This window comes from Amborella trichopoda, chromosome 2 (assembly GCF_054954075.1).
Source record: "Amborella trichopoda isolate Santa Cruz 75 chromosome 2, AtrichopodaSantaCruz75HAP2 v2.0, whole genome shotgun sequence".
NCBI classification, from domain to species: domain Eukaryota; kingdom Viridiplantae; phylum Streptophyta; class Magnoliopsida; order Amborellales; family Amborellaceae; genus Amborella; species Amborella trichopoda.
In genome coordinates this window covers 33403080-33547258 of record NC_142337.1, presented here as the reverse complement: position 1 = coordinate 33547258, position 144179 = coordinate 33403080, and the positions used below count along the sequence as shown (strand labels likewise).

Sequence of the window (144179 nt, the reverse complement as noted above, 5' to 3'; positions counted from 1 at the left end):
CACGTCATCAACTTCAGGCTCTTCTCCTTGAGTCAAAGCCCTTGCCTCTGTCGGGGCACTAAGCTCCTGAGGCATGGAGGCCACATCAACATCAGAGCCCCTATCTGGAGCAGTGGTTACAGTGCCTTCATCCTTATCAGTCTTCATCCGAGCCGCCTCTGACTTCGGAACTATCCCGAGACTCAAGGGCACCTCCCCAAGATCCATAGTCATCTCCCAATCAGAAGCAATGACATTAGGCTTAGAATGGCCGAAATTGTCTGCCTTGGTTTCTGAAGAAAAAGAAACAATTCAGGAGAAGTAGAAGGTGGTCTAGAGAGCACAGAAGGTGATACCGGAGTAGTTCTTGAAAGATCAGAAGAGGAAGAGCTACCATTTGATTCTGACACCATAGGAAGCTTGGCATTCTTGCGCCACCAAATACACCCACTAACTGAAAGCGAGGCATAAGTATCGATATCAGTTGAGCGCTTTCTTTTCTTTCCCCCTCCTGAAGTAGGAGACGCCGCTTCAGATCCACCTCCTTGAGAAGACCCTCTAGCTAATTCACTGTGGGGACCATTCCCAATGAGGGCATTCAAATCTTGTGGGGGACGCATCTCATAACCAAGAACTCGTCGCCCCTCATCCCATTCGAAGATGGAATTGAGGTTGTTGAAAACACTCCCAGTCTTCGTCTTCATTGCAAGGAATTCTGGCGAGGGCCCATCAGCTGCTTTTTCATGCGAAAGCCCCAAAGCCCGCCAGATGGAGGGATAATCCAAGACAAACACCGCATCAAGAGCTAGAGCATCCGCCAGTCCCCTTTGCTTGGTATCCTATCGTCAGTCACCGTTCACCCCTTTCCAGGGGTGATCTTGATCCCAATATCCCTAACTGGTGATTCTCCACCAGTTCACATAGGCCTTCGTCGTTCGTATCCTTCTGTCGAAGTGAGGTATGACGTATTTGCTAGTTTTTGTCATCTCAAGACACATTGACCAAGTGGTCCGTATATGCTCTAGAAGCCAGCACTCACGAAAAGTTCCCAAATCTTTCGTCTTCCCCTTGATCACCTTACTCTGATGCTTTTCGAAGAATACTGAGAAGGGGCAGCCTTGATCAAGCCTATGCTGACGGGCGAAGAGCTGAGGGAAATACCCCTCTAACATGGCATTGTTCGGAGTCTAATAGAGTAAGACTCCCCCTCTAATGCTCAGGATGAACATGAGTTCCTTCATAGTTGTTGGAGCACCGTCTAGCTCCTTCTCCAACTCATCAATGATAGCACAATCGATGAAGCTCCTGACCGGAAAAGGGACCCACCTCATGTTCAGAGAATCATTCCCAAAGAGACCCCGAGCCTCCCCTGGGGTATGGAAGATGGCCATCTAGTTGGCAATCCTCATCAAGAAGGGCCACAGCTTATCTCTCGAGCACTGATGATTGATGTAGGTATCAGGGAAATAAGCCCTTAGCCACCCGTACACATAATGCACAGGGAATGGAGTCTTGAATTCCTGGGAAAAGCCTCTCCTCCAATAATACCACTTCCTCCCTCTTTTCCCCTTTAGGCCTTTCCACAGGAGATGGCCACTAAGCCATGGTATATGTTGCACAAGACCGACTGAGCAAGAGCATACTCACGCCCTCGGGCCATGTCACAGACCACATACAGTACGCCTGGACGAATGTCATCCCCCCAGCCAGGAAGCACGAATTCACACAGGAATAAGGCCAAGTACACAGCTAAGAAGACACGGTCATCCATAGTATCAAGTTGATATATGGGAGGCGTCTCCTTTGCGACAACCTTCCCTTTCCCCTTCAGAGTACCCTAACTGCCCTCGAGATAATCTCCACAAAAGAAGTTCACCCATTCTTTAAAGGTGACCCTGCCATTGTTAGATCGGCCGACAATCGACTGGTAGGCCTCAACGATCTTTTAAAGGATGGCAGGTGGCTCTTCATACCCCAAGTTAACACCACCGAAGATGACTGAGTTTAGTGGCACAAACTCGTCATACATAGCCCCAATCATCGGGAGGCCTCCAATGAAATGAAGATCTAGCAAAGAGATCCCCGCTTCTCCATGACCAAGAAGCCAAGTATTGCTGACATGGCTCCATGTCTCCAGTAACACCTTTACTATATTGGAGCAACGATCATAGTAATTGCCTGAACACTAGACTGCTGCCAATAGCGAAGCATGTCCAAGAGTACTTTTTTATGACATCAATACCTTGGTAGTCCAGGAAATGTATCCCTTCAGGTATTGATGCTCCCCTTGAATCCGGAGTCCTTTTTCTGACCACCTTAGTAATCCCTTTGCTTGTACCATCTGCTTCCCTAAGGTAGGCAAATTCTCCCTGGAAGCTATGTTTCGATGCATACAATGAAGAAGTGTCATCCCTTCTTCAGTACACACATTGCCATCATTACCCTTGCGCACTTTGAAACAAACAAGGTCAGTAATGAAAGTGACACTAAGGGGCCACTCTGGTTCACACGCTGGCTGGGTCAGCCAAATGGGCTGACCCTTGATAAAACTTCGCCAGTAAAATCACAGGCGCCTATCTCTCCCTCTCTTGGAAGCCTCTTCACCTTGGGAATTTAATAAGAAGAACCAGCCATTATAAAGGGCTTGGTGGTTTACTCTCAAAATGTTGCTAAGACACTGGACCAGCTTCGGTTGAGTCTTTTAAATGCTTAGCGCCGGTTGATTTGCCAACATCCAACGCCGGTTGCATGCCAGACAACTAGCGTCGGTTGAGTCTTTTAGCACTCAGTGCCAGTTGAATTGCCAACACCCAGCGCCGGTTGCATGCCAGACCACTGGTGCTGATTGAGTCTTTCAACACTCAACAACGGTTGAGATTGCCAATACTCAACACCGATTAAGATTGCCAATACCCAGCGCCGGTTGAGCTTGTCCAAGGCCAGCGCCAACTGTGATTGAATCTCTCGCACGTGCCACAAATCTCAATCGTGACACCTCGAACTTAGCTGCGTCGGCTGACAACCGTCTCCATGTCCTTTGGCGCTGTCTCACACATGAGCGACTGACAACCGTCACCATGTCCTGTACGCCTCCCCTGTGACAGTTCACCTCCTTCAACTTTGCACCTTCCACGATGGTCCACCTCCCCTAACTGTTCGTCTCCAGCTGAAACTTCTGCTACAAGGTCAAAAAACTTACTAAAAAACTTTCCCACCTATGTTTTTGTCCTGGATAGCACCAGTACGTCATAGACAATTCTTGTAAACTTATTTATGTTCCCGAAAACCTCTGCAACACCACTAACAGTGTCGAAAGTGACAACCTCTTCAGAAAACTCCCAAAACGCGTGGAAATGATCACAGTTTCACTTCCTGCCTTTTCTATTAAAAACCATTGCAATCAGAACCTCTTCCCCTCACCGAAAAATCCCTTGTACTAAAAAGCTCTCCCCGCAACTTCGTCAAATTCTTGGCAAAAACTTCACCAAAAACCTTCCCTACAGAACTTTTGCTGAATTCCCACTGCTTGTCGGAACTTCAACTGATCACTCTTTCCTCATGGTTAAAGAAAACTTGTGCTTAAGGTTTTTTACCCCCAGGGGAAAAATGAGGGAAAACGGGATTTTACCCCCCTTATTTAGCCTGCACTACCCTCGAATGCCCCTCATAAATTGGGAATTCCAGTCGCCTCCAAGGGAAGCCTAGCGACAATGAGTCAGTCGACCTTTGGCTAGAGACCCGAGGTAACTCTCATCGACCCAACCTTAACGTCAGTTGACTTAGTGATGGGTACCTTCCAAACGACCCTAGTGCTGGTACCTTCCAAACGACCCTAGCGTCAGTTGACTTAGCGTCGGGTATCTTCCAAATAACCCTCGCGTCGGTTGACTTAGCGCCAGGTGTGTTTTCAAAACAACCCCAGTGCCGGTTGACTTAACGTCGGGTGTGTTTCCAAACGACCCCAGCACTGTTTAACTTAGCATTGGTTGTCTTCAAACGATATCACAGGTTGTTCATAACGTCAGCTGAGTCTTTAAAAGCCCAGCGTCGGTTGTGTTTTTGGGAACTCAGCACCAGTTGAACACTCACCAGAAACCATTAACGTTACACCTAGCGCCGGTCGTATTTCAAGCAGCCTATTGTTACCTACTCCAGGTTGAAGTCTTGTGCGTCCTACCACTTATCCTTAGTGAGGTTGCGCCCAGGCTGTTGCACCCAAAATGTGACCCATCATCTCTAATGGAGTTAGGAGCTATCCCTCATCCCCATAGAAGTCGCACCCATACTGCAGCATATTATCCCCAGTGGAGTGAGGGTCATTCTTACCTCTTCAATTCCTGGTGGATCTATTTCACACCAAGCTATCTTAACCTTAGGGAGTAAGCTTGCCCCCCTAAGCCCTAGTGAAGACTGCCTCTGTTGGCCATCCTTCATCAGGTCACCATTTCCATCTGAGCCCTCTGCTTGTGTATGGCGTTAACCATTTTAACCCTAAAGAGTCGGATTGCCATCCACAAAGTTATTCCCCATAGATCTCCACCTACATGACCCACACAATGGTCTAGTTGCATGACCCAAAACTATATGGTCCAAACTATATGACCTTAAACTGTAGGAATGGTCTAGTTGCACGACCTTAAACTACACAGCCATGGTCCAAACTATATGACCTTAAACTGTAGCGGAGGTCTAGTTGCACGACCTTAAACTGTACGGTCTTAGTTGTATGACTTTAAACTGCATAACCACAGTCCAGTTGTATGACCTTAAACCATAGTGTGCGTTCAGGGCCCATGACGATAAATTGCTTTGCACAGGTCCATGAGGCATGACCATAAACTCGCCCCCACATACGTGCACACGACTTTACGTGCACTTTCAAGAACGCCTTCCCTAACCTACTTGTTCATGTGCATGCACCACCTTCATTACCTCCCCAGTGAGTTCATTCACTTCATCACCACACCTCATTTCCCAGTGAGTCTCACCTGCACTCATGAAACAGCGAACCATCCCGCCATCCATATTCGTTCCAAGTTAGTGGGTCACCATCATCCACTCACACTTCATACATCATAGATAACCTCTTGCCATTTCCCCAAGTGAGTCAAACCACCACCATACTCGCTCCAGGGCCTCCACAGATTGCCATCCATCTCCATTGTGGTCATAACTGCATGATCCTAAACTGCACAGCCATGGTGGGAACGATATGACCTTAAACTGTAGCAAAGATCTAGCTACACGACCTTAAACTGCACGATCCTAGTTGTATGACTTTAAACTACATAACCACGGTCCAGCTGTATGACCTAAAACAATAGTGCGCTTCCAAGCCGCATGACGTTAAACTGTTTCATATAGGTCTCGAAGGCATGACCTTAAACACACCTTCACATAAAAAAAATGAAAAAAATAATGGGCATGGTGTATACCTGAACAAGGTAGCGCCATGAATAAAAATGACGGACATGCATGGTTACAAAATCATGAGTAAAAGAGTTCTGTGAATAAAAACTAGGCATGGTGAAAACTTGAAAGGGTATTGTGAGTACAAATGAAAGAAAAGGGTGGATATAGCCGAAAGGTTATGGGTAAAAGAGCCCCGAAAATAAAAAGAAGTTGGTGAAAACCGTCTCTACGGCGCCACTTCTCCAGATCAAGTGAAAAACTACAAAGGACGCTTGGACTAATAAATAGGTTGATGCAGCACTCGTCTCAATAGGCGGCATCAGTCCGCACTCAAAAGAAGAAAAATCCCCAGCATCATAATACTGGGACTCCAAAAATATGAGTTTCAAGGAAAAGATGCTGACAACCTGAGTCCAGTCGCAAAAACGACTCGAAAGACATAAGACTTGCTAAGACGGCAAGACAAGTCTCATGAGGAAGAACATTATTCCCACGAGGTCACTCTAGAAACAAATACTCTAAAGGCAAGAAACTGACAAAGCGAGGGTAGAACCTACTAGAGACGTCAGCTCGTCTAACCGGCACGACTAGACCTTCGGGATCGGCTAATAGAACCTACCCCCGACTGGACTCCGTCGAATAGACCCATAGTGGTACTCAAAATGTCAAAAGAAAACCTAGTGTAGCAACAAACAGTGCCTACCAAAGCAAACTAACAAACCCAGACCAAATGGGAACGATGCCCTTCTACATGGCACTCAATTGCCTGATGGGCCTGATTCTGACTGACGAGGTCTGTATAAAATCCTCCAATTCAAAATCACAAACAGTTTGAGCGAGGGTGAGGACTTCGAAAAGATCCCTCAAAAAATTCTCTTCTCCCCCTAAAGTCACCACCGACAGACCCGCGAATAATGCATCCCTACGTCTAAGCAGCTTAGTCACACCATTATGTGAATCGCCTCGGTATTCATGTGGTCCTGTGGCTAGGATGAAAACAAGTAAAAGCCAAAGGAAATTTTCAAATGATTGTCCTTCTCACTTCTCTTGAAGCACAACAATCGGTGGGGCAAGCTGTTTGAACGTATTTTTCAACACGTTGGTCCCTAGTAGAAAACAGGTCAATAAAGCCTATAAAACAGTGGAAATTCCTGACAGTCTTAGAATGGCCCCGGAATTGACCAAGATCTTCATCAGAACTTCAAAGGACCACCTGTCGAGTTTCATCGTAATCAAGCATGTCTAAGGCAGTGAACACAAAGAAACAATTACAGGAAAATCGATCTCTAGCGCCTTGAAATAGATCCCAAAACTAGAGTTATACTTTTGGTGCGTCAAACAAATGTGGGACCACCGCCATTAGATCCGGCTTAGTCGAAAACCTCTATGGGTCAAGTTTCGGCATAATCGGGCACTCCAAGATAAAGTTATGGGTAAAAACCTAAACAGGGTTAGGCCGCACACTATCTCGTGTGGCTTCACTGCACCAAAACACCATTAAAGGTATTTTTATAGCCACAAGAAGTAACTTTCAAGGCCTATATCTTACTCGTTCCAAGTCAGATTGCTCCTAAATTTGGTGCGTGTGTTCATCTCATCAAGACGAACAATTCCATATATGGTACACCCCGTGACGACACCCATGCAGAATGAAAAAATAAATGAAATTCACTTATCAATGAAGGGAGTTGCAGAAAATTCAGCAACAGCATGCCTTGTTCGAGCAGCCAGATCACGACGCTCGGATACCCGATCGGCACGAAACCAATTGCATTATATGCGTGAGGTATACGGTTATCTCTGGTCCAAACCTCACGTACAATGAACGGTTGGATTTCACACACGAAGGCGTCAAAGCTGCTGTAAATTCCAACAGCCAGACTTCAAGATTCTGACCAAAAACTCAAGACGACAAAATCTTCATCTATACTCGAAATCAAGCTACGTTCGTTGCAACATGATCGTGACGGTATGCTCAGTGTGATTCAATGAAGAAATCATGAAGATACATCAAGGAACGAGCACACAATCGATCCAAAGTTTTCAAGGATAGTCCAAAATTCAAGTCTCATGATCATGGCTTAAAAACATGATTCATGGCTCGAAGTTGGTATCAAAATGATCGCCACGCTGATCCCTACAAGAAAATAATAATCTTTTGATCAAACGGGCAATAGAACGATCTGGGTCAGTCACTGAAGATCACGCAAGTTCTCAGATAGCAGCAGGGACTGTTATGGAATTCCACACATTGTTAGGCAGGGGCAAAACAATCTTTTTGCACCCATTTTTAGAATTTCTTTAAATTCAATTAAATTGTAATTATCTTCAATTCTAGCTAGTTTTTGGGCATACACCCACGTTTTCGCCCAATTCTATATAAACATGCAAAGCTAAATTGCAAGGGCCTTCGGTTCATTTTTTAATTGATTCAATAAAATTTTCATTCTTGCTTGAGTTTGTGAGTACATCTTAGAGAGGGGGAGAGGAGAGAGGAGAAAAGGGCCGGTACCCTTCGGGTAGCTAACTTTCTCTCTCCTCCTCTCTTTCTCTCTCCTCCCCTCTTTCTCTCTCCTCCCCTCTTTCTCTCTCCTCCCCTCTTTCTCTCTATTCTTTCTCTCTCATCTCTTCTTATCTCTATCTCTTTCTCTCTCCTCCCCTCTATCTCTTTATTCTTTCTCTCTCCTCTCTTCTCATCTCTATCTCTTTCTCTCTCCTCCTCCCTTCTCATCTCTATCTCCTTCTCATCTATCTCTTTCTTTCCTCTTCTCTCTTTCTCTTTCCTCCCCTCTTTCTCTTTCTTTTTTCTCTCTCCTCTCTTTTCATCTCTATCTCTTTCTCTCTCTTCTTCTCATCTTTATCTCCATACGTCCTCTTCTAATGCAAACGACGAGTGCCAACACTGGTTGGTTTTCTCCTTTTGTCACAACTGACGAGGCTTAACACCAATTGGTTTTCTCCTTCCTCTGTTAGTTGGTGAAACCTAGCACCTATTAGTTTTCTCTCTCCTTCTGTTCGTCAGTCGGTGAGCCCTAGCATCAACTAGTTTTCTCTCTCCTCTCCTATCAGTCGACAAAGCCTAGTGTCAACTGGTCTTCTCTCTCTTCTTTTGTCAATCGACAAGACCTATCGTTAATTGATTTTCTCTCTCCTTTTGTCTGTCAGTCAATGAGGCCTAGCACCGACTGGATTTCTCTCTCCTTTTGTTTATCAGTAGGCAAGACCTAGCACCCATTGGTTCTCTCTCTTCCTCTGTCAGTCGACGAGACCTAGAGCCGACTAGTTCTCTCCCTTCCTCTGTCAGTCGGCGATACGTAGCGTCGACTGGTTCGCTCTCTCTTCTCCTGTCAATCAACAAAGCCTAACGCCGACTGGTTTTCTCTCTCTTCTTTTTAAACACAGTCGGTAATGCTTAACCCCAACTGCGCCTTCCTTCCCTCTCTCTCCTTTATTCTCTCATCTTTCATACTCTTCTCTTCCTTCCTTCTCCCTCCTTCTTTCTTTCCCTTCTTCTCTTCTTATTCTCTCCTCATAGCCTTAATTCTACTACTCTTTCGTTCGACTAAGAGGGATTGAGATTAGCCTCTCATGATAGTCCTATCATCAAGTTGTAATGTTGTTGTGTCATGGTTACTTAGCCCATGTTATTACCATGATAGACTGACCATCGTACCTAGCTAGTCGATATTGATAACGACGCCTAGTAGTAATCCTATGAGCCGGTCTTAGTTATCGAGCTCGCTTTACTACCACGTCAGGCCAATTATCCATCAGCCTAGTCACCGCTCTGATCCTCTCGCTTAGTCGAATTCTTCTCTCCCCCATCTTTCTTCTATTCTCCGTTTTGAATATGCACGCTTGTGTACTGTCATCAAAGAGGAAAAGGGTGAGGTCTGACCCACCTGTTTTATAACCTTTACCATATATGTGTGTGATTACAGAAAACAAGAAGATACAACCCAAGGGAGGCGATTCTGAACCAGTTTTATTACTAGGGGCTTTCTTCATAATCTAGGGCGCCCACGCGAGTCAGCCCGAGTAAGTCCCGAACCCACCTTTAAATTCCTCTCTCACTAGTTGGTAACACCTGCTCCCATCTTCAAATAGGGTTCTCAAGAGAGCGATCTCAAAAAAATCCCTAGTCTTCCCTTGAAACCCGAGACGCACTGCCCGATCACCAAAGGATCCAGAGGGCGAGATTGATGCACCTAACCAGAAAGAACCATAGACGGTGATAGGGTTCCATCATCCATGACAGAAGAGAGAGAAAGGGGGAAGGCGGAGAGGGAACATGGACGGCGATAGGCTCCACCATCCATGACATGAGAGAGAGAGTAAGGGAGAACATGGGTGGCGGTAGGTTCCACCATCCATGACAGCAAAAAGAGGATAAGAGAGAACATGGACGGCAATGGGGTTCCGTCATCCATGACATAAGAGAGAGAATAAGAGAAAATGGACGATGATGGGTTCCACCGTCCATGACATCTGAGAGAGGGTAAGAGAGAATATAGGCGACGGTTGGTTCCGCCGTCCATGACAAGAGAAAGAGGATAAGAGAGAACATGGACGGCGATGGGGTTTCACCATCCAAGATAGAAGAGAGAGAATAAGGGAGAACATGGACAGCGATGGGTTCTGCCGTTCATGATAGGAGAGAGGGTAAGAGAGAATATGGGCGGCAATGGGTTGTGCCGTCCATGACAGGAGAGATATAGACAAGAGAGAGAACATGAAAGACACACGTAGCAATAAGCATCGCCATGCATGTCAGAAGTGACTCAGACACGACTCGGCCCGCCACTTGGGAAAGGGCCCAGCTCAATGTCCTTGTCAGAGGATGGGGAAGATATTTCGTGCGCGGCGATGAGCATCGTCGTGCACAACATGGGAAAAGAGAAACTTGGACAGAGGCCCGGCCCGTCACTCGGGTTAAGGCCCAACTCACTATGCATATTCCAAGAGAAGGACGGCGTCTTGCTCAGCGATGGACATCGCTGTGCATGACTGGGGGCGAGAGAGAAAGGAAAAAATAGAGAGAGAAATGAAAGACAGAGAGACAGAGAAGAGAGAAAAAGAGAAGGAAGGATGGAAAGGGAGAGGAGAGAGAGAAACATGCACTACAATGCTTACTGTCGTGCATGTCTAAGGTAGAGAAGAGAGAGATAATGAGAAGGAGAAGAGGAGAGAGAGAGAGAGAAGAAGAGGAGAGTGAGATGTGCACAACGATGCTTACTGTCGTACATGTCGAAAGAGAGAAAGATAGAGGAAGAAAAAGGGAGAAAAAGAAGAGAGAGAAAGAAGAAAGAAGAAGAAGAGAGAGAAAGAAAGAAGAGGAGAGAAAAAGAAAGAAGAGGAGAGAAAAAGAAAGAAGAGGAGACAGAAGAAAGAATAGGAGAGAGAAGAGAGGAGGTGAAAGAAACTTACCTTCTCCGATGGGTACCGGACTTTTTCTTCTCTCTCCTCTCTCTCCTCTCTCTCTCTCTCCAAGATGTAACCCTTAATCTCAAAGCTTAACTCTCAATTTTATTAGTTGAATAAAAGGTCCATTACAATGAAGTATACCATGGTATTTATAGACTTGGGCCCAAAACATGGGTGTATGCCCAAAATCTAACCTAATTGATGACAACTATAATTTATTTGAATTAAAATAAAATCTAAAAATGGGAGCAAAATTATGGTTTTGTCCCTGCCCAATAATATACAAATATCCAAAACAGTCCCTGATGTACCCTTGGAACATGTGCGATTTTCCTAGGTCGATTCGGGGTTTCTCCAGCACCTGTTCGATCAAAATTTGATCACTTTCTCATTGGGCTCGGTATGACGATCAATTTGATACTAACTTCGAGCCACGGATCGTGTTCTTAGGCCATGATTATGTAACTTGAAATTTGTACAAATCTTGAAAACTTCAAATCGATAGTGCGCTTGTTTCTTGATGTATTTTCTTGATTTCTTCATTGAATCGCGTTGAGTATGTCGTCACAATCGCGTTGCAACAAACGCAACTTGATTTTGCGCCTGAACGAAGATTTTGCCATCTTAGGTTTTTGGCCGAAACTTGGATTCCGGCGGCCGGATTTTGTAGCAACTTTAATACCTTCGTACACCAAATATAACCATTCATCACGAGCTAGGTTCGGACCAGACATAGCCCTAGACCTTACGCACGTAATGCAACTAGTTTTGTGTCGATCGGGTACATGACCGCTGTGATATGGCCGCTCGAGTGGGTCGTGCTACTGCTGATTTTCCTGCAATCTTGATCACAAATCGTCAACTTATCTCTAGCTTTTCTCCCTGCTAGAACATCGTCAAGGGATGTGCCACATATCAAAACGCTCATCTTGACGAGACGGACACGCTTGTAAATTTTGAGCATGATCTAACTCATAATGGGGGAGATCTGAGTCTTCAAAATTATTGTTCGTGACTATGAAAACCAGTCTCCTTTAATGGAGATTGTTGCAGGGAGAGCACACGGGAATAGCGTGCAACCTCTCTTTTTTCAGTCTTTTGCCTATAACTTTGTCTGACAAAGTCTGTTTAAGTCGAAACTTGACCCCAAGGGGTTTTCGACCATGAAGGATCTAATGGCGGTGATCTCATAGCCATTTGACACTATGAAAATAGGGTTCCAGTTATAGGGTCCGTTTCAGGGTGCTAGAGACCGATTTTTCTGAAATTGTTTCTTCGTCTGCATTACCTTAGACATATCAAATTGAGACAAAACTTGGTAGGTTACCTTTCGAGGTCTTTAGGAAGATCGTCACCCATTCTAGGGCAATTCTAAGACTGTAAAAAATTCCACTGTATGTCAGGGCTTTATTGACCGGCTTCTCTTTATTCCGCATCGGGGACCCAAGGTGCTAAAAAATGTATTCAAACATTAACATCTCATAAACTTGAGCGTACCCTCTCGTGGCACCAAGCCCTATTTACTCTCTCAAGCACCACATCTGGTCATCGAAACAAGGTCATCAAGAGAAGAGCAAGTACCTCCACCTTTGTCGCGCTTCCTCACGTTCCTCAAGAGGGTCAACAAGGCAATACAAATCAAAAGCTCGCTCAAGCACTATGGAAACATATCTAGGCCTTTCATATCAGACAATGATGATAAGCAGTTAATGGCCAACATGTCAAATACCATACGTTTCCCATGAAGAAGCCAACGCAGGATTTATTCCTTTAACGCAGGGTTTATTCCATTATCATACCAATCTTTGAATGGTCAGAGAGAGGGAATTCGGTAACTCTCGTAGCCATACTTTTGAACCTTTCTACGAATTCAATGAAGGGTTCATCAATTCCTTGTTTAACGGCTATAAGTTCACCAAGTGAGATTAAACGTGAGTTATTTCCACGATAGTGTGATATGCACTTTTGGAACATCTCACGACATAATGCATCGAGGTAGTCTTTCACAAAATCATTGTACCACGTGAGGGCATCTCCTTTAAGGCTATGTGCCAATAATGCCTTAATTGGGTGTGGCCTATCCCAAAGCATTGGAACCGCAAGTAGGTAATTAGTCACGTGCAGTTGTGGGTCACCCTTCCCATTAAAGCAATTACGAAAATCTGGAATGGCGAAGCCTAGTAGTAAGTAAACAAATCCATCTAAGTAGGCATCATCATAAGCCTCAGTAGTCAAAGGGTCGTGTACCCCTAGTCGTCTAATTGAGTCTTGAAGGGCCTTGACTGTCCCTTTTAAGGCCTCATATTTGGGATCCGCTTGTGTGGGTTGAAGTGGTGGATTGCTCCCCAAGGTAGGTGGACGAGCGGCTAAATAGGTGGGCGTGGATTGATGTGGTGGTAGATAAATAGGTGCTCGAGGAGTTGTTGGATTGGTGGAGCTCCTACAGGTTGTATCAGGTAGATAGGTGGTTATAGTGGATGGTAGGGATGGTTCGGGTAGGGAGCATTATAGATGGGTTGGCTAGGTCCTACTTGAGGTTGGGGACTAGCTTGACTAGCAAGAGGGAGCCTCGGGTTGTACTGGGCTGCTAGGTTTGACCCTAGTCCTAAGTTTCCATGGTTGTTTATGGCTTAGAGCACAGCTTGGACTAAGGTAGTGTCAACTAGGTTGCCCATCATAGGTGGTTTGGTCCTAAGGGGCAGCAGCTGGTTAGTCCTACAACTGCTCCCCCTAGTGGATATTCTAAATGAGGTACTCCTAGTGGGCAACTCCCTATTATGTCGATTGATGGTTGCTGAGTTTTCAGGGTTGCCCCCACTATGAGTACCAAGTTGCTCCCCATTAAGAGTCTGAACGTCAGCCCTAACCAGGCCTCGGCGTCTGGATGATTGTAATAACCCCAACTCCTGGAGTATAACTCCCGGCCTGATGCCTTGGCCATTCGTTGCGAGCCGGAAAGAAAGCATACCGGCAGTTTGAGTCGCGATAGGTAGCTTGCTTGCTTCTCACAAGCCTTATTCATTCCTATGAAGAGGAAGAAGCAGATAGAGCAATGGGGGCCCTCGAGAAGAGGGGGCCTTTGCTCTATCACAAAGAGATCAAACGTGAAGCACAAGCACAATCTGTGCAAGCGTGGTGCGCCTCGGCCGATGTGGGCTTAAGCAAAGCACAATTCAAGGGAAGGGTCGAGTGGCCCAAAAGAGTAAGAGCAAAGAAAATAGGCAACAAGGAAATAAAATAGAATGGAACAAACAAAAGCTCACTTTTGTTTTTTAAAAAAAATAGAAGGGAGAAAGTCCTTTCTAGTAAAGAGAGGAAGAAAAAAAAATTATTTATTTTTTTTAAAACAAAAAACTCAGACATCACAGTGCAGTAGATCAGGGAGCACAAGTACAACTACTACTAAATCTAGGAATTTTTTTGAGTAACAAGCTAAAAGTTGAACTGGTCATAACGCAAGTGTAATAGGGTGTCACACCTATCAATGATCTCACTAGAAAAATCCAAGGACTTACGACTCAGTGGTCCCTATTTTCGCAAGCCAAATAAGCATAGACACTCAGAAGTGAGGGCTCAATGGGTCTGCGAAATTGACTCTTACGCACCAGTAAGTCCTTGTAACGCAGACTTTAAAAAGCTTTGTGACCCACTAGTAAAAGGAGAACGATAAAGAGACGCTAAAGGAAGACTCGGACCATATACCAGATCAAAGGATTTGGCAGTATTAGTGTGTAATATAACAATCACACAAGACATAATGCCCTTATGCTTGTTGTGCCCACACTGCCAAATTCTAGGGAGCTGCATAAATGGGTGTTATGCTGACGTTATTGACAGTGCGCTCTTTGCTCCTTAACTTATTTTTGTTCTGAAAATTTCTTAAAATAAAAACAATGAATTTCCACCTCAAAGCACCCCTTGGATTGGAATCCAGAGGGTATTTTTAATAGCTTCAAAACCCCACAAGCTCAACGGGCCCCACAGTGGGTGCTAGACTGTTCACAATAATACTCGAGGGCGGTGAGTCGGGGCATGGCTCTTCGACCGTGACCCCAAGCACCTTCGAACGAGATCGGAGTCAATCAAAGGTAGAGATTGGAGCTCTGTCAAATTATGGTCAGAGAGGGAGATAAGCCTAAGGACCGCTCTCTCTCATGAGCCATCGGTAGTTACCAGCTTATAGGACGATGAGGCCGAAAATTCACACAAAAAGAATTTTTGGAAATTCCAAAGCAAAGAAGGGGAGAGATTTAGGAAATGGTTTCAAAATAGGTAACTAGGGCTAAACTATACTAAACATGCAAATGAAAATCCATAGAAAAGAAAAATAGATGAACTTACTTGAAAACCGGGCCCACAGGCCCAGCACCTAGAGTTGGTGGTTTGGCTAAAATCTGAGATTGTGCACCGACCTCTTTCGCCTCTTAAAGTTCGCCAATTGTGATTGAACAATGTTAAGATTGAGTAGGTGCTAACTTAAACTAGAATTGGATACCAAGCTTAAGGTCTAAAGGAAGAATATAGGGTCCATGGGAGTGACTGAGAGTCTTTGATTTGATCGGATTGGGGGTATTTCCTGGGTTAAGATAAGGTTTCAAGGGTTCAAAGTAGGCTCAGAGGTCTATGAGAGGGGAAATTAGGGTTCTTGGCTTTAAGGTTTCTAAGGATTCAGGGTTCATTGCATAAAGTGGTAGGGCTTCGCCTAATTCTCTAAAATCCGGGGTTCCTATACCGTAAGTGAGGGTCTATATTTATATGCTAAGACCTAGATAATGGTGGCTCAATATGGGGCTTAGATCTCCTGCGAAACACAGTATTACACATTCGTAAATAGGTGTTATGCAGACATGGTAGACCCCACAATTTTGGTAGTTTTGTGCTACCTGCCTTGTTATGTCTATTGGGATGTTTTCAATTTGTAAATAAGTCGTTTTAGGTACATTTAGGTTGTGGTAATAAGTTTAAATTAAGGGTTTTAAAGGTCATAAAGGTGGGTCAAACTAAAGTTTAGTGGGGGTTATGGTTTTAATTAGGTTTGACCTAAGATTGAAGGTGTGGCCCAAGTTTAGGCTAGTTTAGGTATGTTTTAGGTGGGTTTAGGTCATTTAGGTAGGATTTTAATGGAGCTTAATATTGGTGGTATAAGACTAATGGGCTAAAAATGCAATCTTTTAAAAAATTTCCATTGTATAAAAGCTAAATGGTTTAAATGCATGAATATCTCAATACAAAACCATAATACATATATTCCAACCTACAAATATGGTTTATACACATTTGAATAATAAAATTCAACCCTAATAAGTCCCTTACAAATCCCTTACTCAAAAATTTAATTAAACTGAATACACTATTCAAATATTCACATTATACATCTCTACAACATATTGCATGACTTGCACTCGCAATTCCTCATTATATCAAAATTATATGATAATTTCATCTTCATTCTTCATCCTCATCATATGTCATAATATCTCATACACATCATACACTTGATCATAATAATTCAATAAGAATTCAATTGGTATAAACAATAATGCATAGCATTAAAGCTCAAATCGCAAGATTAAAAAACAATCTCAATATTCACACAACATACTCAATTTAACCAATCATGAATCCATTTAATAACTGTAAATACATCAAATTAAGATGCAAACATACATGGGGAAACCATGGTTTGAACCCTTTATGCCCGGGCCACGAAAGGGCATTTTGAGGACTTAATTTTGTCCTATTGTCTAAGGCATGGGTAATAATAATAACTCAATGAGATCAATCCAATGGGAAGCAAATGATCATATTTATTTCACTTAATGGAGATCAAATCATGAGAGAGACATGTATCAAAATAGCCCTTCAAAATTTGAGAGAGATACTACACAAAATAAGGAAGTTATGGTGAAACTACACCATGTGGTCCATAAGGGACCACACGAACTTTTCAAAATTAAAAAGAGAACTCAATGGACTATTTCTTATGCTCAAATATAATAAACCTCTCATTATTTGTATATTCTCAGTAAAAATTTCAAAAAAATACGATCAAGAAATCAAGTTGAAACTACTCAAGATCATAGAGTAAGCAAGCTAGTCTACACATACTATGTGTATGGACTACACTATTGCTTTGGGACTCTTCAAATATCAAGTTTTCATGATAAAAAATGAAGAAAGCTATTGTAAATTAAGAATTACAGTAAGCTTTGATAATGGAAATGAGGTAGAAATTAAAAATATGAGAAGAAAAATCAATACCTTAATGAAGTAATAGTATGAGCTTGATCACATAAATGATGGACTACTCCATGGAAGGGTTTCAAATAAAAGCTCAAGGAAGAAGATAGTTTCATGGGTGACCACATTTTTGTTAAGGGCTCTCTCTCTTTGAAGTGAATACTCAAGTTAGGGTTATAATTGATACCATAAGTTACTTTTATACTTCGATCATAAAGATGGATTTGATCTTGATCTTTGATGCCTTAGATCAATGGCACATGAGACGCTTTTATCCAAGTCACTCATCCATATCTTATCACCAAGATCAATGGATAAGCTTTTCATACCCTTCACTCCTCAAAACCTAGGTTCATAGTCATTTTACCTTGAAGCCCTTAGCTCCATGTTTTATTTCTCATTAATTCCAAATTCATGTTTACACTTACTCTCATGGTTTTTGAATAATTTGTGAGAGTCAATAAAATACAAGGACATGGACATAAAGGTAATATGGGACATCCACACATATAAATAAAATATCTTATGACAGCACAAATAGGATTTTAATAACACTAAAGTTTCATATGGATCAAGCCCGTAAGGTGGTGTCGCACAAGATATACTCACATGCTACAAAATCATGTTGATAATAATATGAATTAAATTAATTCTCAAAATCTCATGACTTCACACATGTCAAAAATGACACATATGAGTTAAAAAAAACATGTGACTTAAATCAAACTTAAGTCATAACAATATATAACACTTTAAGTAACAAGATAACATGTTATAACATAATACCAACAAAAGAATTAATGACAACTAGGTCCCCACATAGATATGATATCAGCATGATTTCATCCACGAGTGGGGAGGTGGGGGTGCCACATGGCATTCCTATGGCCACTTGGGATTCATATGGCATCCCCAAATAATGTCTTTGTTTGGTATTTATGTCAAACAAATTTGAAAATCATATTTTTTATTATTTAAAAAATCCTAAAATTTCTCCAAAAATCTCAAAAATTCTCTAAATAATTTCTCAATATTATTACACAATTTATCATCAATATAAAATATTTTATCGTCAATTTTAGATTAATTTAGGCCAAAGGTAAATGAGATCTCTAGACTTATAACAGTAGTCGGAGTCTTCCCTTAGGCTAACCTGAACGACGTTCCAACGGTGTCTCAAGCCGAACCAATGGACCTATACTCCATAGTCTATAGCAGGGACACATAATTGGTCACATCAAAGTCGTTGAACTAGAGCTTCCCCGTCACCAAGGGTTCAATGGATTACTGGTGTACCTTTGTGGGACATATTCCTACTCAAATACAGTGGTCCTCTCAAAGCACATGCGTACTAGCTCTTCTAAGTCAGATAATACTATAGAAGAGTGGCTTCCCCATACGACTATGGATGCACATGCCATGGAACGGTCTCGTGTCAGGATACAGGCTCATGTCTCATGGGCCGACCACTCCATACAGGGCGAATACTCTTTTAAATACTCGGGTTCTATTATTCTTGATTGGATTCTCCAAGCCCTGACTTATCACATCAACTATGAGGCATTCTAATCTATATAGTCCTAACTGGGAGGTGACCCTCACACCTCTCTGAGATTCACACTATCAAAACGTATACTCTCATTGCCTCAAATACTTGAGATATATGAATCTGGGCCCCAGTGTGCCAAGCACCCAGATTCAGTCTCGCTCTAACTCCCACTGAACGTAAGACTATTGGCTTTAAGGCTATATAGCCAACATTTCATTCTAAATTGGACGGTTTAAAGGTGGTTAAGTGCTTATCTAGAAAGGTTTAAGCAAGTTTAGTGGACTAAGATGGTTTAACTAAATTAATTGGGTTTTTCATGGGGGAGTTTATTAACTTCTATGGTGCATGGGGATGGGATATAGTGTATGAAAATGATGGTCCAAGGGTGTATGGAACCAGGATGGTCCCTAGTCTAGTTTAGGCTAAAGGAAGGGTTCTTGGTGGGGTGAATTTCAAGGTTTTGGTTTAAGTATTCTAAGGTCTTGATTTCCTATAACCCCTTCAACCGATAATGGGGTGTCAACAAATTTCCATCTTTACAATTTTAATTTGCTTTTTCTCTCTAAAAATTAAGATTTGAGATAATTCCTCTCTCTAAAAAAATTGAGATAATTTCTATCTCTAAAATTTTTTAAGTAGTTTCTCTCTAATAAAATTTGATACAATTCCTATCTTTAAAATTTTAATATATTTTCTCTTTCTAAAACTTAAAATTTGAGATAATTTCTCACTCTAAATAAATTAAGATAGTTTCTATCGCTAAAAAATTTTAAGTACTTTCTCTAAAATGTGATATAGTTTCTCTTTCTAAAATTTAAGATGCTCTATCTCTCAAACATTAAATTTGAGATAGTCTCTCTCTCTCTTAAAATTTTCAAGTACTTTTGTATCTCTAAATTGATATAATTTTTCTCTCTAAAACTTAAAATTTGAAATATTTTCTCCCTCTATATATTTTGAGATAGTTTATCTCTCTAGAAAAAATTAGATACTTTTTCTCTCTAAAATTTGATATAGTTTATCTCTCTAAAATTTTTACATACTTTCTCTCTCTACAAGTTAAAATTTGAGATTATTTCTCTCTAAAGTTTTTTAAGAAAGTTTATCTCTTAAATAATTTTTAGCAACTTTCTCTCTCTAAAATTTTCACTCTTACCAAATGTGTCTTATATTTGGGTCACGGGACCAACGAATGGAATCCATGAAGCTTGGAAATTCAAAAAAATAAGTTTTGTTGTGGACATGAAATCGTGGATAAGTTAGGATATTTCCAAGATTTTTAATTTCTATAGAATTCTAATATCCTAACCATTGAGCAAACCAAATAGTGGATTTCAATAATATCCAAGTTATTAAAAATCCATGTGCCTAAACGCTCTCAAAGTCCCTCATATTCTTCTTGCGTAGAATGGTGATTTTTTTGGTAATTCAATAAGAATGATAAGCCCTTACCAATTTTTTTGAAATCATAAGTGGTTTTTAAATGTATTACGTGAGAATGAAAGCCTAAACTTTATCCGGGGACATAGGATGCTATCACCACGACCCCGACCCATTCTCAAAGTGTTACGTCAGTCGGGATTTGGTTCACGCTATTAGTGGTGATACCATAAATAAACTCTTATCGCATATGTAATAACACAGACATGCGGACCATAGAATATACCAATGGTTTAAAAATCAGATCGGTGACTCGGATCAGGCCCTCAAAAACCGATCTGAATCGATGAATCCCCAATCTGGATCGATGAATCGACGATTTGGATCGGGAATCAGCTGAATCGGTCAGATTAAAGCTTAAAAAAATTCAAAAATATTATTAAAATTCATTATAAATATTGTTTTTTAGGATTTTCACAAGAAATGAGGGCACTCCATTAAGAATTTTCATTTCTTTGCATGAATATGCGAATATTGATATGTTCGTTCCCTGCATGAATTACTATTTATCATTTAATTTACATCACACAAAAGGATAAACTTAGAATTATCATGGAATAAGCATATCAACATACATGGACTACATCTAAAACTAAAATGACAAACGACGTCGTTCTTCTTCTTGATCACGCTGGTGCCATTGATTGAATTCGTTTGACAATTCAGTGATTCGATATAAAAACGAATCATTGATATTACCAGGCGTCTGACTATACCCAAATCCTTGAGTGTTAGTGTTCTGTTCCCAATCCAAAATCCCCAAAGCTTGTCCATCTTTCATGCTCACCTACACTGTCGTGCTCATCCCTACCCTGGTGCTGTTGGGACTCGATATGTGAATAATATGGTTGGGATAGGGTGGCCTCAGAATCATCATCTCTGTCATTTTCTCGTAGACCCCCTTCCCACTCTCCCTCATTAGGTGCAATATCACCGACATCTCCAACGAATTGTGGATACGTTGGCTGGCTGCTTCCTCTTTCATGCTGCTCATCACCTTCTTCAATATCTTCCTCACCGATAGCCTCAAGGAACGCTCTCTTGTGCAACACTGGCTCCTCCTCTTCTACTACCCATTGGTCTGTTGTGTCTGTGACAAATATTGTGCTTAAGTCTATCGGCCAATAGTCCTTAAGCTTCCTTCTTATTTGTCGCTCTCTGAGGTTTAAGTTGTAATGAACGTAGACTAGTTTATGAAGCTTCTCTGTAGCGAGTCGATTCCTCCTAACAGTGTGCAACCATTGGAACGTACTCTAGTTGCGCTCACAGCAAGTAGTAGAACATATCCGGGAGAGCACTTTGATTGTTATCCTCTTTAGGTGAGGTGCATCAGCACCATATATCTCCCACCATTCAGTTGGATTAAAATACAAAAAGTATTGAAAGGGCAATAACAATTCATAAGATTAAAAATATGAATGAACAAAATATTACCTAGGGGATAACCTAGATCCATCTTAGTTCGAGAATTCTTGGCACGTTTAGTTTCGAAGGATCCTATAGCATCCTTATACATAGCAAGCTAAAACAAATATATTTCGTTTTAGTGCATTATTCCTCACAAATATAACAACTCAATGAAGTTCTTACCCAAACATTAAATAATTCCTCTTGTATTGCTGCTACTTGGTTTCGATAGCTTCTCTCCAACCTTGCAATAATGTATCTGACCCCTTCCAAAATCTTGTAGGGATGTTCAGGTGTCAAATAGAAAAATTTTGGGTTGAAGTAGTAACCTAAAAAATATATAGATAGAAAAATGTCATTTACAATTTCATAAAAAAATGATTTAAAATTAAACATTCTAATGATATAAATATATATTTACCAGTATAATGAATTGGACGTCCAAATTTGGCGTTCCACCTCCTTTCTATAATATCAATCACTTTGCTAGCAGAACTACACTTCTCCCCAATAACAGATTTCGCCCTCTCGATACCGTCATAAAGGATCCTCATGGTAGCTTTCTTGTAAGCATCCACCATTCTTAACACCGTGACCAAGGGGGCAATGTCCTCTACGATACTGGAACATCGAGACTAGAACCTTTATTTGAGACTATGCCGTTCACTTTTATACTGGTGCTGGACTTCGAGAGGCGGTCATTTAACGACTCTTCACAGGTAAACAATCTCTTTAATGCACCTTCAGATTCCCGAATGGAGTCCACAGCTAAGTAATCGATCGCAAAGCGGGTTATGGCAGGCCTGATTATCTCTTTTTCCTTAGAATGTTCTTTAAACAGAAATAAAATTTTAGAGTGCTTGTATATAAATCTCAACACTAATCTTGCTTCCTCTAGAGTCTCCTTCAAAATTTTGATCTCACCGATCTCCTCTAACATAAGTTCGATGCTGTGTGCAGCACACGGGGTCCATACTAGATGATTCCTCTTATCCATCAACTTGCTGACCACAGAAACACATGCACGCGCATTGTCCATAATAAACTGGAGTACATGCTTATCTGCCACCTCCTCCACTATCTGATCATATAGTCGTACGTAGAAGTTTGAATCCTTCTTCGTCCTTGATACGTCTTTGCTAGACCAAAAAGCTGTACCATTTAGGGAATAGGCCAAGAAGTTTAAAAACTCCTTTTTGCTAACTTTATTCAACCAACCATCACTCATGAGAGTAATGCATGTCCTTGACCAACTCTATTTATACTCTTCAATCCACTTAGTAACTTCCTCCACCTCTTCATCTAATATTGGCCCATTGAGCTCATATGTCGTCGAGGGTTTTACTTCAGGCCCGACTCTCTGGATTGTACTGACCATAGGTGGAAAATATGGGCTATTGACTGCATCAAAGGGAATCCCTTTATCGTAGAACCATTTACCAACATATTTCTTGTACCTTTAACCATGCCTTTAGAGACATCTGTTGTGAGTTTGGCTTTGAGAGAAATGGGTCTATACGACCTTGACCTGCAATACTAGCACTCCTAGATAAGCTAAGAACTATTTCTTCAAAGTTTGATTCTTGTTGACACATACTGCCACCAACCCCACCATACATATTTGAGCTGGGCCCCTCATACATGCTCCACCTGGGCCCGCCATGCATGTCTAAGCTGGGCCCGCCATACATGTCTGAGCTAGACTCACCATGCATGTCTGAGCTAGACCCACCGTGCATGCCTATGTCATAACCACTGGGCATTCTAAACCCACGTTCACTCTGATATTGTTCATGTAAACACATTCTTGTGGCCATCTCCGGGTCATTATTATATTACTCTTCTAGGTCATTATTATATTGCTCTTCTGCATCATTCTCGTTTGATGGCATATATAAACTAGCTATCTCCTCATTCATCCCATGTTTGGTAATTTTTTTACCTTTGTTAGCCTTAAGAAATGCCGCCATCTGTTTTTTTACATTACTAGGGACACTACTACATGCAGAAACATCTCCCTTAACCCCTGCCAAGTGTTGTTTGAACCTATGCACCCCAATACTTATCACTCTTTGGCAGTAATTACAAATAATTTTGTCTTTTTTGTTGGGATCAAGTCAGACCCCATGTTGCCATGCAGGGTCTTCTGCAAATCTTGACATGATTCAACTTTTTAATATGTAAAAAGTTAAAAATTAACCTGACAGTTCAACAAGAAAAATAATCACCATGTATAGTGATAATATGATGGGGTAGTTCATGTAGTTATATTTGTTGTTATTTGTTATTGCAAAATACTTCTATTGACAATAATATTTTCGTACATATCAATTACAAACATACAGGATAATAGAATACAAAATGCAAGCTTCAAACATGGCTACAACTCAATTATCAAGAACATTCATTTTTTGCATTAAAAAATTTAAAATAAAATTGAAAAAATGCAAGATAATATAATTGTCATATATGCCACGATTTTTTTACAATGATATGCACTTTAATTCCTCACGATAATACAATTTAATAGCATGTATTTTTTGCGTTCAAAATTTTAAAAATTGAAAATACATTTTTAATGCAAAACTACATCAAAAATATAATACAGTTTTGCACTAGAAATATAATAACATGTTTGTTTTTGCATAAATATTCTATCACCATGCAATTTTTTCAACAAAAACTTTAACCATAAAAATTAAAAATATGGTTTAATACCTCATGATAATAAAAAACTGGTCACTATTTTCACATCTTTTTTGAAAATCACGATTTTTCAAAAAAAATCGAACATGTACAAAAAAATAAATAAATAAAAACAATTCTTCATAGAGCCACCTAACATCAGTCATTCCAACTCAAAAATGCATTAACAACAAATTTAAAAAATACACTTTTGCATTAGAAATATAATAACATGTATGTTTTTTGCATAAATATTATATCAACATGTAATTTTTTCAACAAAAACTTTAACAATAAAAATAAAAAATATTGTTTAATACCTCATGATAATCAAAACCTGGTCACTATTTTCACATCTTTTCGGAAAATCACGAGTTTTCAAAAAAAATCGATCACGTATTAAAAAATAAAACAAATAAAAACAATTCTTCACAGTCATTCCAACTCAAAAAAGCATTAACAACAAATTAAAAAAATATAGTTTTGCATTAAAAAAATAATAACATGCAGTTTTTTGCATAAATAATCTATCAACATACAATTTTTTCAACAAAAACTTTAACAATAAAAATTAAAAATATGGTTTAATACCTCATGATAATCAAAACCTGGTCACGATTTTCACATCTTTTAGGAAAATCATCATTTTTCAAAAAATTCGATCATGGATAAAAAAAAAAACAACAACAAACTCAAACAATAAAAATTAAAAGTATGGTTTAATACCTCATGAGTATCAAAACCTTGTCACAATTTTCACATCTTTTCGGAAAATTACAAATTTTCAATATAAAGAATCAAAACCCTAAATTATGAACACATTATCATCAATAAATCAAATCAAATCGATGAAATTGAGCAAAAAAAAAAAAACGTAGTTCTTCACAGACAACAATCATTGAATCTAAAAAATGAAGCTCAAATTGAATAAATCAGATCAATTTGAATACATCTAATTATAAACAAGACTATAACGATTAAAAACCCTAGAAATCTAACACATTATTTGTAATATATCGTGAATAATAGATCGAAAGGTGGAAAAAAAAAAAAAAACATCAGAAATTTTTTTTCACAGACATCACTGTGTTCTTCTAAAAAATCAGATTGTAATTGAGTAAATTAAATAAAATTGATTATGGTAAATAATAAAGGACATGATAAAGATTTAAAACCCTACAAATTTAACTGATTATTTTCAAAATATGGACTGAAATTGATCAAATGGCGGACAAAAAAAAAACACAGAGTTCTTACCTAGTTTCGTGAACCTGTGGCTTCAATCTCCAAATTACTCTGTTTTTCTCAAAGATTATCACAAATTCGTAACAAAATTTTTTGATGAACACATTTACGATTAATATGCCTCAAAATTTTCACAAATTCATGCCTTATTTGACATGAAACAAAAGAAAAGCGGAAACCCTAAAACCCGCAACTTTCATGATCCAAAAACATGAAATTTCTCCACCATTTCACCTATGAAAAGGCTGAAAAAACCTGCATAAAGCCTGAATATTCGATCACATGGCAAAAAACAGAAGAAAAATGATAAAAAAATGACAAAATTTGAAGAAACCCGTGAAGAACATTGTGCAGCTCGCGTTCTTCACGGGACTTGTCGATTCCGTACAGTGAATTGATGAGTCACTGTACAGAATTGCTTGGTTCTTTCTGGAACCAGGCGATTCCGTGTATTATGTCAAAACCGACACGTCCTGTGCCGATTCTCGAGTCAACCGGGCAAGTCCGGTTCGGCTCGGCTCGGTGTTTTTTAAAACTCTCGAACAGTGTTTAAAAAACCGTCGAGTTGAACCGGACTCGCCTCATTCGACTCGGGAATCGACAGTAACGTCTCGAATGGCTCAAAAAACCGGGACTCACCTGGTTCTAGAGAGAATGGGGGGAGTCTGTACAGTGACTCACCGATTCACTGTACGGAATCGACGAGTCCTGTGGAGAACATGGGCTGCACAATGTGCATCACGGGATTCTTCAAAATTTGTCATTTTTTGATCATTTTTCTTGTTTTTTTTTGCATGTGATCTAATATGCAGGCTTTAAACAACTTTATTCAGATTTTTCACGGATTAAATGGTTGAGAAATTTTGTGTTTTTGGATCACGAAAGTTGCATTTTTAGGGTTTCTGCCTTTCCTTGTGTTTCATGCCAAATAGGGCATGAATATGTCAAAATTTATAGGCATTTTGATCCTAAAGTTGTTCATCAAAACCTTATGTTGCGAATTTGTGAAAATCGTTGAGAAAAATAGGGTTATTTAGAGATTGAAGGCTCGGGTTCACAAAACCAGGTAAGAAGTTTGGGTTTTTGTTTTTTCTGCCATATGATTAATTTCACTGCATATTTTGAAGATAATGAATTCAATTTGTAGGGTTTTTAATATTTATTGTGTCTATTATGATATAACATAATCAATTTTATGTAATTTGGTCAATTACAGCATGAATATTTAGATGAACACAGTGATGTCTGTGGAAAAAACTTTCTGCTGTTTTTTTTTTTTTTTTTTCCGCCTTTCAATTTTTTGTTCATGATATATTATAAATAATGTGTTAGATTTCTAGCGTTTTTAATGGTTATAGTGCTGTTTATAATTAGATGTATTCAATTTGATCTGATTTATTCAATTTGAGCTTTATTTTTTAGATTCAGTGACTGTTGTCTGTGAAGAAAAGAACTACGTTTTTTTTTTTTGCTCAATTTAATCGATTTGATTTGATTTATTGATGATAATGTGTTCAAAATTTAGGGTTTTGATTCCTTATATTGTTGTTTATCAGAAAATGTACTCAATTGGATGTAATTTATTCACTTAGAGGTGGATTTTTTAGTTAAAATGGCTTATGTAAGATGGGTCTGTGAAATACATAACTTTTTTTTTTTTTTGTAATCCATGATCGAATTTTTTGTTTTTATGTTTTATTTTTTTATTTGTAACCCATGATAGAATTTTTGTAATCCATGATCGAATTTTTTGTTTTTGTTCTTTTGGTAACCCATGATAGAGTTTTTTGTAATCCATGATCGAATTTTTTGTAATCCATGATCGAATTGTTTTTTTTCTTTTTTTGTAATCCACGATCGAATTTTTTGTTTTTTTTTGTAATTCATGATCGAATTATATGTAATCCATGATCGAATTTTTTGTAATCCATGATCGAATTTTTTGTAATCCATGATTGAATTTTTTGAAAATTTGGGATTTTTTTTTTTAATCCATGATCAAATTTTTTTTTGTAATCTATGATAGAATTTTTTGAAATTTTGTGATTTTTTTTTTAATCCATGATTGAATTTTTTAAAAATTTGTGATTTATTTATTGTAATCCATGATCGATTTTTTTGAAAATTTGTGATTTTTTTTTTAATCCATGATCGAATTTTTTTTTGTAATCAATGATCGAATTTTTTGAAAATTTGTGACTTTTTTTTTTTTCCCATGATCGAATATTTTGAAAATTTGTGATTTTTTTTTTTAATCCATGGTCACATTTGTTTTTGTAATCTACGATCGAATTATTTGAAAATTTCCGATTTTTTTTTTTTAATCCATGATCGAATTTTATGAAAATTTGTGATTTTTTTTTTTTAATCCATGATCGATTTTTTTGAAAATTTGTGATTTTTTTTTTTAATCAATGATGGAATTTTTTTTTGTAATCAATGATTGAATTTTTTGAAAATTTGTGATTTTTTTTTTTTAATCCATGATCAAATTTTTTGAAAATTTGTTATTATTTTTTTAATCCGTGATCGAATTTTTTTTTCTAATCAATGATCGAATTTTTTTAAAATTTGTTAATTTTTTTTTTTAATCCATGATCAATTTTTTTTTGTAATCCATAATCGAATTTTTTGAAAATTTGTTGTACTTTTTATTTTTATTTTTATTTTATCCATGATCGAATTTTTTGAAAAATGATGATTTTCCGAAAAGAGGTGAAAATTGTTATAAGGTTTTGATTATCATGATGTATTAAACCCAATTATTAATTTTTATTGTTTGAGTTTGCTGTACTTCTTTTTTTTTTTTTCCATGATCGACTTTTTTGAAAAATGATGATTTTTCGCAAAGATGTGAAAATCGTGACAAGGTTTTAATTATCATGAGGTATTAAACCATATTTAAAATTTTTATTGTTAAAGTTTTTGTTGAAAATTTTTTATGTTGGATAGATTATTTATGCAAAAAAATGCATGTCATTATATTTTTAATGCAAAACTGTATTTTTTTAATCTGTTGTTAATGCATTTTTTGGTTGGAATCAGTGATGTTAGGTGGCGCTGTGAAGAATTGTTTTTATTATTAATTTTTTAATACAAAAAATGTATGTTCTTGATAATTGAGTTGTAGCCATGTTTGGAGCTTGCATTTTGTATTATATTATCCTGAATGTTTGTAATTGATATGTACGAAAATATTATTGTCAATAAAGGTATTTTGCAATAACAAATAACAACAAATATGACTACATGAACTACCCCAACATATTATCACTACACATGATGATTATTTTTCTTTTTGAACTGTCAGGTTAATTTTATACTTTTTACATCTTAAAACAGTTGAATCATGTCAAGATCTGCAGAAGACCCTGCATGGCAACATGGGGTCAAACTTGATCCCAACAAAAAAGACAAAATTATTTGTAATTACTGTCAAAGAGTGATAAGTAGTGGGGTACATAGGTTCAAGCAACACTTGGCAGGGGTTAAGGGAGATGTTTCTGCATGCATTAGTGTCCCTAGTAATGTAAAAAAACAGATAGCGGTAATTCTTAATGCTAACAAAAGTAAAAAAATTGCCAAACATAGGATGAATGAGGAGATAGCTAGTTTATATACGCCATCAAGCAGGAATGATACAGAAGAGCAATATAATAATGACCTACAAGAGCAATATAATAATGACCTAGACATAGCCACAAGATTGAGTTTACATGAACAATATCAGAGGGAACGTGGGTTTAGAATGCCCGGTGGGTCTAGCTCAGACATGCATGGTGGGCCTAGCTCAGACATGCATGGCGAGCCCAGCTCGAGCATGTATGGCGGGCCCAGCTCAATTATGTATGGAGGCGTTGGTGGCAATATGTATCAAGGAGAATCAAATGTTGAAGAAATTGTTTCTAGGTTATCTAAGAGTACTAGTATTGCAGGTCATGGTCGTAAAGACCCATTTCTCTCAAAGCCTAAGTCACAACATATGACCCTAAAAGGCATGGTTAAAGGTACAAGAAACATGTTGGGGAGATATGTTGGCAAATGGTTCTACGATAAAGGGATTCCCTTTTATGCAGCCAATAGCCTATATTTTCTACCTATGGTCAGTGCAATCCAGAGAGTCGAGCTTGGGGTAAAACCCCCGACGGCATATGAGCTCAGTGGGCCAATACCAGATGAAGAGGTGGAGGAAGTTATAAAGTGGATTGAAGAATATAAACAGAGTTGGCCAAGGACAGGCAGTACTCTCATGAGTAATGGTTGGTCGAAAAAAGTTAGCAAAAAGGAGTTTTTAAACTTCTTGGCCTATTCCCCAAAAGGTACAGCTTTTTTGTCTAGCAAAGTAGTATCAGGGACGAAGAAGGATGCAAACTTCTACGTACGACTATATGATCAGATAGTGGAGGAGGTGGGAGATAAGTCTGTAGTCCAGTTTATTACGGACAATGCGCGTGCATGTGTTTCTGCGGGCAGCAAGTTGATGGATAAGAAGAAGCATCTAGTATGGACCCCGTGTGCTGCACACAGCATCGATCTTATGTTAGAGGAGATCGGTGAGATCAAAATTGTGAAGGAGACTCTAGAGGAAGCAAGGTTGGTGTCGAGATTTATATACAACCACTCTAAAATTTTATTTCTGTTTAGAGAACACTCTAAGAAAAAAGAGATAATCAGGCCTGTCATAACCCGCTTTGCAACCGATTACTTAGCTGTGGACTCCATTCGAGAATCTGAAGGTGCATTAAAGAGATTGTTTACCTGTGAAGAGTGGTTAAATGACCGCCTCTCAAAGTTCAGTACTGGTATAAAAGTGGACAACATAGTCTCAAATAGGCGGTTCTGGTGTCGATGTTCCAGTGTTATAGAGGCCACTGCCCCTTTGGTCACGGTGTTAAAAATGGTGGATGCTGACAAGAAAGCTACCATGGGTATCCTTTATGAAGGTATTGAGAGGGCGAAATTAGCTATTGGAGAGAAATGTAGTTTTGCTAGCAAAGTGATCGAGATTATAGAAAGGAGGTGGAACACCAAATTTGGACGTCCAATTCATTATGCTGGTAAATATATATTTATATCATTACAATGTTTCATTTTAAATCATTTTTTAATGAAATTATAAATGATATTTTTCTATTTATATATTTTGTAGGTTACTACTTCAACCCAAAAATTTTCTATTTGATACCTGAATATCCCTATAAGATTATGGAAGGGGTCAGATACATTATTACAAGGTTGCAGAGAAGCCATCGAAACTAAGTAGCAGCAATACAAGAGGTATTATTTAATGTTTGGGTAAGAACTTCATTGAGTTGTTATATTTGTGAGGAATAATGCGCTAAAACGAAATACATTTGTTTTAGCTTGCTATGTATAGGGATGCTATAGGATTCTTCAGAACTAGACTTGCTAGGAATTCTCGAACTATGATGGATCTAGGTTATCCTCTCGCTAATATTTTGTTCATTCATATATTTAATCTTATGAATTGTTCTTGCCCTTATAATGCTTTTTGCATTTTAATCCAGCTGAATGGTGGGAGATATATTGGTACTGATGCACATCACTTAAAGATGATAGCAATCAAGGTGCTCTCCCAGACATGTTCTGCTACTGGCTATGAGCACAACTGGAGTACGTATTAATGGTTGCACACTACTAGGAGGAATCGACTTGCTTCTGAGAAGCTTTATAAACTAGTGTACGTTCATTATAATTTAAACCTCCGAGAGCGACAAATAAAAAGGAAGCTTGAAGACTATGGGCTGATAGACTTAGACATAATATTTGTCACAGACACAGCAGACTAATGGGTAGTAAAAGAGGAGGAGCCAGTGTTGCACAAGAGAGCGTTCCTTGAGGCTATCAGTGAGGAAGATCTTGAAGAAGGTGATGAACAACATGAAAGAGGAAGCAACCAGCCAACGTATCCACAATTCGTCGGAGATGTCGGTGATATTGCACCTAATGAGGGAGAGCGAGAAGGGGGTTTAAGAGAAAATGAGAGAGATGATGATTCTGAGGCCATCAGCAACAGTGTAGGGATGAGCACGACAGTGTAGGTGAACATGAAGGATGGACAAGCTTCGGGGATTTTGGATTGGGAACACAACAAAACACTAACACTCGGGGATTTGGGTATAGTCAGACGCTTGCTAATATCGATGATTCGTTTTTAGATCGAATCAATGAATTGTTAAACGAATTCAATCAATGGCACCAATGTGACCAAGAAGAATAACAAGGTCGTCTATCATTTTATTTTTAGATCTTATGTTACTAATTGTATGCTTTATTGTAGTCCATGTATGTTGATATACTTATTCCTTGATAATTCTATGTTTATCTTTTTGTGTGATGTAAATTAAATGCTGAATAGTAGTTCATGCAGGGAAAAAACATATTAATATTCGCATATTCATATAAAAATATGAAAATTCTTAATGGAGTACCCTCATTTTTTATTAAATTCCTAAAAAAAAATATTTATAATAAATTTTAATAATTTTTTCGAATTTTTTTGAAACTTTATTCTGACCGATTCACCTGATTTTCGATTCAAATCGCCGATTGACCGATCCAGATCTATTTTTACAGTGCCCGATCCGGGTCACCGATTCAGGTCACCGATCCGCTTTTTAAACCATGGCTCTCGAATATACTACATAAAGGATTCGCTTTTACATTTTAGCTAGGGACTTGAGAAGTCACCCCGGCGTTCCATTTTATGAAGTCCAACGAGACTCTCGGCATTTTGCAGGTACCGCGCGCACCCCCCTAACCGAACCGGGAGATCTCCATTAAAACTCCTTTCTCTACCCAAGGAATGCTGTACGTCTTTCATTTCCTCCTTTCTTCTTCAATCTATTGATTGTGCGTCTCTAGGCTAAGGTTTTCTTTTCCTCCCCTTTGTTTGGTTCTACTTGGTCCGTATTTTCTGCTCCTAGAAATGAATCTAATGTGAGAGAATCTAGTGTGAGAGCATTCGGATTCCAATTGATCGGCGCGACTTGAATAGATTTAAGTGCCTTAATTCTCAGCTTTGGGGCATTTTTCGAGGCTTTGTTTCGATATTCTCTCTTTCATTTTCTCCGTTGAAATTTTGATGCAGAAGAGTTTCAGGGATCTGTATTAACTTACATCTTGTTTTCGTGGCGTGCTACTTTTTTTTTCTATAATATGGGAATTGGTGGGCTAATTGTGCTCAAGGAACTGAAAGAAAACTTGGTTCTGTAACAGTGTGAAGAAATGATAAAATCGATATATGATTCTTGATAGGATGGTTCATTTTATGCGGTCCATAGCTGACTGATTGGATGTGGGGCAATCTCTTGTTATTATTTGGGTAATTTATGTTTGAATCATTTTATCTGCATAGAATATAGGGTGCTTATGGAGTACTATTCTCTCTCAAGCTGCGTTGTAAATACATTTTTCCAGTGTTACACTGACGAGAACCTGGTATTAGAAGTGATGATTACATCATTCATTAATTGACAAAACATAGTTTGCATCAGTTATTATTAAATGTTTTTTGATATTGATCATCATATGTAACCACACTTCTTTGACCTGTTTGTCTCATGACTTTTGTGAACTGTGGCTATTCTGGTGCAGGACTTGAAAGCCTATTTCATGAGGGGCTGTCTCCCTGTGAAGGCAATTGTTATGAAGTGCTTGAGTAATATTTCATGTCATGGTTGAGTATTGTAGGATAATTTTTGAAGCGTGGGCTCTTAGTCGAAGATGAGGCGGTGCATCTACATCAATGATAGTGACTTGACTTTGGATCTTTATTGTGACAACCGAATATCAAACAGAAAATATACACTGTTGAATTTTCTTCCAAAAAATCTATGGGAGCAGTTCAGGTGATCCTTGTTGCTTTACTCAATGATTATGTCACTCCTGTGATTCCTATGCAGTTAAAGCACAACTGATATACAATCTCGTTAACATTTGGAAAGTCCATTTTAAATATCATTAGATCATCGTAGAATCATTGCTTTATGGGTTTGTGAGATTTAAATTTTGAAGTCTAAAACTTTTGTTTGAACAAGTCACTAGAACTCAACCTAGAATATCACTTTCTTTACAAGTTAAACGAAAACATCTAGATTTAGTTTATTGGAGGACTTATCGTAATGTGAGAATGAAAATTACAAAGAGCTTTCAACCTTCTTATTTCTTTTTGTTAGGAATATAACATTTTTGATAGAGGAAGACATTTGAAACATGTGTCCTACCCAACTTCAATAAAGACTGGATGTGTAACTACCTTTGGGAGGCCGGTTGTTAAGGATATTTCTGGCTGAATATCAGGAGTTCTATTGAGTTCAAAATACTAGAGGGCGGGAATTCCAAATTCTTGTGCCGGAAAAAGTTTGGGAATTGGCTAGAAAATTGTGGTATTCTGAGATGAAATAAGATGATTAAAACTTTTGCAAAGACCAGAAAATGGGGAGAAATCAGAGAGAGAGAGAGTTTACAATTGATGGGTGCTCTGTTAGCCAATACATTACGAAGCTATGGTTGAAGAATCCGTTGATGCCAAATTCCAACAAAACTCTGATTACTTTCCTGCAATAAGCAGGTCCCAATTTGTTTCTCTTCTATTTTTCTGGCAGTCTTGTTCACGGCATTCTGGCCATTGAACTCTTTTCAGCAATAACTAGGTGATTTCTGCCAAATCAAGTCTGGAAGAGATTGGGCTGATATTTTGGGTACTTGGTTTAGAATGAGAAAGAGGGGACCCAGGGGGGATTGCGAAATTGGTTTTCTTCTTTTTAGTCACTATTTTTCTCTTTTTTATTTTTTTAAGGGAAGAATAGTAATTTTACAATGAGCTTTTGGTGTCCTTGGCCAAAAATTTAGACCTGGAGGCAAAGGGTGTCCAAGTGGCAGGGCTATTTAGTCCATGTGTATGGAGGGAGAGGCTCATCCTTTTCCCTTTGAATTTCTGTTCTTTTTGCATTATAGCATAATGTATCAGCCAGACCTGTGGTGAAGTTTGTAGTTCATGAAAGGTGGTTCGCTTACTTAAGATTATGGCTTATAATAATTGAACATAGCATGCATTGGAATCTCCTGAAATACTTCAGAAATTAACAGTCATCGGCTTCAAATGTATGATAATGTTTTGTTGACTACTTTGGTTAGAGGAAAAGTTTCTAGGATCAATGAATATGATCCCATTCAGAAATCTACGAAATCCTTCTTGTTGCCTAAACCATTTTTCTTGTGTTAATATGGCATCTGGTGGATCCATGACCATAATGACATATATTAAAAATATCAAGGACATTATGGCTGGACTGTATGGCGAATGCAAACTTAGATTTTCTTCAGAATGTTTTCTTTCTCTTATGCTGTTAACGATTTTTTGGATTGTGCATTGTTTCATTTTTGTGTTGCATTAATTGCTTGTTGCAGTTGACCTCATTTATCTGTTGGGTAGTTGGACTTTGCTATCCTTGAGTAATTCATAAACTGTGCATGATTTCTGTGTATGCTTGCGCTTACATTTGGGGCAGACATTTGGGTTGGATGGATATTAGGAAATTGATGATTTTTCTCTAAAAAGAATGTTCTTATGGTACTTATTATTTGACACCTGCCTCATAGTGGATCATGCATGGTGTGCCCTTAAAAATAATAGTTTTAAATAACACTCTTTTCTTTGTGTATACCAGTCGGTTCATGAACAAGTACTTCCTGCTGATTGCATGCCTTCAATTATGGCCGCTTATAACACCTGTCAATCCTGCAAGTACATGGGGTCCACTCATCTTTATATTTGCAGTCTCAGCCACAAAAGAGGCCTGGGATGACTACAACAGATATCTCTCCGACAAGCAAGCCAATGAAAAAGAAGTATGGGTTGTAAAGCAGGGAACTAGAACACGTGTATGTATCTTTTTCCTGTACTTACTCTGTTATTATCTCCTGAATAATCAGTTGGGGTTCCCCAATGGATACCTTCGTTCAGATATTTGGTTATGGTGGCAATGTTTTGGTATTTAGTGTTTTTGTATTCAAAAGACTATGGTGTTGTTACTCATTGGTTTGGTTACATTAACATTTGTTTCAGTCTTCTGTATACGTACCATTTTCTTCCCTGCTCTCATATCCTTGATGTTCTGTGAAATTAAAACTCTTAATACCATACTGTGTTATTTGCCATAGTTTCATGATATTAGCATTATGAAAGTTAAAGCAGCAACATGCTAAGCTCATTGGAATTCTTTGGATCAGTAATTTCATTTCTGGTGCAAGGCATTTTATGATTGAAAGTTGGATAATTGGAGATGTATTCGACTGTCATGTTCCTATCTCTTAATTTTGGATATTTGGAATACTTTGTGTTTAATTCCATTTATATGCTTCATCCCAAAATTGCATTGCTTTTACCTAACAAATATGAACTTACTTGACCCCAATGTGATGATTCTCGCTGATCATAGTTCTAGGTGGTTGCTTTGTATAAAATCAGATGGTCGATTATGTTAAATGATGAAATCAGATGGTCAATTATATTAACTGAAGTGAAGGTTTCTCTGACATTAGAGAAATGCACATTGTGCCATTCAATGAAAGCCACTTTGTAAATTTAGGAGAAACGGGAGTGAATCCACTCTACTATACTTGGAATATAGTTTATGGGCCAGAATTATGCAAGTTCTTTACCCTTTACACTGTGTCCAATGATTATTTTATCCTTGAATGGTATCTTTGTGTGCTTGTTCTCTTGGAAGTCCTCTTTAGTCTTTTATATAGCTGTTATAAAAATGCAATAGGAGGATGGAACTGAGCAGAGGGCATTGAGAATCATGGCCTGTTATCTTGTTTTATGAATTTCTGCCAAGCCATGTGACTGTTTTTTGAAGATGTAGTTTTTTTGAAGTGAGTGACACTTTTTCATGTTAAGAGCATCTATATGCATTCATTTTGTTTTCTGTTTCTGTTGTTTTCGAACTATTTAATTTCGGTACTCTTGTTTAATGTATGTTTACATACTTCTTCACTCGTAGTGTGGAATCTACTCTCATACCATTGACAAATTTTCCTCTTTCTAGGTTCAAGCGCAGAACATTCGTGTTGGCAACATAGTATGGCTACGTGAGAATGATGAAGTTCCATGTGATCTTGTTCTTATTGGTACTTCTGATCCTCAGGGTGTATGCTTTGTCGAGGTGAGTATAGTTGAATAAACTACTTCTCCTTCTGATTTCATCATGAATTTTGAATGAAAAAACTTATGCTAAAATTTATTGAAATGCATTCCAGGCGAAATTTAGTTGAAAGATGTAAGAAATATGTTCTCTGACTTATGTCATGCTATATAATCTCCATCGAGCAATTCTGAACTACCCTGCGGCCTTCTGTTCATGTTTGTAGTTTCCATTAGAATTGATGCTATGCATCTGTGAAGAGTCACCATCTACGGCTTATTTGTATGCCAATCTGATGAATTCAATTGCCTTTCTTTCAAAATTTGACTGTTGAAGATTCTTGTATTTTCTTGTTGCTGATAGAGTTCTTCAACAGTATTATCTTGTGAATATTGCTTCCAAGCACTTCTATTTTGATAAAACGTCTTCATCTATGCATTACAACTCAAATTAGTTACGGTAATGGAGTGCTGGAGTCCAGACATGAGATCTATTAATCATAAATATCTTATATTGTTTGTCATGAGGTTGGTGTTGTGGATGAGCAATAGTCACTATTTTCTTCTCTAGTAATGTTATGTGTGGTTTTGATTCATATAATACATTTAAGCACCTATGCATGTCTGTAGCGTATGTGCAAGGACTTCGTGTAGGTATTTGAGGTTTTCGAGCTAGGAAGGATGTGAACCGACAAAGGTCAAAACATCATGAACTGTTGCCATGCCTTATCCCATGCCCATCTGTATCATATCCTGTTGACACAAATAAACATATGCCTTGGTTGTAGACTGCTTCCTTGCTCACAGACAAATCTTTGATTCTGCTCTTTCTTCGTGCTTTGTTGGACTGGCATACTAAGTGCTTGAAGCTAAGCTTTCAAATATGATGTGCTAAGAAAATAATCATTGAAGTACGTTATAAGGTTCTAATTTCTGGACCATGAACTATATGATTACTCCAAATTGGGTCAGCATGGCTTTCATGGATCAAAATAAGTGCTTATAATGCTCATTATTCTAAAAAAGAGTACAGGAAATGTGCCATTACCCATTTGAAGTGTTTGGATATAAATTCTGAACTTGCAAAAGAATTTTAGGGATGGGGTTGAGGTCAAGATGGTAGCACCACCAGTGACTCAGCTACTAGTCTCGGTTTCCGTTCCTACCAACAAAATACTAGGAATTATTTCAAAAATTGCTAACGCACTACTGACAGTTAATGTTCAAAAAAGAAATTGCAAAAAAAATTTGGTTATTGCGGCTGAGACATTGCACATTTTTATGCGATAGATGTTTATGTGATTTTATTTCTGTGCATACTGCATGTCTTATACACAAAGAAAACAGGGCCTCTAGACAATTTTTCAGATAGATTCTGGCATTGTGTGCTCATATCATGGATCCAGGATACTGTATGTGGTATAATTGGGCTATTTGGATGGGAATGGAAGTACATTTCTGGTGTTTTGTGCATCACATGACTTGCTTTTTAAACTAACAATCATAAGTTAGCAATTTTATCCTAGTGCTGCTCAAGTAAACTGTGAATTTTATAAAAATCTGGTGACGGACCCCTTCAAGAATAGTGCAGACTGCAGCCCTTGATGGTGAAACTGATCTGAAGACACGGGTCATTCCTTCTGCATGTGCGGGAATTACATCTGAATTGTTGCACAGAATTAAGGCATGCTTTTTTTGGTCAAATAGCTTGAGTATTTGCTTTACCTGTGATTTGTTTGGTTTCCTCAACTGGGAGTGTTGGTCATATTGATAACTCATAGTTTTATTTCTTTTGACGTGCAGGGTGTCATTGAATGCCCTTATCCAGATAAGGATATTAGAAGATTTGATGCTAATATAAGGCTCTTTCCACCTTTTATAGAGAATGATTTGTGTCCCTTAACAATCAATAATACATTGTTACAATCTTGTTACTTGAGGAACACGGAATGGGCATGTGGAGTAGCTGTTTACACAGGCAAGTTCAGCACTACATCTTATGCAATCTTGTTAGATTTCTTGGCTATCTAAAAATCATTGGTATGCTTGACAGTAGGAAGTAGAATGTTGGTTTGAAGTTTGGGTTTTGTTTACATATTAGAAAGATGAATTATGTTATTTGAATGTAAACCAAATGGCATGTGCAAGATTTTGCTCCTGGGTATTTTGTTGGTTTTTGTTTACTCATGGATAATTCTGTTGACACTAAGGGTGTGTTTGACGCGTGGAGTTTTTGGGAGTGTAATGGAGTCTCCCACAATTATGGAAGACCACCCTTCCATCATTTTTGATGGAATGGCTGTCTTCCAAAACTGGGCCCATTTTAATGCTAAAAAAATACTGAATGGAAGGCCGCCCTTCCACTTTGTGGCTTCGACGCAGTAATATCAAATGTGGAAGTGGGGCGTTCGACGCCCACTTGTACTTTCACTCTCATTTTGGAAGTGATGTGTTTCTTGGCAGATTTGGTTTAATATATTGCAATGACAACATAAAACCATTCTGATCTGCAGGTAATGAGACAAAGTTAGGCATGAGCAGAGGCATACCTGAACCCAAACTTACAGCTGTAGATGCCATGATTGACAAATTGACAGGAGCAATATTTTTATTTCAACTGGTAGTAGTCATTGTTCTTGGGATAGCTGGCAATGTTTGGAAAGATACTGAAGCTCGCAAGGTTAGTTTCATATTTCAGTTGAGAATCTATTTCATGGTTTATTTATCGCACTTCTCGTAGTTGGACATCATGTACATGGTGTAGATAGAGAGCTGTAAGCAGGAACGCACTCGTTCCACAAACATCTATAACTTCCCGTCTGTAGATTTTATGAAAGACACCACATGAGTGTGTACCATTAAGGAATAAGTTGGCATCCTGACATGCCACAGTGTAGTAATAAAAGTAAGCTATATAACCTTAAATTATACTTTTGAAATTGGTACATATCTTACTAATTGAAATTATTTTTACTGATACTTCACTTGCTTAATTTATTTTAGTTCACATGGTGCCAGGGGCCAAATTTTCATCTTTTACTTGTATATCATTTGTTGTTCAGGAGGATACTTGTCCAGTTGGGGGGGGGAGAGGGGATCAGACCCCCCTTTTCCTTATTTCTCCTCATTTCATCATCAGAACGAGCCGGAATTTTGGCTGTAGGGTAACTTTTGCATGATCTATCCATTGAATAGATCAGATTGGACAAAAAAAAGAAAAAAAAAAAAATCAGATTTTTCAGTTTTGAGAGGTTCAATGTTTCGACTTTTATTCTGGCTAAATTAAAAAATTTACAATTTGTTCGCAACTTGATCTTGGATGAAATTGTTCTTGAAGCCTATTGTGTTGTATTCTTTATGGAGTCATAGGCTTCTCTCTCACAGAAAACCACTAAAAATAAATATGAAATTTGTGAGATTTCTACTTCAAAAATGCTATTCACCCATGAAATCTCAAGAGCTCGGATCAACTAGATCTGAACTCGCACCCCAAATCGGGCGGGGGGTTTCCATTTGTGTTTATTCGCACTGAGCACAAAGAATGAAGGATTGGCTTCGAAATTTTGTGTAACTTCTTTTTTTTCAATTTCAATTCATATAATTGATTCGATTTTGATTTTAAATTCATTTTTCATGTTGTATATACAGTTTATTTCTTTCATTTTCCTTAGTGTCTATGAATTGTTGATATTTTTTGGAATGTTTTAATGCCATCTTGACTAATTCGTGGGAAATTGAGTGAGTCCCAAGTGGAAGGGCAAGCTGACTTTCTCTTGGCTGATACTGAGTTCTGGAGTGAGTCTGATTTTGCCAATCATGCTATCAAGAAAACAAGATGAAAATGATGTCCTTAAGGATTCTAGATAGGTCTTGGGCTTTGGGACGTTTCAAATTGAAAGTGTTATTATTTATTAATATATCATTCTAATCGCACTTTGGAATTTGATTCTTTTTGAATATGTGAAGCATAGTTTTTGGGATTGGGATCGGGAATGGGGGGCTTGTGAAAGGCTTGAAGAACCCTGTGGTTGGAAGCGCCTGTACAATACGTATTTTAGGGATCAAGTACCAGATATTAGGGGTCTTGATCCCAATCTTTTCGGATAATCTTGAAACCTTTTGGGATCTCAATGTCAGCCTTTGGGGATCTTGCTCACAACCTTAAAAGAGTATATATAGTCTAGGAGTATATATATTCTTTAAAGTAAGGATCTCTTATTTAGATCCAGCAAGCAATGCAAGTATACTATGCAACGACACTAAAAGGATAGTTGCATTTCTAGCTGGCTATAAATTAAGAAAATTATCTATTTGCTTGTTATCTTAGTCTTTGAGGTGGGATCGAGGTCTTAGAAGTTAAAAAATAGAGAACCCTTGAAGATACCTTTCTTGGAGCGAGATCTTAGTGTGGGATTGACACCAGGGCCTATAAAGATTATTTGTCTGGTCCTATGAATGGTGGGTGTATCACCCATAGTTCGTCATTATGTTTCTTGCTCATGTTTGGAGCTGCTAAAAGTTAGTGATTGCAATTGAAATGACCTATTGGTAATATCTTACTTCTTAAGAGTGAAAAACATGTGAAATTTAGCACTCATGCAACTTATGATTGAGAAGTCCGGCATGCACTTGAGGATCTGCCAATTGCTAAACAGAAATTGTTACTTTGCTGAACCTTTATTCATTTGAAGAAATGAGAGGACAAACCTTGAATGTTCCATGGAGAAAAGGCCTTCGAGGAAGGCCATTAGTTGACATATGATTTGCTATTATCGCTAAGTGAATTTATCTGATTTGTTAGCCCCTATGGGGTACAGTAAAACTTATGTCATCACATGAGTTAAACAGAGGCTGAAGCTTCTAATGGTCACTGACGGTTAAAAAAGATGGGAAAAGGATGCCCAACCCCTCCCCATAAATTTGCACCCAATTAAGCCCTTGTGTCCACGACAACCCTTTGGACTGCCTCTAACTTAAAAAAAATGAGACATAAACCCCCTTGTTGCTTTTTCTCCTCTCTAAATTTCATCTCTCTCTCTCTCTCTCTCTCCTATCTTTTACCTAGTATCATTATCGTCCAAAAGAAAAAATAACCCTTCCAGAACCAACCTCCTAGGAACCCCCCATTCCTCCCTTCATCTACTCTCTCTCACTCTCTCTACCCCTTCCCAACTCTCTTCCTCGGCCATAGATAAAGGGGTGATCAAATCCATTGGTGGATGTGAAAACCAGGGTTTCCTTCCTTTCATTTCTAAATCGTTGAGAACCAAAGAAGATGAGGAATTAGTTCTTTGATCAAAGACAGAAATTGCTAGGGTTTGAGGAGAAGCTCCAATGATGAGATCATGAAAGCCCCAACCTTTGCTCACATTTCTCAGCAATTGTATTGTCACGACCCCGCCCCCTGACCCCTACCGTACTAGCCTGAGGGCAACAGAGTGCAGGACCGTGACTGGAGGTAGTGAATGCCACTCAGGAGTGAGTGCGCTCAACGCTTTTATAAAGACGGAATCAAAGCAAACCACGAAAGAAAACAAAATCCCAAGCACAAAGGTACAAAGATTTGGACAAAATAAAATCAATTTATATATATATATATACAGGTTCCAAAATTTATTTATAATCATGTCCAAGGCACTACAGGCCCTACAACAAAATACAAGACTTCAAAACAAAACAACTATATGGCCACCACCAACAGCCACCTACACTCAAGATAAAGCTTTTCTTGCCAAGTCCGAAATTTCAACTGCCAGCCACGTGTGCCCAACCACCCGTTCTCAAAACCCGCAGGCTATCACTACTCTACATAGAAAAAATCAAAGGAGTGAGCTATAAAGTTCAGTAAGCAGATCAAACATCATGTATTCCAGCCTATACATTGCTATTCACAAACATCCCCCAAGATTCATGCAGGTGTCATAACATGGAGTTATGTAACACAATTCTTTAGTAATGGTGGAAGAAATGTAAATCGGATATCAGAATATCATACATCACATGAGCTAACGGACTACCACATCTTTTCATCAAAATAACAGAATAGTAACGTAAGCAAAACACATAGTGCATACAAGCAATCCTAGTGTCGCCTACTCCCGAAGCAGAAGTCAAGCCAATCCCGTTACTTGGGACTTCTACCGAGACTCATGAGGGAAGACAATAACAAATGGAAAGGTTATAACCCTTTCAAGAAAGGCATTGCTATAAAAAAGGCCAATCAGGCGGAGACGTCGTCGTCCTCCTGCCTCTCCCCCCCCCTTCAACTGGAACCTTATATACGACCTCTACCCCAAGCCATCCCGACATGCTCCCCTTCCCCTTACCAGGCCGCAACCCCCTCTTCGTGCGTTTGGCTCCTCCGTCTCGAAGGAGAAACTGGCCCCTCCACCCACCTCTTTGCAGGAGGTTTCAGCGGCAGTGGACCCCACCCCCTCTTTCCCCTTTTCCTATTGATAGGTAACTGCTCGCCCCTTGTCTTCCCCTGCTCCCATAGCATCTCCCATGGCCTCAAAGGGGCCTTCTTCCCCCCCCCTTTAGGGCTTCCCCGTTTTACCCTTTCTTTGTCTCCATCCCCCTTGAAGAGTCCTCCCTTCTACAATCCAAATATCTTGTCTCCCTGGTTGGTACATTCCAGCCCTCACGAGACGATGCAAGAGGAATAGAAAAATGGTCACAAAACTTTTGGCAGGACCCTAACATCACAGCCAGGCGCCTTTCTGGTGGTGACTTTCTTTTCTCTTTCCCGTCCACAGAACTTGCTCGTCAGGCGCTACAGAACTCCAACTCTTTAGCCTTCAAAGGGGCTATCCTCCGTCTTCAAGCTTGGACCCCTTTGGAAGGGTCCTTTAGAAAGCGCAAAATCTGGTTCACTCTTCATCACTTGCCCCTTCATGTTTGGTCTCCGTCCACTTTTCGGAGTGGCAGAGGCCTGTGGCTGTCTTATTTCCATCCACTGGAAGTTCATTGAAACCCTTTTGTTTGGGTCCATCCGTCTTCTGGTAGAGGTTCTGGATTCAAAGCTCATCCCACCTTGTGTGTGGATCGAGGCTGATAACCTCTTTTACCCTATTTCTCTCTCTTGGTCAGAGGCTTCCCCCCCCTCGGCCTTTTTTCTCAACTACCGGCCGTCTCTCGCGGCAAAGGGCCCTTCACTCTCTTCTTGGACCACTGTTTCCTGGAATCCAAGCCACCACCAGTGGCGCCGCCGATACCAGACCCATGGCCCCTCTTCAGTCGTGGGCCGCGTTGGGCTCGGTCCTCCTGCTTGCCCCCAACTCTCCACCTGGCGACCACTCGACGCCTCCCTGGTTCCCCCTGCAAAAGCCAACGCCAGTACGCTGAAGCCACAGCTTGGCCTTGAGCCCACCCCCTCTGGCTCTTGTCCCAAAGGTGACGGGGTAGCAGAACCCGATGGGTCCCCCCCTGGGTCTGCCGGCCCCTCCTCCACACCGACCCGGGAAGGAGGTAATTGTGCATGGTGACCATCCTTTCCCCCCTGGGCCGTCTGGCTGCGCTAGTGACCTGGTTTCCCCTTCGAATGGCCTTTTGGGTTCCTTCCCCAGTAACTTGACCCTCATCCCGAGAGTCCCTACCGAGGCTCCAACACCTATCCCCGCTCTCTCTGCTCACCCCTGCTTGTTGCCACGCACGCTCGACTAGCGGTCAATGGCCTTGCTGTCTCCCCCCCCCAGCTGACACCTTCGCCAGCCCCTTCGTCTGCCTGTTGTGACACCTGGCGACCCTCAGCCGCCACCCCCCCCCCCCCCCCCCCCCCCCCCCCCCCCCCCCTCCTCCCCTGCTGCTGTCGTTTCTTCTGTCCTCCTTTCCTATCCCCTTGATGACACCTCCCCCCTCCCCCCTTGCCTTGACACCTGGCTTCTCACAGCCGCCTTCCCCTCCCTCCTCACCTACCTCCGTCCCGTCTGTGCCTGGATCTCCGCCACCTGTCCCCTCTCCCTCTCCCTTGGATGAGGTCTTCCCACCAGCTTTTCAAACCTTTCCCTCTCCTCTCTCTCCTTCCCCTTCTGGTTCCCAGGGGTCTCCACTCCCTCCTTTTTTTCGCCCACTCCTCCATCCCTTCAGCCTCCTCCTCCCGGCTGGCCTCTGTTGCTTTCTTTTTCCTTCCTGTCACTTCACCTTCTTTCCGAGGGTGGCTCTTCACCATCTTCCTCTGTGTGGTTCTCCTCACTTTTGTCTATGGAAGTGGACACCTCCTTGCTCCCCTAGGGCATCCTTGCTGTGCACCCCCTTGACCCCTCCCCCCCCAACCCGGCCTACCTCTCCTCTCTCCTCGCCCCTTATTTTCCCCAATTCTCGCAACTTGTCCATATCGGCAGGATCACTTCAGTTCGTTTCCCCTACCAACCTTTTCTCCCAGCCCGTTCGCAGCTGACCCCCACCCCTACCCCCACCACCACCTGTCACTTTATAACCCAACCCCAAGTCTAGGACCTCTCAACGCTTATGGCGCAACAGCCCTTTCCCCCTTTTTTTCACCCCCTTTCTATGGTGCTTTCCCTTCCCCTTCTTACCTGGGTTACCTGCCGGACCCCTCCCCTGTAGTTCCCGCTGTATCCCTCCTCGCCTTTGACACGTTGGAGGTCGCTGCGTCTGTAGCGTCAGCAGCCCTACCTCCCACTCCCACTTCAGCGGACTCACCACCTTTGCCGCCTGACCTTTACCCTTCTCTATCATCCCTCGGAACGTCCCTTGGAATCGACCTGGCCCCTCTCCCCGCTTGGTTCTAAGCCTAACAGTGATCTGCCTAGAGCCCCTACTGCCCCCTCCTCTCCTGCTCCCATCTCTCCTCTCTTGGCAGCTGCAGAAGCCGAGAGGGTCGACGGGGATGGGGACAACAGAGTCGCTGAAAGAATGAAGGAGATTTTCCGGGTTATGGGCTTCGAACACGACGGATCTGAAGGCTCGACGCACCGCTTCATGCTCGTTGATACCCAGAGTTGTGCCAAGGTGGGCATAAAAGGTCAAAGGGAGCTGCTTAATCTCTTTTCCTCTATAAGCTATGACAAACACACTGACAGGCCCAAACTCCTTCTACCACCTAGGTGCCTTTCTCTTCTAGGCGGTCGGCCAGGCTTGCCTCCTCCGCTGTTCCTTCCTCTATCATTGCAGATCCTTTCCTGGAACATTAGAGGGTTGGGACAAAAGTCCAAGGGGGACTTTGTTAAGGACCTCTCCGTCAAATTTTGTCCTGCCATCCTAGCCTTAACTGAGACCAACAGTTGGAGCCTGACCTACGAGTAGTCCGAAGTGTGTGGGGTAGAAGAGCCTGCGAATGGGTTACCCTACCAGCAGAAGGGGCCTCTGGTGGAATTTGGGTTCTCTAGAACCCAACTGAGCACCACCTCCATTCCTCTCACATAGGCCCTTTCTCGGTCACGGTTCTCCTCTCTCGAGTTTCTGGTCAAATTCTCTGCTATTTACGGACCCAACTCTACCTCTCTCCGTTCTCGCCTTTGGTCTGAATTAGATTTTGTTGCTTCTTTACCCCACACCGCCTGGTGTTTGGGTGGGGATTTCAATATCACCAGGTGGTCGTACGAGAGGAACCTCAATCCAAACATCTCATAGGGCATGCTCGACTTTTCTGACTTCGTGTCCCGCCAAGAACTCATAGACATCCCTCTCTAAGGGAATAGTTATACTTGGTCCAACCACTCTGCTCAACCTTCCCTTGCCAAGCTGGACCGTTTCCTACTCTCTCTGGACTGGGATGCCTCCCTTCCTGGCTCCCATACTCTCTCCCTGCCTAACCCACCTCGAATCACTGTCGAAGCCTTTCCGCTTCGAATTGGCTTGGTTAGAAGAGCTTTCCCTCTCTGGTCTTATCCCTATTTGGTGGTCCTCTTTCTCATCCCAGGTTTTGGGTAGAGCTGGTTTTAAGTTTCAAGCCAGACTCCAACTTCTCAAAAAGTCTCTCATTACTTGGAGCAAATCTCTACTTGGAAACTTCTCTCAAGCTAAAAACTCTCTGCTACAATCCATTCAAGATTTAGATGGGATAGAAGAGTCCAGACCGCTCGCAGAATCAGAAGCTAACCTTAGAACCCAAACCAAGTTGGACTACCTATCCACCCTCAATGAAGAAGAAATTTTCTGGTACTAGAGATCCAGAGTCAAATGGTTAAAAATAGGGGACCAGAACGCTGCCTTCTTCCACCGCATAGCAAATTGTTGTAGAAGAGACAATTTGATATCCATTATCAAGGTGGATAATCGCTATTTGGTTTAGCCCGACGAGATAGAATCCGCCATCCTTGCTTATTTCAAGTCTACACTGCCCCTTTGGACTATCGACCAAGAATGACCACCCTAGACTTCTTAACCCTTCCTACTCATTGGTCACAGTGGCTGGAACGATCTTTCTCAGTCGAGGAAATCACCTGTGCCATTGACCAACTAGCTAAAGACAAAGCTCTGGGGCCGGATGGATTCCCGGTGGCCCCCTTTAAATCCTTCTTGGGTACTTTCTTACCTGACCTCTGCAGCTTAGTTGAAGAATTCCACCTTTGGGGGATCTTAAACAAAGCAATAAATGTAACTTTTATCGCTCTTGTTCCCAAAATTGATAGGGGCAGAGGATCTAAAGGATTTTCGTCCCATTAGCCTGCTAAACTATTCTTACAAGATTCTAGCTAAGGCTCTGTCATCGAGACTTAAGCATGTCCTCTCATTGACCATCTCCTCGTCCCAATTTGCCTTCATCCAAGATAGGCAGGTTCTGGATGGGGTAGTGGTAGCCCATGAGTGCGTCCACACTAGGCACTTATCTAAGAAACCAGGCTTAATTTTCAAAATTGATTGAGAAAAAGCCTATGACCATGTCGATTGGTCATTACTTGATGAAACGATGGCTAGGATGGGTTTTGGACACCTTTGGAGAAAGTGGATGAAATGATGTATTTCCCACCCCCATTTCTCTATTCTTATAAATGGGAGCCCAAAAGGGTTTTTCACTTCCTCGAGGGGCCTTCGCCAAGGGGACCCTTTGTCCCCCTTTCTCTTCGCTATAGTTGCAGAGGTTTTCAGCAGGTCCATTTCCCGCCTTTACCAGGAAGGTCTCCTCTCAGCCTTCCAAAGTAGCTCACAAGGCCCTTCGGTGTCACATCTGCAATACGCAGATGATACCTTAGTTTTCCTTGACGTATCCCCACTCAAGATCTACAACCTCAAGCTCTGCCTCAAATACTTTGAGACTGCCACTTGCTTCAAAGTCAACATGGATAAATCAATAATGATGGGGGTGGGTCTGACAACACAAGAGATTAGAGGCCTTATTCCTAATTGGGATTGCAAAGTAGTGGACCTCCCCATCACCTACTTGGGCATTCTTTTGGGTTTAGGGAAGCCTAAAATAAGACAATGGGTTCAGATTATTGATTGAGTGGATAGGCGTCTGGCTGGCTGGAAAGGAAGGTTCCTCTCCTTGGCCGCTCGACGCTGGTCAAAGCTACACTCGCCAATGCCCCGGTTTACCTAAAGTCCATCTTCCACATGCTAGCCTCGGTTGCTAACAGGTCGGACCAGCTCATGAGAAGCTTTCTTTGGTCTGGCCAAGGGGAAAAAACCAGACACCACCTTATCTCTTGGGATAGTGTCCGACTACCCAAATCCCAAGGTGGCCTAGTTATCAGGGGTCTGAGAACACAAAACCTGGCCTTGTTAGGGAAATGGTGGTGGAGATTGGCCACCCAACCTAATTCTCTCTGGGCACAGGTCATTCACAACATATACAAGATACCGGAGCATAAGTGGGTGCCTGACTGGACCTCTCCAAGTAGGGCCTCAGGAGTCTGGAAATCTTTAGCTTCCTCGCTTGCCCTTTTCAATCAATCTATTCGATTCCATCCTAAAGAAGGCACGAGAGTGCGTTTTTGGTTTGACCTTTGGATTGGACATTCCCCTCTGAGGGACCTTTTCCCCTCCCTCTTTCACCTCTCCTCCAACAAAGAGTCCACCGTAGCTGAAGAAATGGTTCTTTCAGGGGGTCGTAGGATGTGGAATCCCTCTTTTAGGAGAAACCTAACGAAGAAGAGACTTCACTCTTCATTTCTCTGTCCGCTGCCTTGCACCCAATCTTCTTATTTCCATCAGGGACTGATTCTTTGGTGTGGACTCTCGCCGTCCGGAAGATTCTCAGTTGCCTCCTACAACAAACTTATCCAACCCCCTACTTACCCCCTGAACCCCACCTCTGTCCTGTCCAAAGTCTGGTCAACCATAGCCCCTCCAAAAGTTCAAATGTTCAATTGGATAGCCTGCTGCCAACGGGCTCTCACAGTCGATCAACTTCAGAAAGGAGGGCTTCCGCTTCCTAACAGATGCGCTATGTGCTTGCAAGAGGAAGAGACTAATCCTCACCTTTTCTTACATTGCAGCCAGGCTTTTGAGCTTTGGAGCCTAATTCTTCAGCTGCTCCATATTCATTGGGTACTCCCACCCTCGGTTAAGGCTCTCACCTCCTCCTATTCTGGCTACCATTGGCCTAAGGCCGGCAGAACTCAGTGGAAATCAGCTATCGCTGCTACCATATGAGAGGGTATTCCAAGGCCTCAAAAATGAAGTTCCAGTGCTTTTCCATAAGGTTACTTCTCTAGGAACTTTTTTGGCTTTAACCCAATAGGGACTTTGTAGGGATCGCCTCTAACACGTTTCTCAGTCAGTGGGAGAATATCATACATCTCCAACCTCACAAGACTCAAAGACCTCACAACTGGCAGCCCCCTCCAGAAAACGCTGTAAAACTCAACTTTGATGGTTGTTTGCTGGGGAACCCAGGGCCTTCAGGGGCAGGAGGGGCCTTCAGGGGCAGGAGGGGCCTTCTGTGATCTCAATAGCAATATACGCCTCACCTACTTGGAAAATGAGGGACAAGGAGATTCCCAGTTCGTTGAAGCTTTGGCTCTTCTCTTGGGCCTCAAAAGGTTCAACTCCTCATGGGGTCAATTTTTGGTGGTGGAAGGAGACGCCCAAAATATCATCTCTTGGGCAGCAGGTACCTCCCCTCCTCTTTGGTACCTCTCAAGGATTTTCTACGAAATTCACTACATATGCAGGGATATGAACGTCTTATGGACGCATACCTGGTGGACGTCGAACGAGCTTGCCGATCTTCTAGCTAAAGACGGAGCACGGGCAAGTGTGGAAGTCCTCGACCGGTCCATGTCCTTTTTTGCTATGGACCACAGAGGGCTCCCAGGATTGTAGTTAGCCTTTCGTTTTTACTTGTACTCGGGCGATCTTATAAGCCCCATTTTTTGCTACACCATTTTTTGTTATCTGGCAGGAGACTAGGCCAATTTTTGTATAGGGTCTCGGGGCCTAATTTTTTGACTGAGATACCCGTCTCGTGGGTACTCGAGGTCCTCTCTCTCCACCTTCACTTGTACTCACTCATACAGTAATACAAAGTTAACATTATAAAAAAAAAAGACTGACAAATGGATGACCCATTTCGTAATGCCTTCATACACACACACAATCCCCAGCGATAGGCTGTGGCCTTGCAAGACACGACCCTCTCCTTATGCCTTTCTGGCGAGAGGGCGTTACTCTACCAATGGGTAACCCAATGCGTAGTGCCCATAAAGATTTGGGAGGCGCGACCCTCCCAAACATCTATATTCACATCCTAACTCCTTTCCTATCATCGGGAGTCAGGGGAAAACATCTTAATTTCCGTCATAACATTCATATTATATCACAACAGATTACACTACCGACGGATGACCCATTGCGTAGTGCTTCATTAAGTAGTCTCAGTATCTCATATCGGACTACCCATGGATATCCCATTGTGTAGGGTTCATCTCACAGTCTTATCATATCGGATCCACTACCAATGGATATCCCATTACATAGTTTTTTCATATCATATCTCATAAGCATTCATTCATGCATGCTCAAGCATGACTCATCACATTATTCAAGAGTTCATGAGCATTCACTATATCATAAGCATTCATTCAGTTCAACTATGCATATTCAATAATTTATAACAGAACAGACTTTTTAGTATTATACGCTCTTAGAAAATTTGGCCTAACTTCCAATCCATAAAGAGTTTTGTCATAGTCCCAAAACCAATTTGAAAATAGATTCATCCACCTTTTATTTGGAAGTGGTTTAGCCTTAATCAGAGACATATTGGTCAGTGAATAGTCTCTCATAAAACATATAACAATTCTGAAATAATTCACTTCAACACACAACAGTGACAAATGCATGCAACCAGGGGCATAATTCTCAAATCATCATGAATTTCAACATGGTTCCAAAACCAAATTTGAAATAGACACATCCATCTTTCATTTAACGGTGGTTTGAAGTCATTTGGACACCATTTGGTCCGTAAATAGTTTAGTACAAAACGTGCAATAGTTATTGAAATTTACTGCAACTTAAAGCAGTGATATATGCATGCAAATAGGGGCATAATTCTCAAATCATTATGAATTTCAACATAGTTTGAAAACCAAATTTGAAGTAGACACATACATCTTTCATTTAAAAGTGGTTTGAAGTCATTTAGACACCATTTGGTCAGTAAACAATTTAGTACAAAATATGCAATAGTTCTGAAAATTCACTGCAACTTACAGCAGTGACATATGCTTGCAAACAGGGGCATAATTCTCAAATCATCATGAATTTCAACATTGTTCCAAAACCAAATTTGAAGTAGATGCATACGTCTTTCATTTAAAAGTGGTTTGAAGCCATTTGGACACCACAATTTAGTACAAAACGTGCAATAGTTCTAGAAATTCACTGCAACTTACAACAGTGACATATGCATGCAAACAGGGGCATAATTCTCAAATCATCATGGATTTCAACATGGTTCTAAAACCAAATTTGAAGTAGACACATCCATCTTTCATTCAAAAGTTGTTTGAAGCCATTTGGACACCATTTGGTCAATAAACAATTTTAGTACAAAACGTGAAATAGTTCTGGAAATTCACTGCAACTTACAACAGTGACATATGCATCCAAACAGGGGCATACTTCTCAAATCATCATGAATTTCAACATGGTTCCAAAACCAAATTTGAAGTAGACGCATCCATCTTTCATTTAAAAGTGGTTTGAAGTCATTTGGACACCATTTGGTCAGTAAACCCTCCATTACAAAACGTGTAGGTTTCCTGTAATTGCGCAGCAAGGTTTTGGCATACATTATAGACTGATCAATAACTTCCAAACCAGAATGGGTATTAGCACAAGATCTTCTTCATCTTAAATTAGATACACAAGGGTACTTTTCCCCAAATTTTCATAGCCAACAGTAGTTTTTTCAGCGCTCAATTTATCATGCCAATGAGAACCATATTCCTGGAAAAACAGGGCACAAACAAGCACAAATTTACTAGCATGCAACCACATCCGCATCAAGACATACTTATGCTATATTTAGATTTCATGCATCGATCAAAACTATGGAGACACGGATGTTGGATCTACTTGTGCCCAAAAAGTACTCCAAATTCCCCCACACAGGTCAAGTTCCCAAACTTCTCCATAATGGTTCCAAGAGGCTGCACTTCCAAGTGTTGAGAAAGGGAGGTCTCAAGAGTGGGAGAGAGAGAACAAAAGCTTGGGGGAGGAAAGAAGAGGGTTTAAATAAGCCAAAAGGGGAAAGTGGCAGCTCAAAATTGCCAAGTGGCACTCAAAGTGTCATGAAAAGGGCAAGTGGCATGCAAGGCAGCATGCAACATACAAATGGCATCCAAGGGGCATGCGCTTGGCAGTGTTGCGCACGGCGGCTGAGACTATCACGCACAGCGGCATTGCGCACGTTGGTGCTCTTCTTACTGTCGCGCACGCTCTCTTCTTCTCACTACCGCACGCGTTCTCTCTTCTTCTCACTGCTGTGCACGTTCTCTCTTCTCTCCTTGCATGCATGACGGCCTCTCTCCTTGCACGCACGATGGCCTTTCCTTGCATGCACGGTGGCCTCTCTCCTTGCACGCAAGGCGGCCTCTCTCCTTGCTTCTTTCCTTGCACGCACGACGGCTTCTCTCCTTGCACGCACGACGGCCTCTCTCCTCGCATGCATGGCGACCTCTCTCTTTGCACGCACGGCGACCTCTCTCCTTGCACGCACGACGGCTTCTCACTGCCGTGCACGGCTGTCAAACATGTGCCGGCGGTCTGCCGGCGCACTTCAACACGCTGGAAAGACCTGGTCCTTACATTTATTCTCTCTAAAAAGGAGACCCCAACTCTTTTTTTCAACCAGAGAGAATGGGCATAGAGAGAGAAAAAGGGTAAAAGATAAACCTCTCTCTCCTCTCTTTTATGCAATACTGGTCTCTCAAGCTTGCTTTGCGGTAAATGGGGTCTACAGTTTCAATGTGAAAAGTGAAGAGCATTTGCTTCAGTATGTATTGTAAGTTTTGTGACTATCAAAGGTCTGCAAACAAATGCTATTATTAGTCAAATTAACCAAAATTTTAAGATTTTAAAAGGCGTTGAAGAGATTCAAAAATCCATTGAAGAGACCAAACTTTTTAACTATTAGATCATAAAAAGGTGAAAACCAAGAACATATTAGTATTTAAATCATTTACTGGTAAAAAGTGATAGCCAAGGCACTGAGAGCCTTAAAGCTTATTCCACTGTAAATTGAGATGTAACAGTAAAAAGGAAATGGGGACTTAACCCTAGAAACTTGCTTTTAACCTATTCAATTCCTGATACCAAACTCTGAATATGGAATCTCCAATTATTCTCTTTCTCTGAAGTACTAAATGACAAGACCAAATTGGGAAAAACTTTCATGAAAACAAACTCTAATCACATTTAAAAGCAACAAAAAGGGAGAGAACAGAGATAAATCAGTCAAAGGGAAGTAAGAAATTGGCTTCAATTCTTCGATTTTTTTTTAGCTTTAATAGACAATGAAGCTGAGTTTATTTAGTGGAAAAGCGCCCAAAGAAACAGATAATCAAGTTAAGAAAACCCAAAAATTAGTGGGATATACAAAAACATTAATAGAAGAAATGGAGAATCAAGAATTGAAATTGGCCTAAACCCACTGAAAGTTGACAAGTTGGAAGGGCCAAAACTTATGAAAAATCTACAACACAATTTCTGAGTGTTCTGGTTGTCAGAATCACATGGTCACTACTCTCCTAAACTCATCCCTTTTGCATTGTCTCGACTGTCCTAAACTCATAGGAGGTTCAGTTTGGAAGGGTTATTTGTGCTTTTGGACAGTGGTATAGGTAAAAGATCTGGGGCAGATAAAGAACTTGGAGAGGGAAAAGGTGGTCCTCTTTTTTTCTCTCTTTTTTTTGCCCCCCGGGGATGGTGGTATGTCACATTTTTCAAAGTTAGAGGGGATCCATGGACTTTCTGTGGACCTTAGGGGTTGCCTGTAGCAAAATTTGTGTGGAGGGTATGCATGTCCTTTTCCCCAAAAACATATACAAGGAGGGGTAAACTTATGAGATTATAGCAGCATTTACAAAGAAAATGCTCCGTCAAACACTACTAATAAATTTGCAACATCAATAAGTAATAGTTATCTAACAATAAAAAAATAGTTTGAATTTCAAAATCCTAAATACTTGAAGGCATTTCATGGGGCATGGTACATAAACTCTAGCCTTGTTCATATTTCTTTGGTTCCTTTATCTGCATCAAAATGCTCCATGCCACCCTTGGGGAGGCAACTTATTACAATACTGTAGTGTAACTTGGACCAGCCATGGTTATGGACCCTTTCATGGTTGAATGAAGCATCAAATTGGTGACAACTGCTCCCGATTTGTACATGAGATTGTTATTCTGATTTGTTTGATATTTCATGAATTATCTTTACAGGCTTTTGACATTCATAAATTTTTCAACTACTGATTTTGATAATGAAGTTTATATTTCCATGGAAGCCACATGTACATCCCGTGATTTAATTTTGCTTATGTAAAATGTATTCTAAGAATAACACATGTTTTTTGTTTCTTTACAGAAGTGGTATGTTCAGTATCCAAACGAAAGTCCATGGTATGAATTTGTTGTCATTCCTCTGCGTTTTGAGCTTTTGTGCTCAATCATGATTCCCATATCAATAAAGGTAAATATCTTGTATAATATTATTGTCATTGTTGTTTCTAATTTACTAGGGTTGAACTCATTTCCATGATGTTGCTTTTGTTTTGAATTTTCTATTATCTTCTACATGTACATTCCACTGTGGGAAGAATAACAATTTACCCCTTTTCTTCCTGTGTCAGTTCTTTTTAGAAAGCACTATATGAGTCTGAGAAATTTTAGGTAATCTTTGATATATTATCATCATTCATACTTGAATTGTGGGTGGTTTGGTCTATTTTGGGGAGTTTCTTAAAAAATCAATTTCGTTCAAAGTCCGTTGGGTCATGTACGCTGGAGCTGGAGTATGCATTTGTACTTGCTTGCCTTTATGTGATGGAGTGTGAACTTTCAATTGGTTGTCTATGCTTGCATTAGCTTGCAGGGCCAGGGCTGACATAGCTTCAGATTGACACATAAATTCTTGAATTTACTTAGTGCTATACTTCAGAGAGAGAAGCTAGATCCTTTAATTGCCCGATTGGAAGTTTTGAGACTAGTCTTTTGAATGAGGGTGGTGTTCATACGCAGGCACTTTACTCTTTCAACCTTTATTGACCTAAGGATTGATATTATGAGACATATTCACAGCGCAAGACCCTTTAATGTTTATGTGATTTCGATCTTTTATCACTACAACTGGTCTCATTAGGACAAGTGGTTTCTTGAACAATAGTGGCTTTCATGTTGATTGGGGGGGGGGGATAAGGGATCAAAATATGTTATGCATGAGAATAAAGTCATTTTTTTCAGGGGTTGCTCATATAATCTCTCTTGAAGGGGATGTGAGTTCGTCCATGTGGTTCGATTGGCATGTTGATTTGAATTTTAGTGATGTTGATGTGGGTACAAGGGAGAAAGAAAATAATGTGGGCCAGAAAAATAAAAACAAAAATAAAAGTAAGAGTATATCCCTTGCTCTTGGGGTCTGCTGGGGAATCCACCCCAAAATTGATCTTTTCGCAACATCCACAAATCTATCTTCTTCTCTGTATTTTTTCGTTTCCAGCATGTGCATATTTATGAAAAACCCTAAAAATTAACTTGCCCTCAAATCCTAGCCTTTTCATCTATCTAAAATTTAAATTTCCAACACTATCCCTCAATTCTCTACAGCTAAAGAATAGACACAAAAACTCCAATATAAATAAGTGAAAGACGAAATAACCTAAATTCAATTTTAGTATCTAAAAAAAGATATTTTTTTTAAGAAACCCACGACTTCATTGTCTTGTGCTTGGGAGAGGCTTGACTACAAGGGTGTTGTGTTCATCACATCCTTCAGTGGTCACTTGAATAGTTGGTAATGGTGTCCCACCATATGCTTGTGTACCTTGTCTACTTCAATAAACTAATTAACAAACACTTAACATGTTTTTTGTAGTGAAGTTCTATTTTATAAAGCACAATCTTGATCTCTCTTTTGAGCTCCTCTAGCAATGCACTTCATTCAAATTTTCTAGTGAACCATCAATGAGGAGCTTACCTTGAACTTGAGGCGATCAACCTTAATACCGAGATCTTGTAGACGCTCCATAGGTCGTGAATCTTGCCTCCTCCAAATTTACTCATATGTATGGGATCGGTTGGTCTAAAGAAGGGTGAGGACCTTAAACTTTCTCTTAACCCCTCCCATACCCGGGTAAAGGGGCTGAGTTGTGTTAGGTTGACACCTAATGTAAAACTTTGTCAAAACTTATCATGAATCCTGAACCCTGAACCTACATTATTTGCTTATGCTAGGGCATTTCCCAGAAGTGATGCGCTATACCGGAGGCCTCACTGAGGGTGTGGCCCTTAATAGAGGAGAATGGTGGACGATGATTCATGTATCGACCCCAATTAGTTGGGAAAAGGCTTTGACGATAACGATGATGTATGGGAACGGTACCCAGAGTCAGTCTTGGAGATCTATGAGATTATGAACACCCTCTTCTCGAGTGATCGGTCTTTTCTAATCTTTGTAACTGTTGAATGCTAGTTTATTTCACCAATCTCTCTTTGAAGTTCGCGGATCGCTTCTTGAATTCTACGGATCTTGACTCGGGTATCTTCCATGCCTTATTTATTAATAGACTCCATGATATTTTCGATCGTAAGAGTGGGTTTTTGAGATGGATGGGTCATTTGCACTCTGATACCAATTAACATAGGGAAGAAGGAGAAAGAAAATAATGAACTGGAAAAAATAAAAGAAAAAATAAAGGTGACAGAATGTACTCTCTCAAGGTCTGTAGGGGAGTCCACCAAAATAAAAAAAGTCTTTCACATGACCCGCAAATTACTTTTTTTTACTGTCCAATACATATTTTTAAAAAACCCTAAAAATCTAACTTGTTTCTTAAGAAACCCTAGCCACAATTAAATCCTAGCCCTTCATGTATTTAAATGTTTCAAGTTCCAGCTCTCCCCCTCAAATCTCTACAAATTAAAAAAAAACACAAACACCTCAATATAAATTAATGACAGCTCAAATGGCCTGAACTCAATTTGAAAAGAAAAATAAAAAAATAAAAAAACCCAATATATCAGTTGGTGGTGTTGGAATCAGAAAACTTTGACATGGTATTCATTTATTGCAATTGGGGATTAGTTCCATATATACATATGATTGAGTTGTACAAAGAGCATAAATACATCTGTATAATGACATGACCAAACTACCCTCAAACTAATTAATAAGTTACACAAACTAAAATGCTTAACTGATATGCATGTTAATACACCTTCGCCCACAAAGAAAATGTGCACTCTAGTAGTATCAATCATAGATAATTTGCTCACAAGATACTCATTTTGTCATTTTAGTAAAAGCTTTGCTAAATAGGCAACAAGTTGATCTTCAGAAGAAATGTAAAAAGTAAGAAGGCTACAAGGAAATCGTTCTCGAATGGAGTAACTTTTATCCTTAATATACTGGTTTGATGATGAATTACATGTTTGGCAGCAATCTTGGTTGCACTAATATTATTTCCATGGAGAGAGAAGCATACAAATCCAGAGAAATTGGCAAAAGGCATACCATGATAGTTAGCTTCGGCAGTTGATTTAGAAAGCACATATGATTTCTTGCATCTCCAAGAGAAATGCATATACCTTGTAGTTGATCTGCGAGTGTCTAGATAGCTAGCCTAATTTGAGTCAGCAAATGTAGTAGGAGGAAGATTGGAGGATGTCGAGGACAAAAAAGAAAAACAGAAAATACTGGGGTTTGAGCGAGCACCCTATCTGTTGTATTAATGTGTGAAAAATGTAGAAAGGACATATACAAAGGCTAAAATATACAGTGTTCTCCAGTAGCTCATAATATACAAATGTCCTCATCACATCTGAGCAAAATACACTATTAAAGCTCTCGATGTGAGGCGGACAAATTCAATCTCTTGTAAATAAGAAGCTGAATGTTCTTCGAGAGAGGTATGTAGGATACTAAGATTCAAGGCTACAACCTTGAATTTCCCATGTAACTCTGCTATCTTCCTAACCGAACAATGTGCAAATAAGGAAGGATCCATAGAACACGCCTAGTGAACCCCGATTGAGCATAAACTAATACATAATAATCAAACGAAGCTTGAGGCCATTAATAGCTCTTCTAAGCTGACAAACTTAATTAGAAGGGGCCACATATATTGGTGGATGGTGCATATAAATTTCTTCTTGAAGAATGGCATTAACAATCATTTTTCACATCCATTTGTAGCCAATCCTTCTTGTAGCTAAATGGATAAAGCAAAACAAACTATAGTATGCTTCACAACCGGAGCAAATGTGTCCTCAGAATCCAGGCTATTGTCCCATGTCTATCCTTTAGGCTCAGGTTGAGCTTTATACTAAATGATGCCACCATCTGGTAACTTATAGATCCATTTAGAGCCAATGTGATTCTTTCTAGGTGGAAGAGGGAAAAAGTCTACAGTATCTTTTTGTTTTAAGGCTTGAAGTTTCTAAGCTATAACATACTTCCAATATTCATGACCTCTTTATAATAACTAGGTGCAAAAGTAAAAGGTAAACAAGTAACAAGAGCATAACGCTAGAAATGTAGACTCTAAACCATAACAAATAATAGGATCAAAACTTCTACTATATTATAGAATTATGCAATTAGGAGTCTGTCGGCTGTATGTTATGAGGGTTTAGAAGAAGAGCCTGATGCATGGGGTGTGGGAGACTCAGAAAATTAAGGCAAATAAGTAAATGACTGACGTTTGGTGACCAATGAATTGCTGAAGTGAAAGACCTCTTCAAGGAAAGAAACATGTCAAATATATAATTTGTTATATTTTGATCATAGCAATGATAAGCTTTATGAATGCTTCCCTATCCTAGCAAAACACATTGAACAAGTCTTGCATTGAGTCAATTCATTCACAGTTGCTAGGATCTCCTAACCAAGGTGGCAATCCCTCATTAGAATCTCGCGTGAACACTCTTGGAAAGGGATCCTCAAGGGATCTCGATTTTGTAATTTTGAGATTTTGATGCCCACTGCTGGCCATTTTTATCCCTACCTTAAAGACCAAGATAATGTTCAAGCTGGTGTTTTCTTTATTTATAGCCAACTAATAATGCAACTATTCTTTTAATATGTTGCATGGCTTGTTGGCTGTAAATGAAGTTATCTGACTTTAAAGCGTATATATGGTCTTGGGGTATATTTACTCTTTAAGGTTGGGAGCAAGATCCAAACTTGAAGCCAATGATTTCTTTGTTTTTTTTTTTTTTTCAACTGTTAAAATTTCTATTCTATAAAGTAAGAGAGTGGACAATGAGTCATCAAAAGGCTTCCTACACTCCGGGAGCTCTTTACAAAAAATGGCTTGCCATATAATGGGGGCTCTATACAAAAATCATAGGGCTAGCAAAAAATAGAATGCCTAGTGCATAATATTGTCGAGATAGTGATAAGGAACTGCAAAAACCAATAATCCCTTCAAAATAGTAGTGAGGGGGAGGGTGGTTCACTGTATATTGCTTAAATTACCTCTCTTAGCAAGAGAGTCAGCGACGACATTGGCCTCCCGCCAAATATGCCTTCCAGAGCCGTCCAAATGCCTGCATATATGATTAATCTCATCAAAGACGCTGGCTAAAGACCAAAGGCAAGGGGAAGAGCGTGAGGCCCAGCGGATAACGTTCTTTGAATCTCCCTCAAGGACTGGCTCCAATGGGGTTCGAATAGTTTGTGGCTCTCCAGGAGGGCCAAAGCCTCAGCTGATTGAGAGTTAGTGGTGGAGTCTATAAAGAAGCCCGGGAGATGTTTGTTGGTCTGGAGTAGAGTAAAGCTTGCCAATTCTGGTTGAAAGATGAGGAAGGTAAGCTGCCGAAATATTTGTGATTGGTCTCCCCAAAGGTGGCCGGTGTTGTAATCTTGTCTACCACTGAAGCCGGCGATCTTCTATTCCCCCCTGAAAATTTTGTTATTCTTCTCAAGGTAGATTACCCAAATTGCTACTAAGGCCTTCCACAAAAGAAGTTACATGGCCAGTGTTTCACCACTCGACTGTCACTTTTTTGAATCTCGATCTTGCTCTGATACCAAGTTTAAAAATATAATCTAGATCTATACTACTCATCATGTATTAGATGGAGGAAGAGGAATTGAGAGAGAGAGAGAGATGGGAGAAAGATAATGTTGTGGCCCCTCTTTTGGGATCAGCATATATTTTATATTATTACTCATTTGAAAAGTTACATAAAATACCCTTGTATAAGTTTATTACTCAAACATAGCCCACTAGAATCAATTATGCCATATATGTCCCTAACTTACTGTTGAACTTTCAACACGTAGGACTAAAAGCATGGAGGGCGATAATCTACAAGTATTTAGATCGGGTATATGGCATTAGCAACAACACATGCACGTTCTTGACTATTGCAACTTAAATTTGCTGGGGACATCTTCATATGTCCTAATGCTTTGCAATAAGTAAATTGGATACCACCTATGTTATGGCTTGGGAAGTATTGGGAGGGACACCTAATCTGTGAGAAAGAATGTTCACCCAGTGTGAATGGCTTTGTAAATAGTGAAGGTACTAGTGTAAACTCCACGACTTTCCCGTGGTTTCTAATCTGAACGTTGTCAAGATATGGTTACTCAACATATGCATTGCATTGCTCATAGAAACGGATCAAACGACCTTGATCCAAGTCCTTGCAAATATGAGTGAAACCCCATGATGCGTTTTTCACCCAAAAAGATTATCAAAAAAAAAGAAAAAAAGAAAAGGAAAATGAAATGAAACCCCATTTGGTGAACTAGAACACTAAACAAATAAAATATAAAAAATTCTGCCAAAACCCTTGAGTAGTGATAGTTTTGATCGGTTCCAACACTCAATTGCTGAATTAGTGTTTGCCTCTGTGGTTTTCCTGAAATCTGGCCTTGCTGTGTTAGACACTGTGAGATAGCTTCTCTTGTGCTCATGAACTTAATATTAAGGCGTTGATCCTACTTATATGTACATATGAATTTAAAAGTACCAAACAAATACCTTTATGGGTGTTACGGCATACATCTCCACCACCATCATCATCATCCGAGCTTTATCCCAACTATTTGGGGGTATTACGGCATGCAACCAAATAAACATATCCCTAAGACGCTTAGTAGTATTGATTTTTATCCCTAAGGACATTTCATATTTGGGAATCAATCGAAAACGCAAAAATAAATGTAGAATGTCCCATACACAAATTTTCTTTTATTCATGAATTCGTTTGAATAGAATATTGCAGATAGAATGTTCTTCATGGTAATGACATAGACTTACATTGCTAGATTGAAGTACAGGGGAGGAGTACTGCCATATCAAATTTGATGCCATTTCTCAAATAAGCCTTGCAACTGCCCATAGAAAGCATTTTCTTTTAATAATTTTTCCATTCAATTGCACTTTGTCATGATGATAAAAATAGTAAGGAAACATAATGCCGTATAGCTTGTCATTTTATGCAACTTAGGTGCAAAACCAGATCTTGTAGAATAAATTTCGCTTTCCATGATGCATGAGTCATATATATATATATATATATATTTAGATGCATGAGTCATACATATATATACACACTCACACACACACACATGGATAGATAGATATCTAGAACATAGATAGATAGATAGATAGATAAGGAGGGAGGGAGGGCGTGATCCAGATTATTTGGCTGCTAGCTTTTATTTGCATTGCACACATTTTGGTCTAACGATTGGTCTCACTTAAAATCTTTTTGCTTTTGCATTTCACACATTCTTGTCTAAGGGGTGGTCTCGCTTAAAATCATTTTGCTTTTTCTCTGGAAACTGAGTAATTGGTTTTAACATTATCTATGTATGTATTAACACATGCATGATCAATTTTTCTTTTTGGTAGGTATCTATTTAAAATCATTCACTTTTGCTCTTGAAACTTAGCCAGTGGTTTTAACATGATATCTCTATGCATTAACACATATGCATAATCCATTTTGTCTTTTTGGTAGGTATCTTTAGATCTTGTGAAGAGTTTATATGCCAAATTTATTGATTGGGATGAGGAGATGTACGACCCAGATAGTGGTACTCATGCCCATGCTACGAAGTACGTAAATTGAAACACATTCTTTTAAATCCATTAATTATGGCATTTTTGTTACATGTGTGATAGTTGGCATAGCTCATTTTAAGCCTCGGAAATTGGTGGTTAATATTGACAATAATATACCCTTATCGTTGTGCAGTACAGGAATCAGCGAGGACTTGGGGCAGGTTGAGTACATTTTGACTGATAAGACAGGGACTCTTACTGAAAACAAAATGATTTTCAGAAGATGTTGTATTAATGGTGTTTACTATGGCAATGAAACTGGAGATGCATTGAAAGGTTGGTTCCGCTCCTTGTGTTTCTTAAAGATGGTTTGTCCTGATGCTTTTTTGTTGTTTTGGTATATGTTCTCCTCATGGTTGTTCTTTTATTAATGGTCTTTTTTTCCTTTCTGAACGACAATCATTGCAACACAATACTCAGTCTTTAGAAGTGTCATTCTTATTATTCTATTTGCTACTCGAATGTATTCTGACGATAAAGTTGAGTTGGTGAACTAACTGCTGTGCAGTTTGATTATTGGATCCTCTGGAATGTTGTGTATTGGGGTTTCCTGTTCCTCTACTCAGTCCAATGAACCGATGAGAATCTTTCATAATCTTGAGTATCTAGCATCTCAATTTGGAATAAGAGCTGGAAATTAACTAGTAGTTTGTGCATGCATCGGTGATTTTGTACAAGCACCCTTGGTGCAATATCTTTGATTTTCATTTGATTTTGGCACAATTGTCTTAAGTAATTGGTGCTAGTTTCCGTGATTAATGCAGTCAAATTGTAATTGATTTTACTCATGCTCTTCAGATTTAGCCTTTCTATTGTTCATATCCTCTATCATATTTTATTTTTGTTCTTAGATCTGTATACCTACTTGTAATTTTTTTGGGTAGTGAAAAGCATTGAGAAATAGGTTTTTTACTGATTAATTTCACTGACATCTAAGCACATAAAAGTACTGCTGCATGAAGGTTGAGACAAGTGGTATTTTACTATGTTATATAATCACCCAACACTGGCCCATCAAATCCTTGTCTTTATGATATAGAAGTTAGTAAAATATAAATGTTTGAGGCAATGTAGTATGAATGTCACCTTTATTCAAGAAAGTTACTGATGCCTCCATCTTCCTCCATAGATTGAAGTTGAGTGTTTTAGCATGGTTGGCCCTCATCATGCAAGCCCCAAACCTTATGTATATTGGATTTGTGTGGTCTTTCAAGGCCTTGACACTACTATAGTTGTTAACTCCAGTGGAACCCAAGAAGGACTTGAGTGACTCACTGGGCCTTACTGTTTGGGGCCCTGGATTGGTGTCTAAAGGAGTCAAGAAAACCTTGGATCCATTGGGCATGGGCATATAGCCATGTTGTTGCTGTGAGGGTTGGGGTTTACCCCGTGGTTGAGGCCGGTGGTAGCCCAATGGACGTATTTAGCCAGGGCATTTAGTTTTGTGGCTTGATGTGGATATGATTTGTGATATGTGTTTATATACTTGTGTAGGCAGGCTCGGCCATGACAAGGGCCTATACCCTGACATTTGCCAACCCACAGCATGCGCATATGACATCCGTTTTGGGAAGTCGTTGTTTGGGTTGATCCACCGAATGGGGAGCATGCACATGTGCTTTAGAGAGGAACCCTTGCAACTTCATAATTGTGTTTGGCAAGCTGCTTGCGATGCTTGTGAATTGAGGGTGCACCTGTTGTCCACTCCATCCCATAATTCTACCATCTATAGAGGCTTTAATGGACCAAATATGAACCCCCTGCTTACGACTGTGGATCATGGGTTGCATTGGGTTCATTTTAGAAAATGGTTAAGGGTTCGGGGATGAGCCCAAGTTGAGTGCCTTAGTATTATGCATTTGTATCAAACCCCGATGGTATTTATTTTCCCTCTATAATTTTTCCTATTGCCCAAATGATTTTATTTTCATGAAGTAAACTTAAAAACGATTTTTAGCATTTTTTGAGAGTGTGAAATAACTTTATTTAGGCAATTTTGAAGGCATAAAAACCTTTTTAGAAATTTCAAATGAGGGCACACATGTGGAGTCTAGACACATGAGGCGCCTAAATAGCCAATAGGTCCGACATGTTACCACACATGACTCGCGCATGTGAAAACCACACGAATCATGTGTATGACACGCGTATGATGTCACATATATATTTATTGGGTGGCAATTGCATGTAAATCCTATGTGCGAGAGAGAGAGAGAGAGAGAGAGAGAGAGAGAGAGAGAGAGAGAGAGAGAGAGAGATCTTATTTCAAATTTCCACCTTAGAAAGAGAAAACTATTTCAAACTTAGGGGCACATCCCTCTCTACATGATCTCTCTCTCGAATTGAAATTTTTTATCATAGGTATTTGGGTCTTGTGCCAAAATTCAAATTTGATTAAATGTATTTATCCTTGATTAGGACTGTGTTTATAGGTGGAAAAAATAAGTTCAAAATGGAAGGAAATCTGGGTTTGATTTTTGGCCACGGGATAATGGTGTTAATTTCCAACCCTTGATCTATAATAGCTAGTAAGGGATTGTATGGTTAGGATCAAGACTCTCTCACCCCATATATTTCGTAGATCCAGAGCCCTAAATGATGTTCATGCGAAGCTTCTACATACTCTTATCCAAAGCCTATAAATAGGGGTAACCTCTCACACTTCAAACCGTCCAATTTGAGAGTAATGTTACCATGGTGTGTGAGAAACTAGAGAGTGAAAGGAGAGTGGCACGCCCTATTGAGAAGAGAGAGAGGTGAGAGAGTGGCATACCCTAGTGAGAGAGTCAGCTCCATTAGCCCACACGATGACCATGCTTCACGAGCCCCTTGTCCCATGCCTACAGCATGGTCCATAGTTTTCATGTTGGAGCTCCATGCAAAGTTTTCATGTTGGAGCTCCATGCCATCTTTATGTTGCTGTAACTTGCCACAACAGCATTTACAGCAATTTATTTTTTCTCCCATGGTGCTTTGTGGTTCATAATTTACAAGCCCTCACTATGCTTTTATAGGTCTATACTACATTGTTTTAAATCAAAATGAAGCCCAATTTGAACCATGCACGACCCTTTCTTCTCCACTCTCTTGCTGCTATGAATCAGTCTCCAAAATGATCCCATAGTGTGTCTTTGAAGCTTCTTTTGTGCTTCCCATAATTTGAGTTTGATAGGGCTGGGATCTGTCGTGCTTTGGAGTAGAAATCTGGTATGGGGTGTATATTGAGGTAATCCTCGGCAAATTACTTAGGTTCTGGCTTCCCATGACTTATGTCTTCCATGTTCACATTGTTAAGGTATTCATATTAAAGGATATCGCATTAGAGTTGTCATTGTATTAGAAAGTGCTGATGAAATTTTATGAGAAATTGTATGAAGGTGAATTTTACATCAATGTAAATTGTCTCGTATGTATGCAATCTCATTGTGTCCAAATAAATGGAAAATGAAGTTGGGTATGTTTTTGATCCTATTTCCTTGCTATAATTGAGTTGCAAGAATAATCGTATCAGTGAGAGTTTATTAACTTTTGAAGAAAAGTATATGCAATTGTGGTGTATACTGGTCTCATTGTAAAATTGTAGAAGAGTTGTACCCTAAGAGATCGGTATCTATACCAACAATATAACCTACCCTCTCAAAGCTATTAGCTCCTAAGTTTCCTACATCACCATAAGAGCTTTGAATATCCATAAATGACTTCTGTATGGAGTATAGACATGTCATCATGACTGCACGTCATCATGGTGACCACCATAAATGACTTATGTACGACCACCATAAATGACTTATGTATAGACTTGTCGTCATGGTGACCACCCATCACCGTGGTGACCATGTGCCATCATATTGATTAACATATGTAGAGGCATGTGGCATCATGGTGACCAAGGTATGGACACGAAAATAATGAGATTCCTCTTGTCCTTGCATTCGGCACATTTTGAGTATAACATTGTAAATATATGATTTGCAGTTATCCACAGCCTAAAAGTTCCTGAAGCATCTTATTTTCTTGACGAATGGATCACATTCTTGTTTCTCTCATGCGAAGCATGTAGGTAGAAAAAAATCTGCTAGGCCATGCAATGGGGGAGAGACTCAAATCTTGGATGAGAAAGGAGGAGGTTTGTATTAGGTTAGCAGCTAGCAGAGAACTTTTGCCTATCATGAATCTTGATAGCTGGCCCCAAATATTTGGGATAGGGCTCGATGATGATGATGATGCAATGAAGGAGACTCAAATTTCCCTACGTTATCTATCCTAAATGGACTTTCAAGTCTCACCTGTAAAGTTTGTATTTGGTAGATGCTCATGTCTACTTCTGGATGATATCTTTTGTACTAGTGCATCAATAAATGAATATATTCCATGTGGTTGGTGCAATGCTTTTTGAACTTGTCTTTTGTTTCTTAGTAATGGAACAAATTCAGGACATTTACTGCAGCTTGCCTGAATTAATTTTCAGATGTAGAATTACTCCGTGCTGTTGGCTGCAATTGTCCAGAGGTTATCAAATTTCTTACAATTATGGCAGTTTGCAATACAGTTGTACCACTTAAGAGGTGATCCAATCTGGTCCACTTGCATCTGCTCTTCATATGTGCATGAGGTTCTGAAACATTTACTGAATAGATGTTATATACCCTCTAATAATTTGCAGTAAGAATGGAGAAGTCTGTTATAAAGCACAATCCCAGGATGAGGAAGCTCTTGTTCTTGCTGCTGGTCGCTTGCATATGGTTCTTGTTGACAAAACTGGGAATATGCTTCGTAATAATTCTTCTTCTTATATAACTTTGGGGTTTGAGGCACTACATTGTGATTACATTTGGGAATTTGTCGCAGTCAACTCATAAAATTTTGTTGGCTGCATATTTTTCAGAAGTGAAGTTTAATGCTTTGACATTGCAATATGAGATCTTGGACACTCTTGAGTTCACCTCTGATCGGAAGCGGATGTCAGTGGTCGTTAAGGACTGCCAATCTGGAAAGATCATTCTCCTTTTGAAGGGGGCTGATGAAGCAATTCTTCCTTGTGCATGTTCCGGTAATTTTATTGTTTAATCTTGATAATCTTGAGAGTTACTGAAAGATTTATAACTTAATAAGATATTCTTGCAAAAGATGCACGTATTTCCTTTGGTAAAATTTCCTCTGCATGTATTCCTGTTCATTACTGTTGTATTGTGTTTATTTTTGCTTATTTCTAATTGGGCTCATTGACCTGTGATGGTTTGTTGGAACTACCTTAACATTGGTTTAATTTAGCTTCCAACTAAAGCTTGAGTTCAGGAACATCAGAGTGCCTTATGAAGCTTTTGTATTTGTAATATTAAATTGTCAAAAGAATATGGTATTACATCAGTAGTACAATGAAATCAACACATCTATGAGAGAGTGTACATTTGAACATGTATTATATGTAATATATGTAGTGTTTCAAAAAGCGGACCGCCCAGTGTCTGGGTGGCCGCCTAGGCGGTTCTGGGGGCCTGGGCGCATCACCTAGGCCTAGGGCCCAAAAAAAGCGGATATCCCTGGGTGCCTAGGCAGCCACCCAAGGCCTGCGCCCTGCCCAGGGGCTGAAATGCCCCTCGTTGAGGGTATTTTTGGGTCATTTTTTTAATACTAAAAGTGCAAAATTGTGGGTTTTAGATTCATTTGAAACCTAGAACCCATTAGAGCTTATTTTAGAAAGAGAAAAACCTAAAAAAAACAAAAATTCTACTGGGCTGCCGAGGTTCTGGGTGCCTGCCTAGGCATTGGGCGGCTTGGACCCCTCAACCGCCTAGGTGCCGCCTAGCGCGTTTTGAAACATTGGATATATGTTTGTGCTTACTATGTATGATTTGAAATTCAATAATTAACCATGTATACTGCCTCATTAAATTCCACAGTCTTGGCCTTCCATTTTTCAACTATGTTAGCTATTGACAAAACACTAGCTTCCATGATCTTGTTGTCCACTTATTACCTCACTGAGCAAGTGCCTAGTGCATCTAAAACCTAGACTACATTCTCCTAGAGTCAGTACTGCCTGTGCATACCACCTTATGCTGTCAAGAAATGCCTCTTCAATTCTTATTGAACTCATAGGTTAAATTCTACTCAAACTAGACATGGTGACACTTGAACTGATTTAGAACCATTGACCCCTAATGGGCTAGTACTGTATTTCATCGCTGTTACTGTTTCAGATTAACCACCATTGCACTGGATTACTGCTTGATCTGTATCTAAATTCAGCTTTCCTGCCAATTCGAATTGGAATCCATTCAATCTCTCATTTATTCTTTGATGTAAAACCTCAGCTCTTTGGATATATTTTGAAATCTCTCTATTGATGTCCCTTTTGTTGTGAAATTTGAATTTCAAACATTCCTCTGACTGTCTTTTTTTTGAGATAAACATTCCTATGACTTTTAATCTTATCTAGTTATGTTTTATGGGTTTCATCCCCAATATGAGAAAGTGTGTTCTATTCCAATTTACACAATGGAGGGTAAAATTGTGTTATCACCATATGGGCAATAATTTAGATGTAGTGTCTGTAACACTTCAAGAGCTCTCATTCATAAGACTGCCCCATCCTTTTATGTAAAGTAAAATAGTAGTAGACACATTTGATGGACGATTACATGGTCGCACAAGATTGATTTTTTAAATCAGTTTTGGCAAACTATTGTTTCCACATTATGAAGATGTGAAGAAAAGCGACATGATGAATTATTGTGAATGTTCCCCTCAATTTGAACTCATGCAATGGTTTCTCTAAACCTGTCCAGTGGAAGATCTTGAGATGGCTCATGTGACCCCTTAGTAACTGTGTTTTAAAAAGCAGGATGCGGCGGTGTGGGGGCCGATGCAGGTTGATGTGGTCCGGATGCGGGTGCATCACGGTGATGCGATCAATAAATATTAAAAAATTCTAAAAAATCTAAAAAAATAGGTTAATGCATAGAAAAAAATATGGAGGTGATATATGTGATAGTAGGTATTTTAGTTTATTCATTAACTCCTAAAGTATTAGCAGTCAGAGATTTTGTATGTACTATCCCTTGATAGAAATAACAAACTTGAAACTTGAAACTAGCTTTATAAAATATTCAACAAGCAACAACCATAAGTACAAATTTGCAACCACAAACTTTAAAGTTACAAAATAGTGATAGTACAAACTAAAAGTCCATGTCTTTATGAAGATTAAAGAGTTTTGAAGTCAAGCTCAAGAAGAGTTAATACAATCAATCATTCATCATAGAAGTCATCTTGAGAGTCGATTTTGAAGTCAATTTTTCAAATATTAATCAGAGAAGTCATCTTGAGAGTCTTCATGTGTATCATCATCAATATCGTCCTCGGTGGCCTCCGCATATTCTTCTTCCTCGATCTCCTCTGAGTCAGCTCCCTCCTCCTCGACCTCTGGAGCTATTGTACGAGTGTGACTAGGCCCAGCTCTACTCCTTTGTGCTCTAGTGTTAGGCCGATCTTCTTCATTAGCCCCTGCTGCTAGCTCGACATCAAGCCATGTAAGATCCTCAGCCTCAAACACACGCTCTAGTCTTGGATCCGTGGTTCACTCACTTGTGTAATCACCTTCAGCTTAATACAATTGAATAGGGCTGAGCTGCATGCGCTTTTGATACCTCTTCCTAAGCTGTTCATTATATCGCACATAAACCAAATCATTCAACTTCTTCTGCTCCAACGTTTTTCTTTTTCTGGTATAGAGCTGTGGTATAAAATTGAAATTAGATAAATTAGATTTTAGAAAATTGAAAAGTAAAATTGAAATCAAAGAAATAAGTATTAAGGAGTAAGGACTTACATGCTCAAATGCTCTCCAATTGTGTTCACAACTAGACAAGCTGCATATAATTTAACACTCGAATAGCAAGACATTGTAGATTTGGTGTCTCGCCTCCATATAATGCCCACCATGCAGTTGTATAATATTTTATAATTTAGATTATAAATAAAAATTAAGGGTAAACAATGGAACTATACATAAAGTCATAGACAAGTAAGGGTACTTTTAGCCTTTACCTAGATCTGTAATGTCCCTATTTCGAATAGCAATCTCTCTCCCAAAGTTTTCCAAGCTTAACTTGAACTTAATCAATTCATGGCTCTGGATCTCATCTCGGATATCTTTGTCAGGAACCAACCTCTCAAGCACATCTAAGAACCCACCATTTATTACACGATCTGACTCAATGGATGGGTGCTTGTAGTGAAGAGATGGATTTAGAAAGTAATCGGCTGAATGGAGGTGCCTGTGAAGCTGAGTATCCCATCTCCTATCAATAATTTCAAGTATGGCCTTGCATTTATTTTCGTCACCCTTTAAAACATTTTTTATCTCTGATCTTGCCATAGTCATTGCCTCATGTATGTAGCCCATGGCGGGTTTCATATCACCATCAACTAGTCGAAGCACTCTCACTAAAAGGTGAGCCACCTCCAATGCAAGAATTATTTGACTCCAAAAAGATGTACTCAGAATAATTTGTTCAACCTTTATCCCATCTCGATTCTTTGACCATTTACTCTGACTCCATTGCTCTGAAGCAAACATGATTCTCAAGGCAATTTTTTGCTTGGCTAGGCTTCAAAGAGTGATAAATGACGTGGCAAATCTAGTGATACCTGGTGTCATTAATTCTTTGTTCTTTGTAAAAGTCCTCATCATCCTTAGGACCATGGTGTGATTGTAAATAAATCTAACAAACAAAATAGCTCTGAAAATCACCCCACTAAATAAATATGTTGTACCCATTTCCTTAAGTATAAGATTAACACATTGATCTGTGCAAGGAGTCCAAAACATATGCGTCATTTTCAAAGTAAAAAAATGACCAGCTGTAGCATAATTGGCACCATTGTCAATGACAATTTGTACCACATTTTTCTCTCTAGCAAACTCTACAATCCCATCCATGAAGCCACATAAGTATGTAGACTTGTCTGATGCATCAACATACTTAACAAAAAAGACAGTTAACCAAAAAATTAATGAATGCCCTTTACTTTCTATCGGATCAACCATCACACATAATAGTGGCCCCATATTTCTCCCACCCTTCTCTTTGAGAAATCAAAATTTTGTTAACATCAAATACAACATCCTTCAATAAGGGCTCCCTAACCTTATGTAGTGAAGGAGGAACAAGTCCGGGCCATATTACCCAATTTCCTGGACCATACATGCAAAACTATCGAGGGTTATAATATTAAAAGGAATGCTGGCCCTATAAAGCCACTTTGTAATAAACTTGCATACCGACTTCCTCTGTTCTTTCTTATATCGATTTTCAATTGTGGTTTGTTTTGTTTTTTTCCTCTTCTTTTGAACCACAATTTCGGGGCTAGGGGTGAAAAAAAACATCTATTGGCCCCTTAGAGAGAGGTGTTTAGTTTTCAATACTCTCACCATTATTTATAACCCTCTCTCTTGAGATTGGAGTACTCCTTGCCTCATTGCAATTTATGATATATCATCATCATCAAATAATTGCACATCATCAATTAATTATTTTCTTTTAGTTTTTTCTTCTCTTTTTCTTTTTTCAAGCTATCCATGTATTCTCTAATCTCCCTTTTTATCGCCACGGTAGCTTGTGGGCATGCTCTTACATTCCTATAAATACCAGCTAATTGTTCTTTTCGCCAAAAAATACCACCCATATAAGTATTTCCACAGAGCATGCAAATCACACAATTTCGATCTTTCGGATTTTTAAGTTTGGCATATTTCTAAGCCGGATCCTTATTACTAGAAGATTGGGAAGAAGACATTGCCCCAAAAAAAAATTATTGTAGAAGGAAAAAAAAGTTACCCGTTCTTGAAGCAAGTATCGATTTCTTCAAGGCCTTTGAAACCGTCGATTTGTCGTCCCAAGTTCACCTAAACTTGCTCAAATCAAGACCCAAAAGGTACATATCAATAACCAAGTATCAAAAAATGCACAAATCGAAGAACTCCAACGAAAAAAATTTCCATGTAAATTTTTCTTTTGATCAATTGGATCACAAAAAAGCATGAATGTGGCTCAAAAATTTTGTTTACCTTTTCCCCTAAATTTTAAAGGTCAAAATGACCTTTTTGCCCATCCCTGATGGGCATTGTTTTGAAAAAAAAATTGCGGAACACTATGCAGCCTGATGCGCCCTATGCGCTATGTGGCTCTGATGCGGAGCATATGAGGGCCCATCTCTCCAAACCTTATATACGGTCATTTCTGATGCGGTGCTTAGTGCATAGCGCATGATGCGGCCGGATATGCAGCGATGCGACCGCATTTTAAAACACTGCTGATTAATTGTCCAAAACAATAGAAAGCACATGAGCTTGTATTTTGTGCCTCTAATTTTTATTCCAGCATCCTTGTGTTGTGCAATACATGGATGAGCACCTTTAAGTCTATGTTAGGTTTGAGGGCCACGTATATATTGTACATCTGTACATTATTCTTTTTTTTGTTTTCGGGGTATTCCACTCTCATTAGTTGATTAAAAAAGTACATGGTGGCCTGGTTAATTTTATCATTCTCATCTCTCTCTCTTGTTTGTTAAGGTTGAGAAATAAGATTAGCTTGTATTTTAGTTTTGTATGCCACTCATCTCTGTATGGTTTTTCATGTGCATGTTTTCTAAGATTAGTTATACTGAACTCCTCTTTAGGACAACAAATAAGGACATTTGTTGAAGCTGTAGAACAGTATTCACAACTAGGGTTACGGACTCTCTGCTTGGCATGGCGTGAATTGACACAAGATGAATATCATGAATGGTCACTGTTGTTTAAAGAAGCAAGTGGTACATTAGTAGATAGAGAGGTGAGCCATATCCCTATGCTGTTCCCTCTGACTTTGTTTATGTCCGGACTATTATGAGCTGTGATTGATATAATTTATTTTACTCCTTTTTAGTGGAAAATAGCCGAGGTTTGTCAGCGGTTGGAGCGTGATCTTGAAATTCTCGGTATCACTGCTATCGAAGATCGTCTACAGGTGGACTAAAAGAAATTGCTACTGTAGTGTGAACTTCGTGGTCATTCCATTGCTTTTATACTATGAAATTAAAGGACACCTTTAGAATGTTGAATACACATAAAGGGTGTGTTTCCATAGGCTTACATTTAAAGTTATCCTCATGCTATTTTTTTCCTTTTTCTTTTTAATTTTCAGGATGGTGTTCCAGAAACAATTGATATACTCAGAAGAGCTGGGATTAACTTTTGGATGCTGACTGGTGATAAACAGAATACAGCCATTCAAATTGCACTCTCTTGCAATTTCATTTCTCCAGGTTTGTTCATATTCTCTATTTTAAAGTAGAAACAAAATCTTAACTTTATAAATCCAAAAAAATATTTTTGAATTTTTATTATATATTTGATAGTTGAAATTCATTTGATGTGGAACAACAGATGTACTTTTGTAATATGTGCAACTTGGAATTGGGGTTGATATGGTTTTACTCGTCCTTTGCCATTTTGTTTTGGTTTCAAATGGATGAATGTAAAAACACACTTTAGACAGACAAGTGAGTAACCCAATGTCTATGATCGATTGTAGGTTATTGTAGGTCTTGAACATATATGATGCTCATATAGATACACATCTGATGTATCAGAAATACCTTAAAATATGCCTTGAAATCCAAGGAGTGTTTGCTCTATGAGTTACTTTGCTCATCAGGATCTTTTATTGGTTTTAATATGATCTTCCTAATTTACTCACGAGTTATCCTTTGTTTAAAGTACATGTTATACTGGTTGACTCATCCATTTGACTGGTTTCTTGTTTTTGGAAATAGTGATCAATGACTGAACTTCTGTATCTATTAAAATTCGATTTAGAAAGAAGCTTGGAATAAATTGTCGATTAATTGTAGATTAGCATTTCACAAGTAATGACGTCAGCCAGACTTATATATTAGATGAGAGATTTGAAATAGACTTATCTATGACATGGCAAAGCTCATATGACAAAATGGTTATGGTAGGGTAGAATTGATCATGCAAATATTAAGTTGGGAAAAGGGCGCTATCCGCCTTTGGTGAACTTCCATTCAATGTACACCTTCCAGTCCACGGAAAACTCATGACCGCACCAAACTTTTAATAATAGGACACTAAACCCCCTCCTTCACTTTTTTCACGATCCAAATGCCCTTTTAACCCTATTCTTTATTCTATTCCCACCTTTAACCCATGTCCCTTAAAACTTCCCTAAATTCATAACCGATTGAAACTCCTCTCTCTCTACCCCTTCTCCATCTATAGCCACGCAACTAGATGCCCCTCTCTATCTCTCTCTGGTTGTGAAACCCTAAGCCCCACCCATCGCTCTCTCCCCCCATCCTTCCCTCCCTCTCTCTCATCTCAAACCTTTTGTGATCTTCCCCCCTCTCTCTTTCCCATCCTCCACACATACTCTTTCACCCCCTTCCTCATTAACTCTCTCTACCCATTCTTCAAGCTCTCGCTCTCTTTTTTGAATCATTTTAGAGAGAGAAAGGGGTGACAGGTTGGGTAGGTAGAGATGAAGAGATGGGGAAGAGGTCGATAAAGGGAGAGGGGTATCAACTCCGAGATGGTCAGTCCCATGCCGGTCATGTTGCACCCAAGCTAGGGTAAAGGAGGATGGCTGTGTTAGGTTGGTAGCAAGTGTAAAACTTTTATTACATCTATTTTTATGAATCTTAAACCAATGTTATTTGTTATTTCTAAGGTGTTCCCAAAAAATGACATATTGTATTAGCACCCAGGTGCAGTGAGAAATGAGCAAGGGTTAGTTAGAATGTTCCCTGGAAGCGACACCGCAACGATGGCCAGTTGTGGTGCGTAGTAGGCAAGGGTTCGCATGCCATTCCATGTGCAGCATCAACCTATAATTTGGTTCAAGTGGACCATGTTAAAAGGGCAAGGGCAAGGGCCCAAAAGGACATTAATGGAAATAGTGAGACGAGATATGGTGACCTATGGTCTGACAGAGGATGTGCCCTTAATAGAGTAGAATGGCAGAACACGACTCATGTAGTCGACCCCAAATGGTTGGAATAAGGCTCAGATGATGATGGTTAAAAGGTGAGAATATAATAAAGAATATAAGCTAAAATAGTTATTTGGAGAGTTAAAATATGAGGGAGGGGGTGTAGTATTCAATTATTAGAAGTTTGGGAGGGTCCATGGGTTTTTGTGGACCTGAGGGTGTATGCGGGATGAATGTCCACCAATGGGGGGTGAGTGTCCTTTGCAGTATTAAGTTTAGGAGATTTGGATTTGGGTTGTAGTTGATGGTTAGGTTGTGTTTTAACTATGGTTAGAGTTGTGGAAATAGGATGTGAATGAAGAAACTAGGATCTATGATTAGCATGAGACACTTGGAATGGTTTAGCGTTAGGGTTAGAAGCAAACAACCATCTGACATAGATATTGAAGCGTAAAAACATTACAATTGATGATGCCATCAATGTCCTTCAAGGTCGTCAAGATTGGATTGAAGGTTTAAATGGGGTGGGCACCAGTTCGATCGGACTAGCCGGAATAGACCTGCTCATCAATTAGCCTGGTAAAAATAAAATAAAAATAAAAATAAAAAACAAATATAAAAAATGAAAACTAGGAAAAATTGAATGATTTTAGAAAATTATTAGGAACCAAAATAAAATAATAACACGCCATTTGTCTGTATCTCAACATTCTCAGTAGTTCTATTGAAGTGTACAAGAACCAAAAGTAAAATTAGAAAGCAAATAAAAACAAAAATCCAGAAAAAAAAACCTAATTTCTATATACAAAAGGATACATGTTAGCTGCCAAATAAGTAGAACTAATAACAAGTACACTTATGAAAGTGAAAACAACCATTAAATTGAATACACGAAACAACTCATTGCATTTTTTTTTAATAAAAATATCCTTTCTTGGGAAAACCTTAAATGTTTGGAAAGTTTTTTATTTTTTCTAGATATAAAACAAACAACTCACAAAAGGGAGCAATAAGCTCACTTGGGTCTTGAACTTGGGTAGATTGACGACTCGAATCTTCTATAGTTCTATTAAGTGTTGAAGAACCAAAAGTAAAAGAAAAAAGGAAAGCAAATAAAAAGGACAAGCAAATGAAGTGTTAAAGAACATAAAGTTAAATAAGAAAAGCAAATGCAAATGAAAATCCAAAAAATCCTAATATCTATATAGTAAAAGATGCATATAAGCTACCAAATAAGTAAAATTAGAACAAATAAACTTACTACAGAAAAAACAACCATTAAATTGTATACATGGAACAACCCATTGCATTATTCTTTTTTTTTTTTTTTGTAAATCATTTCTTAGAAAAATCTTTCAATATAAAAAGTTTTATATTTTTTGTAGACATAAAACAAACCAATCACAATAGGGAGTAATAAGATTTCTTGGATTTGAACTAGGGTGGATTGATAGCTCGAATCCTCTCCGAAAAGTGCTTTATTTTGACCAAAGATTTGGGTTTTTTTGGTGGTGGGGAAGGGCCCTTTTTTTTTTTTTTTGGGTGGGGGGCAAGGGGAGAGAGAGAGAGAGAGAGAGAGAGAATTGTCGAAGTAGCTCTCTTTAAAATTGCACTTTGAGGAAAAATTGCCAAAGTAGCTCTCTCTCTCTAAGTTACATTTTTTAACCTTCAAACCCCCTTATATATAAAAATATCCTGAACTATTTCGAAAGAATGAGAAAAGTCCCCCAAAATGATGATATTTGGTTTGAAAACTATAGAAATTTTAGTTTGGTTTTTTTTTTCAAGCCATAGTGGGACCAGTTGATTCATGTCTATCTGTTCTGTGTTGGGATTAGACTGCCCAAAATGCCCACCTGGTTCCCGGTCCGTTCCTATTTTTCCGATTTGTATTGGTTTTAATATCATTCAATTCATTAAAGATTAGACCTACCCAATGTTGAGGAACGCAGATTCGGTCCAGGCGGATCAAGATACTTGGGCGACCTGCAAAAATGAGGGGGCCTCTAGGCCTTTGAATGTGATGTTATGGAAGTTTTGTTGGTTACTAAACGTTCCCTGATTGATTGTAGCGATCATATATTTTCATTAAAAAACATGGCTTCACAATTTTTTGTCTGTGTTCTTTTATTGTGTAGTTCAAACTTAAGCATAGATGACTTTGAAACTTGAATTTGAATGACTAAAACTTTAACTAAGTGAAATTGCCTAAAATTCATTTATTATACAGCAATAGAAAGTATCAAAACCAAAAAGTGTTAATATTTCATTGCAAGGCATGTCTCACGACTCACAAAAAGTCACTACTCAAAGGACAAAATTGCAAAACTCTATACAAATCTGATTAACTCAAAATTGAGATTGGTTTTATTGTAACAACACATCCATCCCCACGACTAGCATTAGATGCACTTGAATATGATTATGATGCCAAGCCATCATGATCAAAGTCATCCCCCTTTCTCGTCATATACATCTTCTTCTCTAGTAACATCTAAGTCATCTTCCTCCTCCTCCTCTCTTACTCTCCTGGTCCTCTTTCGCTTCTCCTTTGAGATCTCGTAGCTTGTATAAGCTCAATGCGGTTCTAGCTGCCTTATGAACTTGGGTCCATGTCAAGCTCTCTCCTGCGAATGCTAGTTCATCCCCAAATTCTTTCTTAACCACTTGTTGGCATCATCCATATTCTTTCACAACGATGTAGTTGATTGTATTGTGCTTCACGTGAAAATAAGGTCATTCAGTCTCTTTTGGCCTATTTCTCTTGTTTGTATGTATGTGTTGCATAATGCATGACTACAGCGTTAAATACTTATGACTCAAAATAATAAAATACATGTTAGGGTTGTAGGAGACGAGGGCAATTGGTGAAACCGCAAATGTGTTAGTTAAGAATTTATCGTCTCGAATGTGTTGAAGTTGCGCTCAAAACCGTACAATGTTCAAGTTCTAAATTTGTCGAGCCGTCATCGACAAGTGAATTGGTGCTCTGTCCATGATTGGCCCAACATGAAGCAACGATGCATAGTCTATATTTGTGAATATATTTATATGTCAAGTTAGGCCTTCGAAGTTAGAAGTTAGAAGTTAGAACTAAGTACTTAAAGTAATTAATACACCATCAAGAAATAAGTTTTCAACTTGTATGGTTAGATTTTCATCCTTCACCCTATTGTGATATCCATCCCATGTGTCCATATTGAATATCAATACTTGTCAAGATCCATAGAGACTTTGCCTTGAACATCTAGTTGAGCTTCCAATTGCACTGGCTTATTGGTTACATGAAATAACCCTTAGACTCTATCTTAGGATCAGAATGGTAATAAATAGGTTTATATAGTACCCTGCTAGGTGCAGGGCCCTCTCCAGCTGTGAATTCCATTTGCTTTTCTAACAATTCTCAAAATAGGGGCATATTTACTTTCCTCTATTTTCAAGATCCTCTTGGTCTCTTCTTTTGCAATCTCCATTGCCTTGTAAATATGCTCCTTTGCCGGAGCCATCTCATTATTCATAAGCCGCAAAACTTTGGAAGTGGCTAAAAAAGATCTAGGTAGTAGTGCACCCCATTCTAAAACCGGGGTGCCTTAACAATATCACATGCATTTTTCCCATTTGTATCCTTGAACCACTTGCTGTGCATCGAATTTGAAGAGAAAAACATGATTCTGAGTTCAACTTTTTTGCTTTGAAATCGATTTTAAAGACAAGTAAGAAGTAGCAAACCTTGCGACCTCTGGCGTCACCAACTCTCCGTTTTCTTTGTGTAGTTCTTCATCATGGTTGAGACATGTATGTGACTGTATATGAAACTGCAACAGTTCTTGCTGTCTTGAGTATTCCTTCCACCACTTTCATTTTGCTGATTGCCTCGAGCATGAGGTCAATGAAATGCGACACGCACTAGAAAATGCATGACCTCTTCATCTCCATGGCCAGCAGCCAACATATTGGCTTTAGCCATGTTCGTAAATACTACTTGCACCACATATGCCTGCCCTACCTCCTCAATACACTTATTTACTAAATCAAATGTGAAATTTGCATGATGAATCTTGTTAAATGCATCAATGAACACCCCACCTATGAGGACAATTCACCATTAAGTTTATAATGCTTCTAGTCCTCTTATTGGTCCATGATCTATCACTATGGTGATGCCACTCTTGCCCTATGTATCTCTGTGGGTTTTAAGGGACTCATTCTTGAGCTCTACCTCCTTCAATTGGGTTCCTTGAGCTCATAAGGCCTAGGGCCCTTATCACGTAGCCCAAACTGTTCCACTGTTTGCAGCATAGCTTGGAAGCTCTTAAAGCTATTAGTATTGAATGGCAGATTTGCTTTATAAGACCATTGGGCTAAAAATTGAGACACTTGAGCCCACTCATTCTTCTTAAAAGGGGTACACAATTTTAGTTTGCTCCCTTTTTCGAACCACCTCCTCAGGTTCAGGAGGTGGGGGGAGTAAGAATCAATAGGCGATGACTTGCAAAGTATGACGAGGTAAGGCATCCTCTTTTGGAGCAGCCGATTCCTCCCAATGGACACATTTATTTGGAGGATACAAATCCTAGATGAACCATCGAGAAGAATAAGAGGAGCAAGCCTTGAATGGATGATACCTTTAGATCATTTTAGTTTATTACAGTTGTTTGTACTTTCAGTTTGGGTGCAGTTTGTATAGAGCCTAGGCTCTAAACAATCAAATTAGAGCCTACCTTCAAATAGTGTCGACAAATGTGGTTTCAGTACTGGAAATCACTGTGATAGCCTTAAAATATATTTTCATATTTATTTATAAAGTTTAAGGCTTCAAAAATAGTGTAGATCAATCGATCTATGAAAACTTGAAAATTTTGAAAATTGACCATAAAAAAATGTGTTACAAAATACACTACTTTCAAAGCTTGAAATCTATTTTTTTTCTCATGTCCATGCATCTTGATGTCGAGATGATCAAGTTGAAGATATTTGAGCATCAAAACAACCTCTTCTAGTGAAAGTTTTGAGGTAGGCTCAAATTTGATTGTTTAGAGCCTCGGCTCTTTATAAACTTTTCCCTTTAAGTTTTGATTTCAATTATTTTTGCTTAAAAAGAGGCACAAATACGGTATTTTACCTTAAGTTAGGGACTTTGGGTATTTTATTTCAAGTTAGTTTAATTTGGGACTGTTTGGTCTTTTTTATTGTGGAGAAGGGTATTAATGGGTTACGTAATTACTTAAATTATACAAGCAGGTGCTGGAAGATGGGGACTATTCGTGGTGACTTTGAAAGGAAGGAAAACAGAAAACGAGGCTTTTGCTCCCTTCTTAGGGTTTTGGGGAGGAAACAGTTGGTTTCCTTTAAATTTGTACTTGTGCTTTGCTTGAAATTTGTTACTTTTATGTTTTCTTCATAAAAAATCTACATCAATTGATAGTAGAGCGTAGGGTTTGTGATCTCGATGATTTTTTTCCTAAGGTTTGTGATTTTGGTGAATCCATGGCAGCAAGAAATGGTCAAGGAAGAGGAGCTCTCATAGATATATCTCATGACGTTAGAGACAGGGATTTAAGATCCTAAAAGGTACGTTCAGCAGCTTGCAAAACAACTCGCGGGCATCACTGATGGGCTCTGCCCAAGATGTTGAGTACAACCCTTTTCACAGTCGTGCTACTCATAAGGAGTCGAATGAAGAGGAAAATGATAGAAAACCTTGATGTGGGGAATTGTATTCTAGGGTTTTCGATTTGAAGCTGGACATCTGGCTGAGGTTGTTTCCAAAATCAGTAGGTTGTAGATGGAATTCGCCATCAATCTTCAACTTATGCTTAGATGAAAAACAAGAGCTTGTAGGAGATCCGATCTATAATAATGAAAAAGATTTCATGGTTGAACCGATGATCCCTGATGAAGAAAAAGATGAAGGGATCTAAGGAGAATCAATAAGTGCAGTTGTGAGTTTGACCATTGCATCTGATGCTCATCCCGTAGATGCACCCTTGGTTTGTTCTAGGGCTGAACTTAGGTAATCTCAACAAGATTTTGGCTAAACAGACAATCGATATGCAATGACCCTTTATATGCTTTCTACCAATTTCAAAGCACCAGCCTCAATGCACAACTATTGTGTCTTCATTGTGCCGGAATTCCATATGTCTAAGGATCCAAAACATAATGTTTGGTTTGAAGACTAATGCAAACTTCATCTTAACTTGCTTCAAAACTCAGGTATAAGTTTCTCTAACTAGGGGACTCTGATGCAAAGCAAAATTATTTTTTATTCGTAATTTTTGTTTAATTTCAAATGATGTGTATTTTAATTTTAATTTTAGAATTTATTTTTATGGTTTTTAAGTTTGTTAAGGGATTCTAAGGTTTTTCTATATTTTTAAGATTTTAGCAGTTGTTTAGAAAAGTATTTGGGGTACTTATGGGATATTTTGTTTTATTAAGGATAAAAATGTCAGTATGAGATTTATTGTAATTAGGACTTTTATTTTAATTAGAATTAGGATTTCTTGGGCTCTAAGTAAGGTCTTTTATTACAAACAAGGCTCTATGTAAAGCATTTAGGATAGGGAGAGTTTTGAAATCTTTTATATAGTTAACCAGTTAGGAGCTATGAAGCCTGGCTTGTGGGCTTTCTCTTTAGTTTTCCAATTTATATATTATTTGATTTTCTCCCTTGTGAAATTCTCTCTACATCTGTGGGCGCCCTTTCTTCGATGCCTCTTAAGCCGAAATGACCGTGGCTTAGAAATTGAGTCCCTTTCCTAAGCATATTAATTGTCTTCTAGTCCAAAAATGTCTATAGATCTTGTCGTATCATCATATTTTACTTCTTTCTTGTTTTGGGCTCCCATATAAATGATACAACATCTCCTTCCTCACGTGCACAAGTGCTTGAGTACATGGGGCTGCATCCCCTCTAATGCTGGCCAAATACCTTTTTAATTGATTAATGCTGACATTATATTTCTTTTAACTATACTTACATGCAACCCCATCCTTGTTTCCAACCTAGATCAACTTCTCTATTAGAACTTGAAGAAGAGATTGTTACCTACAACCTCAATTATCACCTAATCATGAAAATTGTAGAAAACCACCAAAATCAATCTTGAATAATATACTATAAGTTTAAATATATTCAGAAAAGAAAAATACAATTAACCAAATAACCCAATCAAATTTAAGTGCTAAATGTAACATCGCATGCTAGAAAACTTTTAAAGATATACAACATGAAAAACTAGATAAATGCACAAAAGAAAAATCCAATTACCCAAATTTTCAATGCAGAAAATTAGCCAATTTTTTAAAAAGAACACAAACCAATCGAGAAGGGACATTAAATTTCTTAATTTACAAATCTAATCTATTGAAGCAATAAGTATTTAGTATCTGGTAGTTTACTTAAATTGAACATGTAGTCTAACAAGAACAACTTAAACTCAAGTATTGAATCAATAACATAACCCATCCTAGAAATCAAGCAAATGAAAATTGCAATAAAGTAAATATGCAAAAAAGTCACTAATGTCACGTTGAATATTAAAAAAGAGATCATAGAAAATTTATAAAGGGGCAATAAAATCTAGCATGCTTGATTTTATTGATATTCTTTCCGGATTGATTTACCCAATTTTAATGAATGCAAAAAAACTCCAAATAAACCCATTCTTTAATAAGGGACCTATAATCCAAACCCAAAAATGGAAAAAAATACAAATAAACAATAAACAAATTGAAAAAACAAATCAAAAGCTAACATTTATATATACATATATTTGCTTCTTGCAAGAAAATGGATGTGCAAGTGCGCCGAGCTAGCCGTTGCTTCTTGCTTTCGAGCCAGCGAATATATCACAAATTGTTTTTTGGGAAAATTTCGTATAGAACCCTAATTCCTCGTATTATTTCATGGTAGACCCTCTTTCCGTTTTTCTTTCAAGCGTCATAAGGAAATCCCTAAGGATTTCACCGTACCCTCTCATCTCTTATCTCCCTATTTTATTGGCTTTTGACTATAAAAATTAGCCCCAACGAATCTTTCATACCATTTCATCCCAAAATTTTTTTTAACCCTCTTTTTCCCTTTCTACCCATTATAGACATTTTTAAGTTGAAATGGTATAAAAAGATTTGTTGGGGCTAATTTTTATGATTAAAAGTCAATAAAAGAGAGAGATAAGAGATGAGGGCTTATGGTGAAATCTTTAGGGGTTTTCTTATGCCGCTTGAAAGAAAAACGGAAGGAGGGTCTACCATGAAATAATACGAGGAATTAGGGTTCTATATGAAATTTTCCCTTGTATTTTTTAGAATGTGTTTTAAGTAGCGAATGAACAAAAAAGGGTTTTGTGATGCTAAAATGCCCCATGACCGAGAGCCTTCTTCCACCTCTAGTGCAAGGGCATCATGAGCTGCCTAGGTGGCCCTAGGGCACTGAGACGAACGCCCTAATACGAAACCATGCAGGACCACTGTAGGTCCTATTCGATTCGGAAAGCCCCTTGGACTGCCTTGATGCCAATGTGGACGAATTTTCGTTCCCTAGACCTACCTTCATATTTCTTGAAAGGTTGACGACTAGTGTACACTCAACAAGCTCACCTCTTGAATTTTAACTAAAGTTCAGATCTTAAGGGCGTCCCACCTATGTCTGATATTTTATCTTCTAGTACGCTAGGTGATATTTTAGCAAATGTGTGCACACATTGGATTGAGGTGAGCTGAGTCATCAAGCCTGGGGTAAAGATATATTTCTTTGAACTCATCTGTTCACTAACTCATTGATATGGTTCATTGTCTTTGATTATTATGCATTTGAACAAGGAGACAAAACCTCAAATCAATTATATGCTTCAATTTAGAAGTTAGGTTGGGTTTTCTCTATTTGGGCAATTTATATTAATAAATGAACCATCTTATTCCATAACTTTGATTTTTTGTGGTAGATTTGTCTTTTAGAAGGACAACTCAGCATCTGCCAAACTTCATGCGCAAGCATCCTTCTCTTCTCATGTAGGTTGCTCAAGTCCACTTACTAGGGAGAACCTCACCCTGGGGCAGTAAAGCACATAGCGCATTCTCAAAACAGGAATGCCTTGTTTTATGATTCTATATTAACTGAACAGGTCGCACAGGGTCATATCTCCAATAGTGTGATGGCTTAGTGGGATCCTCATTCCCACGTAGGAGGCGTAAGTGGGTTCATGACCTCCTTTCCTAGTTCCCCACCCCTTTATCATGCTCATACACTCATCTTCAACCCTTCTAGGATGATGGAGCCATGTGTAATCCTAAAGTACTTGATTGTTGTTTCAGCTGGAATATGGATTATTTCAACCTCTAAACATAGAGGTTGTCGTCTGCTATATGTTGCATGTTAAATTTGAGGTAATTCAGATGTATTTCCTTCGTGTAATTTCAGCACTGAATAAGTTGAATTTTCTGCTACAAGTCCGCTTTTTGCTTTGCCTTCTTGTATTTTCAAAGTGGGAAGATATTACACATTTTATGGGTGAAATTTGAGTAAATACTCTGCAAAAGAAATTATTATCTAGTTGTTATCAGCAGGTTCCTACATGTAGGTGTGCTCCAACTGCATATCCTTCGAACTATATGCATTGTCATCCGACTATGCACAACACATACCCTTTTGTATCCTTGTAAAATATATTATTTTGGGGAAAATTTTGTATAGACCCCTCCAAAAAAAACATTTTCATGATAACCACTTTCTCATTTTTTTTTTTAATGCAGCATTAACTTTTAGAAATATATATCCTCCCACCCCTCTTCACTAGCTTGCCCTTCTATTTTTATCTTTATCCCAATAACTGTTCCAAACAAAATATACAATTTTTCCCCAACCACTCTCTTCTTGTCTCTTAGAAAAGCAAGAGATGGGGAAGGGGAGTTGCTAAGGTAAAAATAATTTTTCGCATGAGTTTGTGAGGTAAAAATAAAGAAAGAAGGGGCGAGATGTGAGGATGGGGTGGATGATACATCATTATCATAGCCTTTTCCCAATTAATTGGGGTCGGCTACACGAATCCTGATCTGCCATTCTGCTCTATTTAAGGACATACCCTCAGTGAGGCCATAAGTCCCCATATCTTTCCAGACTACTTCCAACCATGTCTTTTTGGGCCCAATCCCTTACCCTTTTCAATCTTTCCACTTGAACTAACTCGTACCTCCTAACAGGTGCTGTACTATGTCGACGTCACACATGGTCTTCTTACCTAAGTTTACTCTCTCTTATCATATCGCCAATTGGTGCCACACCAAAACTTTACCGAATGGATTCATTTTGGATTCTATCCCTTCTTGCCATGCCACTCATCCATCTCAACATCCTCATCTCCACTACACTCATTTTGTAGGTATATTGTTTTTTGTCCACCCAACATTCTGCCCCATAAAGCAAAGCTGGTCTCACAGTTGTCCTATAGAACTTACCCTTCAACTTCAGGGTGGATGATACATACTTAACCAAAATTAATGCCGTGCTACAAGAAAAATTAGGGGGGGGTGCGCTATTATGAAATTAAATAATTTTTAAGCGGTTCATGCTAAATTTTACCATTTTTTTGTACGTTGTGTGTGTGTGTTCTTTTGTGAAGTGATTTCATGTAATGTTTCCATAATAATATAATGAAACTTGCTGCAAACGTGATGTTAGGGGCATTTTGTTGAACGCAAATATTAACATGAACTCCTCTCATGGTTATTAACATTCTCAAAAAGTTAAAAACTTGAAGCTACTCACAAAAGTTGTTCTTTGTTAATGCAATGAATGTAGGATTCCATTTGACAGGGATCACACTGTCTTTGAGGGGGTTTTTTTTTACCCCAAATTTTGTAGGTGGCCTTATCATCATGAGATAAACCATTTTACAAAGGAAAAAAAAAAAGTTGATTTTGAGTTCTGAATAACCTAGATCGGAATGCCCACCAAATGGAGAGCTTGCATTCATGTTGGAGCAAGATTCATTTGGGTCTTTTCTGGGGTGTAAATCCTAGAATAAGTTGGGGGTCTTGGAAATGCCCTAACATGTTTGAGTTTGATCATTGAGGTTAAGAGACTGCACGTGAATAAGTTGGGGTTTCTGTTTGAGATTGATCATTTTTTTTGGGTAAGTCAGTGGGGGAGAAGGCCCCCTACCCATTTTTCATTAATAAAAAAGCAGAGAAAAACAATTAAGATACAACCCTATGGTAGGGCAATTGTGCCAGATCATGAAATAAAAGAGAGGAAAGAAAATGTGGTGGTCTATGGTGCCACACAGTAGCACCAGGGCTAGCAGCTGCCCTCTGAGCTAGGGCATCAACAACCATGTTAGCCTCACGAAAGACATGTGTGATGGACCATCGATGAGAAGACAGTCTGGTGCAACAATTGTCAACAAACGTCTTAAGTTTCCATGGAGCATTGCATCGATTCTGAATGACGCTCACAAGCAAGGCCGAGTCACTTCAATCTGGATTGGAAAGCAATTACTTTAAATAACCAATTGAACTTCTTCCTCAAAAGCCAAGAATTCTGCATGGTTATTAGAAGCAAAACCAAAATGCTTTGTAAAAGCAGCAATAAAACCTCCCACACTGTTCCTGATAACTCCACCACCACCTGCTAAACCTGGATTTCTCAAGGGAGCACCATCAATATTGAGTTTGTAATAATGAGTCTCAGGAAAAGACCACGCTACCAAAGTAAAAGGCTCAGCCCTCTGCTGCTGCCAAGTTATCTGAAGGTTACCAATGATGGCCTTTTCTGATAAATGGAAAGACCACTTCTTAACCTCTGCTAGTGTCTGAACATGCATGATAATTCTTTTCACAATAGGCTCTCTCCTGGTAGGTCTTGACTCAAAAATTCTTCTGTTGCGCTCCTCCCATAAAAACCAAATAGCAGTAAAATAGATGGAAGATCAAATATTACGAAGTCCATGTGATTTAAACTTGAAAAGCAACCACTATCTAAGTAAATCAGGGACAGAGGTACCAAGGACAAACCTTTTTCCACATCTCCAAGCGAGTGATATCCAGACACCCTGCGCAAAGGCACATTGGAATAATAGATGAAAAAGATTGTCATCATGGTTACTACAAAAGGGACATAAAGAATCCAGTTGCATGCCTCGCTGCTGTAGTAAGAATGAAGCGGGTAATCGATTATGCAAGGCCAACCATGAAAACCATTTCGCCCTTGGGTAGCATTTGGAGGACCAAAGTGCACGGAAGATAGGCTGTGATGAACCTTGATGCCTAATAAAATCCCATGCCTTTTTAATAAAGAATAATCCATCAACGGAATGAATCCAGATCAGTGAATCCTTCTTGGGCTGTAGAGGAAGAGTATAATTCTCAACCTCTCTCCATATATTCCTCAAAGAATTAGATGCGGGATGCCGCAGAACCCAAGCTTTAGGAACTCTTATAAGGTCAGACACCCTCCTCCCTACAGCAGCCCCCATATACTCCTGAATGTTAACATCGTGGAGGTCTGAAAGTGGCTTACCTGCTAGCCATGGGTCCATCCAGAAATCCACCAATTGACCATTTCCAATATTCCATTGTACCTTACCTCTCAAATGAAATAAGCCAACTAAATCCCCTTCCATGAATGAGAACATCCTCTTCTGCCTTCAGCTTCCCAAATAGAGGAATTTCCAAAATATCGATGTTTGAAGTACTGTGCCAACAACGAGGATGGGTTTTCCAAAATCCTCCATGCTAGCTTCATCATTCCTGCGATATTGAAATCCTCCATATCTCTTACCCCAAGACCTCCTTCAGCCATAGGGAGACACACCGTTTTCCATTTTATAAGATGAGCACCTTTTTTTTCTACTTCCCCGGCCCATAAGAAGTTTCTCTGTAGTCTCTCTATCATATTACGTGTTCTCTTCGGAAGAATAAAGGATAATAACCAGAAAACCGATGATGCCCCTATTATAGACTTAAGCAACTAAAGTCGACCGGCATATGATAGGCATAAAGGCTGCCAATACCCGAACCGAACACCTTGCCCACCAGACTATGACAATAACTGTGCCTCAGATTTCCACGAAATAACCCATCAACAAACTTTAACTCCCTCAAAATTCTTCCCCATCCCCCCCGTGGTGCACTAAAGAAAAAGACCTTGCTTTTAGATGAGTTCAGAATCTGACTCGTGCTCCTCTCAAACTTATTAATAAGTTCACGCATAGCTGTGGCAGTGGAGATGGATACCTCACAGAAAATAAGCACATCATCAATATAAAAGAGATTAGAGACCCCATAGTCATACCTTGAAGGAAACCCTCTGGGAACCATGCCTTGCAACATAACACAATCAAGCTGTCTGCTAAAAAAATCCATGACCAACAAAAAAAGATAAGGAGATAGAGGGTCCCCTTGCCTCAAGCCTCTCTTACCTTTAAAAAAACCTTTGGGCGAGTCATTCCTCAGGACAGAGAAAGAAGTGGTGGAAATACACAAGTGAACCCAAGAAACAAATAAGTCAGGAAAACCCAAAGCATGCATCGTACCCACTATAAAATCCCAGGATACTCTGTCATATGCACTGCTCAAATCGATTTGCAGACACATTTTAGGCCGATCTGAGTTTCTATAGCAAAGAGACATAAGTTCGTTTGCCGTGAGAATATTATCAGTGTTAAGCCTACCTTTAAAAAAAGCAGCCTGCTTAGGGTCAATAAAATTAGCAAGAACAACTCGTAGGCGATTAGAAATTATTTTGCTGATGATTTTGTAGAAGACATTACACAACCCTATAGGTCGAAAGTCTTTCATCACCCTAGGTGCATCCACTTTAGGAATCAGATTGATCATTGAGGTTAAGAGAGTGCGCGTGAATAAGTTGGGGACTTGGAAATGCCCTAACATGTTTTTTGAATTGGCGATTGTATTATATTATGTAAAACCATTTCATTGTATTCGCCCTATATATATAGATATATAAACACAATTATGAATCCACTAACTAGTAACTGAATTGGTTGTCGTTGTGGCAGCATATATAATACACAACTGTTTTAAGGGTACAAAACATGCTGCACACATGGATACATAATACAAAATGTACTATATATAATCTGAAATCTATATTCTTTATATATATTAATGGATTGTGTCTTGTGTGCTTAACGTTCTGATGAAGTGTTCTCAATGCATGACTTGGAATTTTGTTCAATCCTATAGGAGTCCAGTTTTGTTGAATGTTGGGAATCGCAGATTTCTTTCAACTTTACTATGTTATGGTTTCTCGATTCCTTATTAGTTTTTCTTTGGACGTGTCATTGGACAATTGTATGATCATTAATCGTTTTTCAGGAAGTATGTGATATTTCCCTTTTTTTACCTTTTATGTGCATAGTGGTCATACAATGTGGTACATTACTGGGTTTTTAACTTCCTTCAACAGAGCCAAAAGGTCAACTTTTACTGATTCATGGGAAAACTGAAGAAGAAGTCTCAAGAAGCTTAGAAAGGGTTCTACTTACGATGCGGATTACTACTTCAGAGCCAAAGGTACAGTGTCACTAAACTGCATATTTTCTAAATTTTTGGTAGAAACCAATAGACTTGTTTTGCGGAACTACCTTTACCAAAACGTACTTGGATTTGCTTTTTTGCCAATCTGTTTTCAAAGAGGAAAACATAACATCGCAATGAAGAACTGTTGATAGTTAATTACAGAAAGTCATTCATGAACTGCTTCTTTATCTTTCTCCAATGATTTCTTTGCTTTTATACTGATTATGAAACGACGATTAACCTGAGAATATTAGCAAATTTTATGAAAAAATGGGGGGCATAACCCATTTGAGAGGGTGGAAATGTGATTGTTGATCTGAAAATTATGTTATGAAAAGTTGGAGAAGAAGATGTTATGCACCCACATCATTTTTTCCTTTTGATCGGTCATATTGTAACTTCCAATGGAAACAATTTGAGTCACATCGTTCATTTCATTAATTCAGTCAGGTGGACACAACGTGACATAAAGATGCAACATAGCCTTTATTGTATGCTGAAAATCTTAGTTTAGATGTCATTGATTTGCAACTGCAGATGTAGCCCCCCTCCAACCCATCCCCCATCCCCCCCCCCCCCAAAAAAAAAGGGAAAAAAAAGACAGAAAGAAAGAATACTGTTGTGGGGTTTATCCTCCTACCTTTTGTTGTATTGCCAGCAGCTTAGAAGTCTCCAAAGTCAGCTCGCTACTCTCAGGATAAGTTTGCATATGCTCATTCGAGTTTCCTTAGCTCCTTGGCTTTTCATGATAGTGTAGAATGGTGCTCTTCTAAGTTTTGGCCGTATATTCAACAAGGAATACAAAAAAGATTTTGGCAAGTAGTTCAAAAGTCAACCCATTGAGAGATAAAGTTTTGATTTCTTGAAGCAAAAGCATAGTTCAAGAAGCAGGCCTTAGAGCAGCTTGATATATTATTTTTTGAAGTGATTTAAAAAATTGAGAAATGTATAATCCAGTTTTTAGCTTTATCTGCACATGCACAATGAGTAGTATTCTATAGCTTGAAAGTCCCATAAAAGTTTTAGGAAAATGAGATGGGGGCCATGATATGAGTCAAACTTAGGAAGTGCTTGAGTCTAACCGGACGAGACAGGGCCATTCACTATAGTGAGAACCTCGGGGTTCTGCACGACCCTGACGACTGTACTCTTTTAGACTCAGGAGTTTCCTATTCAATTCTCTAGTTTTGAACCATTTATACAACCCAAGACCATGAAAACGAAAAACAGAAATCTTCCATAGGCATACCTTAGAAAATTGTCAAAAAGTAAACAAATAGCACAAAAGCCAAAGACATTGTGCTCAAAATTCAAGAACTTCTGAAGCTTCCCTTTGGAACAAGATTCCTTGAAACCATGATTGCCCCTCATTTTCAGTGGGATCTCAATGCCTCTTTCAAAGCAATCAAGGTCCCTCTTAGTTAGGGATCGAGCCCACTTTGTGGGGGAGCGGGTGCTGCTCGGGCTCAGGCTCGGGCTCGGGCTCTGGCTCTGGCTCCAGGATCTCCGGAGTGAGATTTTATGGCAGGATTGGCACCCTCCACCAAGCTTCCTACGTCTATGAGCAAAAGTTCAACATCTGATGTAAGAAACTACAAAAATAAAAAATGTAGTTTGAGGAGGTCTGGTCTCTGGTGTTTGTAAACTCCTAGCATAAGATTGGAACCTTGAGACATACGGTCGGACTTCCATTGTAGAACCTTGATCATGCCCAGTGGCTACTTGCAAACCTCATTCTTTAGTTGCGCTTTGTCAACTTCCTTCTAAATATTGATTGTTCTTCACTCTTACCACTAACATACTCACACATGTGCTTTATGCACCTATACATTTGTTGATTAGTGCGTTCTTGAGGAAGGGAACGGACGTTGTGATTAGTACATTCTCATTAGTGTGGAGTAACAAGTTCTACAATGTGAAGTGCAGGTGATCTTGTTGTTGTTTTCATACTTTGGGGAATCTTTTCACATAAAAATTAAGATCAAGTCTGTTGTTTGTTTTGTGGACTTTAAAGGTCTCACCACTTGGTCTTTGGTATTTACCTATCAGATATTCCCATGTGTATGAGTACTTATGTTTTATGCTTCTGGGAGTGTGGTCATCTATGGATGAAATAAGCCATGTGAATGCACTCTTTGTGAGATTTTTCTGCATGAATGCCACGCTTTGTATATGAAAGAGGCCATATTTGCAGGCTCTGTCGATGAAAGAGGCCATAAAAATTAAGTTCAAGTTTGTGGGCTTTAAAGGTCTCACCACTTGGTCTTTGGTATTTAGCTATCAGACATTCCCATGTGTATGAGTACTTATATTTTATACTCTCAGGAGTGTGGTTCTCTATGGATGAAATAAGCCATGTGAATGGACTCTTTGTGAGATTTTTCTGCATGAATGCCAGGCTTTGTATATGAAAGAGGCCATATTTGCAGGCTCCATGGATGAAAGAGGCCATGTGAGTGTTGAGCTCTACTTGGATAGAAGAGGCCATTAGAGCAGGCTCTACTTAGATGACAATGGCCAATAGAATTGGCATGTTCCATAGTGGAGTTGGACTCTATGGAATGTAGTGGACTTCACCGTCTTGCCTAGTATTTTAAAATGCGGGACATGAACTACCAATAATGCGGCTATTATATGTACATGCGCACTGGTCATGTTGAGGATTTGGCCCTTGCGCTCACAAGCTACCACCTGCAAACTAGAGACTGGCTTCCTGGCTAAAAGCACCCCGAGCTATATGTTGGACAGCCAGCTCTATGTTGATCAGCTTTTCTGTTGTTGATCAGCTTTTCTGTTGTATGCTTGTTTTCTTTAGCCAAAGCGAAATGAGAATAAAAAATTTGATAGGCCGTTTCTAATTAGAAAAAAAACTGAAATCTGGATGTTCAGATCAACTTCTTGGATTGAGATCTTTTAAGTTGCCATTGAATCTGGATATTGGAACCTTTCTGAGCTATGACACTTTATCTCAGGGGACATTCACATGGAAACTATGACACTGGGGCTACAAATGTATGAGAACAAGAATCGGAATTGTTTAGCTCACTAGGTAGAACATCCTTTCTGGTGGTTAATGAATGTGGCTGGACAGGATAAATCTTCTTTGACTAAACCCATTCGAACCAATCTGTCAATCTATATATATTTATATTCACGGATTAACGAAAATATGCAAGGTCTCTAATGGCCTTGCCATTCTAGAGTCTCTTCCTTTTTGTATATGACATTGCTGTTCCCTTTGGCAGCATACACTAATTCGGAACTTAATTTGAAAGCCATATTTCGACTCACACTTTTTTGGGATGCCCTTGATAATCTATGAATGGAAAGTGCTTTTGCTTGTGTAGATCCTATTTCAATGGGAACTGGATGAGTCAATCCCCCTGCATGGAATTGGTTCTTTTTCCTGAAATTTACATTTAGCTATCCCTGCTTTCACTCTATTGATTGCTACTGTTTTATTTACAAGAGAATGTCCTCTTAAGAAAATATGAAAAATATGCAAGTTACAAAACCTTCAAGAGCAAGGAGAATACAAAATGCCCTTTACTTGTGGACGCCAGCCTCACTATGATGGTAAAGAGGGTGAGATAGCAAGAATTTGGGAATCAGCTCCGTTTGTGCAAGAGCATCAGCATAGATTTCACTTCTCTCCACACATGCTTGAATGTAACCGTCATCGAGCTAGTAATGTAAAAAATTTAGTAAAAAATGGGCTCAAGCTTCCAAGGGCAGGGAGTCAACTTGGAGATCCAGATAATAATGTTCTTAGGGACGCCCTCGACAAGCAGGGGATTCAAACTTTACTTAATTCATAGAACTCCAATATTAGCTTGTGCTGATGATAGAATTTGGTTATTCCATAAGGGTTGAAGCAATTCAAGTTTGAAGTTGTATCATGTGCTTGGACGGCATTCTTTTCGTAGTCTTATCAGATGCATGCATAAATTCTTCAATGGTGTGTCAATTTACTTTTCTTACTTTCTGACTATGATTTAATGTTTGAAATCTATTCAAAACTAGAAACTGTAAATGTGCTTGTGTCTATTTCTAGCACTCTTATAAAGATGCATTGCTGTATACATGTATCTAAATGTTGTTTCTGCTGCTGGTATTTGAACAGGATGTTGCATTTGTCGTCGATGGTTGGGCTCTTGAAATGACTCTTAAGCATCATCGTGAGGCCTTTACACAATTAGCTCTATTGTCAAGGACAGCTATTTGTTGCCGTGTTACTCCATCACAGAAAGCTCAGGTTTAGATTATCGATTTTTGTTGGTGTCTACTGCCATTTAGTTATCGTTTTCTTTTACATGGTTTTCTTTGAATTGGACAAGAACAAATGATCTCTTTTACTAAATTTATCCTACACAAAGACAAGCCTTACATCCCACCAATATAAATGATCTTTTGATTCTCTCTATTCCTGAGGGGAAGTCATGGATGTCAAAAATTTCACGGAACATAGCCTGTTTCCAAGATACCTGCCATTCTATGCAGAATTTGGAATACATAAGGCATCACCTTATTTAGACATTGGACTGTGAATCTGTTTCCTCAATGTCATCACCTATCTTTCTTTCTCAACTGATGTTGTCCATGCTATTTCAGAGCCCGATTTGGTTTTGCTGGGGTAGACAAGTTTAGTGCTTGAATGACTTAAGGGAAGTCTTTAGATGCTCTTTTAAACAATAAAAAAGACAAAATTGAAAATTACATAGAAAATGTTTTCAACTAGAGGTATGTAAGCTTTTAATGAATTCTACTGAAGAGCGCCAAAGTGGGCCCTATGTCATTTTGGATGTTACTTTGCTTTGGTTTTGAAAGCAAGGTTGAGATCTCCTGCCAGTAAAGTGAATTGATGATGTTGAGTCAACCCATAGTGATAAAAGTGCACAATCTTGGCAAGGGTTGCAATGGACCCGGTCTGCGCCAGGCTGAGGTGGATCCTCTACTTGGCTCATGACCCAAGTGCCTCAGACCAGGCTCATTCACTCAAGGTGCTAGCTGGGCCTGGACCGGCTTGTCATTCTCATGCTTGAGCCAATGTCTGGTAACGCTTGTTTTCGAAAAGAGCTTCTTTTGGATCGGCCAGCATGACAGAGCTGGGATGTGGGGTTGATAGCTTGGAAGTTGTGATGAATGAAGCCACCACCTAAACCACGAAAAATAGAAAAACTTATAAAGCATTATTACTTAAATGAGGGTCTGTAGGGCCTCACCACCCAGGCTTGGTCCTGCCCTGCAAATTTACCAAGTCCAACATTTACACCTGGCCCAGCCTGGCATGAAGGACCTTCTTTGCAAACCATACATGGCCCATGTTCTGCTTGGATGGTCAGGCTGGCCCTGGCCCTAATCTTTGACTAGTCGGTCCTCTGAATCTGATCCCCACAGTAGATAATGGCCTCTAAAATCTATATTGGCTCTTGACTATACCCATAAAGTATGCTGGTGGGATCTCTCTTCTCATTCTTGTGGGCAAAAACACAAGCGCATGCACATGCTTACATACAAAAGAAGTTGTCTTTACTAAACCCAGATGTTTAGGCTGGTCGGCATGAGGCTGATACTCTAGGGTTCTTTCTTGCCACATTCTTAACTGCCTAAGGAATCAATAGCAATGCATATATTGAAAAGTCCAGTTGAAACATTGCTTACACTTACCACCCCATGATTCATGGAATACTTTGTGTAAAAATAATGCTCTATAGCCAATCACATTGACATGATCAAGGTTTCAAAAAAGTGAAAATAATGGTTGTAACAGAAACTTCCCGTTCCTGATGATAAAAAATTTAATGCAAGTTATATCATTTATAACACCTTTGTATCCAGTATTTTAAATAATATGTGTAGTAACATTATTAAAAAATTATAGTAACTAATTTGTTTTCCTTCCATATCCATTTTTATGGTCTTTTCTAGTATGTAATGGTAACCACCCCGTGTCTCATGTGGAGCACTATATCTGAATTTTGAACCTTGGGCAGGATGTTGACACTCCTATCCTAACAATCCAGTCGACAAATCCCCTTGAACCTCAATTTTATTTAATCACAAAGCTGATTTGTTGAGGATCCCATTGTTTTTCCTTCCAACCACTGCAATTCTTTATATGGAACAAGTTTTTCCTGGGTCTCTTCAATAGACAATGGATATGCTGAATTTTCAAAATGATACAGAATACTGAGAAAATTCCTAGTCAGCGAGGTGAAAATACTATATAAGAAAAAATAAGGATAGACTTACCTCTTTCCATGCAGAAACTTAATGGGTTTCACAATTTCCTTGTTAGGGAGCATCTCTTCTTATTTTGGAAGAAAGCCTTTTTAAATGGTTGATCTACCAAAAAAAAAACGGCCTGTTTAAAGTGATTAGAATACCAGCTTTTTGTTGGCAGTTTGCTGATCTGCTCCAAGTTTAATTCCTCTCCTTCGCTTCTTGCCGTACGATGCTACTTATCTATTTACCTACAGATAACCTATGACTCGTTATATTGCATTATATTTGTATGTTATATTATTTTTAATGTTTCTATTCATGTTTCCTTTGAAATACATTGCAGCTTGTGGAACTTTTAAAGAGATGTGACTACAGGACGCTTGCAATAGGAGATGGTGGAAATGATGTACGAATGATACAAATGGCTGACATAGGTGTTGGTATTAGTGGAAGAGAAGGTCAACAAGCAGCCAGAGCTGCTGATTATAGCATTGGGAGTAAGTTATCAAATTTCACATCTGCTAGTTTTCTCTTGAGTACTCCTTCCATTATCCCCAAAAAAATCTGGCTTTAATTTGAAGCAACCGATTCTAAGTTGTTGACCATACATCTTTGCGATAATATAATAATTAAACTAGACATGAAATGGCATGGGTGCTAATCTGTTGTCGCTTCACTGATTTCACCCAGTTCTGATTACCTTGAAATTAATTTGCGATTTGAATATATCATGCACAAAGCTAGAAAACTTATTTATTGAATAAAATGGTAGAGGTTCTCACTTCTCTGTGACTTGTTTTTCTTTGTTTTGCAGAATTTAGATTTCTCAAAAGATTGATACTTGTTCATGGGAGATATTCATATAACCGCACTGCTTTTCTGTCCCAGTATTCCTTCTACAAGTCGTTGCTGGTTTGTTTTATCCAAATATTGTAAGCTACTTTTCTCTATCTTATGTGTTTTGTTCGAGCTTCATTTGACATCTATTGTGGCCATGGAAAATATGACATTTTTCTTTTTAATTTGTCTTTCATATTTTGAGTGACGACTACATCCATCGCTGATTGGAGAACATGGATGCAGTTTCTCTTTTATTTCAGGTGTCTCGGGAACCAGCTTGTTCAACTCTGTGAGCTTGATGGCTTACAATGTTTTCTACACTAGTATACCAGTGTTGATGAATGTCCTTGACAAAGACCTTCATGAAAAAACAGTGATGCAACACGCACAAATATTATATTATTGCCAAGCGGGAAGGTTGGCTGACCATTTTTAAGGCTTTGTGTCTACCATACATTGAATTCATTATATAGCAACATTATTATTTTTTTTCTGTTACTTAACAAAACATTGTTGTACCAATCATATGATACTAGTTGTTTTGCGACTGCATCCATACTGAACTAATTCTATCGTATGGAATCAGGCTATTAAACCCAAGCACATTTGCTGGATGGTTTGGCAGATCACTTTTTCATGTGAGTGTCATGTTCTTTAACATTGATCTTATGATGCATATTTTGCACTTATTTGCACAGGTTTATCATTTTATACATTGATGCTTTGTACCTGATGCAAAACCCACATATTTTACTTGATTAACTCAGAAAATTGATTTTAATATTTGATGGACCACTTGTAATTTAGCATAATATATTTACCATGGATGTACGTAACCAGGCTATTGCCATGCTGTGGTGATTGCAAAAAGATATGTTTATAAGAGATCCTTCGCTGTTGTTGTTTGATTTCTCTAATTTATATTTCTGGGTATAAATGACCAATTCATGTTGTCATTTGATGAAATTGCTATGGAAACAAGGAAAACAAGATTTTGATGTTCATTTGAGGACCATTTTTAAGAAAATTTGCCTCTGAAATACAAAAATTAAAAGAAAAGAATACTCAATAAAAGTCCCACAAAACCCTTATACAAAGGGACATCATATTGCTACTGAATTCCTTGTGTCACTTTCATCAACCCATTCTCATTCCAACTTTGGAAGAGCCTTACGAAACCATTCTTAAAAATGTGTCAGGAACCCAATAGTGTTGATGTGTCATGGCAGCTTTGAATATAATAATAGAGAATGGTATATAAAGAAGGGTTATGTTAGGGTGCTCTCACTATAGAGTAATTTAACATTGTACTCAACAAATTTTGGGCACTTCTATACCCTTGTTTTGTACATGGAGCATTTTTTTAATAAGGGTATTTTTGGTCACTAGGAGGGATATGACGTCATCCACATAGGTTGTGACATCATCCATATGGAGCATACTAGTGACATTTAATGCTCCATGTGGGTGATGTCATATCCCATGTAGATGACATCACACCCCTCCTAATGGCCAAAAATACCATTACTAAAAACAAACTCTATGTATAAAACAAGGGTATATAAGTGCTCAAATTTGTTGAGTACAATGATAAATTACTCCATAGTGTAAGCACCCTAACATAACCCTATAAAGAAAAGAAGTTTATATAGAGCCGAGGCTCTAAACAATCAATTTAGACCCCACCTCAAAAATTTCACTAGAAGAGGTTGTTTTGATGCCCAAATATGCTCAAATTGATCATCTCGATATCAAAATGCATGAACATAAGAAAAAAATGGATTTCAAGTTTTGGAAGTAGTGCATCTTCTTACACATTTTTGGACCGTCAGTTTTCAAGATTTTCAAGTTTTCATGGATCCGCTCGATCTACACTATTTTTGAAGCTTTAAATTTTATAATTAAAGCTGAAAATATATTTTAAGGCTATCACAACGATTTCCAGTATTGAAACCACATTTCTCTATACTATTTGAAGGTTTACTTTGATTGTTTAGAGCCTCGGCTCTATACAAACCGCACCCATAAAGAAATGTCTGGTCTTATTTAAGCCTAACTCATGCTAATATTTTTACTTTCAAAGATGTACAAAGGATGGAAATTCTGTTTACCAGTCCCTTCATTTCACTATGTGATGTTTGTAAAGATATCAACTCTATCGAAAAGAGCAAAAAAAGCGAAAAAAGAACATTCATAGGCCGGCCAAGTACACTCTTGCCAGATGGATTTTATGATGCATGAGCTTATGTGACATTTGCTAGAGCTACTTATCCAAGATTCCTTTGTGAGTTTCTATCCTGATTTTCTTTGTAGTCTTCTTATTTTGTCTCTCACTCTGGTATTGATAGCGGCTAATATAACTATGTGACTTGTAAATTGACTAATTTGGCTTCTTGTTGGATTTCTGTTCAACTGACTGTCGGATACACCGCAGGCACTTGTCGTATTCATTGTAACTATACATGTTTACTCTGATGAGAGAAGTGAAATGGAAGAGCTATCTATGGTTGCATTGTCGGGATGCATATGGTTGCAAGCATTTGTTGTGACTCTTGAAACAAAGTAAGCTTCGAAGTTGTACATGATGTGAGAAAATATGTTTAGTTGTACATGATGTGAGAAAATATGTTTGGATGCAGTTTCTAATGGCGTAGGCCTAATGAAAAAAAGTAAAGCCTCACCAATTTGGGCATGGGAAATCTCTATGATGGCTCTAAAATCAATGTCCACCACTGATTATAAAATTTGTAGCTAAAAAAATGGTACAAATCTTGTGGATTTGTGAATGCTTTAAAATGGATGGTTTGGATGATGTGTTGCAATATGCACTATTTTTAGGGCTTGAAATCCTAATTCTTTTTCACAACCATAATTTTCAAAGTCGAGATGATCAATTTGAAGGTTCTCCGATGCCAGAACTGCCATTTTTTCGGAATTTTGAGATGAGGCTCTACTTTTCCATAAGTCCTATTTTAACCTTTTCCTCATATCTTTCATTGTATTATGTTTGGCATGCAGCTCCTTCACGCTATTGCAACATCTTGCTATTTGGGGGAACCTTGTTGCCTTCTATATCATTAATTTTTTGGTCAGTACCATTCCATGGGCTGGGATGTACACAGTGATGTTCCGAATCTGTGGTCAGCCAGCTTACTGGGTAACCATGATGGTGAGTTACTTGCTATGCATTATTGCAAAAGTACAGAGATATTATACTATAAACAAATGGTCTACATAAATTCATTTTCCATCAGGTTATTACCCTCCATTAAAATGATGGATGGATGATAGAGGGAGAGTGGGGTTCACAGAACAGGATGAAGCCAATGGTGGGATTCACTTTGTCTCCTTTACTGTACATTTCAATGGATGGTGAGAACCTGAAGAGTATGGTTAGAGCCCACTACATCATAGAATACTTCCCTAAAGTATAAACCTTAGTGTGGTTAGAGCCCAGTAGAATATAGAATTCTTCCCTAAAGTATAAACCTTAGTATTAATATTTGTGGTTTCTTAATTCTAAGCACTTAGACTTATCTGTGAGACATCCAATATTGAGGAAGCTCACGGGATTATTGAACCTTCCTTTTGCAAACAAAGCAGAAGAAACAAATCTTTGTGGCTTGTAGTGACTATGGATTGTTCTTGATTTTGCAGCTTCTAGTGATCGTTGGTATGGCTCCAGTTCTAGCTCTAAAGTACTTCCGCTACACATATAGGTCAAGTACCATTAATATACTGCAACAGGCAGAGCGTTTGCGTGCACCCTACCTGCCTCTTGGGAACATGGAGTCGCAGTCAAGGACTACTGAGAAGGAAGTCATTCCAATGTCGATAACGCTACCGAAGAGCAGGAACTCAGTATATGAGCCTTTACTAAGTGATTCCCCATCTGCCATAAGAAGAGCTTCAGGGGTGTCAGCATCATTTGATGTCTTTAATGCTAGCCCTTCTAGACTGTCTTCTACATATTCAAGAAATTATAAGAGTAACTGAGGATTTGGTGTTTCTTTGTTTTGAGGGGTGGGTAAAGCACAAGCTTTTTGTAATTGTGGATGACATATATAAAGCTACGTTGACTACTCATGCGTAAGGGTGAGCCATTGTCTAACTGGAAGCTAATCATTTGTGGATTCTGTACAATGATATGGAATAAAGAGGTCCTTGGGACTCGGATTGCCTACCTCGGCCAAATTCAGGGAGATTACATAAGATGGATGATTGCCAACCTAATTCCAGTTTTCCAGTTGTTGCTGTCGGCTGCTCTCTCCATAAGTGTTACTAGCTTGGCGTCGAGACGTTGGATACTCCTGAAGAATGTCGCTAATACTGGAAAAGAGTATTTATAGCCATGAATGTATCCTGGAATCTCCTTGTTGATCAGATCCCCATCGGGAGAGCTATCCAAAAATGGTTGTGCAATCAATATATATACAGTGTAATTTTTTATAGCTTTTTTGTTATTTTGAAGGCTAACCAGTGAGGTTCCTCCTACCAATGTTCTTATAATCGCACATGATTTCTCTTGCCTTCAAACCCTGTTGGGTTGAGTTTCGATGCAGAATACACATTGTAACATTTAACTACTTACAGTGGTATCGGTGTTCAATATATAAATTGGGAAGATGTTGCATTGCGGATCATGTATTTTTTTTTTTTTTTAGCAATAACGCATGATTATAGCTATTGCCCTTTTTATTCCTTTAGATTCTAGTGGTCTTGCAAAAATAAGTTTTCTTCAAAACATTAATAGAAAAAAAAGAAACGAAAAGGAAGCTTAGTTTTCTTCTATGTTAAGATGAGACTTGATGCAAATGCGGGGTGTCGTCTTCTCATGCACTTGGTATTTCTTTGATCAACTTCATCAAACCATGCAACGTATTGTGTCAACTTCAACAAAACAAAAATCTATAAAAAAGTATAGACGGCTAACTTTAAACTTTAAACTCTATTTGCAATAAATCTGTTGACCTCAACTCCTCGTGATTACATTGTGTACGAGTGAAATTGACTTCCCTTGTACAGAAAGCTCTATTTTCATTTAGCATTGGGCGTATCTTGTATGGAGTATGCTTCTCTTGTTAAAGCGTGGGTCTGTCTGAGAGCTTGACCCACTAATACTTGTGTCCTTCAAATCTGCTCTTTCTTTGGTTTTGTACATTCTTTCTCCCCCATTTCCCGGCCACCCAGCAACACCAATCCCAACTCAACCCTACGTCAACATTCCGCTCTATCCCTTCCCCTAAACTCCGACCTTTCACGACTCCCATCCCGCCATTTCCACTTCTCTCTACTCAAAGACCTACAATTTTATCGCCATCAAACTCCCTCTATCTTTCTTGAAATCAAATTTGGGTTCATCTTTGGTTGGGTGTTTCTCTCTTCGGAGAGACAATCTGATGCAAATAAAAATTAGAGTTTATTTATATTTATTTTTAATTAAGAATAGACAGGGAGAGTGAGATGGCACGTGAGGTAGAGGAGAGAGATAAGGGAAAGGTTTATCCAAGATAGAGAGGGTTTTTTTTTTTCTTATTTATTTTTTGAAGTCTATTTAAAGGGAGATATCCATTTATTATAAATGATTGGAGAATAATCAGATAATGAGAGTTGAATAAAATTGATCTTGTGATAAGATCTTTATAGGTGGATTCCCTTACGACATTGTTTTTGGGGTGGATTCCCCTTGTAAATATTGAGAGAGGCTATATTCTCTCATATTTGTTATTGTTTTTTCTTTAATGTTTCACCCATTGTTTTATTTTTATTATAAGTATATTATTTCTCCCTGCATCAGTTGGTATTAGAGCCAGTAAGCCAGAGATCCAACAATTATGATGTTGTCAAAACTTGTTCTTACATTCGAGGATATATTATCGCAACTCATAGATTATATGGGTCAGCAAATTCAGGAGAGCTTGAATACAACGTTGGAGGGTATCTGATGAGAAATAAGTGAAACCAGTCAGAGGTTGCAATGATTGGAGGACATTATTCATCAAGAAGGGGGTGCCTGCAACCTTAACTTGCCCCTAAATCTCACTGTAGAGACAAAACAAGCTTTTCGACGGACCCGGGCTGCTGATCCAGAACGTCAAGAAGAAATTTGCAAACAAGATCCACATACTGTAGAGCAACTACGAGATTTCCGTATTAAAATCAATCTCTCAGAATTTTGTGGTAAGCTTCACATTGAAGCTTTTATTGATTGGCTAAGTACAGTTGAGAAATATTTCGAATAGAGTGAATTGCCAGAGGAATGTAATGTTAAACTTGTTGCTACAAGCTCTGTGGGTATGTTGTAGCTTGGTGGGAGCAAGTTCAACGATCCCGACTTCATAGTGGAAAATGAAAAATTAGCAAAAAGTTGAAAAAGAAATTAAAAGAAAATTTTCTTCTTGTGGATCATAAACAAATTAAAAGAGATGGAAAAAAGGTAGCTCGATATGTAAATAGCCTTCAACTAACCATTAGGGACGACATTTTTCTACATCGGCCATGGACTTTGAATGAAGGTTTTCGAGTTGCTTTACACATTGAAACTACATATCAAGGGTGCAGGTTTACGAGTAAAAACTAAATATCAAGGGGCAGCGATAAACGATTTACACCCAAAAAGATCGCGCCAACCAAAATTTGACGAAGAGAAAAGGGATACTGCAAAATTAACGTGTTATGGATGCCACGAGATAGTTTTCCACGCGTTATTGATGCAACGAGAAAACTCTGGGATGGCTCCATTTTATTCTTCTTCTACTCGGATTTCTATGTTCGCATGGCTCTTCAATCTTCCCGTCCTCCCTTAAAAGGTGCCGCTCTGACTCTGGAAACCTGGTACCCAACTCTTGGGTCTCTTAGAGGTTTTCTCACATTCCTATCCTTTGGCACCCGCTCACCTTCAAAACCATAGGAGACCACATCGGCACTTTTGTTTATGTGCATTGGCAATCTCCCTCAAGGATCCATCAGAATCCTCATTTAAGCGCTTGATCCCCAATCCTTACCCTCCAATGTGCATTTCTACGTCGATGGTCTTCTATATTGTGTCCATATCACTGGCATCAGCATCCCCGGGAAGTAGAGGGTCGCTCTGCCGAAACCCATGGTGGTTGAGCCAAAGTTTATTATACCCCATTGATTACACTGTCCCTTCATAGACGCTCATAGGCTTTTGACCGTTGCTTTTGCCCCTATACTGAACCCCTCTCTCACGTGTGCGGCTTCCCTCTCACCCCGTGATCTCCACCTCTCATCCAAATATGGAGCTTCTCCAATCCTCTGGTGGCCAACTCCTACCCACCTCTTTGTATTGCCTCTTCCTACTGCCCCTTCATCAAACTTTTTTTCTTCCTCCTCTCTCTCCGACCTTCCTTGTACCACCCCAGGCTCAACTCAGAATTGAGTGTATAGAAATCAAGGGCATTTGGCAACTTGGATTGGGCTCTCCAGGATAAGATTATCGAACTTTTCGGCCCTTCTTCGCCATTTGGTAGCACATATGGCATGGATTACATAGTCCCATGAATTACACCATCCGTGTTTTCCAGTCAAAAAGGTCGATAAGCCAATTCCACCGAAATAGGTGGAATAGCACAATCCACGCTTGTATTGGGATAAGCTAATTGCCGTGGAGTTGAAATTTTACACTCCAATGTAATTTTCTTGAGATCGTTTTGAGGTCCGCCCAAAACAAAAGCCATGCCTATGCCCTTCGATGAAACCCTCATAGAGACAAGTACAATTTCCTCCTACACTTGGACTACAGTTATGTGAAAAACTCAAGACAATACAACTTGATTTCTCACAATATACTCTAAATTCAACTTACAACATAAAATTGCAGCAACTTTACTGTGATTATAGTGAAGATATGACTAAAAAATACAATAAAAAAATAGATGATACAACTCAATTATGATTTCTTGTCCATCAACAAAACAAATTATTAAAAGAGATCATCAAACTATACATGTATGAGGTGCTTTTGAAATTTCTGAACAATTCAAAATTATAATGCAAAATTATACATCAATAAACTTAATAAAACTCAATATGACATAATCTCCAACATAGCAACACACATATGCTTAAGTGTATAATGCAATATGTCTATGGGAAGTCGATTGGAGCTCTCAAGTGCTCGGTTTATGGCCTTGAGCCTTAGCTATGTGCCATTCGGGTACAAGTGATGGCCTAACTCAAAATTCGGCCAAATTCATCATCCCAAGAGTGGGATGCCAAGCATCTACTGATATATACTTGAAACATGCAAGGATTTGCATAGATCAAATGATCAAATCAAGTGGGAAAATCATGACAGAAATTGTAGATCTTAAAATATAAAACTGGTTTGATTGAGTTCACAAATCGGGCCACATAATATCGTCATAATCTCTTCTTATGAAAACAACATCATGAAAACTAGATCAATTTGTACATGGATGATGCCTTCAACTATATGGATAAAAAAGGATCCAGATATATCTAAGAAATCAATGATCTATCATCTAAATGATGCAGATAGCTTGTCGTAGTTAGGAAATTACAACAAGGAGAATCAATTAGAATCAAAGGAAAATGGTAAGTTCTTACTCAATTGATGAAGGCTTTAAGACTAGATCATGCATGCTTTAGATTTAAGCTTTGAATCACTATTAATTGAGTCATCAAGGAGCTGCAATGGAACTTTCTAGCACGTCACCTTCATTCATACTTTGAAAAGAGAGAAAGGAAGAGGAGAATGCCTAGGGCTGTGCCACTTAGAGAGCTAGAAAGAGAGAGAGAGAGTGGCGTGCCATTAGAGAGAGAAAGAGAGTGAACTCAACTGTGCTATAAAGACTTAAAAGGGGTACTAAAAAGCTTCTAACCACGAAGTGTATAGATGCTTCTAGTAGACAAATCTTGACCCTCCATGTCATCATTTAATGGCTACAAAGAGAGGCTTGCTCTTCACCGATTATCCGCTATCATGCCCTCAAGATGTTTGGTATGGATTTAAATGCCTTTATCATCTTTTAATTCACTCCAATTTCTCTTGTATTAAAATACCCATGCTTGTAATAATTAATTAAATCAAAAATCAATTTTTAGGTCATACTGTTGTGATAATTTTTTAAAATTCTAGCAAAAGCAAATTTCAAAACTTCCCTGCATTTTATAAGAGCATGTAGCACATAAACTAGGTGGTTTATTTCATAATTACCATATACCCTTAGGTTGGGCTTATAATTATAAGCCCTATGCCCTTTCTAGAATCCTCATACATGTGCACAAACCCCTTGCTTTTCATATTTAACATGTGCTCGCAATATTTTTTTAAAACCACAATATTTCATAAAATACCATAATATATGCCCCTCACTTAGTCCAACAAAAAACAAAAGGATATGGTCTCCCTAAGGGGGTTGATGTCACCCCCATGTTACCCTCTACGTGCGACCCCCAAGGCCTCCACATGGATACCCATTGACTAATTGAGTGTCCTGAGGAACTGTCCTCAATTGTCATTTAGCTCAAATAATTTTAAAAATACATTTCTTGCTCAAACAAATATGAAAAAATTCTAAACAATTCACAAAAATTATTTTAAGAATTTTTAATTAAAATAAATCATTTTAAAACTTTTTAAAAATATTGACAATGAAAATTTGGAGATTAATTAGGAATTGGAACACTCCACTCGGCTAGATCAAGACTCTAAAGCCACCTTCTCAGTATCATCCAATAGTCAAATTGTTGAGTGACTCTGGGGTATCTCTCTTGGCACATATACATGGTTATCTTACCATTGAGCTCATATCACATAATCACATGAACACAAATCATATCATCTTGGCCCATCACACAGTTATGAGGCAAAAATATAACAATCGACATAAACTAAGAGGTAATCCTTAACCCTCTCAGTACCTCCCATGCATATAGATTCTCCTCATGACTCACTTGGGGTTCTAAGACCCTTGGTCCTAGTGCCCTAAGATCTTAGAGTTGTCACTTTATTACTCCACCAGTCTTGATGCTCGGGGTAGCCAAAAGGCTACCCCTCACCTTTATGCAATCGACAGCTTGCCTGTCATTACTCCCACGGGCAGTCTAAAGGCCACACCCCGTCATCCTCACATGCACATTGGCATTCGTCTTAACAATGCCCTCCACACACACCAAATCGGTGGTTGAACCATCGTCCCAACTCACAGAGGTAGCCCGAAGGCCACCCAACTTACACAGCATAACACGTACCCTACTTGGGGCAACCTCAAGGCTAATGCTTGACGAGCACATGACCAATGGCCTAGTCGTAGTCCACATAAGCACATGCTTATTCACCACATTAATGGTGGCCACCAAGCCGCCCTATTGTGCACACTTCACAGTGAGCCCGACCCTGTGCTTTTACTCGGGCCGGCTCCAAAGCCACCCCAAATACATCTCTGCATGGTGCCCACAAGCACATACCAGAAATAACCCCTAGTTCTGCGGACTAACATAAAAAGAGGTTGGAGGAACTGCTCGCCTTCGCCAGGGGGTAGTTCTATCTGGCCATCAAGAAGGGAAATAATGGTCAAGCCCGGTTATGGGGCTGAGAGACAAAGACATTGAAATCCTAACTCAAGGACAAAGAAAAGAAGATAATTGAAGAGTTTCCTTCCAAAGATGTGAACCCCTTCTCCGCTCTTGCCCCCCTTGATGTGGATGATATTGGAGAGGCATGCCATGTGGTGAGTATTAAAGAGGTTGCTTGGGGCGTGGTAAGGCCAGCTATATATAACGTTCGAAGCTTGGCTTGGGGCAAGACGAGCTTGTGAACGGGGCAAAGAGCCGGTCTGACACCGACAACCCCATCAAGCTCGAACAAGTCTCACCTAGACTCTTGCTGAGCCTGAAAACACCAACTTGGGGCAGTCCCAAAATATCAAACATGATGGAAGTCGAACCCACTAACGGGACAAAGGACGAAATCCAAAATGAAGACCCAACTAAACCGGTTAGCTCCAAGCCACTTACGGTTAAAAAGCTCAGATTTGTCCTTCCCAAATTATGTGAGGGCACTTCCAAAGCTTTTGAAAAGGTAGAAATTGAACCCAAGAAAGTTATGGAGCATGTGGAAAAGACCAACATTGCCCCCTCCAAAGAAGCCATCACATGCTCGCTTGACTCCCTAGTCGTGCAAGTTCTGAACTGTGAAGAGTTTGATATCATTCCCAAGCTGTAAGAGAATGACCCACCATCTCCACTCGAAGACTACACCAACATATCGGCACCCTAGGATGCAACTGAAGAGCAAGTTGATACTGCTAAATTGCTTCAAAGGGTGAGAGCCTCATTGTCGAGATAAACCTCATGAACAAGGAGGAAACTATGGCCTTGTTCATCACTTCTTAGCCTTTGCCTGGATTCGTCTTAGAATCTCAGAGACTTTATGAACCGCAACCTCCTCTGGCTAGTTCTGATGATGCAAAATCCCTTACCCTCACCCACCCAATTTCTCTTGCCTTTGATGAGAGCTCGTCACTCTTGTTCGAGAAAAAAACACTCCCTAGTAGCAGATGGGATGAGATGCAATCCCTCCACTGATCACCTTACTAAAATGGATTCTTTATTCCCCGAAGGTGTCATGATTCCCTACGAAGCCGACCGCATTTTTCCCCATGCTATGAACATCTTGTGTGTTCTCTTGATGATAACAATGTGGCCTTATCATTCTTTGAGAATTTCACATTCTCATTTGATAGTGAGGAGCCCGATTTTGATGATGCAGCCTCCCTTACCCAAATTCGCTCACTCACTACATCCTATGATGAGAGCTCATCATTCTCAATCGTGGAAAATCACCCCTTGGTAGGGGATGGGATGAGCCGCACTCTCTATATTGGCCACCTCAGTCAAATGGCTTCTCCATGCCCCGAAGACACCATAATTCCTTATGGGATTGATTGCATGCTCTCCCCATGTCTCGAAAGCTTAATATGTTCTATCAATGATGACGATGTGACCTCGTTGTCTTGTGAGAGTTTCGCATTTTCATTCGATGCTAAGGATATCCACTCTTGAAGAATGAAGTAAGCCCAAGAGAAAGGCCAATAACCATCGTCAATAATGTTGTTGAAGGGGCAGCAGTCGAACTCAGGATAAAAAACTCCATCAAACAAGAGGTATGTGGTCAGCAAACTCAATGGGAACATATCACCCCAAATGAAGAAGAAGTTTTCGAGGAAATCGGCACCAAAGCCTCCATTATCCCTTCGCTTCCCAGTGATGAGCAACTCGACCGTTCCAGGGAAGAAGAACCTCTAAGCCTGACCATTGTTAAATCCATGATGGTAAATGAAACACCAGAATCCTATAGAGACAAGATTACACATATTAAGGCCACATTAAGGTGAGGTCAAATGATGAGATGATGAAAACCATGCGCCAAGAGATATTGGTGTCCCGTGAGGTCGAGCACACCCCCTTAGCACACCAAACCCTCTTTACCTCCTCCCAACCACCATGTTAGACCATTGAAAGAACACCATCAAAATAAGAGCTACTATCACCCACACCTTCCTCAGTCCTTGTCTCTTCTCTATCCACTCTGATTGTGAACGAAGAACTAGTAAAAGGCATGGTAGCGGAAGCATTGAAGAGATACAATATGCTAGTGGTGAAAGAGCTGAATCACTACAAAAAACCGTACCTGCCTTATGTTGACCAAACTCCATTCGCACTAGGCTACCAAAGGCTTGACTTCCCCATGTACAATGGCATTGACTCGTCGCAACAATATATAGCTCACTTTGTTTCTACTTGTGGCAATACAGCAAAAAATGGGCACCTTCTGCTCTGACAATTTTTGCAAACCCTTACAGGGAGCCGCATTCAAGTGATATTCTTGATTAGCACCTGGCTCAATCTCATCATGGGAACAAATGGAAGGAGAGTTCCTCAAATACTTTTACGATATGGAAGGAAAGTGAATTTTTTTGAATTCCTCGAGCTAAAGCAAAAGCCACATGAGCCAATGGTCGAGTACATCAATAGCTGCTCATGGATGAGCTTCAACAAATAGAACTTTGTGTACAAAACATGCACTGATGCCTGTCACTATATGTCACCTTAGCATGGCCCTCCACATTCACCGAAATGGTTAACAAGGCATTGCAAATCGAAAGCTTGCTCAAGCATCATAACAAGATATCTGAGCCTTTCACAATGGCTGAATTTGACAAACAATTAGTAGCTTCCATGCCATATACCATGCACTCTTCATGCTAAAGCTGGCACAAGAGCTATTCCTTTTATGAAGGGATGGCCCCTGAATTGTTCAAAATGCTCATATCTGAGGGAATGATCAAGCTACCTGCATCAAAAAGGCCGGAGGAAGTCGGAAGGGATGATGACCCTAATTATTGCCAATACCATAGATGCTTGGTCACATGACCAAAGATTGCCATGCTACTAAAGACATCATCCAGATTTTGATAAATAATGGGCAGTTGAATTTGGGGCCCAATTCCACACATGATGATTTATGAGCCCAAATAATGGTCCAAGCTATACGATCCTAAACTATAGCCGAGGTCCCGATGGCATGACCTTAAACATGCCTCTAAAAAAAAAAACACTGACATGGGGAAAACTCGCAAATGTGTCATGGGTAAAAATGTCAAACAAATGGAAAAATAAAGAAAAACGAAATGGTGGACATGGTGTGCTTCCCAAAAGCCATCATGGGAAAAATATTTCAAAAAGAAAAGGGAAAAGATGACTGTAGTAAAAACCCGCAAAGGCGTTATGGGAAAAAGTGTCAAAATAAAGGGAGTGTGGTGAAAACCCTTTAGGGTACTCACTTTCAAATGACGGACGTGTTGATCCTATCCTACAGGTCATCATGGGTAAAAGTGTCATGGTTTTACATCACTATAACATGACGTTAAACTGCATGACATATAGCCCATTTGCATGACTATAAACTGCTTCCCATTCGTATACATCCCCATGAGGTTGCCGCATGACACCTTGCCATATATTTCCCTATCATATCACCTCTTCATAACACCCCCTTCATCCCCAGTGGAGGAGAACCATCACGTCAAACTTGACATCATAAAGCGCTCTCCCAAATTGAGGTGTACCCAAGTTCTGACTGTGTGACTACATACCATGCCACTGCCTCTTCATAAATACTCCCAGCAGAGGAGCACCATTACTTCAAACCCCCATCATTTTCAATGCTATTGCTAATGGAGTAGTACCACAGTCTCTACTATGTGATTTGGAACCATGGCACTGCCTCTTTTGTAAATATCCCTAGTGGACTCCAAACTCAACACCACAAAGTTCTCTCCCCAATTGAGGCGTACCACAGTTTCAATTGTGTGACTGTAACCATGCCATCGCCTCTTCATAAATACCCCTAGTGGAAGAGAACCATCATTCTAAGCTCAACATCACAAAGTGCCCTTCCCAATTGAGGCATACCATAGTCTCGACTACGCGACTTGGAACCATACCATCGATTCTTCATAAAGCCATATCCCCTAGGAAGAAGCATCATTTCAAACTCAATATCACATAGTGCTATCCCCAATCAAGGCATGCCACAATCATGACTGTGTGACTTCAACTACCTATTTATGCAAAGCAGCAATATCCCCAATTGTGGAATACCACATTCCCGGCTGCATGACTCCACATAATGTCGCCTCTACATAAGAAACAACAATATCATCCCCAATGGAAGCGTATAACAGTCTTAACTGTGTGAAGTATAGCCTTACCACCACATCTGATAGGGTGCCCCCATCTCCCAAAATGCCTTTCACTTTACCCCTAAGGCACAACATTTCCTCCTCAACAAGTCATATTTCAGGGTAAACTACGGGACCATCACCCTAGTCTCGAACCGTGTGGCGCCTCAAAGTGCCACATGTGGCCCAATTCCCCAGAAGTCAAACTATCCCAAGGGATTCCAAAACTTCACAGCTCCCCCATGAAGTCTTGCCAAGAGCAACAAAATCACAAACACCCCTATGGGGGCCACATATTTCACAAAACCTGCAGTTGTCCCTTGAACCCTGCACCTTATGACACATCATGATCCCCCTTCATATCATGCATGCCCCTACATATACATGTCCAACAAGGGTGAGGACTTTAAAAGCATCCCACAAGGGTCCACTTAGGTTAAAGACATTAAAGATCCCCTATACATGTCCAACAAAGGTTATGACATTAAAAGAACCTCGATCACGTCTAGTGAGAGTAAATATGTTAAAAGCCTCTTTATGTTCAACACGGGTGAGGACTTTGAAAGCACCCCTCAGCGGTCCATTTGGGGTAATGACTTTAAAGATCCCCTATACACGTCTAACAAGGGTTATGATGTTAAAATATCCTCGATCACGTCCAATGAGAATGAAGATGTTAAAAGCCTCTTTACGTCGGAGAAATGTGAGGACTCTAAAAGCACCCCTCAACAGTCCATGCAGGGTAAGTACCTTAAGGATCCCTTACACACATCCAAAAAGGGCTATGACATTAAACGATCATCGATCACGTCCAATGAGAGTGAAGAAGTTAAAAGCTTCTTTATGTCCAACAACGGTAACGGCTTTAAAGCACATCTCAACTTTCCATTAGGGGTAAAGACCTTAAGATCCACTATATGTGTTCAACGAGTGTTATGATATTAAAAGATCCTCAATCAGTTCCAATGAGAGTGAAGACATTAAAAGCCTCTTTATGTCCAACAAGGGTGATGACTTTAAAAGCACCCCTCAGCAATCCATTCGAGGTAAAGACCTTAAAGATCCTCTATACATGTCCAACAAATGTTATGATAAAGGATCCTCGATCACGTCCAATGAGAGCGAAAACATTAAAAGCAGGTGTAAATAGCATGATGACCTTAAACTTTCCCTCGACTGGCTCAGTGCAGGTGAAGACCCCAAAAGCAGAACTTCTGTTTTGAGAACCCGAAAGAGGCATGAAAAAATCAAACCTCCACCCCCTTTGTTCCATGTGGAGTGAACCTATAGAATTTTAGATGGCTAATATGAACATTCCTCACTAGTCCCTTGTCGAAAGTCCCCTGTACCTCTTGCCTTCAGTCAAGAGAGTTCTGTTGGATGGTACCCTTCTTTAAAGAAGAATCTTCCTCGAAGAAGTATCCATTGTCCTCAGGAGGCCGAACAAGCCATATTGGGTATCCCATCATCTAAAGTTCCCCACAAAGCACGCCCCCAAGGGAGCCTATACTCGTCTATATTCCAAAGCCGACAGTCGTGAGAATGCCCCTATTGTCCCCTAGTGGACCATGTCAAGCGTGGCACCGTCCATATACCCCTAGTGGATCAAACACTTCCACTATTGTCTTGACTCCATTTGAGGAACATATTGCTCGGGCCAAGCCGACCAACATGAGTCGCACCTCTGCAAAACAATCGACACCAAGGAATGCCTGTGCCCACTCACTAAATGAGGCAATCATACCCACTTTTGAGTCTTCCATCAACCATCTCATTTCCCCAGTTGGGTCGCACCCCTCATGTAACAGCGTAATAATTTTACTAAGTTAGATTTCGGGTAAAAGCCAATAAGGCAGGGAGCTTGGGGGTAAGCATCGGTTGCGTAGTGAAAGAGTCATCGTTGGATATGTAGCGAGGAGGGGTAACACCGTTGGAGGGTGAGAGGAGGCAGCGTCGGGCGTGATTAAAGAGAAGGGGCTAATGCTTCGTGCACGCAAGAGGTAATACCACACGCATAAGGGGCTAAGGCCGTGTGCACAAAAGGTAACGCCGCATGCGTAAGGGGCTAACGCCGCGGGTGCAAGAGGTAAAGCCATGCGCGCAAGAGGTAACGCAACGAGCATTAGGGACTAATGCTGCATGCTTAAGCAGAAATGCCGCACGCGTCATGGGCTAGCGCCACTCGTGAATGGGGACTAGCGCCATGTGCAGCACTGCCATGCATGGCCTTTGTTTTCCACTTGTTAGCTGCATATGAGTGGCTTGTCACTTGATGCCACCTGCCACCTGAGGAGTATTTAAGTCCTTCTCCTTCCCGTCACGCCACTTTCACCCACACTCTCTTATTCTTTCTCTCTCTAAGGCATGTGAAGGACTTGGAGAAGGCTCCCTTAGCTTACTGTTGGAGCAACAAGTATGAAAGTAAAAGAAGACTGTGGGAGGAGGTGTTAGGGGGGCTTTGTGCCACTAAGGTAAGTGGATTTGGAAGTGTGTATTATAAACATTTTATGCATGAAGTATGGAGGTATAAGAATGGGCTTAGAACCTTGAATCTTATGTGTTCAATCCATGATTGTATAACCTCTGTAAACAATGGTATTGCTTGCCAAATATTCTTGCGAATTTAGTCTAAATATAGTAAATGGTATCTGTTTATCAACTGTGGGTTGAAAGATATTGCTGTGGATGATTTGTGCTAATACATGTATTAAGAGTTTGGCTAAAGAAAAGGGAGAAAATGAATTTCCAGGAACTATAGGTGTTTTTGTATTAATGGCTTCGTGACCAAACGAGGCCTAATGAGCTCAAATAAGTCTTGAATGAAAGCTATGTGTATCTAAAACAACTTTTACTCTTGTGAAATCGTGACATTTTGTACATGTTAAAATTTATACTTCAATAACTATGCCTATGTCACTGTTAACAGAGCAGATTTCCAGCCACTGTCATCTACCTTGCACGAAACTTTTGAACGACCATCAAGTGTCCAAATTGGTTAAAATTATGGCCATTTTAACGGTGTGTATGTCTGCTATAATGTTGATGTTAAAAATATATTCAAATTCTTCATGAATGAGAAGCTATACCTCAATTTTGTAGATTAGTCACTGTGGAGAGTTTTAATAAATTACAGAATTGATGTTTTTGTTGTCATGCATTTTAAATGACCAAATGATACCCATTTTCTTCAAAACCATAGTCATTTTAAAAATTTATGAGTAAGCTTTAAATCACTTGTTGAGCACTTTTCGAAATTCTTCCTAATTTGTGAGTTACTAGATTAAATACGAAGACATGTCACTACGAAGACATGTCACTATAGGTAGCTATTATGGAAACTCATAACTGATGTCACTGTTGCCACAAATTTTGACTAACCAAAAGAGATTCTTTTTCCTCCAAATCACCACCATTTGAAAGGTTTATGGTAATACTTAAAATTACATGTAAAGACTTTTGTGAAAAACCCAAAATATTGAAAGCTACACCCATTTTACGGGGATTCGGTCACGATTGACAGAACTTCCTGGAAATTGTGCATCCTCAAGTACGAATGTTATTTAGTGAATGTTATATAATATTCGATTAGTGGATGTAAATGATATGCAGTGAATATCATGAAAGGGATGTGGATGCTATTTAGTGACTGTTATGTGATATTCAATTAGTGAATGTGAATGCTATGTAGTGAATATCATGAAAGGGACGTGAATGCTATTTAGTGACTGTTATGTGATATTCAATTAGTGAAGGTAAATGCTATGCAGTGAATACCATGAAAGGGATGTGAATACTATTTAGTGACTGTTATGTGATATTCAATTAGTGAACGTGAATGCTATGCAGTGAATACCGTGAAAAGGATGTGAATTCCATTTAGTGAATGTTATGTGACATCCAAATAGTGAATGTGTGTACTATGTAGCGAGTATCAAGACATGAGTGTGAATGTTCTTTAGTGAGTGCCATGTAATATTCATGTGCTGAAGTGCCATATAATGAATGCTATACAATGAAATTCTATGTGTTGACAACATGAAAGGCCCGAGTGGCAAAGTGATGAATGTTAAGTGAAGAGTGATCTGAGAGCATGCTCCAAACATGACCCTCTATTGTGTTTGATAATAGTGAAGTGATTCATTGATGCAACGCAAGGGTTATCTGTGGTGGTATGATGTGACTTGAAAAGAGAGTAAGACCAACAAGGTTACCTAACTCTCTGTTTGATAGGAGGGGAGTTAGGTAGAAAGTGTAATGGGTGGGTCACACCCCCCGAAATTCTGTGTATTAGAAGAAGTGAATAGTGAATCGTGCCTTGCAAGGCAAGTACTTATCAAAAGCCCCAAAGCGTGCTAGGGACTGTGTGTGTGAGTGCGAGGGCATTACTGAATGAGAAACTCTTTATCATTGCCCTCTCTCTCGAGTTATGGTAGAAGTCCTAAACAATGGGATTGGCTTGGGCTGATGAATAAGGCTTCTACTTTGGGAGTAGGTGAATCTAAGGAGTGAGTGGTTAACAATTGAATGTGTGACTATGAATGCTGTTAATGATACTGGTTTTATGATAATCATGATATGCGATATGCCATCTATGATAAATGTATTGGAAATATTGCTAATTTGATACTTTTTCCATTATGATTGCTTATAGATATAAGTATTCTTTATAATGTCAAAATAGATATGTTTTAGATGTTTAACTTCTAGATCCTCTTACTGGGCTGTATAGCTCATTCTTCTCTTTCCATCCCTGTAGAGTAGAAGTTGTAGGTTAAAGGACTGCCAGTTGGAGGAGATCGATTTGGTCGACAAAGGCTTGTACCTGTGAAGAAGACCTTTTTGCTTATATGTGTTTGTCGGTAGTAGGCCATGTTTTGGGTTGTCTTTTTGGAACTATGTATTTTTGCAATTTAGGCCTTCTGTGCCTTGAACAGATGTACTACTTCAAGATGTTTATGTAATGATATGAATCTTAGTTCTCCTTATACCTAGTTCATGTGCTTGTGTTAGAGTTTCTCTACTTTGTTGGTTTGCTTGAATTACCGCTTTGTCAAAGCAATGCGCCACTCTATCTTGAATAGTGTTTGCTACCTTTGGATCACGAACCCACACCCTGCTACCCTCCGGCGCGATCGGTAGGGGCCAGGAGCCGGGGTTGTGACAGTTATGGTATCTGAGAAACCAGGATAGGATTCTCGGCCTAGGAAGACTTAGAAGTGTCCTAAGGGTAGGTTTTGGGATGGATTAGTACTTGAATGCTTTTGTGCTAGGTTGAAGGAAAGATGATGAGGACTCATGCTAATAACGCGAGCTTCAGCAATGAGAGCATAGAAACCTTTGGAGAGTTCTTTAGGACACTTGGGGCCATGACCTAGATCATGAAGGAAAATATGCCGACCCCGTCCACCCCTATCTCTACCCTTGCAGACAGTGAGTTGATCGAAAGATTCAGGAGGTTGTCGCCTCTTGCATTCTCAGGGCATGGGGTAGTAGAAAAAGCCAAGAAATGGAAGAGGCAGATGGAGAATATTTTTGAGGTGCTGCAGTGTACGGAGGAGCAGAAGGTTAGACTAGGCACCTTCATGTTAGAAGGGGAGGCTGAACATTGGTGGAACCTAGTAAGGTAGTCATGGAGGGAAACAGGAACTGAAGCCACGTGGGATAACTTCCTGGTGGTGTTCGATGGGAAGTACTTTCCTGAGTCTATCAGGGAAATGAAGGAGATTGAATTTATCGAACTTCAACAGGGGAGGTTTCCTGTCGAGCAATACACTGCCAAGTTTACAGAACTTTCCCTTTATGCTCATCACATTATCAACACAGAGGCGCGTAAGGCAAGTAAATTTGAAAGAGGGCCCTGGAAAGACATCAGGCGGAGAGTGTTGGCAGCCAATCTTAAGTTGTACGCCCCTCCGGTCGACCTGGCGATGAAACTGAAAGAGATTGTGAAGATTATTGCTCAAGAAAGGAAGAAAAGGCGAGACCAGCTCGATCAGGAAATTTTGGGAAGTTGGTTCGGCCATCCGTAAAGAGAGATTTTAGAGGAAGACCCTACCCTGTTAATACGAGGAGGACTTAGAGAACCCTATCGGGCAACATAAGGGATAATCGACGCCCAGTGTGTACCTATTGTGGAATGGGGAATCATACTGAGGTCAAGTGCTACAAGAAGTTGAACAAGTGCCTTAAGTGTGGCAAACCTGGCCACTGGATCTGAGATTGCCCCATGGTAAAGCTGGAGGACAGACTAAAAGCTCAAGGTCGAGTGTTTGCATTGAAGAAGCAGGAGGCCAAGGCATCCACCTCGGTGATAAGGGGTAACTCTTTTTGTTTGTGGTAAAGAAACATGGATTTTGATTGACCCTGATTGTTCTCATTCTTTTGTTGCACCACATTTTACATGTCATCTGAATGTTAAGAGTGCATACCTTAATTATACTCTGATAGTGCATAAACCAGTGGCCTATTGAAACTGATGAGGTACTTATGCAATTTGAAATTTTGGTAGAGGGATGTGTCTTGCTTGCAAACTTAATATTTTTAAATATTCAAGATTTTGATGTTATTCTGGGTATGGATTGGTTATCTACTCATCGGGATACTGTTACCTACCATGATAAGGTTGTGACCTTTAGGTGACCTAGTCAACCTGATTTGCATTTTGTGGGCATTCCGGACATTTCCCCTCTACGCGTTATTTCGGCCCTTCAGGCTTCTTGCCTGCTGACTAAGAGATGTGTGGGATTTTAGCTTATGTAGTAGAGAACCGGGGTTCCCAATCTAAGTTGGGAGACATTTCAGTGGTACGATAATACCCAGAAGTGTTCCTTGAGGAATTGGCCTCTTTACCTCCCATGAGAGAGATAGAATTTGAAATAGACGTGGCCCTTGGCACAATTCGCATCTCAAAAGCACCATATAGGATGGCCCCAGCTGAATCGAAAGAATTGAAGGAACAATTACATGAACTTTTGGATAAGGGGTTCATCCGACCTAATGTGTCGCCTTGGGGTGCGCCAATCTTTTTTGTGAGAAAGAAGGATGGATCCATGAGGCTTTGTATCGACTACAGGAAATTGAATCGGGTTATGGTGAAAACCAAATACCCTTTGCCTAGGATTGATGATCTTTTTGACCAGTTGCAAGGGGCCCAAATATTCTAAAAGATCGATCTTTGATCGGGTTATCACCAATTGTGGGTCAAGGAAGAAGATATTCCCAAGACTGCATTTAGAACTCGGTATGGCCATTATGAGTTTCTAGTTATGCCGTTTTGTTTAACAAATGCCTCGGTTGCTTTCATGGATTTAATGAATTGAGTGTTCCGACCTTTTCTGGATAATTTCGTCGTAGTCTTTATTGATGACATTTTGGTGTATTCAAAAAATTCAAAAGAACATGAACAACACTTGAGAATAGTCCTTCAAACCCTAAAGTCAGAAAAATTGTATGCCAAGTTGAGTAAGAGTGAATTTTGGCTTCCCAGTGTTACTTTTCTGGGACATATCATTTCTAAGGATGGGATTGCGGTCGACTCTTCAAAGATTGAAGCTGTGCTTAAATGGGGAGGCCAACAAACATAACTGAGATCCGGAGTTTTCTGGGGTTGGCAGGGTACTACTAGTGATTTGTGGAGGGGTTCTCAAAGATAACACGTCCTCTGACTCGCTTGACCCAGAAGATTGTGAAATTTTTATGGTCGACCAATTGTGAGGAAAGCTTTCAAGAATTGAAGAAAATATTAGCCACCCCGATTCTAACTTTACCTGAAGGGAATGAGGACTTTGTAATTTATACTGACTCTCATAAGGGACTCGGGGTGTACTCATACAAATAGGAAAGGTCATTGCCTATGCCTCTAGGCAATTAAAACCGTATGAGCAAAATTATTCAACCCACGATTTGGAGCTTGCAACTGTGGTTTTTGCCTTACAAATCTGGAGGTACTACCTTTGTGGGACCCAGTTTAAGATGTTTACCGATCACAAGAGCCTCAAATATCTATTCTCTCAGAAGGAATTAAATATGAGGCAAAGACGATGGATGGATCTTGTAAATGACTACGACTATACCATTGATTAACACCTGGGCAAGACTAATGTCGTGGTTGATGCTCTGAGTAGAAAGTCCATGGTATCGATGGCGTATTTGATGGTTCAAGAGATGAAGATGTTAGAAGATGTGGTAAAATGGCATCCAACCTTACCTTTGGGTAATGAGATAAGAATGATTGTTGGCATAAAGGTAGAATCCTGACTCCTTCAACAACTTCGCTCGGCACAAGAAAAGGATCCTCAGCTTCTGAAAATTCGGGAAAAGGTGGACTTCGGGAAGAAGGAATATTTCTTTGTGAGTGGTGATGGTTTGTTAAGATTAAAAAATCGGGTATGTGTTCAAATGAATGAGGATATAAAGAGAACTATTTTAGAGGAAGCAAATTGCTCTCGTTATTTCATTCACCTTGGGAGTACTAAGATGTATCAAGATCTGAAAAGAACATTTTGGTGGAACAACATGAAGAGAGAAGTGGACTTTTTTGTTTCTAAGTGTTTGACATGCCAATAGGTAAAAGCTAAGCACCAGAGGCCCACCGGGTTACTACTGCCCTTGCCCGTGGCCGAATGGGAATGGGAACATATTACCATGGATTTTGTCTCGGGCTTACCCAAAATGAATAACAAGCATGACAATATTTGGGTCATTGTGGACCGGTTGACTAAGGCTACACATTTTTTGTCAATCTGCACCACTTTCACCTTAGATAAACTTTCTCGGTTGTACATTAAGGAGATAGTCAGGTTGCATGGTATACCATCCAGCATAGTGTCTGATAGGGACTCCAGATTCACGTCAAGGTTTTTGACTAGTTTACAGTCAGCCCTGGGGACAACACTTGCTTTTAGTACTGCTTTCCATCCCCAAACCGACGGACAATCAAAACGAACCATCCAAAATCTGGAAGATATGTTGCGAGCTTGTGTAACTGATCACTACACGGCTGACTCTGGCCCCCAAGCTCCGTGCCTTATTGGCTTTTACCTAAAATCTGACTTAGTAAAATTCATAGGTCATTACATCATCCCCACTTTAAAATAGATTTTGTCCTCAAAATATTTCCTTAAATAACTGAGGGTACTTACTTCGAATTTCATCTTCTCGTTCCCAAGTTGATTCTCCTGGAGAGTGATGTTGCCAAAAAACACAAACCAGGGGGATTTCTTTGTTACGCAATACTTGTATTCTTCGATCCAAAATCTCTATTGGTTGTTCAATGTACGACAAGTCTTCTTCGACTAGGATTGGTTCATACCTTATAACATGGGACGGGTCAAGCAGATATTTCCTTAATAAAGACACAGAAAACATCATGAATGTTTGCTAGTTCAGGCGGTAGGGCAAGTCGATAGGCCAAATTCCCAATTCTTTCTAGAATCTCAAAAGGTCCAATGAAACGTGGGCTCAATTTCCCTTTCTTGTCAAACCTCATAATGCTCTTCGTTGGTGACACCCTCAAGAAAACCCAGTGCCCACTACAAACTTAAGGTCACTTCTTCTGTTATCGACATAGCTCTTTTACCGGCCCTGTGCTGTCTTGAGTCTTTCCCGAATTAGGGAAATCTTTTATATGTTTTCTTGAATAATCTATGCTCCCAAAAGGCTTCTATCACCGACTTCATTCCAACATATAGGGGATCTGCACTTTCTCCCATATAGGGCTTCAAAAGGCATGATTTGTATGCTGGCTTGGAAGTTATTGTTATAAGCGAACTTTATCAGGGGTAAGTGGTTATCCGAACTTTCTTTAAAAGTGAGGAGGGGTAATACCATTGGAGGGGTGAGAGGAGGCAGCGCCTTGCGTGATTGAAGAGAAGGGGCTAATGATGCGCTCATAAGAGGTAACGTTGTGCAAGTAAGGGGCTAACACCGCGCACGTAAGGGGCTAACGCCGTGCCCGTAAGAGGTAACATCACGCGCGTAAGGGGCTAATGGCGTGCACTTAACGAGTAAGGTCACGCACATCATCGGCAAGAGCCACACGCCAAGGTCGACTAGCTCCATGTGCAGCACTGTCGTGCATAGCCTTTGTTTGCCACTTGTCAGCTACATGTGAGTGGCTCACCACTTGTCAACCGGGGGATGCCAGCTACCACCTGAGGAGTATTTTAGCCCTCCTCCTTCTCCTCACTCTACTTCCACCAACACTCTCTTATTATTTCTCTCTCTAAGGCATGTGAAGGACTTGGAGAAGGCTCCCTTAGCTCACTGTTGGAGCAGCAAGTGTGCAAAGTAAAAGAAGACTGTGGGAGGAGGTGTTGGGGGGGCTTTGTGCCATTAAGGTAAGTGGATTGGGAAGTGTGTATCATAAATTTTTTATGCATGAAATATGGAGGTATAAGAATGATCTTAGAGCCTTGAATCTTGTGTGTTGAATCCATGATTGTATAACCTCCGTGAATAATGGTATTGCTTGCCAAATATTCCTGTAAATTTAGTCTAGATAGAGTAAATGGCGATTGTTTATTAGCTGTGGGTTGAAAGATATTGATGTGGATGGTTTGTGCTTATGCATGTATTAAGAGTTTGGGAAAAGAAAAGGAGGAAAATGAATTTTCAGGAACTATGGGTGTGTTTGTATTCAATAGATCAGTGACCAAATGGGGCCAAAGTGAGCTCAAATCAGTCTTGAATGAAAGCTATGTGTATCTATTACAACTTTTACTCTTGTGAAATAGTGACATTTTGCACTGTTGGAAGGTATTTTTCATCAACATGGGACCTTCGCTCAATAAAGGCCTAACAAGTAGTGGAAATTCGGACAGTCTCGGAATAGCCCCAGAACTGGCCAATATCTTCTTCTCTCAAGAGTCTCTTGCCAAGTTTCATAGCATTTCAACATGTCAAAGGTAGTGCAGACTGAGAAATAGTTCCCTCATAATCGACCTTTAGCACCCTAAAATGGACCCCTATAACTAGAGCTACATTTTTCAGTGTCTCAAATTTCTGTGAGACCACGACCATTGGATTTGGCACGGTTGAAAACCCCCAAGGGTTAAGTTTCAGCTCAAACGGACATTCTAGGAAGACATTATAGGCAAAAGAGTGAAACAGGAGAAGCCGCACGCTATTCCCGTGCAGCCACCCTGCAAAACTACACCATTGAAGGGACAATGACGACCACTTTTGACGCTCATATCTCACTCTTCCTAAGTCAAAACGTGTTCAAATTTGGTGAGCATGTTCGTCTAGTCAAGACGAGTGATCCAAATTTGAACACGTTTTGACTTAGGACCAGTGATGACACCCGAGCACTAAGAAAAGCCAGAGAGAAGTTGTTGATCCATGAAGTAAAGTGCAGAAAATTCAGCAATGTCATGCCTCGCTCGAGTGGCCAAATCACGCGGCTTGCGAGCCCGATCGACACGAGACTAATTCCATTACGGGCGTAAGGTCTTGGGCCATCTTTGATCCAAACCTCGTACATGATTAACAGTCGGATTCTACACAAGAAGCCAACGAACAGACTGCAAATTTCTTCACCGGAATCCTTGATTCTGGCCAAAATTTCAAAATCGCAAAATTTTCATTCAGCCACGGAATCAAGCTGCGTTTAGTGCCCCATGATTGTAGTGGCATGCTTAGTATGATTCCGCAAATAAAACATAGAAAAATGTCAAGGAACGAACACACTATCGATCCAAAGACTACTCAAGTTTCAAGTCACATGATCATACACCAAAAACACGATCCATGGCTCGATGTTGGTATCAAATCAATCATTATGCCGAGCCTTATAAGAAAACGATCATCTTATGATCAACAAACCATCAAAACGACCTCGAATCAGCCATGCAAGATCACACAAGTCCTAGGGCAACACATGAACTGTTATGAAATTTCATGATTTGTTAGGAAGGGGCAAACCTGTCATTTTGTACCCTATTTTCTAATTTCTTTTAATTAAATTTAATCTTAATTTTCAGCAATCGCCCATGTTTAGGGCATACCTCTATATATACGTACCATCATTGTACACAAGAAAAGAGGAGGCTGAGGCATACACACACACACACACACAAGAGAGAGTTTTCACTTAATACAAGTTTTTCTTTCTTACCATTGTGGTGTCACGTTTGAGAGAGGGAGTAAGGTGAGAGAAAATTTTGGTCGGTACCCCTAGGGTTGAGGTAAATCTTTTCTCTCTTCCCTTTTTCTTTTCTTCTTATCTCTCTCTTCTCCCCTTTCTTCTCCCTCTTCTTCGTTTGAGTTCCTTGCAGAGGTCGTGCACGGCAGTGGCAGTGTTGTGCATGCCTCTCCCTCAGCTTCATATGTTGTGCATGGTGATGGCAGTGCCATGCATGAGTCCCCCTCCCCTTCTATTCGTCTGTCTCTTTCTGCCAGTGAAGTCTGTAGACAGCGTTGCCTATCTCCACCCACAGGTGTAGCTGTGACGTCTAGGTGAAGAGCCCAGCCAGGGAAGCTTGTTGCCGCTTGCAGGGGTCTTCCTCTACTGTGCATCTAGCGGCTTTAGCTATCGGCGCCCACCGCCGTTCTCCCTGCGTCCCTCGCCTATCGCAACGCGACCTAGGAGAAGCAATCGTCGTGTGCCTCGTCAGGAGCTGGCGCCGTCCACAAAGGATGCACCGTCTCGTTGCATTGCTCACTGCGATGCCTGTTGATGTCTTGACTTCCCTTTTCTCTTTGTCGTCTCATTCTCTCCTCTCCACCTCTTTCTCCTCTCACTTAACTGAGGATAGACCTAGCCTATTACTGACACGCCGACCTCGATTTTGAGTAGTATTGTCGTCGTGCTGGTCCTGAGAACCATGCCTGTCTTACTACCACTCCGAGTCAATGATTTCTTGTCATCATTCTAGTCTCGCCCTCATGTCAAGCTCTCTTTTCTTTTATATCTTTCGCTGAACCTTCACTTCATCACCAGTTCATGTGAACGTGCATTGCCCTAAGACAAGGGTAGGTCCCTTTGACCCACTTGTCTTATAAATTAATCATAAAAGTACTGAGCAGAAAGACAAGAGGATTGCAGATCAAGGGAGGCAATTCTGAACCAGCTCAAGTAGCTGGGGGGCTTTCTTCGTGATCTAAGTGGGCACCCACGTGAGCCAGCCTAAGTAAGTCCCGAGCCTACCTAAAATTTCTCTATCATTGGTTGATATACCTTCCCTTGCCCTCGAGCAAGGTTCCGAAAGAGCGATCTTAGATCTCGGGTTCACCACAAACCCCAGACACGTGCCGTCAGATCACTTAGATCCAGAGAGCGAGATTGAAGAACCTAACCATGCACATGTTAAGATTTATACTTCAATAAGTAAGACTATGTCACTTTTAACAAACAATAGATTTCCCGCCACTATCGTCTACCTTGCACGAAACTTTTGAACGATCAACAAGTGTCCAAATTCGTTCAAATCATGGCCATTTGAATGATGCGTGTGTCACGACCCCGCCCCCGACCATCGCACCTTAAGCGGCGACGGGCGATCGAGCGTGAGTTCGTGATTCAATGTAACGTTTTTCACTCATGTAGGAGTGGACTCAACGCTTGTATTTTCGAAAATCACGCAAACAATAGAAGAGAGCTAAAGCGACAAGCTTAACTAGCAGAAGAGTAAAGAAAAACTCCGCACACAAAAATTCATAATATAAAAAAAATCTTCTAAAATATTACATTCAGTTCGGGGCATCTAGGCCCAATGTTACACATATCTACCAAGAACAAAACAAAACCAGGGCCAAACAGCCCAAACATAAATAAGGTCTAAGCACCTTCTTCAAAAACACTAGCTTTGTCTTTCAGCTGCCAAACACTAACTTCCAAACCTCCACATGTCGCTATCAATCTACAGATGGAGGAGAAATAATGGGATGAGCCATACAGCCCAGTAAGCAGGTTTAGTACTATACATCTATGGTGGTGCTATCCATATGTGACAATAGTACAATTTATCAATATAAAGTCATAATTTAGCATAAATGCATCTCATGTCAAGACATCGAATGTGAAAATTTCATTTAAATGGCAATCATCACTAAATCAGTGTCTGAGCCTTCAATTAATGAAATCATAAATCATTCCATCATTATAATGCTAAACATTCCTTATAAAGAAATTCAATCATTACCCATGTTCTCCCTGAATCACCTACTCCCGTAATAGAGGCTTATCCATCAGGCTAAGCCAATCCCATTGCTTAAGACCTCTACCGTCGCACAGGAGGGAAGGAAATGACAAGTGGGGTGTCCACATCGTAATACCCTCAACACACTCACACGGTCTTCAGCGCGCATTGGGTTTAGATAGGCCCTTACCTTGTAAGGCATCAATCACATATCATTTCATAAATCTAGGGTGTGACCCATTATCCTCTCCCTTAACCCGTTCCTATCATTATGCAGGTTAGGGGATATGCTAGCATCTCTTTCCTTACTATCGATGAGTGTCCTATCTTGTAGCAGGCAATATCATAGCAGCATCCACTATCAGTGAGTGTCTCATCGCGTAGTGGCCAATATTCTCATCAATGTCTTGGTGAACCTAGCACCCACTACCGATGGGCTCGGGTCCCACTACGTAGCAGCCAATGTTCCCCTCAATAAGTCCAATATCCGCTATCAAAGGGCTCGGGTCCCATTGCATAGTGGTTAACACTCTCATCAATTTAACAACACAGTATCCACTACCGGTGACTGTCCCACCTCGTAGTGGCCAATATCAATATAAATAGTGGCCATTCATCGCCTCATAAAAGATGAATTATATTTCATCATAGCGTCATAGCATTTAGCAAAAGACATGCATTTCATAAGCTATCACAGGGCATTTACACATAAGCTTTCTCAGTAGCATTTGGCATTCATTGTTAATTCATTTCATCATTATCGCGCTCATGGCCCCTTTTTCTCACAAAGTACAGTTTACAAGGCATCATTCACATATCTTTATGGCATTCTCATGGAATTTATCATATGGCATTCACATTTATCATATATTAAGATAACTTAGCATTGCATGGTCACACAATGATGTAGTGCCAAGTAACAGTGACATGCCCCTCTTAGCGAGGGTGTAGCTCCTGATGTAGGGGGAGTTTTAGGATGCCTCAAACATGAAACCTTGAGTTAATACACATTTCTTATTTGAAGAAATTTGGGTGCCATTTGATGGGCCAATAGCTCAGTACAAAGTGAGCCTTAGTTGCTGGAAATTTCCCTATAACAGTGCGCCGTGACGTGTTCGCGCATTTTGGGTCATTGCTCAAAATCCGTGGGGAGTATGAAACATCTCAAAATATGTAACTTTAAGTACATTCATAAACCTTTCCAATGGCAGTAATTTTAAGGTTTTTGGATACCATTAACTGAGTCAAAAGCATTGCCCAAAGAGGGCCACAGTTGCTGGAAATAGAAGCGACTGTGAACGGTGTCATGCCTCAACATTTAGGGCCATATCTTTTTATCCATACAAAATTTTATCATGATAAAAAGTAAACTTGGAGCATACACACGTCTTTCATTTGGGACCAATTTGGTCCTATTTGGACACCAATTGATCATCGAACATATAGATGCTAAAAGATTCACAGTTCTGGAAATTCACATTCTAAAATTAACATACTTTTAAAGCACACTTAATATTTTCCTAGCCAAGCTACACTTTGGGCTTGGAACCTTATTTGTGATAAGGGGTCTCACGGTGAGTGATTTCATGAGTTTTCTTAAATAAAAAGATCAAACATGTGGTAGACACAGTTGTGGCATCGAGAAGCACAAACTGAAACTTCAACCTCATGTTAACCCACTCATTCTTCACATTTTCATTTATATCATCTAATCCATTTCAACAATTTTATAACACTCATGGATGCATAAAGCTAAATCCACTTTCCTTGACTTGTCACGGTATCACAAATCCTCACTCATGGCCTTCACAGGCTTTCCTTAGCTTCACCAGTGGGTCGTCTTGAAAGGAGCAGCAGTGAACTCCAAGAGAGAGGGAAAAGTTGAGAAAAACAAAATGGGAGAGACTCGTGTTGCCCAAGGCTTAAAAGGAGAGGGTGGTTGAAAAACATTGTGGTTGACGTAATCACTCATTCCTCTGACACGTACGGGGCAGCTCTTATATGCACAGAGGCTGTACGTTGACTAAGACACTCCCGGCGCTGCACTATCAAACATGCAACTAGTGTTGGTCTAACCGGCGCTACTCTCTCTTCTCTTCCAATCGGCGCTGCTCCAACCAACGCTGCTCTCTCTTCTCTTTTAACTGACGCTGCTCCAACTGGCACGCTACTCTCTTCTCTTCTAACCGGCGCTGCTCTCTCTTCTCTTCCAACCAGCGTTGCTCCAACTGGCGTGCTATTCTCTTCTCTTCCAACCGGCACTGCTTTAATCGGCGCGCTACACTCTTTTCTTCCAACAGGCACTGCTCCAATCAGCGCGCTACTTTCTTCTCTTGCAATCGGCGCTGCTCCAATCGGTGCTGCTCTCTCTTCTCTTCCAACTGGCGCTGCTCCAATCGGCGCTCTACTCTCTTCTCTTCCAACCGGCACTGTTCCAATTGGCTCTCTACTCTCTTCTCTTCCAACAGGCACTGGTCTTTAAATACGCGCAGCAATGCCTCAGACGACAATACTCCATACGCCTTTCGCGTGCGGCGAAAATCCTTATGCCTTCTCGTTCGACATTACATCTCTTTTCCGTCCTAGCGATACAAGCTTGGGAGAAAATTGTGGCCCATACAGTGTGTGTCCACTATAATATTCATGTTAAAACCATGTTCAAATTCTTCATGAATGAGAAGCTATACCCTCAATTATGTAAAGAGGTCATGATGGACAGTTTTAATAAATTGCAGAATTGATGTCTCTGTTGTCACACATTTTAAATGACCAAATAATACCAGTTTTCTTCCAAACCATAGTCATTTTAAAGATTTATGAGTAAGCTTGAAATCACATGTTGAGCACTTTTAGAAATTCTTCCTTATTTGTGAGTTACCCAATTAAATACGAAGACATGTTATTGGGGGTAGCTATTATGGAAACTCAGAACTGACGTCACTGTTGCCACCAATTTTGACTTACGAAAAGAGATTCTTTTTCTTCCAAATTACCACTATTTGAAAGGTTTATGGGAACACTTAAAATTGTATGTAAATACTTTCGTGAAAAACCCCATAGATTGAAAGCTATGCCCATTTTACGGGGATTAGGTCACTATTGACAAAACTTCCCATGAATTGTACATGCTCAAGTATGAATGTTATTTAGTGAATGTTATATGATATTCGATTAGTGGATGTGATTGCTATACAGTGAATATCATGAAAGGGATGTGAATGCTATTTAGTGACTGTTATGTGATATTCAATTAGTGAATGTGAATGTTATGCAGTGAATACCATGAAAGGGATGTGAATTCTATTTAGTGACTGTTATGTGATATTCAATTAGTGGAGGTCAATGCTATGCAGTGACTACCATGAAAGGGATGTGAATGCTATTTAGTTACTGTTATGTGATATTCAATTACTGAATGTGAATGCTATGCAATGAATACCATGAAAAGAATGTGAATGCTATTTAGTGAATGTTATGTGATATCCAAATAGTGAATGTCCATACTATGTAGGGAGTATCATGACATGAGTGTGAATGTTAATTAGTGAGTGCCATATAATATTCATGTGCTGAAGTACCATATAATGAATGCTATACAATGAAATTCTATGTGCTAGCAACGTGAAAGGCCTGAGTGCCAAAGTGATGAATGTTAAGTGAAGAGTGATCTGATAGCATGCTCCAAGCATGACCCTCTATTGTGTTTGATAATAGTTAAGTGATTCAATGATGCCACGCACGGGTTAGCCGTGGTGGTATGATGTGACTTGATAAGAGAGTAAGGCCAACAATGTTCTGTAACTCCCTGTATGATAGTAAGGCCAGCAATGTGACTTGATAAGAGGGGAGTTAGGCGGAAAGTGTAATGGGTGGGTCACCCCCCCCCAAATTCAGTGTATTATAAGAAGTGAATAGTGAACCGCGCCTTACAAGGCAAGTGCCTATCAAAGGCCCTAAAGCATGCTGGGGATTGTGTGTGAGGGCGAGGGCATTACCGAATGATAGACTCATTGTCATTGCCCTCTCTCATGAGTAATGGTAGAAGTCCTAAACAATGGGATTGGCTTGGCCTGATGAATAGGGTTTCTACTTTAGTAGTAGGTTTATCTAAGGAGTGAGTGGTTAACAATTGAATGTGTGACTGTGAATGTTGTTAGTGATACTAGTTTTATGATAATCATGATATGCGATATGCCATCTGTGATAAATGTTTTGGAAAGATTGCTAACATGATACTTTTTCCATTAAGATTGCTTATAGATAAAAGAATTCTTTGTAATGCCAGAATATATATGTTATAGATGCATATCTTCTAGATCCTCTTACTGAGCTTTATAGCTCATTCCTCTCTTTCCATCCTTGTAGAGTAGAAGTTACAGGTTATAGGACTACCGGTTGGGAGAGATCGATCTGGTCGACGAAAACTTGTATATGTAAAGAAGACCTTTTGCTTGTGTGTGTTTGTCGGCAGTGAGCCATGTTTTGGGTTGTCTTTTTGGAAGTATGTATTTTTGTAATTTAGGCCTTCTGTGTCTTGAACAGATGTACTACTTCAAGATGTTTATGTAATGATATGAATCTTAGTTCTCCTTATACCTAGTTCCTGTGCTTGTGTTAGAGTTCTCTACTTTCTTGGTTTCCTTGAGTTACTGCTTTGTCAAAGCAACGCGCCACTCTATCTTGAATAGCATTCGCATGGATCACGAACCCGCACCCTGTTACTCTCCGGTGCGATCGTTAGGGGCTGGGAGGCGGGGTCGTGACACCTTATGACTTCCATTGTGTTCCACCACATGCATCAGTGAAAGATTGCCTCCTACAAACCACCACCCATTGTAAGGAACCATAAGGGGTCATGCCACTCTGGACCCTTCACCCCAGCGAGTCACACATGGGTCTTCAACCCCCCAGTAAGTCATCCCCATCACTCATTACCATAACCAACAACCATTAATGACTCATTGACCAGGAGAGTGCTAGCTTCCGCACCTCACTATCCCTAGTTAAGTCGCATTATCCATGGCTTTCAACAATCAACGACGTCTATGTGATATACACCCCTCACAATCTCTACTGAGGCCTGATCTCATTCACCATCGCAAAGCACCAATTCCCTAGTTGAGTCGTATCTTCGCCTCACCTGTGACACCATTCAAAACCTTGAATGGTGGTCTTCACTTGACCATTCCACCTCACCCGACTCAACACATGTTTGTCTTATGCAAAGCACCTATCAAAATCATGAATGGGCACTCTCACCCAAATCAACCCAATCCCCAGTGAATCCTCGTCACACTCACCATTCAAAGCCCTTGATGGCCACCCAGATAGATCACTGCACCATGGATTGAGTTGCCACCCTCGTTTCTCATCGAGCATCATTTAGATCGTCAATGAGCACTTTCGCCCTAACTGTCCTCTTCATCCCCAACGAGTCTCACCCAAAGCATCTGTAACCCACCAAATGAGCCTCAAAATACCACTTCAGCCCACTCTTCCATCCTTACCACCAATAAGGGGACCTTCCTATCATTCATGATCCACATCGTCACCTTGTACATCAGAAAAGTGAACTATAAATAAATAAATATATATATATATATATATATATATATATATATATATATATATATATATATATATATATATATATATATATATATATATATATATATATATATATATATATATATATATATATATATATATATATATATATATATATATATATATATATATATATATATATATATATATATATATATAACCTTACAATAGCTGGGAAGCTATAATGAATAGTGATATAGGTGAAATCCCAACCGTCAGATCTTCATCAAGTGGTTCAAAATACATATCACTGTTTTAATTTTAATGTTTTTTCTATTAATTTGATTAGTATGAAATTTTTGTTGTATATACCTAACACTATTGCGCACCATATAAGAATATAAAAAATTATTTTCAATAATCTAAAATAACCAAATTACCCCTATCAATTTTCAGGGATATTTCGATCATTTTATATTTTGGAAAATATTTTTTATATATGTTTTAATTGTGTGCCCTATTATTTAGTGCACACATCTAAAATTTCATTATGATCTGATTTCTAGAAAAATTACAAAAATTCATATAGTGATACATTTTGACCCACATGATGAAGATCTGACAGCTAGGATTCCAGTTATATTACTATTCATTATAGCTGCCCAACTATTGTTAAATTATATATATATATATAAGCAGACATGGCCATAAAGCCTTGAGTAAAAATGCTAAAAGGAATAAAAATCGAGCATAATGAAAACCCGAAAGGGTGCTTAGACCAATAAGTAGGTTGATGCAGTGCTCGCCTTCATAGGAGGCTTCGACCAGCCCTTCCCTACAAAAGTTTGGTAGTTTGGGACTTAATACAGCTCAAATTGTACCCTATTACCGAAACCAGACAGAGCTTAAGAAAATTCCAACAGCTCGGTTCAGCGTCCAAAGGGCTGCCATGAAGATCTGGAAAATCCTAAAAATGGAAAGTTAGTTCAGCCACATGCCAAACGAATCCCCAACCATGAAGTCAACAAAAATAGAAGATCACAATATAATGGGTCACAATACCCCAAAAAGGCCTATCGACTGACAAGCCAAGTTAGCACCTCTGTAGATTGGGTAACCGCTTTAATAAGGCTCCCCACTGTTATACACTCCTCGACATTCGGGGAGGAAGCCTCCATTGGCCCCGACTAGACACTAGAACCCCAAAAGAAGCCTTTGACTATCGACAGTTCCCCACCACGGTGTAGCAGTTTGTATGCCCACGAAGGGCCCTTGACAGTCCATCAAAAGCAAAACGTATCTTGAAGTGAGCTGTCAAGCCCTTAAGTAAGGCCCCCATTAGAATATTAAGAAAAGAAGCCCGGTGGGTTGGGTTTTCAAGCCCTTAAGCAAGGCCCCCAATCACTGGACTTCCTCAAAATTGAAAGTTTTGATGGCTCGGGGAGGAAGCTCTCATTGGCCCCAACCACCACACTTTCTTAAAAAACCTGACATATTAAAAAGGAAGCTCTTAAGAAAGGCACCTGATTGCCAGACAAATCCTGATTCTGATAAGATTGAATTTTTAAGTCCTTAAGCAAGGCCCTTAGTTGTTAAAACCAATAATACGTGGTGAGTTGAGTCTTCAAGCTCTTAAGCAAGGCTCCCAGTGATCAACGTCCCCCCAAAACGTTCTAAAGCCCTTAAACAAGGCCCCCAGTCGTTAGAACCCGAAACCACCTCGGTCATCCCCCAGGGAAGAAGCTTTGCATGATTTCCTCTCCAAGGTTACATCAGTGTCTTTGATAGGGAAGAAAAAGAAAATTGAAAGACCAATTTGTTCCAAATGTTACACTTCTCGCTCCTCTCAAAGAGCAACATTCGGTGGGGGGGGGGAGGAAGTTGTTGTAGGCTATTTTTGACGCACTTGTATCTCTGATGCGAATAAGGAAGGAGCCAATTGTAACCTAGACCCACAAGTACCAAAAATACATGTGGACTATGAAAACACTGATTGTATAAGCCAAATTTTAGTAAATCTGAAAGGGTTTCAGTTCAGACCCAAAAGGCATGTGAGGGTAGCATTTGATCCCTTAAAGACGTCTGTCAAGTTTTGTCTCAATCCGACAAAGTTAAGGCAGATTAGACTGAAACTTTGTTCGCAAAGTCAGTTCTTAACATGCTAAAAATACCTCATAACTATAGCTACATTGTCAAGGTATTAAATGACCACCAGGCCACTACCATTGGATTCAAAACCCCTAAATATCAATTTTCAACTCATTTGGATGCTTCTAGACTATTCCAGGGTTCCAAAAATGGGTGGGCTTCACACTATTCATATGTGCTCCAATGAACCAGTTTCCATTTCTGGAAATTGCGTCATTCAAAAACAAAATTGTCTTGCAAAGGCATAACTCATTCATTTTGAGGGCAATCAAGCCCAAATTTCAGTATGTGCTAAGACTCATCAAACCACACATTTTAATATAAGGCACGACCTAAGAGGACTCTCAGATTTAGAGAAATATCCTAAAGAGAAATTAGAACAAAAAACTCATCTGTTGCAGAATTTTTAAAGAAGAACATCCATCCATTGGAATGGCTATATCTAACATCGGATCGCCTCAAATGCATGTCCGTTGTGACCGCAACTTAGAGGGCTTCAATTTGAGTATAATTTTCATGATATTGAAGACTGAAAGACACCTTATTTCAAGTTAAAATAAGGCATGTTTTCCAATCGCTAGAATCTCATTTTCCGGTGACCTCCCCAATTTGGAAAGTGCTCAAACAATGACCAAATCAAGGGGTTTTCATTGTAAAATGATCGCAATGACTTCCCCTTTGATTTGTGATAAATAAATAACCAGAAAAGGAACATATGAACAATATTGAAGTTCAAAAGTGGCAAGTTTATGGGTTTTGACCGGACTTTCAAAGTGAGGTCAAACGCTCGATCCAAGACTAAAAGTGTGTATCAAATCGATCATTGTGACAAACCCCATGCTTTTACGATGTTATCTTTCCCAAAATATTGCCAAAAACCCTAAAAGATGGCCCTGAACCATGGTAATGGCATATGACACCTTTTTTTACATATTATTTTTCCATTTCCATGATTCGTACTAGCGGCAAAATGATCATTTTTCCCCATACCCAAAATTCACTTTTAAATTTATTAAAGTGTAATTTCAAACAATTTCTTTCACTCTTCTTCATCCACCCATGTTTCATGGAGGTGATATATAAGCACTTTATGCTCATTTGTAACCCTAAGTTAGGAAAAGTTGGAAAGATGGAATGAAATGAGTTGAAAGGAGGTGAGAGAATCTTTGAGCTTTGTTGAAAACTTTTTGCCCTTGAGAGTGAGGAGAGATAGTACTTTACACGTATCCCTCTCTCATATCCCATACTCCACACTTCCGTACTTTCCACTTCTATACTTCACACTTCCATACTCCCCACTCTCATACACTCATTCACCATACACCACACCTACCCAAACACCATACTCATACCCATACCTATACCCATACCCCACACCTACCCATACACCACACCTATACACCATACCCCTACCCATCCATACACTATACCCATACACCTTAGCCATACCTATACCTATATACCACACCTACCCATACACTACGCTTACCCATACACCATGCCTATACACCATACCCATATCCATCCATACACCAACCCATACAGTATACCTATACACCATACCCATACACATCCATGCACCATATCCATACTCATCCATACACATACCCACACCCACACTACACCACCATACATCCATGCTCCCATCAAGGTGCAGGTTTACCCCCATCTAGCTGTTGGTCTCGTTCAAGTCGCCGGTCTCCCTCTCTAACCTCTGGTATTCTCTTCTTCTCTCTCTTCTCTCTCTTCTTTCACTCTCTTCACTTTTCTATTCCTTTTCTCTCTTCTTTCTCTCTTAATCTCTCTCTTTCTCTCTTCTCTATTTTCTCTTATTACTCTCTCTTCTTTCTCTTTCTCAAGTCATTGGTCTCCCACTCTAGCCATTGGTATTCTCCTCTACTCTCTCTTCTCTCTCTCTTCTCTTTCTCTTAATTTATCTCTTTATTTCTCTTCTTTCTCTTTTCTCTCTTTTCTCTTCTTTCTCTTTCCTCTCTCTTCTTTTTCTCTTTTTCTTCTCTATTTTTTTCTTTCCCTGTTTCCCTCTCATTATCTCTGTTCTCTCTCTTTCTCCCTCCTCTCTCGTTCCCACTCTCTCTCTTTGTGGGGGCAGCTCGAGCCCACTTCCCCTCTCTCCTCTCCCTCCCTGCTCCCTCCTCTCTCCCTTATGGGCGACCGGGCTACCCTCTCTCTCCCTTTGGTTCCATCTCTTGCTCAAGCTGTCTCTTAATCTCTCCCTCTCTCTCTCTCTTAAATATCTCTTTTTCTCTCCCTTAATCTCTCCCCCTTTTTTTCTCTTAATCCATCTCTTTCCTCCTCTCTTGAATCTCTTTCTATTAAATCAATCTCTCTTTCTCTCTTAAATCTCTCTCTTTCTCTCATAAATCTCTCTCTATCTTACTCTTTTTATCTCTTAAATTATTTTCTTCCTCAGTCTTAAACTCTCTTTCTCTCTTAAATTCTCTTCTCCCTCAATCTTAAACTCTCTTTCTCTCTTAAACTTTCTTTCACTTTCAATCTTAAACTCTTAAGCTCTTTCAAACTCTCTTTCTCTCAAATCTCTATTGAAACTATCCCTCTTTCTCTCTTAAATTCTCAAACTCTCTCTCTTAAATTCTCTTAAACTCTCACAAACTCTTTTAAACCCTCTTTTTCTTTTGAAACTCGTTCTCTCTCCCTCTCTAAAACTCTTTTTTTTCTCTCTCTCTCTAATAAATACTCTCAAACTCTCTCTCTCCAATCGCTCCTAAAACTCTCCCTCGCCCCCTCTTAAACTCTCTTCTTCCCCTTGAAATCTCTTCCTCTCTCTTCAGTACCACTCTCTCTCTTAATCTCGTTCTACCTCTATGAATCCCTCTCTCTCTCCCTCTTCTTACTACTCCTATGAGGCTTTGTTGGGGTCGTCTCGTTTTGGGCTTGTCTCACAATATTAGACCCTCTAGGCATCCCTTGGAGTACCTTAGGAGTGACCTTTTTCTTAGTAGCCAGCAATCATCTTAGTAGTTGTGTCTTCCTCAATAACATCAGCATGTAACTTAGCAACCTCATCAACAACGAGAAGATTAGCCAAAGGACAAACAATTATCATCGAGTTGACTAAAATCTCATCGCTACCCTCATGTTTATTTGGCAATGGATATGCAGCTACCAAAATAGTAGTGGACAAATCTATTTGAACGCATTTTTCAGCACCTTGGTTCCTGGTAGGAAACAGGTCAATAAAGCCTACAAAACAATGGAAATTTTCGACAGGATCAGAATGGCCCCATAATTAGTCAAGATCTTCATCGACACTTCAATTAACGACCTGCTGAGTTTCATCATAATCAGACATTTCTAAGGCAGTGAATACAAAGAAACAATTTTAGCAAAATCGGTCTTTGGCACCTTGAAATGGACCCCGTAACTAGAGCTATACTTTTGGTACGTCAAACTATTGTGGGACCACCGCCATTAGATCCGAAACGTTTGAAAACCCCTCTAGTGTGGCCTCACTGCACCAAAACACCATTAAAGGTAGTTATTTTTATAGTCATAGGCAGTGACTTTCTAGGCCTATATCTTACTCGTTCCAAGTCAGATCGCTCTCAATTTTGGTGAGCATGTTCGTCTCATCAAGACGAATAAATCGATATGTGGTACATCCCGTGATGATGCTCGAGAAGAGAGTTGCACAAAATTAAGCAGTAGCACTCCTCGTTCGAGCAACTAGATCACGACGCTCGCATACCCGATCGACACAAAACCAATTGCATTATGTGTGTGAGGTCTAAGTTATCTCTGATCCAAACCTCACATACGATGAACGGTTAGATTTCACACACGAAGGCGTCAAAGCTGCTGTAAATTCCTGCCGCCGGACTTCAAGATTTTGGCAAAAAACTCAAGACGACAAAATCTTCATCCGGACACGAAATCAAGGTATGTTCGTTGCAACATAATTGTGACGGCATGCTCAGTGTAATTTAATGCAGAAATCACGAAGAAATATCAAGGAACGAGCACACAATCGATCCGAAGTTTTCAAGATTCATCCAAGATTCAAGTCTCATGATCATGCCTCACAAACATGATTCATGGCTCAAAGTTGGTATCAAAATGATCTCCATGTCGAGCCCTACAAGAAAAAAATAATCTTTCGATCAAACGAGCATCAGAACGACTCCGGATCAGCCACGCAAGATCACGTAAGTTCTCGAGCAGTAGTAGGGACTATTCTTGAATTCCAAACATTGTTAGGCAGGGGCAAAACAGTCTTTTTATACTCATTTATAGAATTTCTTTAAATTCGATTAAATTATAATTATCTTCAATTCTAGCAATTTTTTTAGCGTACACCCACATTTTAGCCCAATTCTATATAAACATGCAAAGCTAAATCGTAAGGGCCTTCGATTCATTTTTGGATTGATTCAATAAAATTTCCATTACTGCTTGTGTTTGTGAGTACATCTTGGAGATGGAGAGAGGAGAGAGAAGAAAAGGGCCAGTACCTTTCGAGCAGGTAACTTTCTCTGTCCTCCTCTCTTTCTCTCTCTTCTTTCTCTCTCCTCTCTTCTCATCTCTATCTCTTTCTCTCTCCTCCTCCCTTCTCATCTCTATCTCTTTCTCTCCTTCTCTCTTTCTCTCTCCTTCTATATTTCTCTATCCTCTCTTCTCATCTTTATCTCATTCTCATCTCTATCTCCTTCTCATCTCTATCTCTTTCTCTATGTTCTTCTCATCTCTATCTCCATCTGTCCTCTTCTAATGCAAAAGGCGAGGCCCAACACCGGTTGGTTTTCTCCTGTCACAACTGACGAGGCTTAGCGCTGGTTGGCTTTCTGCTTCCTCTATCAGTCAGTGAAACCTAGCACCGGTTGATTTTCTCTCTCCTTCTGTCTGTAAGTCGATGAGACCTAGTGTCGATTGGTTTTCTCTCTCCTTTCTTGCCAGTCGGTGAAGCTTAGCACCAACTGGTCTTCTCTTTTCCCTTTTGTTAGTGGGCGAGACCTAATGTCGACTGATTTTCTCTCTCCTCTCTTATCAATTGACAAAGCTTAGTGTCGACTGATCTTTCTTTTCTCTTCTGTCATTCAACGAAACCTAGCGTCGACTGGTTTTCCCTCTCCTTCTATCTGTCAGTCAGTGAGACCTAGCACCAATTGGATTTCTCTCTCCTCTCTTATTAGTTGGCGAAGCTTAGCGCCGACTAGTATTTTCTCTCCTTTTCTGTCAGTCGGTGAGACCTAGCACCAATTGCTTTTCTCTCTCCTTCTGTCTGTCAGTCGACAAAACCTAGCGTCGACTGGTCTTCTCTCTCCTCTCCTATCAGTTGGTGAGACCTAGCACCTACTGGTTTTCTCTCCCTTCCCCTATCATTCGATGAGACCTAACGCCGATTGATTTTCCCTCTCTTCCTCTGTCAGTCGACGAGACCTAGTGTCGAATGGTTTTCTCTTTCTTTTTTTATCAGTCGGCGAGACATAGCGCCGACTAGTTCTCTCTCTTCCTCTGTCAGATGGCGAGACCTAGTGCTAACTGGTTCTCTCTCTTCCTCTGTCAGTCGATGAGACCTAACGTCGACTGGTTTTCTCTCTCTTCTCCTGTCAGTCTGTGAAGCCTAGCGCCGACTGGTTTTCTCTCTCTTCCTTCTAAACACAGTTGGCAATGCTAAACACCGATTGTGCTTTCTTTCCCTCTCTCTCCTTTATTCTTTCATCTTTCATACTCTTCTCTTCCTTCCTTCTCCCTCCTTCTTTCTTTCCCTTCTTCTCTTCCTATTCTCTCCTCATAACCTTATTTCTGCTACTCTTTCATTCGACTAAGAGGGATTGAGATTAGCCTCTCATGGTAGCCCTGTAGTCTTGCCATAATGTTGTTGTGCCAGGGTTACTGGGCCCGTGTTATTGCCACGACAGACTGACCATCATACTTAGCTAATCCGTATTGGTAACGACATCTCGTAGTAATCCTGTGAACCGGTAGCCCGCTTTATTACCACGTCAGGCCAATTATCCATTAGCCTAGTCACCGCTCTGATCTTCTCGCTTAGTCGACGTCTTCTCTCCCCCGCTTTCTTCTCTTCTTCTTTTTGAATGTTCATGCTTGTGTACGTTCATCAAAGAGGAAAAGGGTAAGAGGTCTGACCCACCTATTTTATAACCTTTGTCATATATGTGTGTGATTGCAGAAAAGCAGAAAACAAGAAGAATACAAGCCAAGGGTGGCGATTCCGAATCAGTTTTATTACTGGGGGGCTTTCTTCGTTATCTAAGAGGGCGCCCACACGAGTCAGCCCTAGTAAATCCCAAACCTACATTGAAATTCTTCTCTCACCAGTTGGTAACACCTGCCCCTGTCTTAGAACGGGGTTCCCAAGAGAGCGATCTTAAAAACGTCCCGGGTCTTCCCTCGAGATCGATGACGCTGCCACTCGATCCCCAAAGGATCCGAAGGGTGAGATTGAGACACCTAACCAAAATCAACATTATCGCCACGAGGGCCTGTTCGAGCATCAATAACAATGGGACGCCAACCTTGTTCTCTACAGCAGTAGCAACTTGATAAAACCACCAAGTTTCTCATCTACAATAACAACATCCTCGTTGTTGAGGTTGGATAGAGTGGAAACATTGGATTTGTTAACCGTCTCCTTTTTATATAGAAACTGCTTAAGGCCTTTGACAACCTTCCAATCCTCTTCACTTGATGGCAACGTAATAGTATTGCCATTAATGCCCGTTCTATTGCCTGACGCACCATTTTTTTTGTTGGAACATTTGAGATTGGGATCAATCGATATTATTTAGGCTTGTGACCCACCCACTCATAGAGATTTTTCTCTCCTCTTTGATTTTGTTTAAGCATAGATTCTCCAAGTCCATCGCAACACACATCCTAGGTTCAGATCGTGCTCTATTTTTGGAAGGTTTGTCCATAAAGAAAAATTTGCTCACACTTGATGATATACCAAACATTATCTTGGGTTCCCAAAACACCATCAAGAGTGCAGAAGCTTGATCGAAACAAGCACAATTTTTCGTTTTAGTCGAGAGGATTGCACAGTGGGGTCCTATTTCTAGAGAACTAGGCACTTTTTTTTTACGAACCATGGGCCACCAGTTCAAGCCACCTCAATTGAATTTTTCAATTGAAAGTAAAAAACCAGAAAACCCTCATCAAAAGAAAAAATCTCAAGATCGTATTTCAATCTCCACATCTTTTGAAGCATACTTTTTGTATATGTCCACTCTGGTTTTCGCCTTAAGAAGCAACCCCATAAACTGTTTTTAACACTTACCATCAATTATCTCAGTAGGGATCACCTCAAGATCAGAAGAAAAGTATGAAACACCACTTTGAATACCTGTTGCTCCAAATAATAAGTCAATCGATTTACTCAAACTCCAGCAATTGCTAATAGCAGAAGAATTATTCTCACTTAGTTTCATCCTTGATTGCAAAGGGGGAAACTCGTCCTCTCGAAGCGTCCTTTTGCACTCATGGACATCTCCATTTTCAGAATTAAATCCAAAAACCACTTCTCTAGTAGGCTAAAGACCATGTAAGGAAGACCATCAATGAATGATCCTCCACTATGATCCTCCACTACCATAGACGCCATTAACACCACCTCCATTAAACTTAACACCGTCATTTTCCTGAGAAGATCTAACATCAACTTCATTAGATTCAACAGCAACCTCTTTAACTGCAATCTTATTAACAACATCACCAATGACAGCCCCAACATCAGAAGCATGGGCATCGCGAGTAGAGCCTCCAATAACAATGACTCTCATAACACCATTAGACGAACTACGATTGACAACACCTTTAGACGCACCATAAACAACAACACCTTTAGGCACACCATGATCAGCAACATCTTTAGACGCACTATGATCAACAACACCATTAGATACACCATTATTAGGAACTTCAACACTTCCAGATCCACAGATCTCAGCGTGATCAGTTCTACAACATCAGCAACATCCATCTTTAGACAACCAGCAACGTTCCATCTAGTGAACTAGTATCAAGAGCATGCATTGTTGTCATTGTCACCTAACAACACAAGTCTATATCCCGTATCAAGGGGCTTTTCCTCCACGGGAGGATTACCATAGTTGGGAACTCCTGTTCAAAACCATTTCGGGTAAGCCCCACGGCCATAGCTACCATGGCCATGGCTGAAACCTCGAGATACATAATAGGGAATTCATTATAGTGTCTAAATGATCATATTTTCAGCTTGGTATAAAGGTATTGGTAGCCCAAAACCCAAATCCATAGCCTTCCTGCAATATCACTAAGTGAATTGCAATTTTCTTCATCTGCCTAACACCTTTACGCAAATGTTCGCCATGATTTCCACCCTTTATCAATGGCTCTATTATAAGTTGCTTTCCCAAAATTAGTAATCAGCCAGGAACTTTATATGGTCAAGGTAATTTTGAAAACTTTGTTAGTGTACTGAGGGATGACCTTGGCCTGTGATGGAACAAAATTTGATAAATAGATCAAACGGAAAAGAGGCCTTTGAATTTTCTTTCCAAATGGGTTCATCCCTCCTATTACACTTGTATTGTAATGCATTGTTTGTAGCCCCCCCCCCCCTATTAACATTGTGAGTTCCCCAGTAGCTGCATCAATTATTCTACTGTGCCTAAAAGGGATAAACCATTATGCATTATCACCTCTGATATGACTGTTCTATTGATTTTTGCCAAAGGGTTTGATACTTTAAAATGCAATTTAGTACAACATCATCATCAAGGCATCTCCAAACCATTTTGGTTCCAAAGGTTATCCTCTCTCATTTCCTCATCAAATTTCATATTTTATTGAAATAAGGCTCTACAGCTTCTGTATTCCTTTCCTTAGGTTTAACTAATCCCTCAAATATCTACTTCCTCCCACTGATTTGATTGACATTCATTATCTCTACCATATTTGCTCTTGAATGCTTTAATTGTTTGTTTTTCAACTTATTGCCACTTCCATTTGCTCAACAAGGCAATGTCGTCATCCTTAGTTGACATATTCCCAATCCCCCTCTCTTTGGCGTGCATATATTCTCCTATTAAAATTATATGATATTTCCTATTTTCTTGACTTGCTCCCCACAAGAATGTCTCCATTAAGTTCTCCAAAAACTCTTAGCTATATCATTAAGCATCATTAGCAAAGGCATATTATTAAGGGAAATTATCGTTAATATACCTATATTTTACTATAATCGAAAAAAAACCCCAAATTTTCTCACCTACACCATTGCTCACAATTTTCGGCTTTTTTTGGACTAAAATAACCTTCACGGTAGTCCTTTTACCGTAAAGAACATTACAGTAATTTAAATACCGTAATAACTTGAAAGAGTATTACAGTAATTAAAATACTGTAATACCTTAAAGTAGTATTAAGGTAATTTAATTATTGTAATAACATTTAATTTAAATACCGTAATAAGCTGAAGGAGTATTACGGTAATTAAAATACTGTAATACCTTAAAATTCTGGTAATTTAATAACTATAATATTGCCCAGACCTCATTAAAAGAAGACAAAAGATTTTCTACTCTCTCGGAAGTCTACTATCTATTTACTTCCTCAACAAATATCCATGCTACCTGTATTTTTTAAATTTCAAATTTCAAATTTTTAGGATATAATCTCTACTACTTATAGAATAATTTCAGCAAAAGAAATTTTCCAAGTAAATTCTTCAATATATTAGAAAAACCTAACACTTCAAGATTAAATAGAAACTATCCAATTTTCAAAGAGCTAGATTTAAGTATCACAGAACTCACAATTCAATTCTTTTAAAAATAATTTAGTAATTTTTATATAGTTATCAAAATGTTAGAACAAAAATGTTATTAAATAAGTGTTTTTGAGCAAGGGAGTAGATCCACATCGTGCTCCCATGGGCACATGGAGTTCTTGAAAAATACGACTTCGAAAAAGACCAAACATCCCACTGAAGTCGGTCCTCCTCTGTTGTTATTGTGTCAATCTCCTCCGTCTCCAAGGCCTCCACTAAAGAGTATAGCTTTTTGCACCCATAATTGAAGAAGTTATGAGGAAAAGCCACTGCTTCAAGTGCCATGGCTCTTCTATTGGGCACCGCCTTTACTGCTGAGGAGCTTTTACCAATGGCAGTTTCAGGTATTTACAGTAAAAAAAATGAAGGTGATGAGTCAGTGAGTGTGTCCTCTGATAATTCCAAATTTTTTCTTGGTAATACTATCGAATTGAAAGATTTGAGACGCCACCGCTAGATAAGCTTAGAGACCATTATTGTCGGCATTATGTGTTGAGTTTCATTTATCAAAAATCTTTTGTATTCTTTTATTGAGGCTTGGGGAATAATACGGTAATTAAATCACCGTAATACTACTTTAAAGTATTATAGTTTTTTAATTGCCATAATACTCCTTTAATCTATTACAGTATTTAAATTACGGTAATTAAATTACTATAGTACTACTTTAAGGTATTACGGTATTTTAATTACCGTAATACTCCTTCAACTTATTACGGTATTTGAATTACCGTAATGTCATTTACGGTAAAAAAGACTACCGTGAAGGTTATTTGGTCCAAAAGAAACCGAAATTGTGAGAAAGGGTGTACGTGAGGTTTTGAAAAATTAGGGTTTTTTTTCCGATTATAGTAAAATATAGGGAGATTAGAGATAATTTCCCTATTATTAAACTAGAATATATAGGACAAGGAAGATCTCCAAAGTTGA

At 39.6% G+C, this 144179-nt stretch overlaps 2 protein-coding genes across 13 annotated transcripts; both read left to right on the top strand.

Moving 5' to 3' along the window:
- The first annotated feature begins 32046 nt into the window (after positions 1–32046).
- Positions 32047–101516, top strand: ALA2 (aminophospholipid ATPase 2). Of its 12 annotated transcripts, none has more exons than XR_002281354.2 (26): positions 32047–32212; positions 32999–33252; positions 35074–35287; positions 36457–36573; positions 38143–38235; positions 38355–38529; positions 39065–39231; positions 54550–54654; positions 62160–62257; positions 62397–62539; positions 66732–66828; positions 66927–67036; positions 67149–67313; positions 72950–73104; positions 73198–73278; positions 73456–73576; positions 89696–89802; positions 93932–94063; positions 96377–96530; positions 96848–96965; positions 97117–97290; positions 97460–97511; positions 99308–99435; positions 99892–100042; positions 100128–100245; positions 100531–101516. XR_002281354.2 is itself a non-coding variant. In XM_088860030.1 (26 exons), the coding sequence occupies exons 3-26, from the start codon at positions 33128–33130 to the stop codon at positions 100867–100869; spliced, it is 3321 nt and encodes a 1106-aa protein (XP_088716156.1). In that variant the 5' UTR covers positions 32209–32272; positions 32621–32726; positions 32999–33127; the 3' UTR covers positions 100870–101516. The 12 variants fall into 12 exon arrangements, 9 of the variants coding, with proteins under 9 accessions (XP_006826472.2, XP_011628910.1, XP_088716159.1 ...); XR_016050546.1 differs by having other exon boundaries at positions 32074–32212; positions 62402–62539; XM_088860030.1 differs by lacking the exon at positions 100128–100245 and adding an exon at positions 32621–32726 and having other exon boundaries at positions 32209–32272.
- Positions 101517–116995: 15479 nt separating this feature from the next.
- LOC148783197 (uncharacterized) lies at positions 116996–117634 on the top strand. Its single transcript, XM_088859831.1, has 2 exons — positions 116996–117228; positions 117316–117634. Exons 1-2 carry the CDS (start codon positions 116996–116998, stop codon positions 117632–117634), a joined length of 552 nt encoding a protein of 183 aa, XP_088715957.1.
- The last annotated feature ends 26545 nt before the right edge of the window (positions 117635–144179 follow it).

Bases quoted from the DNA above. Each gene is read 5' to 3' on its own strand.
- ALA2 (XM_006826409.4), top strand. From the start codon at position 33,128: ATGAGGCGGTGCATCTACATCAATGATAGTGACTTGACTTTGGATCTT. The intron at 89,803-93,931 runs GTACAGTGTCAC...GTATTTGAACAG, and splicing joins TTACTACTTCAGAGCCAAAG to GATGTTGCATTTGTCGTCGA. The intron at 94,064-96,376 runs GTTTAGATTATC...AATACATTGCAG, and splicing joins CTCCATCACAGAAAGCTCAG to CTTGTGGAACTTTTAAAGAG.
- LOC148783197 (XM_088859831.1), top strand. From the start codon at position 116,996: ATGCCGACCCCGTCCACCCCTATCTCTACCCTTGCAGACAGTGAGTTG. The intron at 117,229-117,315 runs GTAGTCATGGAG...TGAGTCTATCAG, and splicing joins CATTGGTGGAACCTAGTAAG to GGAAATGAAGGAGATTGAAT.